The 144,179-nt window shown below is 47.6% G+C and overlaps 2 protein-coding genes across 7 annotated transcripts in view; one reads left to right on the top strand and one right to left on the bottom strand.

The window, feature by feature from the left end:
• Positions 1–21,398, top strand: part of ADCY2 (adenylate cyclase 2) — a 300,516-nt gene extending 279,118 nt beyond the window's left edge. For all 4 annotated transcript variants that reach the window (XM_078864180.1, XM_078864181.1, XM_078864182.1 and 1 more), the window contains 4 exons: positions 260–367; positions 1,287–1,401; positions 3,196–3,320; positions 5,015–21,398. In XM_078864180.1, coding sequence (XP_078720306.1) covers positions 260–367; positions 1,287–1,401; positions 3,196–3,320; positions 5,015–5,167 — 501 coding nt within the window. In that variant the 3' untranslated portion in view covers positions 5,168–21,398. The remainder of the gene's footprint in view (positions 1–259; positions 368–1,286; positions 1,402–3,195; positions 3,321–5,014) is intronic.
• Positions 21,399–24,387: 2,989 nt separating this feature from the next.
• LOC144936937 (protein naked cuticle homolog 2-like) lies at positions 24,388–134,364 on the bottom strand. Of its 3 annotated transcripts, none has more exons than XM_078864177.1 (10): positions 133,655–134,364; positions 131,792–131,818; positions 124,548–124,651; positions 55,307–55,355; positions 50,513–50,622; positions 43,164–43,262; positions 37,560–37,695; positions 35,066–35,138; positions 33,987–34,117; positions 24,388–33,466 (listed from the first exon to the last, which is right to left on the bottom strand). In XM_078864177.1, exons 1-10 carry the CDS (start codon positions 133,677–133,679, stop codon positions 32,898–32,900), a joined length of 1,323 nt encoding a protein of 440 aa, XP_078720303.1. In that variant the 5' UTR covers positions 133,680–134,364; the 3' UTR covers positions 24,388–32,897. The 3 variants fall into 3 exon arrangements, with proteins under 3 accessions (XP_078720303.1, XP_078720304.1, XP_078720305.1); XM_078864178.1 differs by having other exon boundaries at positions 43,164–43,259; positions 133,655–134,363; XM_078864179.1 differs by lacking the exon at positions 43,164–43,262 and having other exon boundaries at positions 133,655–134,363.
• Between the last annotated feature and the right edge of the window lie 9,815 nt (positions 134,365–144,179).

The raw sequence follows: 144,179 nt of genomic DNA, 5'->3' as shown, positions 1-144,179 counted from the left end.
GGCAGTTAACATCTAGCCACCGTGGCACCTGACCACCACGCTCACCACCACACTCAGCATAATGAGTGTGGTTGTGATACATACATCACGTGCTTAGCCACCTCCGCCCCGCTGAGTCCCTTTTAATCGAAGCTCCATAGATATCTTGTCCGAGACAAAATCAATTACCTAACACCGCTGAGCGATGTACGCGGGCGATTTTGTGTTCGCTGGTTCCAAGTGTGACCCGCTTTATAACTATTTACGTCCTCTCTTGCAGCTTCTGTCCAAGCCCAAGTTCAGCGGCGTAGAGAAGATCAAGACGATAGGCAGCACTTACATGGCTGCCACTGGGCTCAATGCTGCGGTGGGGCAAGAGAATGGGCAGGCGAGTACTTTTTTATATGTTCTGGCTACGGCAGCAGATCTCCGGGCTTGTCGACACGGCCGAGCAATGGGCGCGTTGCCTGCTTGTCGCAGAGGTTTGTGGCACAAGGAGGGGGGCGTTCAAAGTCGGAGTACGACGCGGTTCTAAAGAAGTTAAACATACATACATACATACACGGTGGACGTGGTTCGTGGTTGAGGTCGTGGGTCAGGTCGCGGGAGTGAAAATGCGTGTCGTCACATCCTCCTCCAACTGACATGGAGAATGAATGAAGTTGTCACGTGACCGAGGTTTAACAAATGGGTACAGCACCCCAATCGTTAAGTGTCATAAGATTGCTCTCCCGCACACCGGTGGTGCTGAAGCAGTTATTAGTACGTTTTTAAAAAAATCAAAATTGGAAACTCGTTTCTTTTAAACTGCTTTTTGTGTTCAGTTCGTTGCTAACGAAGAAGTTCAACGACATGTTCACGTGTAAAGTTTCATGAATTAGTCGTGTCGGGTGGAGGAACACATTTTACTTCTGTGATCTGACCCAAAAAACAACTCTTACAGATGTGTTTAAAGTGTATAGAGGATACATACATATACAGTATATGTGGGTATTTGGGTTTTATTATAGTGGTAAGTGCACCGTGCTATAGATTCAATGACCCTGGTTTGGGCCTTGGCACATCATTGGGATATCTGAACCTGTCCTGGGCTTCCCCTAGGTCAACACAGCCTTAAATGAGTGTGAGACCGGGCGTGGTGTTGGTCACACCGCCCTCTCGTGTGCCGTGCCGGCCTTCATAGGTGCTCGCTGACAGGACTTGCCCCAACAGTGTATGTAGGCTACACATGGGGGGGGTCTTTGTGTTTGTTGTGTGTGTGCGTGTGTGCGTGCTCGTCTAATGTGCGTGCTTTTCCCTGTGTCTAGGAGCCAGAGCGGCAGTACGCGCACATCGGGATCATGGTGGAGTTTGCCATGGCTCTCATGGGGAAACTGGACGTCATCAACAAACACTCGTTCAACAACTTCCGACTGCGAGTTGGTGCGACATCCTCCCAGTCCCCACTCACTCGCCTCTTCCCTTGACCACTTCAGCCCACAAATCATATGTGTATTTACGAATGCTGAACCTTTTTTCATCATACATAGATAACCGTGCCAATCGTAGCCTCATTCAACTCCATTCAATGGCCACACTCCGTAAGTCATAGGACAATCCAGTCAATCTAGAAACACCTTATTTGGCCGATAACATCTTAATTTATGGAGGACCTCATAGCTTAGAGGATTATACAGGGTGTTTAAAAAAATGGACCCAATTTGAAGTCGCTATATCTCTGCAACCACGAACCACCCATGAATGAAACTCTTACCACTTGAAAGGGCGGGGTATAGAGTTTCAAATGATTACGGCTCGATGCCTCTCCCAGCGCACAAACAGCCTCTAGCCTCAGTCGTTCGCAAGATGGTGACCCCGCAACACACAAGGGGCGTTTGGCGTTCTGCAGTTCAGCAAGACTGAATCCGTAATTGCGGTGCAGCGTGCATTTTTCAACGGCGCTTTGGCATTGATCCGCCAATGTCAAAGAGCATTCATCGTTGGTACCGGCAATTTTAGGAAACAGGCTGTTGATGTAAGGGGAAGAGCACAGGGCGACCACGCACCTCAGAGGAAAACGTGAGAAGAGAGGCGTTTGGGACGAATTCAACTATCGTCTCGATGTTGTCCGTACAGCAGTTGGAGGGCACATAGAGCATTTATAAAATGGTCAGTAAAACTTGATTACTCATTAAACCGTTTGTAACTTTTTGTGTAGTTGTAACATTTTGCCATCGTGAAATATACTGCTTTTAAATTGCGTCCATCTTTTAAAACACCCTGTATACTGCTTTGAAATGTGGTTCATCTTTTTGAAACACCCTGGGGATGCCATTCCCGCTAATCTGTGGTTCCTCGTGACTTTTGGGTCACTCTCTGGCTCGTCCGAGAGTGAGCGAACACTGTGAGGTACGTTACAAAGTTGGAATCATCATCATTATTAATACATGTCGATAAACATGTAAGTCTTCGTTCTTTAGAGCTCACAACCAATTATGCTCCACACACACAACTCTGTCAAGAAAGAACACTGACTTAGGGTGAGAGCAGCGAGGATAAATCATGTGAAGTACCAAAGGGTTTAATTCCAAATCTTTGGGGACGTCAGGTGAAAAAGGGCATAACGCTGGGCATTCCACTCCTTGGGAAGTGACTAGTGTTGCCTATGCGCGAGTCTGGCTCGACTGTATCCTATTACATACCACATGTTCATCCAATTCAAAACAACGACTTAGATTTGTCTTTGAAAGACCCAACACAGAAGATCCCTGGTTTTGATCTTCCACGAAACTCATGGTGCACCCTAAACTGCATCCACTGCACAAACCATGGCAGATGCGGATATCTAATGCACAAATGGAAAATTAAAAACTCTGCAGGGTGCGAGTTTGGTCATCCAGAACAGGACCGTACAATGTATAATGATGCAATGCTCGATCCACAAATACGTAGGAGACATCGCAGCGATTCACTTCGCTGCTGGCTTGGCCACCTGAATGTGACATTGCAGTTGTTGCTCTACGTCTACATCAGCAGACGAGGATTGGTCACCTTGTCTTTCCAGACAATGCCTGATAATCTCTCTTAGCCACAAATGACAGTTCAAACTTCTTGCAACACAGCCTGGAAACACATAGCCCAGGTATGCAGCTGCAAGATACGGGCTATTTGTTTTTTTGTTTGGTTTGCGATGTATCTCATGCTGGCGCCGTGTGCCCTGTGCGTTATCCTTCTCAGGAATCAACCACGGCCCTGTCATCGCTGGGGTCATTGGTGCACAGAAGCCACAGTATGACATCTGGGGCAACTCAGTCAACGTGTCCAGCCGTATGGACAGCACGGGGGTTCTTGGGAAGATTCAGGTTTGCTCGAGGGGCCTGTTGGGAGGCAGAGTAATGATCCCTGACCTCATTACTCATCATCGTCATCATCAACCATGATCAATCCGCTCCTAGAAGAAGGCCTCTTCCAAAGTAGTCGCCATCTCTCACAGTTCTGCGATGCAACCTTATCTCACCTTATTTTAGATTTATATAGAGTGCCTCAGCTGAAGGCACTTTACGGAGTTTAAACAGCGGTAACGGACATTTTAGGTGGCAAGGGGCAGTCCGACGGCTGAGGAATGAGTGACCGTAACAGAGGGCACACAATGAGTGACCGTAACAGAGGGCACACAATGAGTGACCGTAACAGAGGGCACACAATGAGTGACCGTAACAGAGGGCACACAATGAGTGACCGTAACAGAGGGCACACAATGAGTGACCGTAACAGAGGGCACACGTAGCAGGGGAGGGGCGGGAAGGAGCGGAGGGGTGAGGGGCGGAAAGTGGCAGGGAATACGAGTACCTACACAGGAGCTGATTTAATAATTCCTAACATTTGTGGAAAAAACATGCTCTGATAAAATATATAATTGCTCATCCCGAGCTATTCATGTTTTGATACGTGCATTGCCTTTGTCCTGTTCGCCTTTTGCCATTATATAGTCTAACACTGGTTTGTTGCATGTTTTGCCACGAGTATGTGTGGCTAATGCAGATGTTATGCCTTGCAATGATACGTCTATTTGATGATTGAACATCTTAACACCTCCTTTGTTTGTTGCCAGTAAGGGTTAAAGCCTATTCTTCTTTTTCCATAATTTTTTTATTCTGGTAAAAAGGTCCCCATTGGTGGACGTTGTCTCCGATGCGTCCCGTTGCTTGGCTGCCACTCCACCTCTGTTCTTGACCATCAGCTATCATCCCTTCTTCTAGGCGACGTCTCGCCCAAGTCCATCTTTCTGCAACGTTTTTAATGATGTTATTAAATCTCGAATCCACGCGTTCCTCTTTCTGCCTCCTCAAATGTAATTCCAGGCGTGCAATAGCCAAACAGATTGATAAAGAATGAAAATGTCGCTCCCCAAAAAAGCATTGAGAAACCTCAATAACATTGGCAAATGTTTACTCGCAATTCTTTTTTTTATTTAGCCCATTAGAAAAAAAGGTTAAAGGCTCACGAGAAATGTTCTGAGTTCCAAGCCAACAGGGCTTAATGTATGTATGTTGAACTTCTTTCGCACCGTAGGTAGCCAACCGTGCTAATCGGAGGTGTGAAATCTCAGTGCGTAGTGTGGAAGAGCGTTGCAACAATGTATTTCTCGTGCGAGCTCCACATGCTGGCACATGCACTGACAGCAGTGCCCGTCTCCAGTGGCAACGTCAGGGCTAGTGATGTAATTCCATTGGCAGTGGTCTATGCAGTTTACATTCCAGTGGCAGCATCGCCCCTGCCGCCACAGCAATCTCGTGAGGCCACAGTCTCCCTATACTTTGCACGCCGATCGTGTTTTTGTATTGTTTATTATAATGTTCTTACCCACCACTCCTGCACATCTGTGAAAAAACAAGCTTTGTAGCTCATCGGATTTCCTCCGGTATAAATTAATTTTTCTGATTCTGATACTTTGCAGCGGCGTGAGCAATGCGTACGTCTCCGCTCGCGCGTCACCACCCCGCTTGAACCCGTTTCCCCCGCGTCGCCGCGGCGCGTGTTGCGCGCGCGCGTGCAGGTCACGGAGGAGACGAGCGACATCCTGCAGACGCTCGGCTACAACTGCCAGTGCCGCGGCATGATCAAGGTGAAGGGCAAGGGAGAGCTCAAGACCTTCTTTGTCGTCACGGAGATGACTCGCTCGCTCTCGCAAGGCAACGTCATCTGCTGAGTCCCCTCGTCAGCACTCCACACTGTGGACCCAGCGAGTCGGACAGGCTTCGCGATAATTTAGCAGCGTCTGAACTGAGGGGTTAAAGTGCTTGCGCCACTCTTGCCTCCCTCTGTCTTCGGCGAGCGGAACGAATGCGGTCGCGCTCAAGGGTTTGTTCTCCTCCAGGCATCCGTGAACAAGCGTTTTTGTCTGACGTGCTGATCCGTCGTATATTGCATCCATGTCCCTGCAAAGATTGCCGACGAAGAGGTGTGTGGACAGATGACTGCAACACCAGCACCCGCCTGCTCCAAGCCCCCAGCAGGTTCGTGTAGTCTCATTAGGTGATTACATCTGACCTCTCTGTGGCAGTGAAATGAACTGGATCTTTCTCCTCATTAGCCTCTAAAAAAGCAGTCCTGGGACTGATGGAGGTGCTCCAAGTTGCAAACGAAGAATTGTCTGATTCTACAGAAAGTTTTTATCAAAGTGTCTCCCCCACTCAAATGAACGTTGGGCAGGTGCAGATCTACATCGGTGGCCCCCAAAGGCAGTTGTAGAAATTCGACATTCCTATGGCTGGGGCATGTCTCTCGATAAGAGAAGCATAGGAAAACCACTGTTGATATGCAACAAAGTGGTACTCACTTCATCAAGTCCAGGGGGATGATGAGCTGTAGTGCATAAATCCAAGACCATGCCCATACACTTAACGAGTAATAGTTTGTATGCAATTTCTAACAAAGCCTTTTTTTAAAGGTACCTTTTCTGTTTTATTAAAGCTGATAATCTGGACTTGAACTTTTTATGACATGGGCGGCTAAATATAAAAAAGAGAATGCTCTGAGAAACTCCTTTGGTGGAAAGTTGCCTCTCCGTGACCCGATGACGGTCGACTCAAAATCAGGAGGGGTGGCGCGATCCACGGTTTTGTGTCCCCGAAAAAAAAAGGTGTAAACAGCTGCTTTGGCCGTTCAACAGAAGTTCAATTGTGACATGAGTCTCATTGTTTTATTCACGACCTTCTTTTCTTTCGTTTTTAAATCCACTGAGCGTTTAAGATGAAGAACATTGCGACTGAAAAGGAACTTGCTTCACTGCCGCACAAGTTTTTTTTGCGCATTTCGAACCGGCGTATTTGAGGAATTCGCGCAGGAAAGTGTTTGCCAAACCGCCAGCTGCTGTATTGAAGCGATGTTAGAGTTGTATTCTTTGCTTTCTTATTTTGTCCTTTGATCACAGTTAGAGTGTACAGTATCATGTTTGATGCACTAAGAATAAGTTATTGATTCATAATGTGTCGTGAGATTTCATGCATAACTCGCCCGTGCGTATACAATAATCGTGTCTTGTGCGCGCTTGCGCGTGTTTTGTTTGGGGAGCGGCAGTGCAGCGGTTAGCGCGCTGAGCTCTAAACCCAGTGATCCTAGTTTGATTCCCGTTCACAGCCAACACCAGTGACAATTATCTGAACTGGTCCTGGGCCTCCCCTAGGTCTACTCAGCCTAAAATGAGTACCTGGTGCGTTGTTTAAACATCGTAACTAGAAAGACAAAGGCGGCCGGGCATGGTGCTGGCTACCCACGCGCTTGTGTGTCGTGCCGGCCTTCATAGGTGCTCGCTAACAGCATTCGCCTCAAAAGTCTGTTCAGGCTATACCGGGCATCTCTGCGTTGTCTTGTGTTTTGATTGTGGAAGATGCTGCCTGAGAACACCTGGATGCACATCGCCTGCATTTTCTGCACGATTTAGAGTCTGTGGACCCGAGCAGCAATTGGTGCCACCCAAGGTAGCAAAACTTTAGTCGTACAGATTTATTTTATACGGATAATGAGAGTGGATGAATTGCTAAGCCCTCTAATTTCAGGTGGTTATCGCATAATTCACTGTTATTGGCCACGTAAACAAATTTAAACCAGTAAAGTTATGCCACATCAGGTGAAATAAGCTGCTCTGGGCTCACAGGCTATCATGCTTTAGTGCCGCATAGAATTTGAAGTGATTGCAGTGACATATGTAGCCCTCGCAGAACTGACAGTGGTCTACAAACAATGCAGAGTGTATCCCATTGCATTGGAATATCATTCATGTAAATGTATTGTGCAAACCTGTTGATGCATTTCAAAAGCTGCGTTATTGTGAAATCATGAACCCGAAAGCTAATCACAAAGACTGAGCATCCGTTCGTGTCAAAATCGCTTCCGAAACCCGGGACACGAGAGAGCGGCTCTTGCAGCAGGAGTCAACACACCACCGGCTGCAAATGCAAACCGATGTTCATCCAGGTGTGCTGAAGCCTCGACGACGCGCGCACATTTTCACCGTCCTGTTTATCATGACCCCAGTTAATTTCGCAGCACTAAAGTAACGTCCGTGTGAAACGAGGAGAAAATAAACCTGCAGGCCAGGGATTAGTAAAAATGTAGTTCTGTAGCCTCACGGTCAGTCTTTCCATTGCTGGTCCCTTGAACAGAGTGTGTCCGACGGCGATGCTCGTTGATCACATCGCGAGTGAACGGCATGGATTTATGCGACGGGGAGAGACGGGACTGGGCTGTGTACGACCTGAGAGGCGGGAGTTGCCTACCTGCATTTGCGGTATGCGTAAAAGCTGCGTGAAACGAGCATCGCGTGGGTGATTATGTACATAACATACCATGTGGCGTTCAAAAGCGGGCGTAAGTGCGGAATCTAAGCGGGCGTTCATGGCATTGGAATAAACAATGTAACCACCTGTGTTTTAGATGTTGGTAATAGATTTATACGTTGTAGTGAGTGCTCTCGGACACTGTAGAACAAGGCACATGCGCATTGGTTTACTATGTTCGCAGTTGTACCACCCGTGCTCATTGGTATTCTATGATTGACTGCACAGACGTGTTCTTGTGATGCTGATGAGGTATGCACACAAATATTAGTACTTTTATCACCAGTTATATTCCATTTTATTCTCTTGGTATTACATCACAAAACAACTGTTTCATTTGGAATTCGCACAATAAACAGAGCATCGCATCACACCAGGGAACGGCCCGTAGAAAATGACGTCGCAGAACTACTTCTGAAGTCACTCGGTAGGCTTAACATTGTACACCGTGTGGAACACCCTTGTGCCCTCTAAATAAAAAAAACTAATTCATAATTTGGACATATTTCAAAAATGGGACGCATTGTTGGGAGGTGTGGAATAGTGATCATCACATGCATATTGTTGTTACTAAACGGCTTAAGCCTTCACATCTGCCAACATTGTCATATAAGTCTGGGGCTTTCAAGTGGAAGTTCACAGTTTCCTTTATTTTGCCAAGTGACATCTAATTTGACGTAATAAGTTGTCTTTTGTTCAGGAATATTAGTGACGAATACAAACAACGTTGAAATTCTAGAATTGCACAGATGAGCTAAGCAGGCTTTAGCCTGGCTAGTGCTTAGATGGGTGACTACCATGCACAAACATAAAGTCATAGGACTGTAGAGATACGTGGGTGGGTAGCAGGGACCAGTGTTGTTCTGTACTTCAGTGAATACAGGACTATTCTGTCCACCCTCATCAACCGAACTGGCCAGCGTGGTGAAGTGTAGGGAAATAACCTGCAGGACCTGCAGGGCCTGGGGGAGGCCTTCATCCAGCAGTGGATTGACAAGATGGCCAATGCGCCGAGTGACACAAACGACCGACGTTGACATCGGCGGCCAGGTCGGGTATAATGGAACGACTGTGAAGGGCATCAGTGTGTGGCGTTGAAATAAAAACGGTAGCAATCAAACGCAACTTAAACTTCAACTAATTTTTATTTCGCCAGGTAAGGCCCCAATGAGCTATATTGTACAGATTTTTTTTAGAAGCGACCTGGCCACAAATGATAGCTCAACGAAGTGGCTTATCACGTTGAAATTTATAGCAGCCAAATACTCTAAAAGCACTTTTTTTACGTGGAGGGAAAAACTGGAGAACCCGGAGAAAAATCGCGACCACGGAGAAAACATGCAAACTCCAAATTTACAGCAGGCGTCAGGGTCGGATCGAACCCACGAGCTCCTGTATACCAGGCGAGGTAGTTAACATCTCGCCACCATGGCGGCTAATCAGATTTAACAACACAAATGTGTGTAGCACTGCAGGTGCAACAGCTCACAGCTACATCCAAACCGTCATCTCAAAATATCTAGAGCCATTTGTATAATTTAGACCACCAACTGAAAGCGTCTTGAGATGTTATGCCCATTCCAATGGGAACGGAGTGCGATTTCGTCCCCATTGGGACTCATCACCACTGTAGAGCCATGAGGCTGAGAGCTTTTGTACGTGCGCTGCGCGCCTGTGTGAGTCGTTGTATCTATTCGCTTCCAGCCTGCATTGTTGTTTCTGTTGTGATGGGGTTTCTTTCCATTTACACGCTTGAATTAATAATCCAATCGCCGACACCCAAATAAACTGCCGAACCATGAGGCCAGTGTCCTACATCGGGGGCCACTGTCGGGCCCCTGGTGGCCTTTAGTGCGGCCCCTGACGTGCGGGCCCCCAGACAATACGCAAATGTGAAAACACCCCCCCCCCCGCCATCATTGTGCTGTCAAACCGACAATGATTTCAAATGTGTGGCGGCCCTCAACACACTGATGATGTCTTATTGAAGAACAACTGTGTGAGACGTTAACGTTGCCGATAACTCGAGCCGGGGCTGACCACTGTTCTGTGACTCAGCGTGGAATTCCCGAGTGAGTGGTCGAAGGTTGACGTCGTTCATGACAATGCATTGCCTGTGAGTGCATTGATAACGACACTACAGTGCTGCTGACTGCAATATTCTAATCAGCAACTTAAAGGGGGTCTTCTGTACAAAATAACGAGGGTTATGTATGTACGTGTCTAGAAACGCGCAGCTGATTCGCAATACTCTTTTCTCATGAGTCTTCTTTACTCTTTGGTTCTATCGTTAAAGTCACGTAGTTAGAAATAATTTTAATAATTGTATTTTATTTCTAACTACAGTACGTGACTTTACCGAAACAACCAAAGAGTGTGGATTCCTGCAGTCACGAAATCTTCAAATCAAGAGTCTTTTTTAATTGCATTTTTTAGCCATTTCTTTACTGTTTTTTGTGTTTGCGTTTTGTGGGTGCGCAAAGAACATTCACACATGAGGCATGACACTCAAAAAAATCCATACAGATAAGTCAACAACATCGTGTACTCCCTCCCACCTGCTGGCCACTTTACAGTGAGGCCTCTACTTATGAACACCCGACTTACGAACGTTCAGAGATACGAACAAACCTGTCTGTATGTCCAGTTACCTGTTCGGACAGAGTCGTAAGTTCAACCGCTGCGATCATAGATGGAGGTAGTGGCCTCTACATCTACAGGAGATTTTAAATCCATTCCTCGTGTTTAGTGTACACGGCGTACAACATGTTTGGAATCAACAGGAGTGAAGTTGGACTTATGAACAGACCTCTGAAACCTAACTCGTTCGTAAGTAGAGGAGTGTGGCACGTGTGCCCCTGCACGCACCGCCGTGCTCGCCAAGGCCATCATTTTATTTTATTTCACACCCAACCGGTCGCAATCACTGTTAAACACCCGAGGTAGTCGAGGGACGCTCAACAATGGATTTTGCATGAAACTTCATTTTTACCAAATCAGTAGATCGGGAATGAAGTCTCATGTCACCTCCTGGCATTAGGGTTTCTCTGGTACCTTCCTTTCCTACCAAAGGTGAGGCACTGTTTAAACGGGAATTTGTCAATCATGTCAATACAGTACCCTATTCTTAGGTTTTTTCCGGTAAAGTCACGTAGGTAAAACATCAAAATTAATAAAAAAAATAAAATGAAATAAAAATCACGACGCTTCGGAGGCAACACAAGTCTCCGTCATCAGGTGGGACCGTCACAGCCAGATTAGCTGCATCAAGTGAGGCAATGATTCAAGATGTAATCCCTTAAAAGCAAATTGAGGGGGGAGGAGAGGAGGGGGGCTCATCAGAATGTGGTAGCCAATGAATGGAACGTATCGGGAGGGAGGGGGGCGGGGCTCAAAGACGGCACGGAGTGCCACGTACAACGCATCGCGAGGGGGAGGGGGGCGGGGCCAAAAGGATGGACGACGGCTTGGACGCGGTTGTGCGCAAGCAACTACTGCTGCACACGCCAACGCATTGGACAGAGAGGGGGAGGGGAGGCCTGATACGCATGATAGAAAAGAACGAAAATGCCCATGTTTATACCAATGCTGGCTGAACAATGAAGACAGTACTGTTAAACACTGGGGATGTTAACACTCGGTAAAGTAGAGTAAAATAGTGCCTGTCAGATAAGATGGTCCAAAAAAGTGTAATTAAGTCTTTTTTGCGTGGTTGATAACATCTTTCCAATGATTACTAAGTTTGTACCCATCATCACGGTTGAAATTATGTCTGTGTTTGTATATTTGTATGGCTTCGTGTACAAACCTTTGATGGTAGCCAGGAGGTTTGCAGAGAACCTTGGTCTCGGAAAAGACAATTTCATGAGAGCCCACCGAGTTGTAGCAATGATCGGCAACGGCCGAAGAATACAGTACCCCTCCTCTCATTGCGGGCTTTCTTGAATAATGGCTAATTTAAAAAGTATTTCGATTTATGAGAATAGGCTTTTTTCCTCTTTTTTCTGACAACAAAAAAAAACATTTTACAAGGAATCATGTCTCCATTAACCACAATACTTGCAGTGAGAATGCAAACAAAAAACAACACACATACTCTATTTCTATTTATTGCAATTGTTGCAACATGATGCCGCAATGAGACATTCAATGTGACTCAATTTGTCGTGCCAGATTGATTTTATCTATCAATAGCTAAGTTTCATTTGTTCAAGAAAAGTGTTTGTTAAAAAACATGTACTGTTGTCTCATTTCTGAAATCTTTTTTTACTTAAAAAACATTCATCTATTTTTCTCAGAATGTGCTTTTGGCATCAAACAAAGTATTCATTCAGAGCTCCTGCAGAGCAGGGCACATATTTGCCTGTGGATGGAGATATCACAGAACTTCTTCTGAGATCCCATCAAGTTATTTACAGCCCAGACACCAGGGGGATCACTGTCCTACACAGCCTGCTAAATAAAATATTAATCGCATCACAGGAAAACTAAACGTTTTAATTCTCACCACTGAAATATTGAGCGAAATTACATTTGGAACTTGGTAGAGACCAGCAACTCGCAACACCTGAGAATACAGTACAGCCATGGGTGGCAACCCAACTTCAAACCCACGATCTCTGCCGTGTCAGCTAAATATCCTAACCCCTTAGCCACTCGCCATGTCTATCACTAGAGGCTTTAATCTCTTCAGTGGTGATGCATTCTTAAAAAGGAAATGGCCAAACTTCCCAAACGCAGGGGTGCCCTCCTGAAACCGTGTCTCAGGATGTACTTACTAAACGCACACCTTCTAGAGAGCAGCGCGAACACAAGGTGTCGCGGTGGCTAGGAGATGTTAACTCCCTCGCCTGATATACAGGAGGTCGTGGGTTCAATCCCGACCCTGACGCCTGCTGTATATTTGGAGTTTGCATGTTCCTCTCCTCGTGGTCGCGTAGATTTTTCTCCGGGTCCTCTGGTATTTCCCTCCACATTTAGAAACATGCATCGTGCTTTCAGAGTATTTGGTTGCTCTACATTTTCATATGATGAGCCATTTCGTCGAGCTATTATTTGTGGCCAGGTTGCTTCTGAAAAAGAGCAGTATATCTCGGCGGGCCTTACCTGCTAAAATAAAAAAATAGTTACACTGTTAGGCATCGCGCTCGGCTCCCAAGCGCCCGCCCGAAGTGCCTGCACGTGGCGTGCGCCGGTGGCCTGAGTGCCTGCGCGCTTCTGGCTCGTGTGCGTGTGCCTCGTGTGAGCCCTACGAATGATTCCGAGCGCGCCTCTTCTGTCATTCTGCAGTCGTGTTACGTCGCGGTGTTCAGCACTTGCCCGTGCCTGTATCGTTGCATTGTTTATGTTGCCCCCCACCTGGGATTTAACGCATTGCCCTCGCCTTGCTTCTCCCCCCCCCCGTCATCTCCACGTGGAGGGGTTGGCAAGCAACGCAAGTGCGACAGCGCTTCTTGTCCTGTTGGCTACAATTTCCTCGTCCGCATTCGATCGTAGCCATTGATTGCGTTGCGTAACGGGGCAGACACAAGTTTTCCCCGCAAATATTCGTAACATTGCACTGAAATTAAAGGAAGACGAAATCAAACAATAGCATGGGATGATATTTCAAAATTCATGATCAAAACAAATCACCGCGTTGTTTCATAGTCATAATTACGGGCACGCTGGCATCAATTGGAGGATATGCTGTCAATGAATATCCAACATGTCCCCTGCTTAAACAAACCACAGGGCAGAAGCCATCACTATTAGCTTACCCGAGCTGTTGAGGGAGGATCCAGATTCCCACGGCAGGGCCCACAATATCTCCTGTTGACTTCCTCACAAAGTGGTATATGTTTTGCAGTTAATCCCCAACCCCACAATGTGTGTATGTTGAACTTCTTTCGCACCGTACATAGCCACACGTGCGCATCGGAGGTGTGGGGGAAGGACAACAAACTGAACACAAAAAGCAGTTCAAAAGAAATGGGTTTTGAATCTAGATTTAAAAGTGCATAGCTCCAGCGCATCTGAAAGCACGCGATGCGGAGACCGTCTTTGTTCGATGGCCAGCCATGAACCACTGCGAGGATGAGCGGAGTTCGCGTGATGATGGTTTATGCTCCTTGACGACATCAGCGACGTATTGTGGTTCATACCAATTATGTTCTCAGCAATGGACGTTCAGCTTTGGAAGGTAGTTGTCACAGTGCTCACAGCCCTCAGTGATGTTACACAATTGGTGTTTTTAAAAGTGAGCTCATTGATGCTAACATACTATATGTGAATTTTAACCGTAGAAATGTATTTGCAGGCTTTCTATCTCGATATATAGGAAGTGGCTGCTTCTGCTGCCCCCATATTACCCCAAGCTGTTTACACGGTAATTTCTCTTCTTTTAATTGCTGTTCCCATCAGTTTCATTAATTTTAGTTAAAATTAAATGATTCAATAATAATAATAATCACCCGTTACTGACCAAGTAACAGTAATCCAATTACGCACTTAAATGCTTAATAATAGTGCAGGATTGCCCATACCTATCTCGAATAATATGACCACTTGTCATTTATGTTACAAAAAAGTAAAAAGTGGGTTCCTACTCAATGGAGCCTGAGGTTTTTGCTCATCTCCTGTTTACAACCCTGCAGCAGTAGTGGAAATTCCACATTCTGATGGAATAGAACAACCACTATTGACTTTCCCACAATGTGGTACTATTTTCATCAACTCCAGAGGACTGGTGCGGCTGTGTCGACCACGAACCAGAAATTGAGTTCCCAACCTTCCGATGACAAAGCCGCAATCTAGCGCTGTGCCACTCGGCAAGGGTCCATTTGTGATATCGCCCACTTCTGAAGGCAGAGCTGGCAAGATAGATCAGCTACCATACAGTGAAATGCACGACTGTTTAAGTGAATGCTTGTACCATTCTCTTGTCTGCATAGCCAAAACAACTTTGTATTTTATTGATGATGAAATAGACATCAGATTAAGGCCAGTAAAAAAAAAACTCGAGGTCATTCTATTACGTAGATGATATTTTCTGTCATGGATTTGGAAAATGGCAAGTTCCTGGACACATTTTGGGTAAAAATTAACAAAAGAGCAAAATGATATAACAATCTGATTCTCATCAGCATACATTCGCTCTCATTTCAATCATCAATCGCCATAGTTAAAATGCATTAATATACAGTGCTGCAATCAATATTAAATTGGATATTCTTTTTCCTATTTATTACGATCGTGAAACCCTTGAGGAAAAGAAAAAGCAATTACAGAGCAATTACGATAATAGTTACTGCAGCATTGCAGACACTCAGTCATTGCATGCTGGTAATTCAACTTCACAATTAAATTGCACTGATTTGATTACTGGTCAAATTTTCCCATCTGCACAAGTCATGTTCACTCTGTGTATGGAACTCATTTGCATATTGACCAAGTCATGTGAATCTAAATCCATGACAACAGTGTTATCATGAAAATGAAAAAAGAGTTCCCGTTTCCATTACTGTCACGATGGCGAGATGTTAACTACCTCGCCTGGTATATAGGATTCGATCCCGACCCTGATGCCTGTTTATTTTTAATTTGCATGTTCTCCCCGTAGTCGCGTGTAATTTTCTACAGGTCCTCCGATTTTTCCCTCCACATTTATAAACATGCGTTTAGCGTATTTGGCTGCTATACATTTCCACACGATAAGCCACTTAGTTGACCTAATCATTTGTGGCCAGGTTGCTTCTGAAAAGAGATATAGCTCAGTGGGCCTTAGCTGGTAAAATGAAATTCGTTTATAGGTTATTTAGATTTTAAATTAAACTAATGTATTACAATATATCCATCAGGAAAATTGGTTCTAAATCAGATAAATTAATTTGCAGAATCACAATACATTAATTACAATCAGTCTTTGTTTATATTCCAAGGTTGACCAGTTCGGACAAGTCTTGTCGATGTTTTTTTTTTCCAATTTCACCTTGGGGCTTATATAGCTCAACAAATTACATGTCAGGATTTAGTCACAATTGTTTCTGTTCTGGTGAATACATAAACAACTCCATACCACAAAGTGTCTCAAATCTCAATTGAGCATTGGCCCAGTACTCATAGCTATTGGTTGCCCATGTGTCAGTGATGGAAAGTCCAGAATTATCAGAATTATTATTTATTCATACTGGATGAATCCGATCAGCTATACAGCTCTTTTTCACATATGTGAAGTATTTCAATAATGTCCAGTATTTCACAGATGGCCTGTTGGACACCGCTTTCTCTATAAGGCCAACCACTGTTTACGTCTCAACCAATAGTGTGTACCTGATCAATTCCAGTAGGATAATGGGCTGGCTAACAAATTATTAGAAATTATAAGAGTACTTTAGGAAACCTGTTTTGTATTTGAATTACCAATCGATAGCAAATGTCACTGCGTTTCAAAGTGACACTTCAAATGTTGAAAGTTGTCACTGACATAATCATAATTTAACCAAACAATGAATAACCCTTTGTCAATCGTATGCTGGATAGCAGCCTCCCCACATTGTATCGGTCATGAGAGATGGGGGGGGGGTGACAGGGCGCAGTGTGCAGAACCAGTTCAGTGGTGTGCTAATAGCGCACCACTGCTGCCAAATGTACCACCCACAAGAAACAAGAGTCCGATCCATATAAATGCCTCGGTTTATGATTACATACGATTGCAGTGTCGTGCATAAGAGATTATGGATGAATATTGGTCAAAATTTGTCTATGTTAAGGGAATTGAATCCTTGATTCGCTGCCCATAGCACATGGATGTTACGTCCGTTTTAGACACAAGGAGATGCACACAAGGCAGACATTTGAGAATGGGCAGAAACATTTTATGACTGAGGCAGGATTCACTTGATTTCATCATTCTGTAAACGACCTATATTTAGAGACTGCATTATTTGTTCCAACACCACTGTGTTACTGCTGCCAACCTGCACAAAATAAATGTTTTACATTGCAGTTCTTTGTCTAGAGACTAGCCCGAATACTCGCCGCGATTCATTTGCAATGGGAATGCAATATTGGCAAAACCTGAATGCTTTTGGTCAGAAGTCAGCGGGAAGCTCAATCATTGGTCAGGTCTGGGCAGTGCCCTCCCGGTAAAAGTCATCTTGTAGGATGTTGGCAACGTGTCGAATCTTACCCTAAATGAATGGGACTCAGTTGATTCAGGGATTGAAACGTGGAAGGAAGATCAATATATCCCCCTATAACTACGCAGCCATTCGTCGCTGTGGTGAGATATATTGACTTGCAATCGGAAGGTCATGACTTCTAACCCAGTCAGGTGGCTGATTCGTCCATTTAATGAAGACCACGTTAGTTTAACACGTGGGGCTTTCGCGGCCAATATCATCCATAATAGAGGTTGTTGGGTTAGATCGCGTAAATATATAAATGTGTCGTTAAAACCAGCCACCACCCGACACAGCCTTACTAGTTGGCTGTATCGGGTGATGGCTGGTTTAACGACACATTTATATATTTACGCGATCTAACCCAAACACCTCTATTATGAATACAATGTTGTTTGCAGTCAGCCCATTTTGGAGAGGCTCTCTCCCACCAATGTAGAAGTGGAATTTTCCACCATTGGCTCAAGGCAATAAAATGAGAAGACTGCCAGTTTGAATGCTCATGTAAGAAGGGATATCGACTCATTTTATTCTGTATGACAAACCAGTCTCTCCTTCTGGCAGTGTTCTTCATTGCAAGGCCCGCAGGCCACTGACGCACCCCATTGTGCTGTCAAACCCCAATGGTTTTGAATGTGTGGCGGCCCGCACACTGATGCCTTATCAGCGGAAGTGGCCCCCATCTGAAAATTAGTCAAAGAACACTTCCGTATGGTCATACCAGCAGTCTCATTGCGTTGTAACCTGAACAGTGGCTTTAGAAAGGTATCGTATACAAACCTGTCTGCACATGCACGACATTTTTGTTGCATTTGAAATATTGTTTCAGTGAGTATGCTACTGACGGCAGTTACACAACTAAGAATGTTTCAACATCAGTATTCAAAACAGGCTTGGAATAAGGTATAATAGGTTTTACCCCTTCTGGCAATAAAACAGGTCTTACGATGATAAAACACCGAACAGAAACTTTTTGCAAGGAATCCTGTCTGCATTAACCACATATACTTGTGGTGAACATGCAAAGAAAAAACATGCTCTGATAATGTTTGCATTGTCTTTGAAACTGATTGGTCCACACCAGAGACAGCTTTCTATTCTCAAAGTGTTAGACCAGAGAACGCCAAAAGGCGAACAGCACAAAGACAATGCCACTCTCAGGGCATTTCTAGTTCGGGGTGAGCGGCTACAATATGGTACATTTCTTGCCAGTATCCTTGGAATAAGGTATCACGAGCCTTTGGCGTTCCGATCCATCGAGAAACAACATCCCTTCCCGGTCTTCGAAGTCGCATACGCTTCACAGCTGAGTGGCAATGCCAACACCTGTCAAGAGGACGCAGTTGATGTTCACTTCCTTCTCCGTGCACTCGTGGATTAGTTGACAGAAAGAATAATCCTGCTAGCCCCCAACACCTCGTCCAACTTGAGCAGCGATGACATAGGGAGACAACCACCACCACCCCCCACCCCCTGCTGTGTTTCTCCTGCATATTGAAACAGTTCCTGGAAGCATGTGGTGCCCGTTGACTTCCGACAGAATTAGTCAAAATGAATCCCAGTCCACAGGACGTTTTGCTACCAATTGCTAATTAATTAAACTTGCGCGTGCTTTTGGGCGCTCAAGCTTGATGGTCAAGTTCATGAAACTATAATATTGTAAAACAGGTATATATACCGTATTTTCTGCATTATCAGATTAACCTGTTCTCTGTATTGTAAGTAAATGCTGGGGCTGCATTCTATAATCTGGTGTGTGTGTGTGTGAACACATTTGTTTAACTTTATTGACTCATTTGGGTGGCGCATTGCTTTCTGGAGCATCTTATAATTCGCCGAATACTGCACACACCACAATATATTGACATATCTAAGCAGGTGCTCTGTTTGTTAAATGATGCTTACACCATCTGGTGGCAGGACTGTTAACTGCGCTTTCCCATTGGTCCATTGTCTCGGCTAAGGAACATGAAGGATGCACTCTCAATCATCCTTGATACATCCGCAAAGGACAATATCTCTGCGTGTCATTTCGTGTGATCTGTGTTGCGAAGCAATTGCTTTTAATTGCATGTTTATGCACAAGCTATGACATATATAAGATCTTTAACCGTTCTTGAAATCGGGCAAATTGAACGTTTAAGATGTCGCATGGGACCTCTGTGGCCGAGGGGACCACAACAGTGCAAATGAGCTACACTTTTACGATCGTTATATTAATTTGCTCAACTCGTGACATGTTCATTTGCAACTGTTACGTGATACATAAATTAACGTCCTTAATCAAATGGCGTACATTCGACGAGACATTTACAGCAATTACTCTATTATTTGATGTATTATGCCAAATCAGTGTCTCTGTCCTCTTACATTTTTCTAAGGAGTTGAAACTTACCGCGATGTTTCATGCATTCAAAATGATTTTAAATGTCTTGACTCAAAATCTTGATCAATTCGGCAAAACATGTTAATGATACGACTATTTACACATTTTGCTCTGTAATTATTATTCTCATATTAAAATACAATGACAGACTTTCATGTCATCATTTAAAATTGATGTCAATTGGATGTTCAACTAAGCACTTCGTTATTTTGCATAGTGAAGAAATAACATTGTTAGTTTTGAATGGAGCTTAAAGCGGGCAAACTCCGTACATTCTATCAAATGTGAATGTCAAAGTGGCCAGCAGTGGGTGCTGTTGGCTTGCCCTGGCAGCCCTGACCCAGTCGCAGTAATTCTACAGGAATTATAACGTCCTTTGGATTCGGTCGCGTAAATGTATCGTACACCCACCTCGACCCGACACAGCCAATTAGTAAGGTTTGTCACGTGAACAAAACGCGCCAATTAGTTACTACTTCAGCACACCGGTGTGTTGGAAGGCAAACCCACAACATTTACAACTGAGTACGACGTTTCACTGGTCGTTACAACCAGCATCATCAGGCGATTGCCACAATTAATGGAGTACATTACTCAATAGGATGTATAATTATGTTGTGTGGCTGTACTCGCTTACTCTCGTTGAGTGCCTTGCCTTGGCTCAAAGTGTGAGCCAATTTTCCTGAATCGCATCCGTGAAAGTCAGTGTCGGATGTTTACATCATTATAATATGATTTATTTTGTAGAGCACCCTTAAGAAAAAAAAGTGCTCTACAATCACAAAACAGAAGACAATTACAATAATAAAACAATGACAACTGAAGACGGATAAAGTACCCCAATAAAACCAAATCCATTTAAAAAGGGTCGGTGAATATTTTTTTAAAGGTGACATTTAAAAAAAGATCAAGGGGTAACCGAATCTCTCGATGGCATTGGGGTAAAGAATCCCACGGTCTTGGAGCGGTGGAGCAGAATGCTGCATGGATCGAAGTCGCGTGCTAGGAACTGGCAAGGGTCCAGAGTCTGCCGAAAGGTCGCGTGCGGGTGCGGAGCAGGAAAGCAGAGACCCCTTTCGGTACGATGGAGCAAGACATTTCAGGGCCTTGTAGAATACGTGAGTAGCATATTCGTAAATTCACATTCGCGTCTGGATGACTTTGACATGCGCCCTACCGGCTCACGCTCCACAGAGCGAGTGCTTTATGGCATTTGGGTAAAGGACTCCGTTGAGGTGACTCCGAGAATCGCCGTAGTTACACGATGCCATCTTTTCCGTAGGCTGTTGTTTCCTCACGTGACATGATGCTCTGATTATGCTTGAAGGAGTTCAAGAACAACGTTGCTTGAACACGACAACAACACTGAACAGCATGCCAACAACGATAGCAACAATAGGGATGTAATTGGTGATGCAGCCAAAAACATTACTGGAAGTAATTTTTGTTTAAAAGAAAACATGCGTTAAATTAGCAAAACATGTTTATTGCAATTGTTCGTGACTCATTGCTTTCAGTATTCATGACGGCCACGCTTTATGTTGCTTACAAAATTAGACGTAAGTTGCAGCTATCACGTGTATCACCTAAACAGTACGTGTGGTTTTATCAGTAAAATATAAACATGTTATTGTTGAATTAAACCATAGATGTCACTAACGTGTACAATTTCTGGGTTTTTCCCCCACAGCGTATCATTCAACTCGTAATCTTGACGTGTCAGCTTTAAATTATTTGACGCGAATTAACCATAAAAAGCGTACTTTTAAATAAATGCAATAATTCGTCTTAATGAAGAGTAGGTCATTTTTTGCCTGATTTGCTTTTTTTTCGTCAGGTTTTATATAACCACAGGTGCACAGTGATGGTTTCTTACAGTTCGCTAATATATATACGGTATGATGTATTGAAGCTAGTATGTGCTATGACAATATACGTATGTAAGTGTATATATGCCATGTTTTTTTATGTTATTATAAACTCTGTGGGGCACAGTGTATGGCATTTTGTTCACTGTATTGCAATAATAAATACCCATGCCACATGAGCCGTGCAGCCAAGACCTCAAACTGATTGAATTTTGGAATTCTGAAAGGTGTCGGTCGGCGTGTTCGTTTTATTTTATTTATGGCTCTGTCGTCGTTAATTATAACTTCCTGAAATCGTGGATTTGCCAGCCCAGTTCCAGCTATCGGTCATTCTCGCAGCGGCGGCTTTTGGTTGGCTGTCGAACGAAGACGGTCACCGTATCACGCGCGCGCCATCAGATGCGCTGCTTCTGCGACCGTCTGGAACGCTCTTCCTTCCGATATTAGGAAGCCGCTGGAGCTGTGCAATTTGAAATCGTCTAGATTGAAAACAAATTCATTTGTGACTGCTTTTTGAGTTTAGTTTGTTGTCCTTCCCTCGCACCTTCAGTCCACTCAAACTATTTCATGTGTGTCCCTCTATAACACTCGACGTGGCAAAGTGAACGTGTCTCCATGCTGAAGTGTTGAACAGTTGCCATGTATTAATCCCGCCCACCCCCCGATTTGATTCGTGATAATTTGTGGTCATGATTTAATTGAAGCATCAAATAGTTTTGGCCTTTGTTATTTACCATCTCATTTGTGTTGTTTCTTCGTGATTTTTGTCTTATGTCGTACAGACACACAGACCGATGCCGCTCAAGCAATGCATTTAAATCTCAATCATTTTTCTCTCGGTGATCAGTTGGTTCTAACGGTGTTTTAAATAATACCGGAACAGTGTCCCAGACAACATGAGAATCCTGAACGATATTTTCAGTTTTTTAAAATGTTATTGTAATTCATCATATTAAGAGTATTTCGTTTTTTTACTCGTGCGTCCTTAAATATATGTAATTGTTGTTTTTCGTAATGAGTTAATAAAACATAGTCATCGACTTACGAACGGCAGACTTACGAACACCTGTACTTACGAACCAGCTTCCATGAAAAGAAAGCATTATATTGACTTACAACGCGACACGGCAATTGCAAACTAAACCTCGGAACTATTTTGTTCAGAGGAGCGATCAACGAGATGTAATGAGTCGGTCTGGCTCTGGGAGTGAGTGAGTGCATGTGTGCGCGTGCGGGTGTGTGTGTATGAAAGTGTGAGTGTGTGGGAAGCGATAGAGTAGCGGTTAGCACGTTGGGCTATGAAAGCACCAACTCGAGTTCGATCCTTGCTCACGGCCAACACCAGTACCTGGCGTGGCGTGTAAACATCACCACTTGGGAGACAAAGGCGGCCGGCCGTGGTGTTGGCCACCTACCCCCTCGTGTGCCGTGCCGGCCTTCATCGGTGTTACTAACAGCACTTGCCCCAACTGTCTGTTAAGGCTATATGGGTGTAATGGGCGACTTCCGCGACACGCCGTGTAGAGGGTACTTTATTACTCACACTGGCCACAACACAGGCCAACACTTGTTCTTCCTCACACTGAGTGCAACACGAGGTATTAACGTCTCTACTGGCTACACACAGCCGATCACTCGGCATGGTCCCATCGCCCCCACTCGGCTACGCCGCTGGCTGGCGGCGTGACGATGATGGCGATGGAAACCCCGCAGGAGATCTTCACGTGGCCGAATGACGGAGAGAAATGTCGGCGAGCAGCGATGCAGCCAGGACCCAAGACCCGGGTCCGCTCCCCCTGATATCCCCTCAGGCGTGGCTAGGCCCCGCCTCCGGCCACGCCCTCTCGTGGAACCTTCGAGCAGGTTCCCGGAGTATCTGGGCTAACCCCACCAGTTACCTTTGCCCCAGATACACCTCCTTCTCTGATTGGTTGTTACTTAACCATGCCCGTACCCGTGATTCCCCTTCCAGGCCAGCAGGTGTCACACTGTCATTACACGGGGGTATGGGGGAGGTTCTTTATCTTTGTGGACACGTGTGTGTGGGGGGAGTGGTAGTGCAACTGTTCACGCGCTCTGCTACCAACCTGGAGACCAAAGTTCAATTCCCGCTCACGATCAACACCAGTGACGATTGTCAGGTGTGGCGCTGACTACTCATCCCCTCCTGTGTCGGCGCCGCTCGCTAACACCACTTGCCCCAACAGCCTGTTAAGGCGACACGGGGGTCGTTGTGGTTGGGGTGTGTCCGTGTCTTTGGTGTTGTGTGTCTGTGTGTGCGCGCGTGACCTGTGTCTGTGTGCAATTGTGGTTACTCATTTCCCCCCTTCCGAATACAGGGTCGCATTAGGACTCGTGAAAATAAACTGTTTTCTATTTATGTTACTTTATTTTATCTTGTATTTACGACACAGTATTTTTTTTACAACGTTACATGCAAATGTACAATTTTCTTCTTAATTGTGAGTTGTGAGAAAATGGCTTCCCTTTTTGTTGAACCGTAACACATTTCATAACACTGAGCGTTTGGGCATATACATACAGTAACATTGTTGTGTTCAGACTTACGGACCGCTCGACTTACGAACCAGTTTCGGGAACGAATTAGGTTCGTAACCTGAGGACTGCCGGTATCTAAGTCTGCTCTCCAGTTGCCTGGGTGAAAAGTGATCAACGTCTTTACGCAATCCTGGTCAGGTGGTTCAACACTTAATAATTTGTACAAAATTCGCATGTTTGTTTGCATTCAATATCATTATTATTTGCAACCGATTCTCACGTGAACAATTTCACGACAGACTGGCAGATGGAACGGTGGGTAACGTAGTACGAAGCAGAGACACTTGGAAGTGAGTCGTGTGTCTTCTATTGCCAAAGTCTTTATTCAGTAACTTCCCGTTACAGTGGGCACTTCCTTGGCTACTCCAAAATAATACAACACACACACACATCTCGAGTGAACTTACTGGCAACATATAATTCTCTAAAACACGAGAACTTGCGGTTGAGAACAACCTCTCACTGCGTCGCACGGCCCTTGCAGATCCACTTCTGCAAGCCGTCTGGAACACTCCTTCCGATAATCGAAAGCCACTGGGAGCTATGCAAGGCATTTTTAAAATCTAGACTTAAAACTAATTTAGTTAGAACTGCTTTTTTGTGCTCAGTTTGTCTTTTCCGATTCGCACGGTTGGCTACGTACGGTGCGAAAAAAGTTCTACATACATATACGTACATATGTCGCAGCAGGGTGGGGACGGACCTTCTGCCGACCTTCTTTTGAGTAGGTGGACGTCTGCCCCTGGGCACGTTGGAGGAGGCGACTCATCGTGGCCGCCGCGTGCCCTCGGGTGTGGGGGGAGGAAGGCCACTTGAACGCCCCGAACTCAGTTATCGCGGTGCTGCCCGGCCACCCAGCTCGACCCGGTTTGGAACTGAACTTGACGGCGCTATAATAACTGACTGTAAAATCGGACCGCGATGAAATCTCCGATCATGCAAGATAGTAGCCATTTGGCCTCGTGCCTGATTACCTCTCAGCCGGATTTGCTGCTGTTGTTGTTGTTCTTGAACTCGTGCCCAATTGGCCAGATCTTTAGAACTTTCCCAAAAACTCCTGTTTCTTTGGCTGCCCGAGTTTAAAACTCCCAGCCCGGACTGATCCCTCGAACCAACTGCCAACAACTTTAAATATACCGCCGTGGCACAAGGGATTGATTCTCAATCCACTACAGAAGCTTTCGTGAGCAACGCTATGAATCATAGCTGATTTTTTTTAAAGATCGCATAAGTAGATGCTGATGTGTGTCGTATATACCCTGCTCCACCTGATACTGCCGAATAAACCATTGTCAGGTGACCAATCGGGCCCAAGATGTGCGTGTTTGTTCACGTGGCAACTTTATTTGACTCCAAAAAAGCTATTATGAATCGTATCCAACCACGTCTTACATACTGTGTACATAAAACATAAAATAACAGAAACAGTAACACAGTTTTGCATATATATTTTATAAAATTAGATAATTTTAATGGCAGCAATCTTATCTATAATGTACTTACAAATAACATCACCACTACATTATTGTCCACTGAGCCATTATGTTTGCACATGAATGGCACATGTTGATCATAAACACATTCCCTCTATCAGTTTACCTGCGACAGAGCATACCGTATTGAAATATTAACAATATATATTAAAAAGAAAAACACTTTTGAAATGATTTTGACAACTTTACAAAATTATCTATTCACACTTGACGTGTTTCGTTACGACACTTGCTGTGTCATGAGGGATGTTTTGTTTCACCGAATAGAGCATAGCTCCTGCAGAGCGAGCGTGTTTATGGAGGAAAAGAATGGCCCAGACAGGTGGAAGAAATATCTGAAAACGGATTAAAGCGTAGAAACGTAACCCCCCGACAACTGATTGCACGCATCACGGCTGGCGGAAGGGCTTCCATTACAGGGAGCTCTGGACAAGTTCCCCTCTGTCAGTTTTCTTTGGCCTACTCTCCCATGATGGCCAAAACACATTGGAAGAGGTGGGAGCATCATCCACGCTTTAACCCCACCACACGTGACCTGCCGATCGGATTAACTGCTGCGTGCTGCTGGGGAGACAAGAGGCCCAGGGAGATTTAAGAGACACTATTTCAACTGCCGTGCTAGAACATCCAACGGGAGACTTGTGGGTTGTGAATCCAGCTTGTTGACCATTACCTTCACGGCAGCATCTCTGTTGCATAACCCAAGTGGGTTCTCCCTTCCGTGGAGACATGTAAAGTATCTCGGAAGCCATTCAATGGTAGGTTAAAGGAATCCTAACTGGGTGGGAATGTGTGGAATTGACCCCAACTCGTGGTTCAGGGCTGCCAAAGGAAAACGAGTGCCACTCTATTGCTCATATCGTCAGCGAGACAGTTTAACTTGACTTGTATTTGTCTGTACATAATATGAGTGATAACATCCTGTACATTACAATCCTTGTAGGGGGTAGTGAAACATTGTAAGGTAATGAAATCCCCCGTAGATTCTGCAATTCTGTAGAGTAAATGGAATCCTGTATTCGAGCACATTAAGTGTGAGGGGTTACATCGTTTATGATACACCGACTATGTTCTATAGGACCCGGTGAGGTGTAGGTTCCGTGTAGTATTGAGACCATATGACGCGCTATCGTCCCAGGTGCTGCTGGGAAGGTTATACGGTCGTGAGTTCAACCGCTGCCCGTTAGTTAACTCAGCCCCACCATCCTTCCTGAGGTCGATCAAAACGATTGGCAACTTTTTTGCGGAAGTCAACATTAGTCAGCTTGTGGCGAGAATGGCCCCTTGTCATGATAGTGTGGAATTTATACCACTGGCTCAGGTTTGCAAAATATAAATGCGGGAGCGCCTCCCCACAACTCCTCGGAGCACGGAGACAGTTTTCCCCCCTTTTGTATTAGGAGCCCACTCCGAAATGCGTAACCACTCTCTTCACATTGACAATCTGAGAAGTCACAGGGGGAGGCAGACAAGGGCATTGAGAGAGAGAGAGGTAATGTCGTGATGTCTGGATGCGACAACACATCTAGCTGTTTAGGTTGTCGGCAGAACTTAAATGACCGTGAAAAAAAGCTGCTAGGATTTCATAGAACAGAAATACATACCCAGTATAATACCAACAGAGTATCCCATTATAAAAACTGCGTGGTAAATTGTGTGTTGTATATTGTAGCATAATCATTATTGAATAGCATGACCTGTGGGTGAAGCGCCAAGTGTTGTATCAGGGTAAGTGAATACACTCTCCTCCATTCTTATCTATAAGTACAAATTGTACTGTTTATATATGTTTGAGTATATCGGCCGATTGATCTCCCATTGTTTAGCCAGAAGCGTTTTGCTTATGCTCTTACTTAGTTTCGAGTTGTTGGGCTTCATCAGTAGAATCCGATTACTAAACACTTAATGCTGGTTTACCAGACACTGTTGGTGAGGACATTACTTCTAATCACACTGCTGGTTATACTATGTCTAAGTAAAGGAAAGTATCGAGACTGGCTTGCATAACCGCAGACGTGTTAGAACCGGTTTTTACAATGGGCCTCTATTGTGATGATACAGTAATACTGTAGTAATAATAAGAAGAATATGGCATGATATTTTCTGGATACCACAATTGTATATGGTATTATCAATCAATATTAAACACAAAGGACAAGGATAACAAAATATATAAATCAAGCCGCTAAGCCACTCTATTAAATGAGGATCCACAATTTGCACATTTTATTGCCATATGTAACTAAATGTACGTGTAATTGTATTGCGAAATATTGTGAATTGTTACTATATTAAATTTAGTGGAATTTCCAATCACATCGCATGTGATGTGACGATAATCAGTGGCTACGTTGTAAATGTTCTACCTTGGATTAGGAGCATATCAAAGGCAAACTGTTTGCAAGCTAAAAACAAACTCTACATATTGACACATACCACCTCCATTTTATAAATGTAGTTCACCTGTTTATTTTCTATTTAGTCACTTTCCAATCGACAATAAATGACTGCAGGCCATTATTATCTGACTGCAAGCTCGCTGCGTATCTTGTGTAATGAGATTGTATTGAAGGATTTTCACTGTGAGAAACGCAACACGTTAATGTTTTCAGGGAAATTGCTTTTTTATCATAGCAGAGAGAAAAACAGGGCAGCAGATAATGACATTTTTTTTTTAAATCGACAACTGAAAAGAAATTGCCATTTATTACGTTAAATATATTTGTCAAGTCCCAATAATCTGCATTCCTCCCTCAGTTGTGCCCTGTAGAAGGGTCATTGTCGAAAACTATGGATTCAAAGTTGTTTTCGTGGCGTGCTGATGAGGAAAGTAGTGCCAGTGTTGTTCAGCTTGAGCCACAGGGAGGCACTATGGCACCAGCACTGTTGGAGGTCAGCAGTGCTGGGCACCAGACTCCCCTCTCACCATAGAAATGTCTAATTTCCACCAATGGCTCAGAACCACCACTGGAAATGAGCACAAATCTATGCTCGTCTGACCAGGGATAACGATTTGACCTGCCTCGTTTCTAGGCCAGTGCTAGTATATTTGCTTTTTTTAAAATACAGCATACATATTTTCATATCCATTAAATCCAATTCGTGATAGGAGTTATGTGTTATTGGTGAACAAAAAGTACTCTAACCGAGCTCCTTCAACCTTGGAGGATGACACTACAGAACTACTTCTGTAGTCACATCGAATGCCTCTAAGACCCAAGATTAGATGTCCTCCTGCTTACCACATTTTGTCAAAATGTATAGCAACAACGAAGTGTCACGCTCAAATATGTGCTATGTACATTGGTCAAATTAAGTGAATCGCCACATTTATTTATATTTTTATGAAGTCGTCATCGACAACTGAGACCATCAACTGACTACACTAATAACAACGTTTAATCATAGATGGCTAGACCCAGAATCGAACTCAGGTCTCAACCATTAAGTGTTTTTTTACGTAATCGCCTAGACTCAGGGGAAGATCAATGATCAATGCCACCTCCGATTATCACGGTTGTCTACGTACGGTGCATACGAAGTTCAACACACATACATATGGATCCTCAGTCAATGAGAACAGTGGCAGGCAGAGTGGCGCTGTGCTAACACTTGTGCCTCACTGCAAGAAGGGCCTGGGTTTGACACCCGACTCGGTTACCCTTCAGTCTGTTATCCCCCTCTTTTGCAAGGTTTTCCTCCGGGTTTTCCCGGCCCCCCGCCCCCCCCCCCCCCACAACAACAAAATACCCAACGCTAATCAAGGTCCAAATTTGCCCCGAAAATATATCATCCAAATATTAACTCACACAGCAATCAATGTCCCCCTTACTGGCAGACTACCCCCATCGCTGAGCGCAGGGCGTTGAGTCGCCTTGTGCCGCACAAGGGACAAAGCAGCTGCCAATAGGTGGGAGGGGGATCTTCACTCTGAGACGTTTCGTGACGTGATTGAATGCACGTTCATTAACTCCTTTAGACATAAACTACATATGGCTAAGAGAACATGTGTCTATACTCTATACAACCACACAATTAAACGCTGACAGGAATCTCTTATTTGAAAAAAATGTTGCATTCATAAAACTGGCCAGCATGTGTCACTACGGTACTAAGGTAACGGACACATGACGTTCGTAAGATCCCCTTCCTCTAAGTGCCACCCAGTACGCCATAACGTGGCTGAGTGTATCCCTTACCCGAGCCATAACTACTGTATTGCCTTTAACTTAATGAGGCACGGGTTCTTGAACACTTTTAGAACTGTCCGTGCCCTCTCATCTGCTTCGTTATTTATATGCCAAACTCGACGCCATTTTTGTTTTTACCCTGCCGTTCCCAAGACAATCAAAACCCCCCACTGGAAGCAAACCGCCAACCACCACGGACCCCCGAATCCTTGCATGGTTTGTTCTCCAGCGTGCATCTCGTTCGTTTCTTTGACTCTCCTCGCACCTCATTTCAGAAACAGTTGTTACAACCATAACAAAAAAAACCCCACCAACAACAACCAACAGATGCAATTTGTGGCTGTGCGAAGACACAACCTAAAAAAAATATATAATGCTCAGTCTTATTTCGTAGATATTCGCAGAGTGTAAGCTTGACGACACGCACGTGCTCGGGGAGTATTGTGAGATCACAACAATGCCCCATAGCGGCCTCCTGTGGTGTCATAGGGACGTTATGAGTCCCCTCGCCTCCAATTAACTATTTAACTTTCACTTTTTAACCACGTAAGGTCCACTGAGATATATAGCTCTTTTTCAGAAGTGAACTGGCCAAAAACTATATCTCAACGAAGCGGCTTATCGTGTGTACATTTATAGCAGCCAAATTCTCTAAACGCAATGTTGATTCTAAATGTGGAGGGGAAACCGGAGAACCAGGAGAGAAAGCCGCACGACCACGGGGAAAACATGCAAACTCCATAATAGAGGTGTTTTGGTTAGATCGTGTTAAACTGACTAACAAATATGGGAAGGATAGTATTCTTCACACAAGAAAAGTGAAGAAACTCGGCATCAAGTGGATGAAGCTGTCTTCTTAAAAGATGCAGAGATTCAAAGGTAATACCAAACGCAGTTAAAGTAACTCATCAAATTCAGTCACTTAAAGCTAGCCAAATACTACGTAACACTAATGAATTGTTAAAAGATGCAATCTAACCCAAACACCTCTATTATGGATAATATTGATCTCAAACTCCTACGTGTTAAAATGGCAGCTCAAGATATATAGGCGTCAGGGTCGGGATTGAACCCACGACCTTCCCTATATACCAGGCGAGGTAGTTAACATCTCGCCACCGTGGCACCCATGAGTCAGACCAGATATCTCACTTGTCGTACAAACCTGAGGTGACACAACTTTAGTGGTTCCAATTTCTTCATGTGACCATTAACAGTGAATCACGTGACAACCACTTTATAATGGCCCATGGACTATTGCTGCATGCTGAGAGCCGCCCATGTTAGTCGGTTGCAGGGAAAAAAACCTCATATTTGCCCAGTTTGCAAAAGAAAACTCAATGTGAATTGAAGGAAATTTCATTTCAGGAAATGTGAGCAATTGTCCACAGGATTCCAATGGGAAACCACAATGACGGCACTATAACCTATGTGTGGCAGGTCAATCTGCGGTTGTTGTTGTTGTTATTCACAGGAGCATGTTTGAAGAGAGGGCTACCATGATTAAATATTAACTAACCTATGATTAACTAAACAATGCAACTGTGAACCTGACAATTAAACAATCAATTCACAATTCAGAATAAGCTACATTTACTTGCAGGGGCATCGGTTGCATACACATCTAGCGGCTTGTGAATGGCTTGAGGTAGGGGGGGGGACTCCAAGGCGCCCCAGCCCGGCCCCTATTCGCATGGCTGCATCCGGGGGCGGGGTGTGAATCAGCCAATGGGAAACCGCCCCCTCAGTGAGCACATGGTTAGGAATTTCAATACGCCCTTCGTGTGCAGCATCGAATGTTCGGAGCCGATTCTATTTCAATTGATTCTACTGAAAATAGATTGATGGAGAATCGATTTCATATGCCGTGAGGAAATTACTGTTGAAACTTTTTTAGATGTATATTTTTTAAAGATACATTTTGGTGGGCCGCCACCCTAATGCCCTGGCACACGTACCAGCCGCCATTGGGTTTAATCTGCCACGTGAGTGGACCAATGTAACATACAAGACAGATTAAGCAACAAATATGTTGCTGGGCATCACTCCGCTGTTCCTGATGCGATTGTCTAGCTTGACCACCTGAATGTGAAATTGTAGTTGTTCTGCATCTGCATCAGCAGCCCATAAGACGAGAAGACTGGTCCAGAACACCCGTGGCTGGCAGGCCAAATTATGAGTTTCCGTTTCCGTGGTGAGACCATTGCTTTGTCCATCATTTTTTAGGGTTGCGTCTTCCTTTAAGTCTCCACAAAGCGTGGCTTCACAAACATTCGCAAACCCACACGTCACGTCCAATGTAAAACTGCACGTTGCAGAGTCCCTCTATCACAGCTCAGTATTTATATTAAACAAGATTCTTCTCTCGGCGAGCCTTATGTCAAACACAAATAAAAGTATTGTTATATACATCATGTATATGCATGTGTATATATATAATTTTATATGCCTATGGTACATATTCTGTACATATGGCGGGGGTAAAGCACGACATTGGTAGGGAATGAAGGCGTAACAAATCTTGAGATTTAGATTTTAAATTGACACGCTAATAATATGTTACGCGTTGACACGTTAATAACTTAATTGGGCCCTCCATTCTCAGTGACATCAGCCGTACCTGGTAAGACTGAAATAAACATGGTGGGAAATGAACAAAAGTTGTCCTTTGGAGTACCCCACTCCTGCAAGAGGAAATATGGAAATTCAAAAAATGGTTGATTGTTGTAGGTGAACACTCAATGGTCATTAGAGCATAGTGACACTGATTTTATAGCATATATACCATAGGCGCATATTCCACTGTGTATGTCAAGTACAAGTATATGGCATATGCACACACATATAAAACATATATGTATGCATACGCATGCATATACACAATACTGCTGGAAAATTAAAGCGTTTCGAACATAAGGCAAATATGGTAAACACACAACGGATAAATACAGTTATGTACGCAATTCGTAAATAGACGGCACATTTATCTCGATTTAACAAAACGAAAGAGTAAAATTAAGTGTACTGTACTGGAACGCCTGCATCATTCCTCACTGAAGGAAATGTGAAACCGAACTTCTGCTGCGGAGGCTGGGAGGCACTCACAATCACAAGGTCACAAGTTCAAATCCTGGTCTGGGATCCAACCCAGCCCACCATCCCTCCAGGGTTAATAAAATAAGCACCACTTTGGGTGGAAAGTCAACAGTGGCTGCCTCGTGGATGAACTGCCAAAGTGATATAAAATATCCACCGCCGGCCCACGGCAGCCAGCGTAGCTGAGCGTCGCCCCACGCGAATGCGAGCGTCACGTCGAAGTACATTTGCGGGGATTAAAACTGGTTTACGTTGAAGCCGGTCAGCAGGCGAGTGAGCGAGCGAAGGAGCGGTCGGTCGGGCGGGTTGAGAGCACGAGCGAGCGAGCATGCGTGCGTGCGAGTCCGGTCACGTCTCCGTGTAGTGGTGGTAGTGATGGTGGTGGTGGTGCTCGTGGAAGTGGTGGTGCTCGTGCCGCTGCATCAGAGGCATCGCCGTGTCATACGCTCCACCGTAAGCGTCTCCCTCGCCCGCTACAGGCAGCGGGAGCGCCGGCCCGGGCGCCAGCCCGTAGCGCCCGTGCGCCTCGCGTGACCTCTGCCGGTGCTTCTTGTTTCCGTGCTGCTGTTGCTGCTGCTGCTGCAGTTCGGACGGCGATGCAAGCACCGGGGCGTACACGCTCTGTGACTGCAACCGGAGGGCTTTTCCGGATTTAGCCGTGGCTGGCTTGCCATGGACCCTCGGCGAACGCGCAATCAGCAAAAGCTGCTGCTGGGTTCGAGCCTTGCTCGTCAAGGCCTCGCCCTGCTGCCGGTTGAGTGGCGGCGGCGCGTCACCGCCTTGGCCGACGCCGGCGTCGCAAGCGTGCGGTCGATGGCTGCCACGTGGGCCGTGACTCTCGGGCCCCTGCGAGTGCGAGCGACCGTGGGGCTGCGTCACCTTGCTCTGTTGCTCCTGCTTGGCATTTTCTGGTGTGTCTGCACAGATGCACACAAAGGGCAATCCCCCCCATCGTTATATATTTTCGTTTGCACGGCACTTAAATGCCAAAGCATATCAAAACACCTTACAACATATTTCTCGCATCAAGGAGCATCAACCATCACGTGAACTCCGGTCATCCTTGCAGCAGCGGGTTTTGGGTGGTCATTGAACAAAGACGGTCATCGCATCGCGCGCTTTCAGATGCGCTTCTGCGGCCGTCTGGAATGCTCTTCCTTCCGATATTAGAAAACCACTGGAGCCATGGACTTTTAAATCTAGATTGAAACCTCATTTCTTTACAACTACTTTTTTGTGTTTAGTTTGTTGTCCTTCACCCCGCACCTCCGATTAGCATGGCTGGCTACGTATGGCACGAAAGATGTTCAACATACAATCAAACATATCTCATCTCAAACATTTGAAAGGAGACCCCCCCATAAGGCCGTATTTAGGCACCGAAGTAGCTCTGGCCTACTCGCACCTGGTCATCGTGGACACACGGTTTCAACGCACCTTCCTCGAAGCGCGACGTGTAGTTCTCGATACCCGCGAGGTCCAGGTAATGGTTCCGCCGCTCTATGTTCTCGTCCAGGCAGTAATGGTGCCGCGTGTTGGCTGGGGGGTTCTGGTCACTGTTGTGCCGACTGCAAGCAAAAGCGGAGTGGAGGGGTGAATGTGTAGTTCACATGTGCACGCTCAAACTATTTGGGCAATTTATTTTATTTTACCAGGTAAGGCCCACTGAGCTGCAATATATAGCTCTTTTTCAGATGTGCACTGGCCATCACAAATCATAGCTCAACGAAGTGGCTTATTACGTGGACATGTATCGCAGCCAAATAACTCTTAAAGGCGTGTTCCGAAATGTGGAGAGAGAAAATCTGAGGACCCGGAGAAAAATCCACGTGACCACGGGGAGAGAGACGCAAACTCCAAATATATAGGCGGCAGGGTCGGGATCGAACCCAAAACCTCCTGTACACCAGGTGAGGTAGCTAACATCTCGCCACCATGGCGCCCCAGTGGCAGCACGGGCAACAGATGTACAGGCAGACCCTGACTTACAAACGGGTTCCGTTCCTGAGACCCGTTCGTAAGTTGAACAGTTCGTAAGTCAGAACACAATAATACACTGTATTTAAATGCACATACGGTCAGTGTTATGAAGTGTGTTAGGGTGCAACGAAAAAGGGAAGCATTGTTAAAATCATAAATAAGAATAAATATTGCACCTTTGTATATTTGCCAAACCAAATAGCTCAGCGGTTCTGTTCACGAGTGTGAGTTCACGTTCGCAAGTCGGATGGTCTTACGGAAGCTCGTTCGTAAGTGGGGATGCTCATTATTGGGGCATTCGTAAGTCGTAGACTGTCTTTAATCTGATCCAATTAGAAAAATCCGATTACTTTCGTTACCATCCATCATCTTTCTGGGTCAATAAGATGAGTATAACTTGGTGGCAAGTCAGCAGTGGCGTTTTGAGAGGATGCGGAATTTCCTCCACTGGCTCTGGGTATCATTTAGAGAGATGAGCGCGGATGTAAAAATGCAACAAATTTAACTGCGACCGTTCTCTGTGACTGAACTCTTACCGAAGGTTCCGTTTGTCAGGACCGCCAACCCCGTCGGGGCTCCCCGTGGCACCGGCCCATGTCCCCTGTACGTCTGTGTGAACATGGCGGGAAGCATAGACAGACACATAGACAGATATTCAGACATAAAGACGCATGCAGGCATTCATAGAGACACTCAAGCTCAACGTACAGGCAAGCGAGATTCAGAAATCACTGCTGTAAATCAAATTGAGGTCACCTGATTTAGCATTGCTCGACTGCCTTCCCCCTCAACCCCACAATACATCGACATACAGGCATGCACAATACCAACAACAACAACAGCCGCAATTCACCGCTAACTGGTGGTGACGTCACCACTGTGCTAGGTCCACAAATTCCAAATGACAAAGATCCCCCATTTTTCCTTGTACATGTGTATGTATGTTGAACTTCTTTCGTACCGTACGTAGCCAACCATGCTAATCGAAGCCTTGAACAGATTGTTGGGGCAACTGCTGTTAGCAAGCACTTATGAAGGCCACGTAAGAGGGAGGGTGGCCAACAGCATGCCCGGCCGCCTTTGTCTCACCAGTGCTGATGTTTATACACCAGGCAAGTTGCTCATTAAAGGCTGAGTTTAAATTCGCCACTGATGTCGGCCATGAGCGTGAATGGAACTCGGGAAGCCGGGTTTATAGCGCAGTGCACTAACTGCTGTACCACCGCTCCCCACATTACAACACATATATACACGTACGTATGTAGATACACATGCTTACGCTGAGACATACCCATATGCAATAACGCACGGTAACTCACAGAGACACGCTGACATAACCGAGGACGTAAAAACAACATCAACGGCATTATACACATTGCTGTGGTGTCTAGGCTGTTAGCGAGCACCCATTAAGGAGATCACAGAACATGCAGGGATGATGCTATCAACACAACGCACAACTGACCATCTTTGTCTTATCCGTGGCGATGTTTGCACACAAGGCACAATTGACCTCAGAGATAACTGCAATGGGTTCGGATACCACTTGCCGCTTAAGATGTGCATGGCGAGAGATTTAGTCCAAATAACCAGAATAATGACCAGAATCCTCATAACGTGGGTATTATCGTTAAATACATTTTTTTTAAACGTTTCATTTCCGGACCAAATTTTATACGTGAATTTCTATCAGTAGTATGTGGAATCTGAACCTATTACTGGACATCCCCTAGATTAAATAAGCCTTAAATAAGTACATGACATTCTAATGTGCTGTGCCAGCCTAGGACAGGCCTGTTAATAACACTTGTCTCTCCACAATCTATAAGGCTACGAAGGTAGGGTCATCGTGATGTAACAATTTCACGGTATAAAATACGATATTAGACCCATTGTAATGGCATCGTCCATTTTTCTCAGTGTCATCATAACGTGAGTATTGCTACTTTTTTATATATATATTTGACTTCCTAACTTAAAATTATGAAGTACAAAAATTACAGGTTCAAATTAATAATTAAACGAAGAAGATAAATTATGATTACCATGTAAATTAATGAGTTGTAAAATGTTTCTTGAAGTGATTGATGTTATGGTGGTGATATGACATCATAAATTCCATAGTAAATTTAATTTCGTTAATTGTTTCTTGTATAACTGAAAGCATGTGCTTTAGAAGTGTTACAGGTTGTAGGGTTGCAATGATTAGAAGACTTATTGCAGGCTAAAGTCGAGTGAACGGCCGTTGAACAACTTTTAAATAAATCCTTAATCATACAATAAGTGCACCGAAGAACAAAAACAAGAAAGATTAAAATATGAAACACAATTACGAGGTATTAATGTAAATAAAACATCATAATCGTCATATTGTGAAAGTTAATATCGTATCGCGAAAATTATATATCGGCCACCCCTAAAGGAAGGAAGGCTCTGTGCATTTGCTGCAGACACAAACACTATGAACTAAACAATTAAACTTTTTTTTTTCTTTTACCAGGTAAGGCTCACTGAGCTATACAGCTCTTTTCGATTTAAAGCTTTCGTGACTGCAGGGATTCATCTTCTTGGTTCTTTCGGTAAAGTCACGTAGAAGGGAAGTAATAAAATAATAAAAACAAAACATAATAAAATAAAATAATAATTTATTATGTTTTATTATTTTATTACTTCCCTTCTACGTGACTTTACCGAAAGAACCAAGAAGATATACAGTTCTTTTTCAGAAACGACCTGGCCACAAATGATAGCTCAACGAAGTGGCTTATCACGTGGAAATGTATAGCAGCCAAATACTCTAAACACATGTTTTTAACTGTAGAGGGGAAAAACCAGAGGACCCTAGAAAAAAATCCACCCGACCACGGGGAGAGAGAAAGACACGCAAACTCCAGATATACAGCAGGCGTCAGTGTCGGGATAAAAGCCACGACCTCCTGTATACCAGGCGAGGTAGTTAACATCTCCTCGCCACCGGGGTGCCCACACGGGGAGACGGGCACAGCAGGGGTCACATCGGCGTCTCAGTACCGGTATTCGCTCGTCGCCGCTGGCTCGGGTCTGGCGTGACGCTCAGCTTCACTCGCAGAGTTTTGCTGTTGTTGGGGGAGTGGTTGACAGAGTTGTCCACCACCTCGTAGATTGTGTGCATCAGTCCGGCAATATCCTGGTGGAGGCATCATTATCATTAACATCATCATCATTAACATCACAGATGTTAGTTTAACTGGTTTATTGGCTGTGTTGGGTGGTGGCGGCTTTAACGACACATTTATATATTTACGCGATCTAATCCAAAAAACCTGTATTGTGGATTACTATCATTACTACTCACAAAAGTTTACCAATATAATAATCACAAACACAATGTTCCCCTGACCATACAGTGCAAAAAGTGCTCTGATGCGTTGACCTAGGAGACACCCACAGACTATTATTGTACGTGTGCGTGTATCTATACATATTCTGTATATATATACGTGCTCAATATGCGTCATGGCCCAAAGTGTACCCCTGCTCAAAGAGTGCGAGGCATTGCTCATCTGCCGATGAGCTGATGGTGGAAATTCCACATTCCAGATGGCAGGTGTAGGATTCCCATCCGCAGATGATATGTGGCAAGCGACTTTCTGAAGGCGACCTAGAAACCCCTGGTTCCCACCTCTACCCCAACGTGCACTTCATCCACCAGCAGTTGACAAAGGGCTTTAAATGATGTACTACTATGATTATGAACTCTCGTATTACACATACTACAGGTTAGAAAAAAACCCACCATTAATGCTGCCATAGAACCCAAAAACACGTACATCAGGATAACATTTTGGACAACGGCTCTTCTTCAGAGCAGAGAGGGTAGGAATGTTGCCTCGTAGTTGGAGATTGTATTTTTTGGGGCTTCCCCTAACACAGATCAATGCACATTTTTGGACAAGTTCAAATTTGCACGGTTTTCTCGCCTGCTTAGAGGACTTTTGCCATGGAGTCTTCTGCTCATGGGAAACGGTTCAGGTGTTCAATAATTTTTTTTCTATTTCCCAGCATTTTCAAGGTATTGCACCATCGTGAGATTCAACTCGAGTACATCGCTAAGTCACTTTGCCATTTCTGCTCTGAATTAGGGCCCACTGATTGAAACGTTAACCTGATACTTAAAATTTGTTCTGTTAAGACCGCAGCGTGAATAATAAAGGCAGTTGTTATTTTTTTTACGTGTCAGTATGCTGCTGGCCACTGTGCAGGCCCATTAATAATTTTTGAACATCCACACGTACAGTTTAAATATTTAATGACACGTATTTTGTGGCACACACACACGCGCGTACGTGCGTGCACGCACAGCCACAATCATATTTATATACACTCGCGTAAAAACGAAAGGGCATCGTCGCGTGCTAAACTCATGGCTCACAGTTCTCCCTGAATTTTCGGAAACGCAAACGACAAAAATCTCCGCCCTGTCTCTTGTTCATACTCAGCCAAAAAAAAACACCGCGGGCACGGGCCACCTTGCCCACATTCCCTGGCGAGCCAACGCGAACCCACGGTCGTTCGCCAAAACCCACAAACCCCTCCTGCAACCGCAACAACATTTCGCGCTCGACCACCCCATGCCAAGCCACGTCCCAAATAAGGCTTAGTGGCTCACAAGGGGATTCTTTAGCTGACCTCTCATGGTGAGACTATAGCCAGAGGCTTGTTTGAAATACGTGGGGTGAGCGGGGGGGGCTACACTATTGCATCTGGAAGCACGTTTCTCTGTTCGTGCAGAAGAGCTCGACAAGTGATACCGCACTCTCTGCATTATAAGACGCTCCGGAAAGAACGATGCACTGCCAAACTTGGGCCTGTCTCAATAAGTTATACGAATATGTTCTCTCGCACACAGACAAAGAGAAATATCCCTTGTATAGCCTGAACATACTGGTGGGGCAAGAGCTGTGAGCGAGAACCTATGAAGGCCGGCATGGCACACGAGGGAGTGAGTGGCCAACACGACCGCCTTTGTCTCCTCAGTGGTGATGTTGACACACCACACCAGGTACTTATTTGTTGAGGCTGAGTCGACCAGATAATCGTCACTGGTGTTGGCGGTGAGCGGGAATTGAACTAGGGTCGGCGGGTTCGTAGCGCAGCGCGCTAACCGTTACACTACCGCTCCCCACAATGCGCACACACACACACGCACACCTACCAGATTATAAGAAGCAACCCCCAATTTTTGCATTAAAATATAGGGGAGAAAGTGCGTGTCATAATCCAGGGAATACGGTAAGTTTCATAAGACATGGGTGTACTTAGAGGCAAGGTTGGTAAGACGTGCAGTGGTGGAAATTGTGGGATGCACCCAAATGTAAGGCAATGATATTGTGTATATCGGAGGCAGTACAGCAAGTAGTTTTGTGTGATTTCCTCGTTAACATATAGGTGGCTGTTTCTCTAAGCATGAAATATTGTTTGCAAATATCAATATACTAAAACTAATTCAGGGAAGCATTGCAAAGCAGGACTAAGTTGAAAAAAGTCAATTAAACTTTCCCTGAAGGATAAAGAGGAATAAATATATCCAACGCTCGGAGGTGGGGGCCTCAAGCATAGCTGTGAACATTCCACGAAGTTGGGATCTCATTCCGCCAAGTCAAGAACTCATGTAAACACATCATTCAACTCAATAAGCAAGGCATAACACATCTTTTGCTGAGGAATGTTGGACATATTTTGTGATGCAATTGTGTTAAAAAAAAAGTTGTAGCGTCGTGTCATCTTCTAATAGGTAAATACAATTGCTTTACGAAATTGCAAAGGCAGGAGAGGAGATGTCACGCGAGGGAATGGCTCAGGAAGATGACACTGCAGAACTAATTCTGGACTATTTTCAACGAGCCTCTCTCTCACTCAACACTAGATGGCAGTCCTTCGCACTTTCCTTTGTTATAATTATAATGATGGCAATTATGCCATTACGTGTTTACACATTTTCGCCTTCAGACATGGCGATTGCTAAATTATGCAAATTAACCAATGTGTGTATGTATGTATGTATGTTGAAGTTACACAAATAAATGTGCTGTGTGCAATCGTTAGTCATAGCTGTCAACCCATACGGTTTACCCCATATTCTTGTACAGGGAAATTGAGTTTTCAGTTCCATACGGCGTACGGCCGTTTCAATACGGGCAAAAAGAAAGTGTCTATTAGTTTGTGTTTCTTCCTTGCGATGGGACTTTGTAGGATGAACGTTGAGATGTATAAGGGGCACGGGGTGACCAATAAGGTCTGCACTGGTCTGTAATAAGGTAGGGCACTGACAAGGGGCTGTTGACAGGTGTGGGTTATTGATTGGCATTGCCGCCCCGGTGGAATGGTGGGATGGTCAAAGAGGCCGCTCGTTCAATTGCACAGGGCAGCAGTTGACACCAAGGGGCGAGTTTCTTCAATCCATCTCCCTCTGTCCACCCAGCAATATAAATAGTTACACCGCAGGGAGGGAGTCAATCATCAGGTCACGTGGCGTGGGATCAAGTGCGGGGACTCCCGCCTCTTGGCCAACGTGGAAGAGTAGGCCAATGGACCTTCTCGAGGGGCTCACGGGAGTTTCTCCTGGTGGAGGCCCTTCCACCAGCGGTGGCGTGAGAAAGGCGTTGCAGGGCTGCGCCGCCACCTAGCACTGATCTGAGGGCATCAGACTTTCTATTCTTGAAAAACCTGTTTCATTAATCAGCAGCTGTCTGGACTTGAACCCAGGGTTTAAGTGGTGCCCAACTGAGTGCGCTGGCAAGGCCCATTATGGGCCCGCCTGGGCTATTCAGCCATCTCCTACCATGGTAAACCTGATAACTGGAACACAGCCAGTCAATCCAGAGGCTTACTTTCGAGGCAAAAACAAAGCCAGTTTCGTTTCATTGCTCCGTTAAACAAAATGAGTGTGTGCAGTACAACATGTGGCTTGTAAACCAACATGGAAACACAATGTCGGAGGAAAATGCAGCCTAACGTTCGGGGAAGGGTAATGAGTCTGCCCACACCTGACTCCAGTAAAGCTCGGTTTAATGCAAGGCACGCGTTGCATTTGCGAACTGGAGGAATCCATGCCCCACGTTGCCTGCTGCTGGAGATTTGTGCAGTTTCATGGCCTCTGTTGGGAGAGTCGTTTGCACGTGGGTTGGTTTAAACTGGAGCCGTTTTGAAAACGTGCGTGTGTGGGTTTTATATTATGATTATTTTATATACGCAGCACACAGCATGTAAAGATTAAGGTAATGTATTGTATTGTATAGGGGTACGAAGCACAAAAACATCACCGCCCCTTCATCACTTCTAACGACACGTATACACAGTATACACTCGGCTAATGTTTGAGGCAATGGCCCTTCTTGCAGGCAGACCGACGAAATAGAGAGAACAGATCGGCTGGGAGAGCAACATTCACATCTTGGCGGAGGTTCACGCTTTGTCTGATTTCACTGGGGGAGCAAAACACGTTCCAACGTCTCCGTTACCAGCAGTGGCGGAAATCGCCAAAGCGACGATGTAAACTAAACTAAAAACTAAACTTTTTTTTTATTTTACCAGGTAAGGCCCACTGAGATATACGTCCCTTTTTCAGAAGCGACCTGGCCACGAATGATAACTCAACGAAGTGGCTTATCACGTGGAAATTTATAACAGCCAAATACTCTGAATGCACGTTGATTCTAAATGTGGAGGGACAAAGCGGAGGACCCAGAGAAAAGTCCACGCGACCACGGAGAGAGAGACACACAAACTCCAAATATACAGCAGGCGTCAGGGTACGGATCGAACCCACGACCTCCTGCATACCAGGCGAGGTTGTTAACATCGCCACCGTGGCACCCCGTTGTGTTTCGGCTGTCATGAATCCGGTGAAGTGCGGCCTTCAACGGAGATCACACTCCACCGGCCAGGTGGGACAGTGACAGAACCCTTCAGTGCCCACTTGGGAATTGACAGGGCCCACATCCTCATGGGGTCAATGAAATCAGTACCGCTGTGTGGTGTAATCCACGGTGATTATCCTATGCCGGGAGTGGCCATTGCCAAGGGAATGTCGGAATATTCACTCCTAGGACAGAGCCATCAACAGGCTTATGAATAAGCACGTTTTCATGCTTGTTTGAGCCTGTCAATTATGCTTATTCAATGGGACAGCAGATTTGTTATTGTTTTATTTATTTGGGAATATTTTCCAGATGCTCGATGGATTGTTACATCGCAGGATCGTGAGAGGTGATACCAGCTCGACTAGGCCTTCATCCAGCAGTGGATTGACCATGGCTGATTGATGATGATTTTCCAGCGCAACAATGGTTCCACGTATGTATGATATCAAAGAGAGAGGATGAATGTCAACAATTGATCTGATTAAATACACGGCATTGGATTCAATCGCATTGAACTGAAGCAGATGACAGTGTAGAGCTCTGTAAGCAAAAGTTTAATTTCAGCCAGGTCTGTCTGGGTTGGCGACCCGGAAATTAATTCCATTCACCGCATCCAGCATACGCGCTCGCTACTCATCATGTAGTTATCTACCAACGACCTGGGAAATATTCAGTGAGGAATTAAGCCCCCACCCCCCGCCGTCCCCCGGCCCGTAATAATAGTGCAGCTTACCTCCCGAGTCACTTTCCCACTGTTGTCAAAGTCATAGAGCGTAAAGGTCCATTCCTGCCTGTTGCCCTCAGCCACTGAAACATCACATTCCATCTCCTGCTTTCACACAAGTCAAGAACACACACACACAGACACGCACACGCAAAAGGATCCTCCTCATACCCGTCGAAATATCCATCTGACAAGTGCCTTACTTCAACATCAACATCAGCCAACGTCCACGCTGGCAGTATGCACAGATTGAGAACTGCCTTCATTAGATTAATCAGCTTGCAGATTTTTGTTGTTACAATTCAATCAGCACACATTAAGGCCTAAATGGTGCACGAGGGGTGGTGCGCACAGAACAATGTCCAGCCACCTTTGTATCGCCTACACTGATGTTTGCATACAGCACCAGGTACTCATTTTGGGTTGAGTTAACCAAGGGTATTTTCGGATACCGCATGTCATGAATGTGTTTGAATGGGAATCAAATGCAGCTCACCAGACTCCCTGAACCACAAACTCAAAGACAAAACACATCCCATATGGGTATATAGACATTTGGGGCAATTGCTGTGAGTGAGCAGCTGTGAAGGCTGGCAGGGATGACTTGGCCAGAGCCATACCCAGCCACCTCTCTACCCAGTTATATTTCCACACAGTACCAGGCAGGACATTCTCTTAACACTGAGTCGAACTAGGGAAGGCCCAGGTTCAGTTCAGATAAAAACCACTGATGTTGGCCATGAGCAGGAATCAATCGCAGGTTTATGATGGATACGCATGCACACAAGACAAAGATCCCCCATATAGTCGAAACAGACTTTTGGGGAAAGTGCTATTAGCGAGCATTTATGAAGGCTGTCATGGCACACGAGGGGTTGGGTGGTCAGCATCATGCCCGGCCGCCTTTGTCTTCATAATGATGTTTACAGCACACCGCACTCGGTGGAGATTTAAAGCTGAGTCGACCAAGGGGAGGCCCAGGACCGGCTCAGATAATCGTCACTGGTGTTGGTCGTGAGCAGGATTCCAACTCGGTTTGCCGGGGTTCGTAGCGCAGCGTACTAATCACTGGGTCACCGCAGTGTGTGTTTGCGCCGCGCATGCCGTGCACATGCGCACACCAGGACACACTCGCATGCCGTGCACATGCGCACACCAGGACACACTCGCATGCCGTGCACATGCGCACACAAGGACACACTCGCACGCCGTGCACATGCGCACACCAGGACACACTCGCACGCCGTGCACATGCGCACACCAGGACACACTCGCATGCAATGCACGCTCGCGATTCCCCTCTCTGTGTCTGGGTAGACCACTGGGACAAATCCGGAGCGCAAACAGCAATTACGGAGAACAGCTCACGGCAGGGTGGCAATGCCACGCCAAGTGCCTTGCCGCCTGTGATCTGCAGAGTGCCGATATTGACACAAGGCATCAGGCGCTGAACTTCTTTTCAGTATGAGCTCAACTAACAGAGGTCCATGCGAGGTTTTCAGACACCAATCTCAACTGATGTTGTACATATATATGCACACACACACACACGAGTGTGCATCGTCAGGATTGAAATATAATTGTAGTAAAAACACAACGCGCTAACCAAACTTCAAAGACACGTAAAGATATGCCGATTATGTACCCAGGAAAGTCTCACTGCGCATCACGGCTCTTTTTCAGGAGGGTTCCATATTGGGGTGTTCGACCACTGTGCCGTTAATGGTTATTTGGCACGTGGGAGGACATTTGCATGACCAGAGAAAACCCATACATACGAGGGGATAAGACTCAAGGCTCCGCAAACATCATTTATATCCGCAGACAGACAAAATAAATGCAATCTACATGTGAATGTTCGTCTGCTTGCCACCTCATAGACAACAATAATATGCCTACAACACCTGCAAAGCATTGGTGGTCTGTCATCCAATCACGAGCCCAGGCCCAGCATACCAAATCTCCCAAGATCTGATGAGATCAGATGCGTGAATTTGGCCTTCGGCAGTGCTTTCTTCGTACGTGAAACAGCGATATGTTGTTCATGGACTACCGGGGCCAAAAGCCTCTGGATGCTGATGATGCTGGACCCATAAACTTTGGTGGCAATTGGCCCACAGGCCTAGATGCTGCCATGCCTACTAAGTAAATAAAAATAAATGTTACATATCGCCATTCACACGAGGCCTCACAGCGCTTTACAATTCAATGCCAGTAATAAAAAAAACTTAACATTAACACTAAGAGCAAAACAACCCCGCACAGATGGATATGCAAGAGAAATTAAACGTGTTTTTAAACGAGCCCTAAAAACCTCGACTGTCGGAGCATCCCTAAGGGACCGGAGCAAGACGTTCCACAAACGAGGCGCCTGACTACACTGGAAGCTCTGTCACCCATTGATCGCAGATTTGTCCTCGGTACACTTTGGGTGTCCGGATTTGTGTGGATAGAAATTGCCAGACAGGGGCAGCATACGGTTTCGGCAGATCTCTGCCTTGTCAGCGCCGATTGTGTGTAGTGTCGTCATCTGCCCTGGAGTCCCGTCCCGTGTTCTCCCCTCGCTCGCCGCCCCGTTGCCCGGCTCTGCTGTGCAGCCTCTTCTGACGCTTTGACCGGGCTTCTGCTCCGTTCTTGTTCTGCCCTGGATGAGGCTGCGACATCGCTCCCATCCGTCCCCCCCCCCCCCCCCGGCTCTTTTCCTTGCTTTAACCTGATTGTCTCCCCAGTTTTTCACAGCATCCTGAGATGTGCTCGCATATATATAGATGCTGTACGTGTGATTATTATTAGTAGGAGTCAAGTAAACTTCAGAGTTTGTCTTTGTTAATGTGGGAATTGGGGTGGCACTCATCTGCCACTGCAATTAGACATCCAGCGATGGGAATTCCACATTCCCATGGCGGTATCCAGTCTATTCATAAGACTACCGCTGTTTGATGTCCTTCAAAGTGGTACTTATTTAATCGTCCCCAGAGGGATTATGGCCTGAGTTTACCCTGGACTGAAATGTGAAGTTGCAACGTACGCTCGATTCGAATGTTCTAAACACAGCACACCCATGGAGATTATTTGCTGTTAGCGAGCGCCTATTTAGGTGGAATGGCACAAAGGTCAAACCGCCTTGCTTGCTCTGGCAATCAGGAGAAGGTTCGAGCCAAGTTTGTTTTAAAGTATTTTTCGAGTTCGGTAAATTAAAGTTCTGCTATGTCGAAAAGTAATAATATTATTATTTTTCTATCTACGTGACTTTACCGAAAGAACCAAATAATGTTGCTGTGTCATTTGCTCACAGTTGTGAATCCCTTGCGAGGGCAAATTATTAAGAGTGCCCTCATATGTTGGTGGTTAGTAATGGAACATTCCTCTTTATATATAGGGGGGTGTGGGGGGGTGATTAGATTTTGCAATCTGCCAAAAGTCCATCTCCCTCAGGAATATATAAATCATACTGAGGCGTATTTTGTGGTTGGACGTTGTGTGCCTAATTCGTGCCGGTGCCGTGTGCAGGAGCTTCTGTTTGCGGTGAACGTCCGAATGCGACTTTGCGTGTTGGTGCCGATGCATGCACAAAGACTAATATATACCGAGAAAGTCAAACGCGTGTAAGTGTAAGCAAACATAAGAGGGAAAGGAAAAACACACACACAAACAATGATACAAATACACAGCATACTAAGACAACGATCCCCCATACAGCCTTTAACAGACTGTCGGGGCAAGTGCTGTTACAAGTCATAGTTGTTAGTTAGGCCGCGCAATGATTTGAAGACATTTGTGTTGTTAAGAACCCTTCAGCACCCGACGCAGCCAACCAAATTAAATTGTCACGCGGTGTACACGTGTGAAAGTATGTGGTCTGATTTCAAATCCCAGCCATGGCTCACATCTTGACTAAAAACTTTTGTGACTGCAGGAAATCATATTCTATGGTTCTTTCGGTAAAGTCACGTAAATAGAAAAATGATAACAATAAAATAATAAAAATAAAAATGAAAATAAAGTGAATAAAAAATAATGAAATAAAATCATTCATATTCTTTTTGTATTCACTTTATTTTCATTCTAGATTTGAAGCTTTCGTGACTGCAATGATTCATATTCTCAGGTTTTTTCGGTAAAGTCACGTAGGTAAAAACATTAAAATTAATGAAAGTAAAATAAAACAAAACAAAAATAAAATTCACGACGTTTCGGAGGCAACACAAGTCTCCTTCATCAGGTGGGACCGTCACAGCCGAATTAGCTGCATCAAGTGAAGCAATGATTCAAGATGTAATCCCTTATAAGCAAGTTGAAGGGAGGTGGAGAGGGGGGGGGGAGAGCTTATCAGGCTACCACAGCCTGATAAGCTCTCCCCCCCCCCTCTCCACCTCCCTTCAACTTGCTTATAAGGGATTACATCTTGAATCATTGCTTCACTTGATGCAGCTAATTCGGCTGTGACGGTCCCACCTGATGAAGGAGACTTGTGTTGCCTCCGAAACGTCGTGAATTTTATTTTTGTTTTGTTTTATTTTATTTTCATTCTTATTCTTTTATTGTTATAAAAAAATAATCTATGTGACTTTACCGAAAGAACCATAGAATATGGCTCGCATCATTGGTAAGTGATATCTAAACTGCTCCTTGGTCCCCCTTCACCAACATGCACTGAACAGCATGTTCAATTATGGCCACATAATTCCCACGATGTTACAGTGTCGGTAGAACTTCGTCCAACAATGAATTGGCAAAGAGCCTTAATGTATAATTATCATGACTACCATGTAAGTGTGGGTGTGTGTGTCGATATAGATTGGTGGCATGGGGATTAGCACACTGTGCTAAAATCCTGGAGGCCTGGGTTCAATCAATGGCCATGCATATCAACGGAAATTGTCTCTCCTTGGTCAGCTCAGATTTAAATGAATACCTTTTTTATTTTACGAGGTAAGGCCCACTGAGCTATGTAGCTCTTTTCTAGAAGCGACCTCGCCACAAATGATAGCTCAACGAAGTGGCTTATAACTTGTAAATTTAGAGCAGCCAAATACTATAAACGCATCTGTATAAATGTGGAAGGAAAAAACGGAAGACCCAGAGAAGAATCCATCCACGGGGAGAACACACAAACTCCAAATATACAGGTGTCAGGGTCGGGACTTAACCCACGAGCTCCTGCATGCCAGGTGAGGTAGTTAACATCTTGTCACAACGGTACCCTATACATAGTCCAGCGTGTGACAATCAGCACTGGAGAGATGAAGGCAACCAGGCATGTTGCTTGGCACCATGCTGCCCTTAATTGGTGTTCCTTAACTGCACCTACGCCGACAGAGTTTAATAAGCCAATTGTTCTGGTTTTAGCTCACTGTAAAGTTTAAAATAAAAATTTCCAACCAAATGTAGCAATTAGATACATCTGATGGCTGCATTTTAGATAAATCTATGATTAGCACAGTTAGCTACGTACTGTGTGAAAGAAGTTCTACGTACATACGTACATCCGATTGCTAAATTTGTTCGTGGGAACTGTTCATAAATTAATGTGGCCAGATGACTACGTGACCTAACACAAAAATCTATTGCAAAATGCGATATTGGCTGCAAAAACCAAAGCGTTAAGTGCTTCCTGCGAGTATCGATGAAGGCTGGCACGGTACGCAACGTGATGGAGTGGTCAGCACCACGCCGAGCCGGCTCTGTCCACCCACTGATGTTTACACCCTGCACCAGGTACTCATTTAAGGCTGAGTTGACCTAGGGTATGGCCAGGACTGGTTGAGATAATCGCCAGTATTGTGGTTAAAAAAATAGAGAACCCACGCAGAGCACACACGCAATCCGCGTGGACATAATAGCACTGCCACATGGACACGCTGAGATTAGCCTCGTGGACCACAGGAGGCGCGTGCTTTTAGGGAGCACCTAAAATCAGCGCAGCAACATACCAGGCCTACTTTATCTCCGCAGTGTCGGCATTCACACACTGACGCAGGTACTCATTTATGGCTGAGTCAACCTAGGAAACGCCTAGAGCAGTCTTAGACATCGCATGCCGCCGATGTATTTTGCTAGGACTCAAATGCAGGTCACCAGGATGGTAGTGCAGTGCGATAACCAATGAGCTCCTGCACCTTACAGTCATACAAGACAAATACAAACACCCCCCCTTATAGGCGAAACAAACTGTTTTGGCAAATGCTGTTCGCAAGCAGCAGAAATGATGAAGGCTGGGGTGGCACACGAGCGGGTGAGTGGCGAGCACCACGCCCAGCCACCGTTGTTTTCCTCGTGGCGATGTTCACGTTCCACAACTCGCACTAATTTGAGGCTGAGTCAACGTAGGGGAGGCCCATGATTGGTTCAGATAATCGTCACTAATGTTGGCCGTGAGCGGAAATCTATCTCGGGTTGCTGGGTTGGTAGGCCAGAGCGCTAAACCACGATTCCACTGCTCCCCACAGTCATGCACATGAACACGCACACACGTAATCGTCACGGGTACAATCATCTAAGCAGGTGGCACTGTGACAGTGTGGGGTAAAAACACGCACGTGTTACCTCAAGCTCAGATGTCATTGGCTGACGGGCAGTCCAAATTCCGGAATTTCATGATTTGTGCAAGCGAAGAGGCTGACTAAATGAGTTGTGTGTGCAAGTAAGTAATCTATATCGAACCACAACCATGGCTAACATAATTGGTAAGTGATATCTGAACGTGTTCAAATATGGCCACGTAACTCCCACGACACCCTTCGTCCAAAAATGAATTGGCAAAGGTTTTAATTAATAATTATTATTACTGCCATGCAAGTGTGGGTGTGCGTCGGTCCAGAGTGGGTGTGTGCGTGTCGATTAGCACGGTTGGCTACGTACGGTGCAACATAAGTTCAACATACATAGAGAATAGCACACTGCGCTACAATCCTGAAGACCTGGGTTCAATTAATGGCCACACATATCAATGCCAATTGTCTCTCCTTGGTCAGCCTAGGTGTAAATGAATAACTAGTGCATTGTGTGACCATCAGCAGCGGAGAGACAAAGGCAGCCAGGCATGTTGCTGGACACCAGCCTCTCATGTGCGATGCTGTCCTTAATTGGTGTTCATTATCAGCACTTACGCCTGCCAGAGTGCAAGGTTGAAGAGGTCACCAGTGTCTCTGCGTGGGCGTATGTGCACACGCGCACATGCACATGTGTGCGTGCGTACTTGGTGGGGTGTGTAGACATCACTACTGGGGAGACAGAGACGTGGTGTTGGCCACCCACCCCTTCGCGTGCCGTGCCGGCCCTCATAGGTGCTGCTCGCTCACAGCACTTGCACCCAACAGCCTGTTAAGGCTACACGGGGGGTCTTTGTTTGCACTCACGTTAAAGTTGAGCCGTTTCTTGAAGGATGAGTTCAAGGGACCAGGATGAGAACCCAGCTTCTCCTCCTCCACAGGCCTGGGACTTGATCCTTCCCCTCTCTTCTGGAAAACTGCTCAATGCAAAAACACGAACAAACACAAATTCGTACAAACCACCTCTTGCCTAAGTTTTGAAGCGCAAATCAATACACTGGTGGCGAGGTGCATAGCGTTTGGCACGCCCCACCAATTAACCTGCAGCCTAAGTTCGATTCCTGGCCTTGGCTAACAGTGGCGACTGATATCCGAACCAGCTATTCACCAATGCTTTGACGCAGCCATTAAATCCTCTTTTATTTTTTTTATGCCTTTCAACGTTCAGCAAGTGTGCAAGGCCAACGTATGCAGGCCTGTGGAAGAGATACATAGATGACACGTTTGTCATCTGGCCACATGGCCTGCCAGCACTGAACCATTTTTTCAACCACATCAATTCCATACACCCATCCATCAAATTCACCATGGAAGGTGGAAAATGATGGCAAGCTACCATTCCTGGATGTTTTGATCGAGAAGAGGCCTGATGGCTCGTTGGGACATTCCGTCTACAGGAAAACCACCCACACGGATTCCTATCTAAAGCCTGACTCCCACCACCATCCAGCCCAGAAGAACTCCCTCATCAAAACACTACACCATAGGGCCCGCTGCATCTCCGACCAGCGCCACCTAGCCAGTGAACCGGAGCATGTACACCAAGCCCTCAAGATGAATGGATACTCAGACCACACAATCAGCAAAGCTGTAGCCCCAATCATGGGAAGACAACTATCTGAGGACCCAATAAAACTATCAACTTGCCATACATAGCAGGTGTTATTAAAAAGATTTCCAAAATCTTAAACAAACACAAGATCCAGGTCCGATTCAATACAGTACACAAAATCCGTGATTTGATCCCATCTGTGAAGGATGTCATTCCTGACATGCAATACCCTGGTGCAGGGGCGGTTTCTTCATTAGGGCGATTGGGCGACGCACCACCAATGTCATTCAACCACAGAGTCACGCTAGCCGTCACTGTGCCTCTGGATATAGTCCAATCAGCGTCATGTCATGTTCTGTGGAGTACCGCCTCTTTTTGGGCGATTTCACTCCGGCTGAGAATCGCCCCGAGTGTTCCCATAGACTTACATTCAAATATGTTTTTTTTCGAACGGGGGGCGCTGCAATGCATTCTCTATGGCTTCCGGGAAGGCTCGCACTAACGTGCTTACGTCATCATACGTAAGCACGTTTCATCCAACAATATTATTTGTCGCCACCTAGTGGAATCTTTAATAAAAGAAACTTGAGTGGATTGTATTAATAGTGAGTATAGAAACAAACAAGATGTATTGTAAGAGTCACTTTATTTTTCATTAATATTAAAGAAGTGAAGTTGCCTTTACATGCTTAAGCTGTTAATTTATCCTTTGCATGGGTGGACCTTATCCTTATAAATCATCCAGACATTTGCCCCCCCTGAGAGATTTTGCAGGAGCCGCCACTGCCCTGGTGTCTACAAACTAAGTTGTGTCTACGGCAGCAGTTACATTGGGGAAACGAAACGACATGTCTCGGACTGTGTTTGCGAACACAAGGCAGATTTTAAATACGGCAGAACCAATACCTCTGGAGTGCCTGATCATGGTTATAACGCAGTGTGCGCGCACGATATTGTTTTTTTCCGAGACCAAGGTACTTTGCAAACCTTCGGGCTACTATAAAAGATTTGTCCATGAAGCCATCCAGATATATAAACACAGAGACAATTTCAACCGAGAAGATGGGTATAAGCTGAGCAATCATTGGAAGGACGTTATTAACCAAGCAAAGTCGTAACTTGCTGTGGTGCTTCCATTCTTCCCTGCCGTTTGGCTGTTATCTCCGACTCTCTGAGTTGCATTGCCTTGTTAGGTGCCTCTGCATTAACGGGATTGGGGTCTCACTAACATGGCCACTTCTGTTCCCTTAGCCTCGATGTATCGATGGTTCTGGCTGTATGATGGGCTGTGTCACTGGCGCGACCACCGTTGCGGTGGTTCCCTTGCGTGGACGCTCTTGCCTCATAGCGCAGCTTGTGTTACACATAGAAATGACATTAACTTACTAATCCCCCTAATCTCCCTGCCTAATCTCTCCCATCAACATAGTGCTAATCTCCCATTAACACTGCTGTTGTGCGCATATGCGGGGACGATACTCTTATGTGGCGACGGAAGCTCATTTCATATCTCTCTCCCTAATCTCTCTTTCCCTAATCTCCCCCATTAACACAACTGATGTGCTTACGTCCGGGGATGGAATTCCTTTCCAGCGCAGACCCTGCTTGCTTGCCCATCTCCACATAAATAACCTCTTGTTGTAACAGCTCTCTCGCTGGTTCAGCAGTTCCACTGCTGGATATTTTTTTCCGCCTGAGGACGACCACTTGTGTTGCGATCGAAACGTCGTGATATTATTTTTTATTTTATTTTTCTACCTACGTGACTTTACCGAAAGAACCAAAAAGTATACAGGCCGTATGGACATTGGAAAAATAATAAACATAATTCACTGCAATCCCCAGCTGTGATCTTGGAAAATAAAAAGGAGATTTAGTAAAGGGGTGGCGTGGTGGTGACAGCAGAGGGAGACAGAAATGAGACGATAGCAGGAGAGGAAAACAAGGAGGAGAAGTCGGGCAGTCTGGAATCACACAAAGGGTCAAGGGTTAGGTGAGAAGCAAATCAATCAAGGGGACCAGATCCCTGTCTCCACGGCCAGTGATTCCTGCAATCGAGCCCAATTGAAACAGATTCTGACGTTCACGATAAATGCACCAAATCGGTTCAAGGAATCCTGACTCTGCTGACGAGTCACTGAATGTCAAAACTGGTTTCGAGTTTTTGCTTGTATTTAACCAATGCTGCTGAAAAGATCCTATCCCCAGAAAGCCATGCGCTTATTTATGTGAAAAGACAAATACTTGGAAGTAGGTATTTATGTCTGCTTAGTTATTTTGTTGCATATCGCTAATGTATTCTGAGCAGATGGGCACAAACAACGCCCAGACAATGGTCCCCTATTTCAACATCTATTACAGAATCTTGGTTTAAGGTGCCGTGTGCGAAGCTACTGGTGGAAAATCTACACTCCTATGGCAGGGCCAGTCTATAACAACTCATCAGGGCAGCCACACTCTTGACGTCACACAACCACAGTCCCGTTTTATTAAATGTGCCGTGACTCAGAATCAGAATACGTATTTCTACTGGAGGAATCCCATGAACTATAAAGCTCATTTTCTCATATGTCCAGTATTTTCATCGGTATCGAGACTCAGTGGGGCTCTCCTGGATAAATGAGTACATTTTTGTTGAAATATAGATTCCACTCCCACCTGGCACTTATCTTCTTAACTTATCAAGATTTATCTAACATCTTTGCTAAGGCGCTTTACAGCAATTACACAATTGTGCACAGGATGGTAATGATTTGAAATTAAGAAGTGGGTTATTGTAAGCAGGTGGTGTAGTTTTGATGCCGGTAGAACAAGGCGGGTTCATAAGGAGGGGTTGGGATAGTCCTGATCGTAGTTGGGGGGGGGGCTGAAAAGTAATGAGGCTTCGTTGCATTGGGAAGACAAAGGTGGTCGGGGAGGGGTAGGAGCCAGGAGGGGGAAGGGAGTCCAGAGCTGGGCTAGAACCATTATGGAGGCCTGTAACTTGGCTGGCAACGTGACAGAGCCTGCCCTTGTCTCCCCAGTACTGAAGTTGACCACACCACTCACAACAGACACGCATTTTAAAATCAAAATGCAACTTAATAATACGAATAATAATTCAAAAGCATGTGTTAATCCACTGCTTGATGAAGGCTTCCCTATGTAACTGGTTTACAGGATGCAAGCTCGCTTTTGCTTTAAAAAACAGGCGGGAAAAAGGCGTGTTTTAATCCAGAGAATATGTTAGATTTCTTTATCCACGTTAGCGTGAACATGTTTTATATGCCCCGAAATTAATAATAAACACAATTTATAACGCGCGCATATTTAACGAATCGGTCAAAATGTTACATTGAGAAGATGGAGGTGCAGAATAGAGATCATCGCATGGACATTGTTGTTGTTGTCATGAAAGCAGCATGAACCATCACAAAAACTCCGGCCATTCTCGCAGCGGCTTTTTGCAAACCATCGAACAAAGATGGTGGTCACTGCATCGCGCGCTTTCAGATGCACTTCTGTGGCCGTCTGGAACGCTCTTCCTTCCGATATTACGAAGCCGCTGGGAGCGATGCATTTTAAAATCATCCAGATTGAAAACTCATTTCTTTACAGCTGCTTTTTTTACTTCTTTTTTTGTCATTCCCCCCGTATCTCCAATTAGCATGGCTGGTTACGTACAGCACGAAAGAATTTCAACATACATACATATATACATACATAAACATATATACATACATATATACATACATAAACTGCTTAAAAGCAGAGCCAGATCTCAGAGTTATGTGAAAGCATATTCAACGCATGACAAATAAACATATACATTATTTTTTTATTTTGTAAAATGAAAAACCAAATGAAAAACTATATTCTTTTTAAATGCAGTCTTTGGTGACCGTGCTGAGCGCTCGCTAGCACTTGAGAACCTGCTTTCGAATCAAAGATCTCAGCGCCTGTCATCGCAATTGCATGCTCTGACAAGGTAAAGAGCCATACTGAGCCACCCAGCCACAATATGAAAAAATAGCGCCACGTGTGACGTTGCTGATGACAATGTATCTCACCTTCGGAGCATTCCTCGTCCAAGTAGCGATATCCATCCTTCACTCCATCCTAAACGCACAAATGACAGATAACGTGCGATTAAACGTGTGCAATAAAATATTGTCCAACTCGTGCATTCGGGGTAGAGGGCTGTTTCGAAACATCAATACCGCGTCTCGCGTTCACAGTTACACGTATCAAATTACGTGGGTAAGAATCAATGTTTCTCAATGCAAGTGCAGTGGTGTATTCCCTCGTTATTCACCAACTTGCAATCCGCGATTTTGGCTATCCGAGAATCACACCTGGAACTCTACACGACTGCATCGAGAGAGATAAAGTGGTGAGAGGGAATGTGATGCGAGAAACTGATCAGATCAAGTGATGAGGTCATCGTCACTGCATCCTTCTACTGCGCAGCATCGTCATTATAATTCATAGTAATCTCATTGATAAACTATTATTTAATACTTTAATATTAAACTTGATTTACTTTATGTTTATTATAATCAATTTTATTGTGATAATTCGCATGCATTTAATTACTTATTTACATATTCATTTTAGGTAATTCTTTTTAAAGATATGCTTTTTTGTAGGCCAATATCACTATCTGTGAAATTTGCTATTCAGGAGCATCTCCGGAACGTATCCCTCGCGAATAACGAGGGAATACCGAATGTTGTGTACAACTGGGCCATGGAGGGTGATGGGTCGGGGGGGGAGTTGGTGAATTGTTCCATCCCCGAACGTTCAGGTTTCAGATAACGTCCGACCATCATTCACTTCGCCGTTTCTCAATGTGATTGCCGATCATAGTGGCACACACCTCTTCCACGTGTTCATCAAGAGCACCGCCTTGTAACAGCACAGTACAGCAACATCGTGGTCTAACGGTTGGGGATTGGCCCTCGATTTAAGTACACAGCACATTTATACAACTGTCCTTGACAACACTGACGACGGAAGATTACTGACATGCACACGGATTCCCATTCGCACGCATGGAGACGCAAACTAGCCCTTTAACAATCACAAGTGGATCCATTGATTTACGTTTTGTTAATTCAGGACTACGTGAGAGCTGTGTGTGATCACCATCATGCCCCAGTGCTCATGTTCATACACTGCACCGGGAACGCATGTAAGGCTGAGTTAACCAAGAGGGAGAGGGGCAAGACTGGCTCAGATCGCACTCACCACTGATGTCAGCCGTGGCTGGGAATCGAAGCAGTAAAGTCGCAGGGTTAGTAAAAGCAATGCATTAACCACTGCGCCACCACTTCATGCCTCACTCCATACAAAGAAACGGAATATCCACCGTATAGCCTTAACAGACTGTTGGGGCAAGTGTTGTTAGCGAGCACCTATGAAGGTGAACAAGGCACACTCGGGGGTGAGTGGCCAGTGCCATGTCCGGCCGCCTTTTTCTCCCTAGTGGCGATGTCTACACATGGCGCCAGGTACTGTACTCATTTGAGGCTGAGTCGACCACACAAACGTACGCGCACACATTTCTGCTCAGAAGGATTTGAAGTCCAATTGTTTACGCATACCAACAACAAGTCCCATGTGGTATGCCTTCATTGTTAAAATGGAAACTGTTCTGCAAAAAGCATATTTCAAATCGTGACAGTTACCGCAATAAATATGAACATATTTGGAAGTTGTTGAGTCAAAGTGTTTTTTTTCTTCGCTCCCCTCAACCCAACCACAAACGATTTTTGTTTGAAATCCCAGGACGTTTAATAAAGGCATTTTGTGGAGAAATAGGCCACACGAAACAAGACGAAATCACATTAGAGGTGGCATAAAGCGCCTCAAGGGCATCGTAATGCGCCCCCCTCAACGCTACCCAAGCCAATTCCAATTCCCTGAGATCGTAAATGCGGGCAGCCTTCCATGAAAAACCCCAATTTTGTGTGTGTTTTTTTTACGCTAAAAAACAAACGCGGAACGGCCACTCATATACGTTGGCGATTCTGAGCCAGTGCTGGAAATTACGTATTTCTACAGCGGTGACCAGTCTCTCCATAGGGCTTCCTTCGCTTGACTTCATACAATGTGGTACTCGTTCTATCAACCGCCCCCCCAACCTTCCGCCTGAGTCGGAGATTGGGTTGACTCGACTCTCAATTAGGATTCGAATGCACAACATTCTGACGGAGAATGCACCACGTTCGGATGAGTGCTCTATTCACAAGAAAATTTAGAATAAAAGTGCCGATGAAATAGTAAATGTATATTTATTTGTTTCTTAGATTTGATTTATATCAGCAGGAAGGGCGCAGTCAGCTGCTCAGCTCCATTTCATGGGTATCCCGTGATGGTACAGATGTTATACAGTACAGAACTTGAATGTGAGTACTAACAAATAAATAACCGTGACAGCTTGATCTGAAATGTAGCAGCTTTGAGAATTCCCAAAAATATATACGCTCTGGGTGAGAGGCGTCATTCCCATCATTAGACGCTCGGCTGGAGGTCAATCGAACCAATTAGCCCAACGCGAGACATTCCGTGTGGCTCGCACACTTACACCGCGACCAGCTAGGCGCCATCTGCTCTGTTTTGTAAACTTGTGTGTATGAATAAAAGGAAGACGGAGAAAACAAATCCAAGTATGTAAACGTTTGAACAAGCTTTGGCTGGCTCTCATCTCTCCAATGGCTTGTCTTAGGCAACTGCTAGACATCAGACATTCGTGCGGCGGGTACTGGGTCTGTTCCGTAGCATAGACACTTTGTTGACTTCCAACAAAGCGGTGCACATATTTAACGACCCAGCAAAGGGTGATGCGCTAAATCAATCCACATAGAGGGACTGGAACTCACTCGTGACCTTCACGTTGCCGGGACAATGCTGGCACCCCGTGCCAACCTCGCCGGATAGATGTTCAAAATCAATTATTTTTGAAAATGTTTTTTACTCAAATATTTCACCTGGAAAAAAACCACGCGAGAAGGAACGTCTCGTTAGTGAGCGCGGCCAGGGTGTCGATTGGCATAATGAAGTTCAACATACATACCACATTCGTTATGACACCTTTACGAACAATCTAAAACATATTTAATAGGTTAAAGTTTGTGCATTGCCAAAATATACGTGCGGGTGTTTGGAGTGTTCTGCAAACATTTTTAATAGCTCTATACGTAGTAGATTACAACAAAGACAAAGTTCCCCCATATAGCCTCAACAAACTGATATGAATGAGCACCTATGAAGCCTGCCTGGTCAGATTTATCTTCCCATTGCTGATGTTCACACACACCGCAGCGGGTACTCATTTAAGACTGAGCCGATCAAGGAGATGCCCATGACCGATTCCGATAATCACCACTGACTGGATAATAGCCGTGAGTGGGCATCGAACTCGGGTGCCTGTGTTCGTAGTGCAGCTGCACTAAACCACCGCACTACTGCTCCCCACAAAACAACAGACGCGTACACATGCATGCACTGAAGCATGCACGCTCAAGAGACCATGAAACACACTGGTTTAATTAGGTCACCACCAAGCACTTGCCCGCATTACTGCAAGTCGTCATCGCCAAAGCATTGGGGGCTGTTTTGAACTTTATTCAATGCAGGTTCCTCGTGGCTATGACATGAGACACTGCCGCTGCTGGATGGGATAAAGAGAACGTGGATTGTATTTAATGAGTGACAGTGGAAGGGAAACATGTTTACGTTCTACAGGGGTCACGTGTTGTGTAGAACCATTTTCTGCGCAAGTCTCCAATTTTTTCTCGCTGCCCAAATGACTGTGGGGATTGTGTTCGACGAAATGTTTCTGGGCCCGAGCTAGAAATGGCAATTCCCCATTACTTTGGCACGTGCCAGTCTATCCTTGGAAAACCAATGCTGATATCCACCAACTAACTCGTTGTACGAACCCCTCACGGATAAGCGAATTTTAATTTGCAACAGTCCACTTGCAAGACGGGCGTCCTAACCACAGTGCCGACTGGCCGGATACGAACACAGCAGTGACAATAACAGCAGCTGCAATCAACAACGATGAACTATTATCGTGAGTTTTAAACACAAATTAGGTTTTTAGAAATGTCCAAATGTTATTCTTCACGTGTTTACAAATGTGGCCTAAAGAACGATAACGGTAGACACATGACTGATAGATTGGCGTGCCGCTCTTCACAGGGAACGAATGAGCACTGTTGAGTTGTGGCGCCGAGACTCTTGAACGACTCCAAACGCACGCATGTCTGTGGTGTCATCCACCGGAGGACATTCCCTGGCAACATCAAACTCCGCCAACAGATGGAGTTCCAGATGGTGTTTGCTCTCGTTTCTTCCATACGGCTGATGTAGATGCAGAGCAGCAACTACAATCTCACATTCAGGCGGTCAAGCCAGATAACAGCGCCAGGAGCAGCGGAGTGTATCGCTGCGATGTCTCCTTCAGATTTGTGGATTGGGCATTGCGTCGTTATACGTTGTACGGTTTGTTCTGGATGACCATAGTCGCACACTGGAGAGTGTTTATTTTTCTATTTGTGCATCAGATATCCGAATCTGTCATGGTTTGTGCTAGTTGCGGTGTAGGATGGACCATGAGCTTCGTGAAAGATCAAAACATTGGATCTTCTGCGTTGGTCTTGTGACACGATCCTGACAACAAAACTGAATAACTACAATTGCAACCTACAAATAGGGCCCTTTGTCAATCCGCTTCCGAATTACGGCTTCCCCATGGAGATGTGTTTGACAATACTTGCTGTTCAGCACGGACTGGTGACAGCATGGCTGGGCTGGGGGGAATCGGCCCTGTTCAGAATGTAGCTGTGCCAGGAATTGAATCGGTCTCGTTCAAAATGTAGCTGTGGCCTGGAATTGAATCGGTCTCGTTCAGAATCTATCTGTGGCCAGGAATTGAATTGAGGTAACGGGGTTTGCAGTGTAATGCATTCAGCACACAAGTTGCTCTTGTGTACGGTATTTAAAATAATCTGATGTCGCCCAGGTTGCCCTTGCAGAAAGAGGCATTGTTTTAAGTGTCTCAACGGCACTATATTCCATCTTGTTAAATAAGGGATACTACTACATATCAAAAACATTTAATCTTTTTAACTACAGTGTCATAAACTTTAAAGCATTGCATGTAACAGTCGGAGAGAGAGAGAATCAGTGGCCGGTCTACCGAAACAGATTAGCACACTGCAGACGAACGTACACCACGCAATTACACCGATGATGTTCCGGCCACGTGCATGGCTTTATACGATGGGGAAACGCAGCTCTGAACCCCTGAGGCCAGGGGGACGATGCGGACGACCGCCGCCTGACTGATGGCCTCACCGCACGCGCGTTTATGTTTGCACCGCATTTCGCACGAGAAAAAAGCCCTCGGGCAGAAGCCAGACGCTGCGCGCAACAATATCGGTGACATGACGTGCACTTTAAACAAGCCGATGAAGTACGACGAACCCTATCGCCTGACGATCTTTCTTTTCTGCTTCCGGTGAAGAGTAGCGTTTCGAGCAAATATACGTGCCCCCAACTGCTGCCCCCGAAACTGTTACTGGTGGTTTTTTTTTAGTGCCGCGCCGACGCGAGCGTTCGGAGTAGCCCGTTGCGCTTTCAACGTCCTCTGCAGTTGTACGCTTGACGAGGCTAAGTGCCTGCGTGCGCAAAGGTGGGGGAGGGGAGGGGTCGAATTAAAATGAGCGGCTCAAGGAACGTGTGATGGATTACACTGCGGACAATAAAAAAGATCATGTTGTTTCACATATATAAACGTAAATCAAAACAATGATGTGACTATAGAATGTTTACGTCCAACCGGCACCTCGTAGCGTAAAGAGGAGGGTCCTCGCTTGCACACCCAGAAGGCAGTGCGGCCGATGGGTTGTGTAATTATTATCTATATTTTTTAATATGTGGAGAGACGGATATGGGCAGGAGACATATCGTCTGCTCATGTTTTTGTTATATACATAGCGAATTGTATATATGGCAATGACCTACGCTGTGGCCCGTATTGTAAATAGAAAATGGAGACAAGTGCTCGTTGGGGAACAGCTACGAAGGCCAGAAGAGCACAGTGGCTGCCCAGCCACCGTTGTGTCCCCTGTGTCCATGCTGATGCATCGCAAGGGTTTGTTTTTGTAGGGAGGGGGGGGGGAGCTGAAGTGACCTCAGAGAAGACGAAGCCAAGTTCACATACCAGAGCGGAGCAAAATGTCAAATACGAGTTGATGGGATCATAGCAGTCTGCTAACCATTGAAACACTGCTAGTAATATTGAGCCCAATATTAATAATAATATCATCATCGCCACTAGTGAATAGACCTTACAAATATAGGTTTCTATATTGCCATTATGAGCGATGATGCAATGGTTAGCAGCGTACTATGATCTAATACAGAAATATAAAGCCATATGGAGCATGTAAACTACTCACATTCATTGCCCCTCATGCTTAGGAGACTTCTAAGCAAGCGCACCACTTATGTAGGAAGTATTACGTATGTCTATAAAGCGTAAAATATTTTTTATTGCCGCTTGCCAACACAAACCCCGAATATTGTGTATGTATGCTCGTATGTTGAACTTCTTTCGCAGCCGTACGTAGCCAATCGTTGAAAAAAAATTGTACAAGTTCAGATGCACAACCACGCGTTACACATTTTGCTGTACATAATGCAATATTTGTTGTGTGCTCACTCAGGCCATCGTCTCTGCCGGCTCCGTAACAATGTATACCACTTTGTGGGAAGTCGAACAGAATGATTCGTTTTTGTCTTCTGGCCGGAGCAAAGTGGAATCCCCACAAATCCGTCGATGGAGATTGAGCAATGGCTCGGTGCTCGTCTGAGCAAGGGGTCACTCAGTGGTGGTGGTGCTTGGCCTCAACTAAACTAGGCAAGGGTTTTAGGTCCCCCCCGAGTGGCTGAAGGGGGCCTCTGAATTCGTGAAAAAAATGCAGGGTGTCTGGATTGTTATGAATACTGATTGGTACTTTCTTTCTGTTTCAGGAGAGATCAAATTTTCTGATATTATGACAAGTCCACCCATTCACCCGACTTAACACCATTACATTGAAGTCTACACTCGCAAACCATTGTTGATGCTGCGTCATCATCCATCCCTGCAGATGTGTTGGAACAGACTTCTCCGAGTTTGAACGCCGAATCACATTAATGATAGTGAATGATGGACGACATATAGAAGTTTATTAACAATTCGAGAATATATAATCAATACCAAAACAAAAACGTATGTCTACTACACGTAGAAATATTATATTTACGTCACTATCTCTAATAACAATAAAACTATTAAATTCTATTTTTGGTATAAATACATTTTGGGACACCTTATATTTGGGTAAACTAAATATCAGCTCAAACTCAAATCACATTTTTTTTTTTATAAAAGCCCATCGGTTTAATCACGTTTTTCAAATAATTGTAATTATAATAGCCTATTACGTTAATTATTTCGCACAAATGTGTTGTAGTTGGCTTATGCAGCTTGCCAAACATGCGGCGTTTGAGGTTAGGTGACGCACCCAAGCACATGGTTGGCTTGCTGAATGCCTCTCCACTGGTATACGCACACAACCTCTACAACTGGAATATATCTCAAGAGGGAAAGACGCAGTTAAACACATGTTAAACGTACATTTAAATTGACCACCTGTCATTATAATTGTAAATTAAATTATTGATACAAAATTTTGTGAACTTGGGCAGTCCCCCCCCCTCTCTCTCTCCTTAAAAAAAAAAGAAATATCAAAGCGAAGGCTGTGTACCTTGATAAACCAGTTTAAGAGGAAAACAATCTGCTTGGGCAAGATTCCACAAAAATAAATTAACAAAAAGCGATCTTTCCATCCCTCCCCTGCTCCTTGAAGTAGAATTATCAGAGGCACAATCTCCATACTTTTCAGCAATGACAGAAATTGCAGTTACCCAACATCTAAGAATATATTTGTTCTGATGCAGAGTTTTTTTTTATGAATCAATGTCTATGCGTCTGTTATAATCGGATGGTTGTGTGTTTCAACTCTTATCTGATGGATAGACTGTCGTTGCCATAGAAACGTGGAATTTTCACCACGAGCTCAGAACTCCCAACAGGCATGAGCATCGCATTCTGATCTGAGAACGTCGACTTTATGAAATGTCTTCCTACATATAAAAAATGCTATTCACCGTTTGAAATTGACCGTTTTTGGTGTTTAAATTAAATCGGGACCAGGATAACATTTTCAGTTTATTTTAGTTTATTCAGCGTTGGTTTTTTTCCTCCGCAGTATTTGCTTTCGTACGTATCGACACCGTTTGGTGTTTAAGCAAAAATCAATTGCAGATGGATCAGCTCGAATTCTTTTTTTACAGCAGCTGCTTCACCGCAACGAGAAACATTGACTTAACTTTGCGCTCAATGTCACGCAACCAACTAACCCGTTGCATAGCAAACTAGTGAGGCAATGGCTGGGCTGCATAGCTGTTAAATGCTTTATGTGGCATTGGGGGCCACTACATTACTAACTCGTGGTCAAAGCACTTGTATGTTTGTACGCTGAACTTCTTTCGCATCATACGTAGCCAACCATGCTCATAGAAGGTGCGGTGGAAGGACAACAAACTAAACAGAAAAAAATAAGTTCTAAAGAAATTAGTTGTCAATCGAGATGATTTAAAAGTGCATAGCTCCAGTGGTGTCCTAATTTCGGAAGAAAGAGTGCTTCAGGCGGCCACAGAAGCACATCTGAAAGCGCGCGATGCTATGGCCATCTTTGTTTGATGGTTAGCCAAAAGTAGGGGCAAGGATAACCAGAGTTCGCGTGATGGTTTATGCTCCTTGATGAGACCAGCAAGGTATTATGGTTTATTTGTGGCAAGCTCTTTGTGTGTAATGAGTGCGACTTTAGCTTGTGTTCGTTCGGCAACAAAAAGCCAATGAAGCTCGGCGAGCAACGGACAGACATGGTCAGATCTTGCAGCACCCGTCACGACACGTGCCAAAGAGTTTTGTGCAGTTTGCAGTGGGGGGTGGCTGTTCAATTCATGCCTTTGCTTGCTTCTCACTTCTGCATGGAATAATCAAAGCCCAGGCTCGTGGAAGGGGAAGACTAAGGAAAGTGTGACAACATTTATCTGATTATCTATTAGATCTTAGTCCTTGCCCACATCTCGAATGAGTGCATGTAACGTAACAGTGTAACGCTGTAGTGATCATTCACGGCAAACTTGTAAATAATGCGTGTAGATTGTCATCACATTTTTAATTATATACAATTATGATTTACCCCTGTGATAGTAAACACCAATGGGCTCCATCCAGATTAAACGAAACCTTTTGGATTATACGATGAAGGCACTGAATTTGGTTTTGTTTACCAGAATACATTTTTGAAAATATTTGATGAATAATAAATAAGAATCTATACGATTAGAACTGAGCGACCACGGAAGATATAATTTCAATTGCTATCATTCCATCCTGCAAGGTTGCTACAACAATTGTAATTCAACTGTGGGCGATTCCCATCGGGATATAGTTATTGGGATCCGATTCATTTGAATGGGATTCTAACAGGGATTTTGCCATGGAACTATTAACTATTTTTATTTTACCAGTTAAGGCCCAATGAGTTATATAACTATTTTTCAGAAGTGACCTGGCCGCAAATAATAGCTCAACGAAGTGGCTTTTCACATGGAAATGTACAGCAGCCAAATACTCTAAACGACTGTTTCTAAATGCGGAGGGAAAAACCAGAGGACCCGGAGAAAAATCCACACGACCATGGGGAGAAGATGTAAATTCCCAATATGCAGACATCAGGGTCGGGATCGAACCCACGACCTCCTGTACACCAGGCAAGGTAGTTAACATCTCCTAGCCACCGTGGCGACGTCGAGCCACGCATAGCCTGCCCCTCTAACAATCGCAAACTTCTGCCAATGCCACAATCCCATCAATAATCATATTCGTCTCAAAGAATCGCCCAGCTTTTATAATGGCAACTTTGAACGTGTTTTTTTTTTTTGCGTGCTTCAAGCAACATTTTGGAAGGTTGAAAAACAAAACCTCAGACACACTGCAGCCTCAACTCCCCTCTTCACCCTAACCACCCTCCTCTCCTCAAAATAGCCTCCATTTATCTGCGCAACCTTCAAACAGCAGCCACTGGGAGGACTCACCCGGGTGCCCTCCACCCCGTATCACAAACACACATTTTCCACTTTCCCAGCTCTCTCTCTCTCTCTTCTCACACGTTTCCAGTGAAACAAAATTAGAGGACCGGTGTCAACACAGCGCAATTAATGGGCCTCGTCTTCAAAGGCCATAGAGAGGGAGGGAGAGAGTCCTTCATATCCCCTTACCTTTTCCCCTCGACACGAACCCTAGTCAGGTAAAGTGCACCTCTCTGGCTAGGAATATTGGTAAAGATAATGGGTGAAACGGTGAAAAAGATTCCAGATCAATAGGTTACTATGGCACGTATGTCTTTCTTAAATCCATTTCTAAACTGAGATTTTAGAAAAAGTTTTTTTAGCAATGTTTTGAACAATAACAATTTTTTTTCATGTTGCAGTTGTTGCTGTTTGGCCCGGTATTGCAAGAGAAACAGAACATGGCCTTGCTTAGAACGACCATGGATGTGTGTACGTATGCATGCGTGGGCGTGAATGGCTGCGTGTGTGTGAGTGCATGGGGAATGGTAGTAAATGCTTTGTGCGATGTTCCTGGCCACCCTGCTTTGATTCTCGGCCTTGGCAATGCCTATGTCAGTTTCCATCTGACCCTCGCTTATGCATCCCCATGATGAAGTTCTGTCTCCAACTCTTTATCACACTCGATCTGTCTCTCTCTCTTTTAAGTCTTGGGAAAACTTTATGAAGGATAATGGAGGGGGTGGGTGGGGGGGCTAACGGGATCACTGATGAACAGAAGGCAAATCATTGTTGTACAATTTTGCACCACGTACGCAGACGTAGGTAGTTGGGGTTCAATCGCCGCTTTAAAAAAAAATTCACGCGGAAAAGAAAAATCATGAAGCACGACTGCCTTGTTGCTTTCAACTCGGGTGACATCACCGCGGCCACGTGGTTTCGTGGCAGGCTCGAAGTCAGAAGTTCGCGGTTCGAATCCAGCGGCCGCCCAGATTATTACTGCGGTGAGCGAAAGACCACAGCAACAATACGACTACGCCGCGCCGTCTGCTCTCTCTCTCTCTGTCTGGCCTCTCAATTTGTTTTGTGCTATGAAGAGAAATGCCATTACCCCAAACATCACCTATTACACATGTATTTCCTGATTGGCTACTCACGGTGCTAAAAAGGTTCAACATACATCCATGTGGAAAGCCCCCCCACCCACCGGACGAGGGATCTGGGCCCTGGCCAACAGCGCAGATCTCACAAAGACAAGACACTCCTCTCTGTGTCCAGCTTTCTCTTCAACAGCCAAACGTCTCCCTTCCCTCTCGACGTGTCTCTTGCTCTCTCCCAGCCACCACTACTACCCTTCGCTATCTCTCCCCCTCTCCCGTTTCTCGAGAGTCTGCTATTCAACTTGCCCTCGTGCGTGTGTGGGAAGGCACGGATGTGTGTGTGTGCATGCGTGGGCGTAGATGTCTGGGTGTGCGTGTGTGCACGCATGGGGAATGGTAGCAACTGAATTGTGCTATGTTTCTGGCCACCCTCGTTTGATTCTTGGCCTTGGCAACGCCAATGTCAGTTTGCATGTGAACTTTGCTGAGGCATCCCCGAGGTGGACTTTTGCTTCATAAGGTCGCACTCATTACACACAAAGTGCTTTCCGCAAATGAACCCACAATACCTTGCTGATCTCGTCAAGGAGTGTAAGCCATCATCACTGCAAACTCCGGTCATCCTCGCAGCAGCGGGTTTTGGCTGGCCATCGAACAGAGACGGTCACCGTGTCGTGCATTTTCAGATGCGCTTCTGCGGCCGTCTGGAATGCTTCAATGAGCTGTGACAATTCTGGGTCACGATTCAGTTCAAAAAAGTATAATTTATTGCCACTGTGGTCAAAGTATCACCTCTCCGTTGTAACTTGCTGCTGGACATCTGTGAAAAAATGAGCTTCATAGCTCATCGGATTCATCCTTCTGCAGTCTAGATAAAGATTCTGATTCCCGCGTGGCTTCAGGTGCATCTTACGGAAATCAAGGACAGTCCGGGACATACACAACGTGCAGCAAGGGCAAGAACGGTGCTGTGCACCGTGATGCATACGGCACGAGTGTAGGAATCCATTGTACCAGACGAATCAATGCGTGACGAATATTCTATACACGGAAGTGGTGGCATTTTGTTTTGGTGGCATTTTGTTTAGTAGTAGGGTTTTCATTTGCTTGGCATTCGCTGTAAACAGGATTTGGTCCTTATATGTAATTAATGGGCAGCATTATGGGATGCAATAAGCATGTATGACGCTGTATAAGATGAAAGTAGTATTATTATAAGCAGAGAACAATTATAGGATTGTTATGATCTAGAATTCATACCCAGCTATGCAGAACATCAGTGGCAATTGGTATCTGACATGGGTCTCCATTAGGTCCACTCAGCCTTAAATGAGTACCTATGGCAGTTGTGTGAGTATCATGACAACTGTTGTGCCAAACAAGTTTTCGTCTCCGTGTTGCGGACGACAACACCGCCTCGTGTGCCGTGCCGGTGGTGAGATGTTTACTACCTCGCCTGGCATACAGGAGGCCGTGGGTTCGATCCCAACCCTGACGCCTGTACAGTTGGAGTTTACATGTACTCCCTGTGGTCGTGTGCATTTTTCTCCGGGTCCTCCGGTTTTCCCCTCCCCATTTAGAATCAACGTGAGTATTTGGCTGCAATACATTGCCACGTGATCAGCCACTTCATTGAGCTATCAATTGTGGCCAGGTTACTTGTGAAAAAGAGCTGTACAGCTCAGTGGGCCTTTCCAGTTAAAAAATAATATATAGTTTCAAATAGTTTAACAGGCGCTTGCCAACTGCCACTTGCCTGACCAGCCTGTACGGCTTAAGGGGATCTGTAGTACTTTCCGCTGCTTGCTGTGCACGATCGTAATCTCTGCCGTATGGTGTCGCGCTGCACTGACGATTAACTATGCCTAATGGTGACCCCAGCAACCTGGGGGTTCAATTAATTCTAAGCCAGCTTGCGCACAACGCCTCTGGCAACAAACAAACAAAAAAGCGCATCCCGACCTTTGTCTTTTGTGTTGATGAACCACGTAGCGGGCACCTGTATGTGTGCGTGCCTGTTTGCTTAACGCGGGCTCACTTTCCCTCTGCTCTCCAAACCGTTCAACAGTCACCCACTCAAAATGCCCGAACCTCCCATCGCCAACCCTAAACCACCCCCCCCCACCCCCATCGCTGCCCTCCTGCCCCTCGTCACAGCTCTCACGACTCGCTCTGAGCGACAGGGCATGTTTCAGTGGCAGCTGCAGACACTCGGTCTCAGCTCATAGATAAAAACCCTTCAACGGTCACCTCCCCTCCCTCCTCGCTCAGCCCACCCTCTCCTCCCCCTACACTCAAGCGCTCCCTGTCCACCCCCCTGCCCCCAGCTAAGCGACAGCTGCCCAGGGCCCGCGTACAGACCCCACAGATGCCACTCCTGGAGTCAACTTAACCCTCCGGCCCTCCTTGTTCCCAAAAAAATGAAGGATCCCTCCAAAATGCGCGTTGTGCCTCGCGATGCGTTGCCACAAACGGATCGCTGCGCACGCAGCCACATAGACAATTTGTTTTTTTACCACCAGTTTTGTTTGTACCAGGTCGGGCCCACTTAAGCTATGTAGATCTTTTTCAGAAGCGACCTGACCACAACTGATAGCTCAACGTAGTGGCTCTCATCATGTGGGCATTTACAGCAGCCAAATACTGTAAACGCACGTTTCTAAATCTGCGTGAGCACGGGGAGAGAGATAGAGATGCAAACGCCAAATACACAGGCGTCACGGTCGGGATCGAACCCACAAACTTCCCGTGCACCAGGTGAGGTAGTGAACATCTCCTTGCCACCGCTGGGCCCACGCACCTTCAGTGCTCAAAAGCAACTTCTGGGAACTCCATTTTAAACCTCGATCGTCGTCAAACGGTGCCGAACTTACCAAGGCAACTCGGTAGCTTGCGTGTCATTTCTATTCGACGTTTGTTTACTCAGTCGGGATATCCTCACTCAAGACTCTTCCTTTTCAAGGCGGATATTGCAAAGGGATGTTTGATGAGTTACTTTTAGCGAGCGTTTTGCGTGCGGGAAGAAAACGACGACGACACATCTGCACGAGGGGGCAATGCTCGGAGGTCCACACAGATGGGTTCAAGAACCCAGCTTCGGCGCTGGCATCCTCTGGCCGCCGAGTAGCGCAGTCGGATTGGGAGCGTCACAAACCTGCAATGATCCATCAACCCTTGCCTGCAAGGGATGCTGGGTCAGAGTCACGCATCCCACACATGCCACAGTTTAGCTGCGTGGCACTGCGGCCGGGGCAGACGGCTCACAATCAGGAGGTTTACAGGTTGGAATCCCTGCCCAGGGTCAACTCAGCCCATCGTCTCTCCAGGGCCAACAACAGTAGATGTCACCTTGAGCACATGCACACACACACGGTGCTCACGCTGATGCATTTACAAAGACAAAGATCCCCCGTATAGCATAGAACACACTGTTGGGGCAAGTGCTGTTAGCGAGCACCTATGAAGGCCAGCACAGCGCACGAGGGGGTTGGGTGGCCGACACCACTCCTGGCCAACTTTGTTTCCCTTGTGGCGATGTTACACACCACACCAGGTACTCATTTGAGGCTGAGTGAACCTAGGTGATGCCCTGGACCGGTTCAGATAATCGTTACTGGTGTTGGTGGCCATGAGCGGGAATTGAACTCGGTTTGCCGGGTTCGTAGTACAGCGCACACACAAAAAGACACACACACACATATGCCATGCAAATGCACGCAAAAACAGCTGCCGGTCATCACTAAGTGGGAGTGACAGTTCCATAATGCCTGTGCGCTTGTGCCAAGTTTTAATTACGAACGGCAAGTTACAGCCCCTTTGTCGTTCCACTGCTGGATGAAGACATCCCCACACTGTGTTGGTCACTGGGGGTGGAGTGGTGGGGTGGATAATAAATAACCACATTGGTCAGTGTGGGATGGGGAGGCGAGGGTGGCCAAGACAGATTCAGAGAGCACTCCATGTTGATGTTAGCCATGGCCAGGAATCGAACTCGGTGCTCTATCCACTGCAACGTATGTACTGTATGTTGAACTTCTTTCGCACTGTACTTTGCCATCCATGTATAATCGGAGGTGCGGGGAGGACAACAAACTGAACACCGCTCTATCCCGACATATACGACGCACTAGTTACTAATGGAAAAACATTGATTTTTACATTCCTGCTTCGATGCAAATAGCTTGATCCTACGGCTCAATATTTATCCGTGAATCAATGCAATAATGTAACCGAGTTCATAGCACAGTGACCTAACCATGGTGCCACTGCTCCACCCTGTGCCATGTTAAGGTAAACTTTGACGTAATTAATTTATTTGTACCCCAAGAGACCTGGCACACAGAATATCGTTCTGAAAGATGAGTCCAGCCTGGTACACAAGACACACAGATACCACACGCACAAAGGCATAGATCCCCCGTATAGCATTAACAGACTGTTGGGGCAAGTGCTGTTTGCGAGGACCTATGAAGGCTGGCACGGCGCACGACGGGGTGGGTGACCAGCACCACGCCCGGCCGCCTTTGTCTCCCCAGTGGCGATGTTTTTACACACCGCACCAGGTACTCATTTGAGGCTGAGTCGACCTAGGGGAGGCCCAGAACAGATTCAGACAATCGTCACTGGCATTGGACGTGAGCGGGAATCGAACTGGGGTCGCCGAGTTTGTAGCGCAACGGGTTGACCGCTACGCCACCGCTCCCCACAACGCGCACACACACAGACACCAAATGCAGACATGCTCGCACACACACACCACGGGCGAAGCTAGTTGAGTCCAACTATGGGAACAGCGTGGCCTGTTTGTGCCCGGAGTGGGCTCATTCCCAGCAGGGTGCATGTGCCTTTGACTCTTGGGGGTCAGCTCTCAAGAGGAAACCAGATTGCACTGACACTGCAATTGCTCTCACTTTCGAGTTCCTTCTCTCTCTCTCCTCTCTGGGTTCCCGCCCGAGGAGCGAGATCAGAGCGGCGAGCCGTGCCGATGACAGAGACAAGGGGCGTCTGTTGGAGCCTGAAAAACAACGGCCATTTATATAGGCACGCAAGTACGCAACGTTTTCGGGAGAGTTGCGTCTGAAAAAAGTATTTAGGGCGTTCCCAACTCGTGAACTCAAGGGCCCTGTCGAGGTCCAAGCGTCATGTGAATCAAAATTCTCCCTTTTGGAATTTTCAAAGTAACGCAAGCTGAAGACAGTTATCTGCGTATTTCCCCCCTAACTAACATGTACTATACAGTAGAACCCTTCTGGACGACTAATCACCTAACGACTAATCGCTTAACAACAGGCCTCCATAGAGCCCAATGTGTTCGCTTACCGACCATTCCTCTGTTAACGACGGGCAGATGTAGGTACAGTGAATATGCATTAATGCATCGATTAACAATGTTTCGATTAATAATATGTTTTTTTAATAATGTCGTTAGTATCTTATTGCATTAATATCCATTGTTTAAATCTTACAAAGTAAGTTTTTTTTGGATGAAAAGGGGTAACGTCCAATGCTATCAGAACGAATTAAGCCTTGAATGTGTATGTCCTATACTCGCTTAACGACCAAATCGTTTCACGGCCAGTTTCGTGGAACCAATTGCTGTCGTTGAGAGGGAGGGAGGGGTTCTACTTATTTTGTCAATGCCCTTTTGGAAATAACTGCACTCTGTGTGGTGCCGATACCATTATTTAACAATTTGAAAGTGTTTTAAATAGTCAAAATTTTAAGCATGCAAAGTAAAGAACTGAAAATACGTATGTTGAACTTATTTCACACCGTACGTAGCCAACCGTGCTCATCGGAGGTGCGGGGGAAGGACAACGAACTAAGCACAACAAGCAGTTCTACAGAAATTCGTTTTCAAAAACGGCTACTTGTTAGTAACGGCAATCTGATTAAACACACAAAATTAAGTGAAAATGGATCACTTGTCGAGTAATACCCCGGTTTACGTGGGGGGATGAGTTCCTGAAAGGTGCGACGACGACGAATATCGAAACGACGTCAATCCAAAGAGGCTGAGAGGCGACGGATAACGAGGAAGGACGGACGACGATGCTGTCAGCGACGTGAGCGTGGGGGTCGAGGCGACGCAGATCAGGTGACGGTGTTAATAGCGAAGTGACGGCGAATTTGCGAAATGGCGTAAAAGGGGGATAACGCAAATCGGGGGTATTACTGTATCTGCATTTGGTAATCTGATTTCACAATACATTACTCACCAGCGCTGCCCGCGCACGCACACACAATATAAACGCATCATTCATTCGCACAGAATGTTAATGAGACAGCCGTTTAAAACTGCGTCGCTGAAACGCTGGCAACGTATTCCTTACAGACTCGCAGCCCTTTGAAACCGAAAAGCTCGAGTGACCTTCAACAGCGCGATACCAGAAGCTTTCAAAACAATCACGGCTGAGATGGCGGAGAGCACCTGGGACTCTCTCTCAGACCTCAATGTGTGCGACGTGCCGACGTGTCACGGCCGGCACGTGGAGGTCGACAGGGATAAGGCTCGTTCGATCAAATATTCACGCTTCCTATGCGTGTCTGTGTGGAGAGCGGTGGCGCAGCCGTTAGCGCACTGCAGCGCTTGCGAACCCGGCGACCCGAGTTTGATTCCCGCCGACGGCCAGCAACAACGGCGGCGATTATCTGAAGCGGTGCTGGGCTTCCCCTAGGTCGACTCAGCCTCAAATGAGTACCAGGTGCGGTGTGTAAACATCGCCACTGGAGATACAAAGGCGGCCGGGCGTGGTGCTGGTCACCCACCGCCTCGTGTGCCACAGTGCCGGCCTTCACATGTGCACACTAACGGCACTTGCCCCAGAACTCTGTTGAGGCTAGACGGGGAATCTTTGTCTTTATATCGACCCAGCTCAAAGTTCCGTCCGATTATACGTTTTTGTGTGTGTATATACACGCACACACATCTGTATTCATTCACTTTTTCTGACGCATGGTACACTTCCAACAATAAACGTGCTGCTCGAAGTGACAGGGTCGTACACGTCGCCAATCACTGGCTGCTCTTTTCTTTACATAAACACAAGATGGGCGGGGAAGAGGACGGGGGGGGGGGGTAATTTTAATAATTTATTAAGGAATTATGCCTTTATGAACAAGTTGTATGATGCCCTCGCAAGGCCGTGCTGTTTCAGATATATTTCAGAACAATGGACTCAAAGTTAGAGGATTTTCATTTCAATTCCAAGTCGTGAACAAGCTAAGCCCACGATTCTCCCTTGCCGATTAAATGTTATCACTCGAGCAGAGACTTACACGTGGATGCCCTTTTGGATAGACTGGCCTCTGCCATGCTAATGTGGAGTGTATACCACTGGCTTGTTTGAAGTGGGGGACACGTTTTCTTGATATCGGCGCAGGATATCAGTGGTATAATCTGCAACGTTGAACCCAGCAAATCCATCTCCAGTATCATCTCATCTCACCCGACCATCCGAACCCACTTCTCTCCTGCCTGCCGAGAGCCCCCTATTATTCAATTTTAAAACAAAAAACAAGGCCGACGAACAATGCGATTATCAGATGGCACCTGAGCAGGTGGCCTGCCGTTTTACCATTCGTCCAAAGTCCACACGGCCTCATTAGAGCGGTGGGGGGCTACACGGGCAGATGGTATCCCGCAGGGCAGCACCGGCGTAAGTGCGGCAAACTGAAGCCTCCGGCATTAATGAGCGCTCGAGCCACGAAAAGGCCAACAACGAGTCCACCGCCGTGCGTTGCCGCGTGCGGGACACGGCGACAGACGCGCCTCGCCGCAGCCGCCGCTGCCTTGGGCGGCGCTTGTCCTTGGGTCGGCGAGCGACGTGGTGCTCACCCGCGCACCGTCCAGGTCAGGGGTCGGCAACCGATATAAGAAGAAGAGCCACTTTTGTTTTTCGAATTCGGCAAAAACAAACTAAAATCTCCATGTTTCAAGAGCCGCAATTGCATGCGAACACGAGATGGTGGTCCCTTAATAAACGACGTCACGAAAGCGGCTCCAGGTCAAGTCGACGTTGTCTCCGTTTTGTAAATGAGCAAACGCGCGAAGCTCGTCTGCTCTGCTGGCATCCTTTAACCCGGGCGTGGACATATTCCACTTTCCCACGACGCAGGGCAGTGTCTACACGTGACAACCATTGTTGACTTTCACCGACAAAGCGGTACACGTTTTATTCACCCCGGAGAGAGATGATGCGCGTGCAAATGATGAAGCCACTTTGTTGAGCTGTTATTTGTGGCCAGGTCGCTTTTTAAAAATAAGTTAATACCTCAGTGGGCTTTGTCCGGTAGAATGGGGATGGTTTAGTTGTATTTGTGTGTTTGGGTGATTTGTTTACCTTTATTCTACTTTACACTCCTATTACGTTCTAACCCGTCCCGACTGAACATCTGTGAAAAAGAGCTTTATAGCTCATCAGATTCCTCCAGTATAAATAAATAGTCTGATCCTGATTCACAATCAGTCTGATTGCTTGGGCGTTTTACGTAAGTAACGTATTCTCATGCAGCGTTCGATACATTTTACGACTGACACGATCGGACTTCATCCTTAACTACTCACATAAGGTTGTTATTTCTTCAGTTCGCCCTGTGCCAGTGCGGTGTCAGCCGGGAAGCACAGCACAACATTGAAGAAGGCTCCGCGTAGCCTCGTCTGAAGGCAAAGGCTGCTGCGATCCATCACACCGACGACCCTTTTGCTGGTACAGGAACCGCAATCGTCTTGTGATTTGTTGTCAACAGAGGGGCGGTGCAGGAAAATTAATTGTCGTAGTGTGCATCGATGCTTCCCAACCCGTAAGTGAGCGGTGTGGTGAAGTACGGTCAAATGGCCCCATTGAGCCACAACGGCTTCGGTAGTGCCTCATCCAGCAGAGGGCCGTACATGCACAATTGTTTTTGCTAATCATCGCCACCTATAATATTTAAAAAGACATAAAAACATTCCTAAAAAGTAATGAACCGACACACGGTAAGCAACGGTAATCTAATTACACGTTCACAATGCAGCAACAGCACACGGCTTTACCGTTATTTGACTTTGGTAATCCGACTGTACGGCAATAGTCTGAGCACAGCTGCCCGTCAGCGTGTGCAAGCGGTCCCCAGCACCGGGCAAATTATGGCCAACTGTTCGTTCCCTGGGCTGGTGGTGGTTGGTGGTTGGTGGTGGTGGTGGCTGCTGGTGGTGGTGGTTGGTGGTGGTGGTGGTGGTTGGTGGTGGTGGTGGTTGGTGGTGGTGGTGGTGGTGGTTGGTGGTGGTGGCTGCTGGTGGTGGTTGGTGGTGGTGGTGGTTGGTGGTGGTGGTTGGTGGTGGTGGTGGTTGGTGGTGGTGGTGGTGGTGGTTGGTGGTGGTGGTGGTGGTTGGTGGTGGTTGGTGGTGGTGGCTGCTGGTGGTGGTTGGTGGTGGTGGTGGTGGTGGTTGGTGGTGGTGGTTGGTGGTGGTGGTGGTTGGTGGTGGTGGTTAGTGGTGGTGGTGGTTGGTGGTGGTGGTGGCTGCTGGTGGTTTGTGGTGGTGGTGGTGGTGGTTGGTGGTGGTGGTTGGTGGTGGTGGTGGTGGTTGGTGGTGGTGGTTGGTGGTGGTGGTGGTGGTTGGTGGTGGTTGGTGGTGATGGGTGGTGGTGGTGGTGGTGAGTGGTGGTGGCTGCTGGTGGTGGTTGGTGGTGGTGGTGGTGGTGGTGGTGGTTGGTGGTGGTGGTGGTGAGTGGTGGTGGCTGCTGGTGGTGGTGGTGGTGGTTGGTGGTGGTGGCTGCTGGTGGTGGTTGGTGGTGGTGGTGGTGGTGGTGGTTGGTGGTGGTGGTTGGTGGTGGTGGTGGTGGTGGTTGGTGGTGGTGGTTAGTGGTGGTGGTGGTTGGTGGTGGTGGTGGCTGCTGGTGGTTTGTGGTGGTGGTGGTGGTTGGTGGTGGTGGTTGGTGGTGGTGGTGGTGGTTGGTGGTGGTGGTTGGTGGTGGTGGTGGTTGGTGGTGGTTGGTGGTGATGGGTGGTGGTGGTGGTGGTGAGTGGTGGTGGCTGCTGGTGGTGGTTGGTGGTGGTGGTGGTGGTTGGTGGTGGTTGGTGGTGGTGGTTGGTGGTGGTTGGTGGTGGTGGTTGGTGGTGGTGGTGGTGGTGGTGGTGAGTGGTGGTGGCTGCTGGTGGTGGTTGGTGGTGGTGGTTGGTAGTGGTGGTGGTTGGTGGTGGTGGTTGGTGGTGGTGGTGGCTGCTGGTGGTGGTTGGTGGTGGTGGTGGTTGGTGGTGGTGGTGGTGGCTGCTGGTGGTGGCTGGTGGTGGTGGTTGGTGGTGGTGGTGATTGGTGGTGGTGGCTGCTGGTGGTGGTGGTTGGTGGTGGTGGTGGTTGGTGGTTGGTGGTGGTGGTGGGTGGTGGTTGGTGGTGGTGGTGGTTGGTGGTGGTGGTGGTTGGTGGTGGTGGTGGAGTTTGGTGGTGGTTGGTGGTGGTGGTGGTTGGTGGTGGTGGAATTCTTGCCGCGTGCAAAAATGACAGCGGCTCCGGATGAGGAGGCTCACAACGCCGAGCGGGGTGTGTGTGTTGGGTGTGAATCTGTGCTACCCATTGCTACAGTTCCCAGCGCAAGAGTGCTCATTGCTACAGCTCCCAGAGTGTTCATTGCTACAGCTCCCAGAGTGTTCATTCAAAGAGAGGCTCTGCACCCCATCCCACTTCAAAGGCCCACCGGCTGCTGCTGCGGCCACAGCAGCCAAAAGCTCTGTGAGGTGGCTCACACACCCCACCCCCCACCTTATTCATTTGATGCAGGGAATCTAATCTCATCCCTATTTATTATGCTTCACAGGGAGGAGGAAGAGGAGGGAGAGAAAAAAAGGCCTCACGCAGTTGTGGACTGACTAAAGGGGCTCGGCTAAATTAAACTACAAACGGCGATGGGAGGCGCGGGATTGCCTGGCTGGGCGGGCGAAGGGAAGATCTGGAGCACAAAGAAGAGACTTTAAAATAAGGGAGATGTAGTGAGAGTGAGAATGATTCAATCAAAATGTCTCCATCTGATTGCCAATGTGTAGGATAATGCGAAGGATTTCTTTTTACCCACAAGCTCCGATGTCTGCCACAAGAGGTCAAAGTTCATCCGTGTACGAATTGGGCAGCGAGGTGGTTTGCTCATCTACTCTGGAGGCCCCCAGAGCCAACGACGGGATCCTTGTGATGGAGGCGATAGAAATGTGAGCAATTGCATTCGCACGAATGTGATGTAACCTCCGATTAGCACGGTTGGCTACATACGGTGTGAAAGAAGTTCAACATACATACCACAACGTGGTATTCATTTTACTGACCACCACAGGGATTTGATACTGAAATCTCTGAAGTGTGAGTGCAGCACTCCAGCTGCAACGCTGAACTGCCCCGCCATTGACGTGCAAGTGGCATCGCCAGAATGTTCAGAGACCCTTGCCGCTAAGCGACAACAACATCTGCACTGGTGTACGTCGAGTATCATCCCTTCCAGCTCAGGGAAAAAAAATGTTTCGCCCTTTATGGGGAAGTCAACAGTGATCGACTCATGGGAAACATTGCCCTGCAATGGAAATAAGAAATTTACTCACAGCCTCAAGGCCACCACTGGAAATGAGCGCTGCTCCATTGCTCATTTAGCAATGAGAGTGACACGAACTTATAATCCTACATGAATGACCAAACACCGAATTGGCTCTCGTTAAGACCGAAACAGGAGGATGTATCCACAACTCTGGCTGTCGCCTGATGAGGCTGGTTGTCAATTACCGGCGAAACGTCGTCATACTCGAATTGTAAATGTTGTGGGTTTACTCTCCAACACACCAGTGTGCTGAACTAGTGACGAATTGGCTCCGTCGGGTGGCGGCGGGTTTAACGACACATATATATTTACGCGATCTAACCCCAATAAAACCTCTATTATGGATGACCAAACATTACCAAATGTGGTTTCCTTGGAATCTAATTACCATCGGTATGTCCAAAGACAACAACGTTGTTTGTTGGTTACTTTTAAAACGTCGAGATGTAAACATTGTCTGACAATAATGTAATTATTTAATCAACTTACAAATGCTCCACGTGCATCCCTTAGTCTTTCAATCACAAGAGTCTTGAATAACTGCTCTGTTCCACAAGTTGCTGGCTTTTCCCTTCTTCGGGAAGGGCATTTTTCACGTGAAACTGTAATAAATTACACTGGAACATCATCGTAGTCTTTGTACAGAACGGCAGGTTTCCTTTATAGATAAAATATCTCAAACGGCTTTGATCTCCTTTCAAATGAAAGGAACCTTAGGAGAACAAAAAACAGGACAACAGAGGTTGTTTATTTATGGATTTATGGTATTTTCTTTCTCGCTTTTCATGCCTTCCAATAAAAAATGTAACTCTGGGAAAACTGATGTGCACCTACACGGGCATTGTTTTCGATGCTCGGGCGCGGCTCAAAAAATGTGTTAGCAATTTTTTCTCCTTCATCATTTTTTTTGCCTCCAACCCCCACATTTCTCCCCCCCCACACTCCTCCCCTACTGCACCCCCCCCCCACCGTCTCTCTGCTCCGCTCTGCTTTCAAGCTGTTCAACTGTGTTTTCTTTGGAGCTACAACAGAAGACGCCAGATTCAAAACAGAACGGCTGGGATTTTGGCACCGGGAGATCAAAAGATTCAGGCCACGTGTGCAAGGGGGGAGGGGGCAAACTCGCAAAAATGCACGTTTCACATTTTAAGCCCGCGAACTTCATTGCACATGCACTGCTCATGCTATGTTATTCATTTAAAAAGCACCCTCCCCCCCCCCCCCATCTGTGTGATCTCGCTTAAGTGAGCCTGGCAGCGACGGGTGAGCGCTCCGAGCCGAGAGCGCGACGTCAATCAGAGTCGACCCCGGCTCTCTCTCTCTCTCTCTTTTTTTCACGAAAACAACGGCGGCCGTTAATATGTCTTTCCTTTTGTCACTTGCTGCAGCTCGACCGAGCGGTAGGAGACTTCACCTCCAAAGTGCCTTGTCGCCTAAGCCGCGAGCCTCACATCGTCACGTCAAGACGGAGCGTCGCCACCCCCCCCCCGCCCCCCGGAAGATGACACTACAGAACGACTTGTTGAGTGTCTTCAAGTAGGCCTCTCTCTCTCTCTCTCACCAACAACAACAGATGGTTGCCCCTCTTCATCTTCCGTAGAGGAGAGGTAGGTGGGGGCGGGGTTTCTATGCGCATCGGCCATTGGAAATGCTCGCACATTTGACATCGGCGAAATAAAGTGATAAACCAAACTTGTGAAGGAGGGGAGGGGAAGGGAAGGGAGGGGAGTGTTTGCAGTCATTGTTGACTGGGCTCAGACCATCAAACTCGCGATTCTTAAGAATGTGGCTTAATCACGGGTGGCTGCCCAGATTTAAACCCAAAATCTCAGTGGCTCTGTCTGGCTCAGCGCTCTGACGTGGCTTTTATGAGCCCCCTGAGGTCATTCAGCCACCAAAAAAAAGCTGAATTTGAAAGCAAAGACATCGAGCATTTGTTTTGTATGCAGACATGATGATTTTAAGGTGAAAACAGCAGATGGCCAACTTCATCAGCAGCCTCACAGCCATCATGGTCACGCATGAACCAGGATTCCCCATTTAACCTTATAGCCATGGCGATGGATGAGAGCTAAAACCAGAGTACTTACTGAAGGCCGAGTTGACCTAGGGGAAGCCCATGACACGTCCAGAAACCACCTGCCACTGATGTGCATGGACAGGAATCAAACCCTGGTCGCTGTTATTGTGGAACCACAACTCCCACAGTATGACAGAGACACACAAGACAAAGATACACAGATGCCCCGTGTAGACTTCTGCCAGACCGTCCAGGCAAGTGCTCTAAGTGAGCAGCTATGAAGGCCAGAGCGTCGCACGAGGGGGTGGTGTGGCAAGCACCACACCCAATCACATTTTGTTTCCCCAGTGTTGGTGGTGTTTACACACAGCACCAGGTACCCCATTTAAGCCTGGGTCCATCTAAGGGAAGGCCATTACCAGTTCAGATGCTCACCGCTGATGTTGGCCGTTAGCTGGAATTAAATTTGGGTTTAAGCACTGCGCTAACCTCTCCACTACCACTCCCCACATACACACACAACAAAGGGAAAGATCCCCCGTGTAGCCTGTAACAGCCTGTAGGGGCAAGTGCACCTATGAAGGCCGGCACTGTGGCACACGAGGGGGTGGGTGGCCAACACCACGCCCGGCCGCCTTTGTCTCCCCCAGTGGCAATGTTTACAAATCGCACCAGGTTCTCGTTTGAGGCTGAGTCGACCTAGGGGAGGCCCAGCACCGGTTCAGATCATCGTCACCGGTGTTGGCCGTGAGCGCAACACCGAACTCGGTCACCAGGTTTCGGAGCGCAGCGCTCTAACTGCTACACTACCGCTACACAGACAAACACAGAGACGCAAACACGCGCTCCCATACACGCATGCACGCACGTGCGTCCAGGCAGCATTCCCGTGATAGAAGCTCATTCTTGTTGAATCCAGCTCCGGATTCCACCGAGGCACGAGATAGGGAGGGTGGACAGACACTGCAGTGTTGTGGGGGGACGGCAGACATTCCACACGCTGCTGATAGGAGAAATCGAGAGAAATTGACAAAGGCACCATCTGGATTCGCGTCGTTTTTTTTTCCTTTCTTTCATTGCTCGCGGAGGAAATGAGGACCTTGCACTGTCTACGAAAGGCAATGTTCACGTCAAAAGTCACGACCACAAGTCGAGTCAAAGTGAAATGTTTCCAATTCACCAGTTTTACGATTTTCTGTGTTAGTCGAACACGTGATGTTTTGCTTGAGTAAAGAATTGTTTTCCTAAATTAACAAAAAATAAAATCTTTACCGCCTTTTTAAAAACAAAAATCATCGACACCAGGACGTATAATCATACAGGATTGTTTTGCTTTTATTTGCAAGTGGGTGCACTAATTTCCCATAATTCTCGAAGGGTAACTCAGTGTTTTGGTGAAACAAGTATGGATTGGTAGTAGTGCTCATCTCCAGATGGTTGTCCTGAGGCAGGGGTGTAAATCCCACATTCCTATAGCACGGGCCAATCTCAATCTTCAGCACAACCAATATCGTGTGGTACGAATTTTAGCGACCCCAGGAATATGACGCTTTCATAGCACAACCCAAAAGCATCGCAAGCTGGATACTAATGGCTTATGAAGTTGCAAAATAAAGTACATGAATACAAAAGGAAATATATCACTGCCGAACACGTTCACGTGACCTTTACGATAAAAGATATGAGAAAAAATGGCCACGGGCTGGGATTTCTACCAAAAAAATTCGAGCATGCGAGGTCAGGGAAGGTCACAGAACAGATCCAACGGTCATGGAAAATAAAACCAGAAGATAAATAACAATGGCAGGAGCGGGAACAGGCAGTGTCCTCAGAGGGGAGAGGGAGACTACAAGAAAAGGGGGAAATGAGAGGGAATTATAGAGGTTTGTGTAAATATAATGCAGCTTCATTATGAAAGGCTCTCAATTAATTACTGGAGCATCACACTGACAGCCCAAAATGCTTCTGCGGCTGCACATGCTACGCTGCATAGGCACGCAGATGGATGCAACACACACAGCGCGCACGCACAATGGATGTATTGTGCACGGCACACACTCACACATTCAGACACACGCACACACACACACGGACTCGCAACATGCACAGCGATGTGGACGAAACACATGCACGCTTATGTGTAGACGGATGCAATTGTGTACACACACAAGGACACAAGAGACAAAAGCAAATATCCCCCGTATAGCCTTCACAGATTGTTGGGGCAAGTGCTGTTTGCGAGCACCTTTGAAGGCAGACACGGTACACGAGGGGGTGGGTGCCAGCACCACGCCCGACCGCCTTTGTCTCCCCAGTGGCGATGTTTACAAATGGCATCAGGTATTCACTTGAGGCTGAGCCGACCTAGGTGAGGCCCAGGACCAGTTCAGATAATCGTCACTGGTGGTGGCCTTGAGCGGGAATCGAACTCGGGTCGCCGGGTTCTTCGCGGAGCGCGCTAACCACTCACTACCCTACCGGACACACACACACACACACGTGTACACAAACACGTGTACACACACACACGTGTGCATACACACACATACACAGAACACACAGACACGCGTGGCCGCGCAAACATCGCACACCAACGCAGAAAACAAAGTTCCCCCGTATAGCCTTAACATACTGTTGGGGAAAGTGCTGTTAGCGGGAATCGAACTCGGGCGGTCGTCAGGTTCGGAGGGAAGCGTAAGCGCTGACCGCTACGCGGCCGCTCACCCCGGTATAAATGTACGCACGCCGCTACACGTACAGGCACGAAAATACTGGGATCTCTTATTGAGTACTTTTGACTGTCGGGGGCAAGTGCTGTGAGTGGGCACCCTTTGACGGGTGAGAAAGCACGCAAGAGAGTGTCGGGTCTCAAGCATCACACGTGGCACACGAGTGCAGATGGTCATGACTACAGCACAGCGCCAGGTACTCATTTTAGAGTCAATGTTGGGGAGGTCCAAAAAAAGTGTGTTGGCCAATTGGCACTTGTGATTAAGTGCAGGTTGCAAGCGCTCCACCCTCATAGCCACACTCACGCACACAGACACCCAACCACAGACCCACACACACAAACACCCAAGCACAAACCCACACAGCCACACACACACAAACACCCAACCACAGACCCACACAGCCACACACACACAAACACCCAACCACAGACCCACACACACAAACACCCAAGCACAAACCCACACAGTCACACACACACAAACACCCAACCACAGACCCACATAGCCACACACACACAAACACCCAACCACAGACCCACACACACAAACACCCAAGCACAAACCCACACAGCCACACACACACAAACACCCAACCACAGACCCACACAGCCACACACACACAAACACCCAACCACAGACCCACACACACAAACACCCAAGCACCAACCCACACAGCCACACACACATAAACACTCAACCACAGACTCACACAACCACACAAACACCCAACCACAGACTCACACAACCACACACACACAAACACCCAAGCACAGACCCACACAGCCACACACACACACGCAAACACCCAACCACAGACTCACACAGCCACAAACACAGCCACACAGACCCACGCACAAACAAACACCCGCAGACTCGCAATCGTGCGCACAACATCCACGTGCGAACACGTGCGCCCTGCAGAGTGCCCGTATTTGTTCTAGGGGTGGAGCACGCGCTTAAGATAGCATCCCCAACAACAGCTGCGGTGGTGGCGGGCGGCGGGGGGGCCACCGGGGCTCGGCCTAATTGTCCGAGGTGAGAACACAAACAGAGATTGCGGCGCCACTTGCAAGAGAACAGAGAAGGGAGCCCTGGGGAGGGGGGGGGGTCCTGTCATTGAGTTGGAGGATGCGGACACTCTCTTGGCCTCGCTTTTTTTTCTGGGGGGGGGGGGTGGGAGACACGGACGGGCGCTTATATCTGGCGCGGCATCTCAAAAATGCCGTGGGCAAAAAAAAGGAGACCCCCCCCCCCCCCCGTGGTCTGCAAAGGGGTCGAAGGGAGCACGGAAGATTTACTGTTGTTTTGCACCGTGCGGGGGAACGGTGATCGCAGACACGTCGGCGTACACACACACACTCGCTCTTGCTCACAAGAGTACTACAAGGCAGTGGTGTGCGTGTGTCTGCCCAGTGGGGAGCGGTGGTGTAGCGGCGAGCGCACTGTGTTACGAGCCCGGCGTCCCGGAGTTCGATTCCCGCTCACGGCACAACACCGGCGACGATTATTTAAACCGGTCCTGGGGTCTCCGCCTAGGTCGACTCAGCCTCAAACGAGTACATGGTGCTGCGGTGTGCAATCATCGCCACTCAGGGAGACAAAGGCTGCCGAGCGTGGTTGCTGGCCACCCCACCCCCTCGCGTGCTGTGCCGGCCTTCATAGGTGCTCGCTAACAGCACTTGCCCCAACAGTCTGTTAAGGCTATACGGGGGGGGGGAGCCTTTGTATTTGCCTTTGCCGACAGTCACGTGGTTTCAGGACGCCGGTCTGCCCACTGCTCATGAATTGCCCACCTTGACATGTAGAGGAGCGCAGAGCTTGAGCAATTTCTGCTGGCTTCGGCTCACAGCGTGGCAGCTTACCCCCCCAAACCCCCCTCGTTCTGTGCTTCCTCTTCGCGCATCTCCGAGTCGTCATTTATCTCTCTCGAGAGCGAGCGGAGAGTGTGCTGCAAGTTACGATTCAAACGCATTATTGTTATCGTCGCATCACTGCCATGCAAGTGGTATTCGAAGACGTTTCTGGGCTTTCCCGAGGGGTGGACTTGGCACGGTGTGGACACATTGGCACCGAGCCGGGGCAGGTGGGGGTGGAAGGGCCAAAGGTGGCCCAGTTGTGGTCCAAGACGCAATTCCACCACCACCTTCTGTGCCGTGCCAGCTTCATTCAAATAGGCGGCTGCTAAAAAAAACGTGTCCCCCGTACAGTCTGCAAGGGTAGATGGGGGATCTTTGTGGTGTCACGTGCATACTGTGTGCACATGTATCCATCTTCATGTGCACATGCACTTTAATTCTTTTGTCCTCAGTTGTGTTTAAAAACTAATTTGTTTTTGTGTGTGTTCCGTTTGTTGTCCTTTTCCCGCACCTCTATGGAATTATAACTTATACTCTATAGTTATACGCAAATTCTCCGCATCCGTAGCTACTCTCTCACGTAAAAACACGAACAGTTACATCTTTATACTCGTTACACACTCGCACAAAATACAAAGGTGCCCCATTCATCCTCAAGGACTGCAGCAGGCGGCAAGTACTGCTCGTGAGCGCCTATTAAGTTCGTTGGGCAGTGTGGCCAGCTTCAAGCCTGACCGCTTTGTCTCGCCACTGCTGATATTCACACGCCGCATCGGGTGCTCGATTAAGGCCGAGTCGACCTAGGGGAGGCCCACAACCGGTTGAGATCATTGCCAGTGGCCGTTGGCCGCGCGCGCGGGACGAGAACTCCGTGACGCAGCGCGCACACACACACGCACACACACACACGCACACACACACACATATACACACGCACTCACACACACGCACACACACACGCACACACACACACATATACACACACACACGCACACACACACGCACGCACACACACGCACACACACACGCGCACACGCGCATTTAAGCGGCACACACATGCGGAGCAGGGAGTGAGGCTGCCTGCCTGCCTCCATGGCTGGTATTTTAATTATAGGCAGAAGCTGCCTCTACCATCTGTAACCCAATGCTGCCGGGCTGTGAGAGCCTTCCCCGACAGCCCCTTGCCGTGGCCCCAGTGCCCAAGGCTCCTCTCTCTCTCTCCATACCCAAGTCTTTGTCTCTGTCAGAATCTTTTCCTCTTTCTTCTTTTCCCTCCACACTTCATAATTCTGCCATTATCTCATATTTGCATGTTTCATTCCCCCCCCCCCCCTTTATCACCGGCATCCATTCTTCTCCACCCCCCCACCTTCCTTTTTTCATGAATCACTTTTTGTTCCAAACTTTCAAAAAGATTAAACGTCCCCCCCCACCCCCACCTCTCTTTCCTTTGGCCCATTCATGTGTTGGTTTATTGTAAGCAATGCCCACTTCTTTTGGTCGCCGTTGCTGTTGTGCGACATTTTGAAACGGCGTCTTTGCGCATTTATAAACATCGCCGCTGATCGCAATCGCGAAGCCGCTGGATGATTGTCTGCCGCGGCCTTTCATACCGAACCGCGCGCGCAAATTATCCGGCCGACTGACTCTGTGGTCTCAAAGCCGGACTCGCAATCAGAAAGGGCACGGGGGTTCAAAGCCCGGTCAGGGCGGGCTCAGAATCCCCGTCTCATCACGGTGGACAGAATTGTGAGATGTCAACGCAGGGTTGCGCTATGGAGAGGCACAGATCCCAGCATGGGAATGTGGAATTTGCAACAACTGCCACCGAAGGAGATGACCAATGCCCCATAATGCCTTGGGTCAGAAAACATTGACTCTTATTTTTTTACGTATATATTAATTGATTTTCTGTACTATTCGATAAATTCTCAATTAAACATATGAAAAGCGTGTGAAAGCTCACGAAAAGTGGTCTAACTATAATTCCGTATATATTCTCAAAGTAGAAATTTTAAAAATACTGTCTTTCCAGAATTATATGGCAGAGGCATTCCGCAAGTAAAAGATAAACTATATTCGAATTTATTTCTATCTTTACATACAGAGAATATGCACACACGCATACACAAAGACTCACTGACATGTACAAAAAAGAGAGATATTTCCCATATTGTGTTCTCGATTGTTGGAGCAAGTGCTGTTAGCAAGCAACCAGCTGCTATGTCCAGCATGTCACGCGAGGGGTAGTGTGGGCATTCGATAAAACAACACTAAACTATTTCTTATTTGATCAGGTTTGGTAAAGCAACCTGGCCACAAATAATAGCTCAGACGAAGTGGCTTATCACCAAATGCTCTAAACGCATGTTTCTAAATGTGGAGGGAAACACTGGAGGACCCGGAGGAAAATCCACGCGACCACGGGGAGAGGCATGCAAACTCCAAATATACAGTCGTCAGGGTTGGGATCGAACCGTCGACCTCCTGCATACCAGGCGAGGCAAATAACATCTCGCCACCGTGGCGAAAAGGCCAAGCTGTCTTATTCAAGGCTCAGAACGGGACCAGGCACCACATGCCACGAACGTTGTGTCCAGCTTGGAATTAAAGTCAGGTTATGGGCCGAGTTCTTAGCGTATCGTGCATCTAACCACTGCAGACGCACTCACCACACTGCAAAGACAAAGATGCCCCCGTATAGGCTGAACAGACTTTTGGGGCAAGTGCTGTTAGTGAGCACCTACGAAGGCCGGCACAGTGCACGAGAAGGTGGGTGACCGGCACCACACCCGACCACCTTTGTCTCCCCAGTGGCATTGTTTACACACTGCACCAGGTACTCATTGAAGATTGAGTCGACCTAGGGGAGGCCCAGGACGGATTCTCGTGATCGCCGCTGGTGTTTGGTGACCGCGAGCGGCAATGCAGCTCGGGCCGCCGGGTCGTCAACCGCTCGCGCTGACCGCCACCCCAGCAAACCGCACACGACGCGCGTGCGACGTAGCGCGCAGGCCACGAGGGGAAAACGCGCCCTTCAGCGGGAGGTGGCGTGACCCGGCCACCAGCGGCCGGATTAAAACGGGGGGGGGGGGGGTGTGTGGGGGGGGGGGCCCACGGGATTGTGGTGGGAGCCGGCGAGGACGGCCGCTGGGGGGAAAATCCGTACCAGGTGTGCACGCCGCGGCCTCCGGGGGGCCCCGAGCTGCAAAGACAATAAAAGCGGCACGGCTGGGCCAGGGGGCCTCGGGCCCTGCCTTTAATTTACGGGAGCAAGAAAATAAATGAGAGACCCACGGTGCGGTGGTGACGTTGGTGGTGGTGGTGTTGGGGGGGGGGCTGAGAATGGCTTGGGGGGGGGGGGCGTGGATCCTGAGGCTGATTGACTGCACACGTGCGTTCCAGCGCTAATGTTTTACTGGCAGCGCTGCGCGATGCCTGTCTTGTTTGGCAGTCGCCTTTGTGCTAAATCATTTTCCGCATCCGACGTTTCAGTTCGTCTGTCAGAATCATTGCCACTGCCGCCGCTATCGCCACCGTCATCTTCGACGTGAACTTTCCGTACACGCTTCATATCAAGCACACCTTCATGCCGTGTACCACAAAACAAAGACGATACATTCCCGAATGTGATCACTTCAAAGAGAAACATACTCCTCCCACACTCGCTTCGTCTTCACTTGTTTTGACACTCCGCGTCAGTCGCTGACATACAGCTGAACTTCTCTTGCCGATGTCTCAGCGAGGTCGTGCTCGGATCTAAAGTGCCACTGTGTCGCATGCACTTGTTGACTCTGGCTCGGTCTGTGAAAGGGACCTCAAGTCTCAATGAACGATTGCCTAACTCTCACTCTGAACGGCTGTGAGTTCAAAAGCCCAAACTGGGGTTCAACTCGCTCTGTCAAATCCGTGGGGTTTTGTTGAAAAATCCGGGCGGGATTTCCGTCACGAGCTCTAGAGCCACGGACACGCTCAAAGAGCACATTGCGAGTTATTAGCTCGCGAGCAAAGTTGTGACTAAATGTGTGGCCAAATGTACGAGACCGTTCACCCCATCACAGAAGAAAGGCACGCACAAGCTCGTTTATCTGTTGCGAATGGTCGATTTAATTTATTGTTACGCATGGTCGGATGCTCGTGTTGCCAAAAATGTTTACTTAGAAGCAGTTTAAAACTGCACGAATAGAACTCCTCCCCTCGATATTCTTAGAAGTATTGCTCCCCGGGTGTCTATCCTGTCAAAAGTGCTGGCATTGAAGCTTCAGAATGCCCACATTTTCACACTTATCGCCAAAAATCTCGCATCCCACCACCCCCCACCGCCGCTTGTGGTCATGTGATGAAGCTACTGACGATGCGACTTTAGAAAGGAAACAGATTTGTAAAACTGATCAACAGTTGTGTGCGCGCCCCAGAGGGGGGGAGGGGTGGGGGGTCCATCCCGGCTGTGTTTCTTTGATTCACCAAAACCACGTCCTGTGTTGGAACTTAGGTTCTCAGGCGAAGCGATTCGATGGCCACCGTTGACAGGGCCGCAACAACAACAACAAACCCCCCCCCCCCCCCGCAACAACAAACCCCCCAAACTCCCCCGGCAACAACAAACCCACCCCCCCCCCAACAAAATCTAATTTGGTTTGTCACTGAATTTGGCTCGGAGAATGCCGTATCAGTCAATTGGACATGCGATGAACACTCTTCGCAGGGCATGTACAAGATGTGCCTACGCCGTTAGTTTAGAGGCCATTGCGGTGGCTTCAGGAATAGTTGCGTGGCAGAAACTTTTGGGACCATTCTCGCACACAGGGTGGTGCGCTGCTCACTGCAAGAGCGATAAAAAAATTATAATCTCATGACAAAGCACCAAGAACGTAATTGGAATAAAACATGAAAATATTCCACTTACTTTATAAGTAAACATTTCCTTGCCCCTTATTGTTATCCCATCTTCCCTTTTTAGGGTCTCTGAACTCGGTGTCGCTTTGTTGGAACTCTAAACTAAACTATTTTTTATTTTACCAGATAAGGCTCACTGAGATATCGAGCTCTTTTTTAGAAACGACCTGGCCACAAATAATAGCTCAACAAAGTGGCTTATCATGGCTATCACTCATTCCCCATTAATTCAATCCATTCAAAATCATTTACTGTAATCAATTTCGCTTTTACTTTATTCACGTATCACAAATTCGCCCATTGCGTCCTCTCATCAATTTTATTCACCTCACTTCCACCATTACATTCATATTATTATCTGTAAAGCGCCTTGGTTAACGTGCTATAGAAATCACGTTAAGATAAGATAGCGTGGAAATGTATCGTATCCAAATACTCTAAAAGCACGTTTCTCAATGTGCAGGGTAAAACCGGAGGACTCGGATACAAATCCACGCAATCACGGGGGGGAGAACGTGCGAACTGCAAACATACAGCAGGCGTCAAGGTTGAGATCGAAACCACAACCTCCCGCATACCGGGCGAAGTAGTCAACATCTCGCCACCGCGGCACAGAAGCGGTGGTTGTCCTGGGAAGAGATTTGTCCCCGCCATGGCAGTGTGACATTTCCACGGCAAACTCGGGGCCGGTAAACGGAGATGAGCTGCGCCCCAATGCTGTATGGGTATGAGGATGCCGTGACCCGCGACCACTGACCCCTCTGACTTTTGACTTCCATAGCCACGTGTGACCAGTGCACTGCACTGTAAATGCTTTCCAGTTTGAGGCAGGCAAAACCTGATTCTGAACTGTCGTAGGATTAAAAAAGCGTCACACATTTGTACACTTTTTCGTTGTTGTTGTTGTTGTTGAAAACAACAGCTTTGATTTTTTGTTGTGCACAGGGTGAGCTTGCACGGATTTACCCAACATTCTTTGCGGTCTTAATGCGGCAGGGATGATGGTTTGTTACGCAAACTTGAGGACCAGTTTTGACTGGGTGCACTGAAGCAGAGCAAGCTGATGGAAGACATCGCCGCTGTTATGCACTCCCTAAAATTAAACACTCCCAGAAGGCCGCTGGGCTGATGGGTTGTGTAAGAAATAGTTTACGTTTTGACTCAGGGAGACAGATATATTAAGGAGACACATTGACTGCCTATTTAGCCGCTGTTAGGAATGTGTCTTTTAAAAGTAACGTTTAGTTTTGGTTACTTTTAAAAGTTACTTTTAGTCTTTATTTGATAACTAATTACTCGGAGTATTGAAAAATACTGTTACATTGTTTTACGTTATAGTTTTTTTTTTCAAAATGTGCTTATTGAGATCATTTACTTGTGCGATGACATTCTTTGTCAACATATACGCATGGAGGTTGATTTAGGAGTGACAGTACCGTGGCACGCTCGTAAGCTCTGCGTGGCGGTCCGTGTGGACTTGCGGCCGTTATCCTCACATTAACTCCACATACCGACGTGATCATTTCCCCCCTTGTGAATTGTTTTGGAATCATTGTTGCGTTCTTATAAAATTTTTTTAAAAATACGGGAACGAAATGGCAGCCAAAGGGTGTGCAACCACCGTGCGTGCGTACATTGAACTTCTTTCGCACCGTACGTAGACATCCGTGCTAATCTGAGGTGCGGTGATGGGCCGATGAGATCATCAGTAGTGAGACGGATCGTAACGCCTGTGGACCGTGACGGATGGCAATGGTCATCATCAGCAGTGGAAAACCACGGCTGATGATGAACCATGTAATGCTTTACTTTCCGCACAGGTACAGGACATGGAATCGTGGAAATGGCGCTTATACTGTAATTTGTAGCGGTCCTGAGCCAGTGATGAAAATAAATTCCACATTCCCCTGGTAGGGTGCATGCATATTCAACTATTGACTTCTCACAAAGTGATATGAATTTTAGCAGCCCTAGAAGGATGATAGGCTGGGATTTGAAATTGCAGTCTTCCAACTGGATGACAATATTGGATACACTGAGGGATATAAATAAAACACAGACAAAGATCCCCCATATGAGCCCCCATATCGCATTGACAGATTTTTTTGGGCAAGTGTTGTTAGCGAGCATCTATCAAGGCTGGAATGGCACACGAGGGGGTGGGTGGCCAGCACAACGCCTGAGTGGTGATGATTACCAGGTACTCATTTGAGGCTGAGTCGACCTAGGGGAGGCCTCGGGCCAGTTAAAATATTCGTCACTGGTGTTGACCGTAGGTGGGAATCGAACCCGTGTCGCCAGGTTCATAGCGCAGCGTGCTAACCGCTACACTATCGCTCCCCACTGACTGTCAGTAAACACACACACACATACACGCGTATCAACACCAGAATACACAGAGGCACACAAAGAAACTCAAGCATGTACAAAGAGGGTCAAACACACGCTTCCAATGACGCGGACACACACACACAGATACACAGAGAGACACACAGAGACACACACACAGACACACACGCACGCGCACGCGTGCGATCCCAAACGCGTACTTAACTCAAACTCCTCCGTTTCACTCAAATAAGCGGTGCACAAAACCGCATAATTGAACTACCTGTAAGTCACTCACAGAGCCTGTGAAGTGGAGGCACAGGTCATGAATTAAGATATTGGATCTGCGTAGAACCAGCACTCGGAATTTAGTGCCTGAGAACCATGGCCAAGAAAGGGATATCCTCCGGTGGGCTTGGTTTACCATTTCTCCAATGTCACTACCGAACCAAATTTGGCTGGAATGCCAGCTTTGCACAGTACTCCTTCGCAGCCTTGATGCCTCGGATCGTTAATGGTGCACGCGATGGCTAAATCTTGCATCTGGAATTGCATTTCTGCGCGACCTCTGACTTCGTTATGTGTTGCATCCTGAGAGCTATAGCGATATTGCAATACACCGTAGGTTTTGGAAATGGGGTTTCATTTGGAGCAAGGTCTCTGTCTTGTGAATGTACGACTGGAAGTAAACATTTTGCAGGGACTGCAATCTGAACCCATCCATTGCTTTCTGGATGAGGAAACTCCCTCATTTCAATTCAAGTAAAATTACAAGTGTATCGCTGCTCAACAAAGAAATGGGGCAGTCTTCAGAGTGACCTGAGGTAGTGTTTACTGGAAATCTGTGAAAATAAACTTCAAAGCTCATCGGATTTCTGAATGGTAAATACAGATTCTGATTCAGTGTTGGGAATTCTTCATTCACATGGCAGGGGCTAGTCTTTCCACAGTACTCCAGCATTGACTAGCATTGCCTTGTTACACACTCATTGTATTGATCGTGGTCGTGTGATGGGCTTAAAAGGCTATCTCCTGGTCCAAAGGTACTCCCCAACCCTGCTGAGGAATTGAACTCACAACCTTACATTTGTGACTTGAACATCCGCCAAGAACAATTGTAAACAATGGCTCAATATGCATTCCTAAAAAATGCACGATCACAGTGAATAGCCTGTACAAACACTGAAATAATAATACAAAAAAATCGGTTCATTTGAATTGGGGAATTTGCCAAACGTGCGGTGATGTCACTACTTTTTCAACCAATTAACTGCCATGAAAAATAATGCAGGATTCCAATATCACATATTAATCAGGCAAATTGTAAGTTGCACACAATAAACATTGTTGATGAGATAATATTTTTTTGATCATGTCATTAATTTATTAACAGAAAAGTTGACTAAAACGTAACACAGAAGAAAAAAAACTGACAAACGCTTCCACACGTAGAGGCGGCTTACTGCATTACCCCACACCTCACCACTACAGTCATTGCATCCCGGTGAAGGGGAACAGCACCAGCTCAGATTTTACTCGCCACTGACCGTACGTATGTTGAACTTCTTCCACACCGCACGTGACCGACCGTATCAATTGGAGGTGCAGCGGAAGGACAACAACAAAACAAACACTGAAAGCAGTTCTAACGAAATGAGCTTTCAACCTAGATTATTTAAAAGTGCATCACTCCCAGTGGCCTTCCTAATATCGGAAGGAAGAGCATTCCAGACGGCCGCAAAAGCGCATATGAAACCGCGAGGATCCAATTCAGGCCAGCGGAATTCGGAGCACAGGGCACTAACCGCGGTACCACCACATGGCCACTAATTATTGTGAATCTAATTCATGACGGGTGGCCCTCGTGGCTCAGAGCAGTAAAATGAACCGCTGATTTCATGGGAAATAACTGAACACCGAGTCACAAATTGACTCTTCATCGTCTTCTCCATCCCGCCTGGGTTGATCAAATGAGAACCACTTTGTGAGAAAGTCAACAGCGGGCATCTATCGGAGGAAACCTTGGCACCTGCTATAGCAACATGGAAATTCCACGACCGACTCGAAATCTCCATTTAAGGTGCGCATCAACCAACATTAACTGGACAGGAGCTGGCGGGGGGGATTGTGAATTATTATTGTTGTTGCTTGTTTTGTTTCGAACGAGTTTTCGCTTCTGCAGATTTCTATTCACCCTGGCCTTGGGAACGATCTGGGGTGAAATGCAGCGCTGAGCAAACAGGAAGCAGCCTGGGTCCCCTGGGGCATGGGTCAGATGGCGCCACAGGTCACCCACACAGCCAGCAACGCATGCGGAGGCACGTGGCTGCCGCTTTGTAATCACAACACAGGCGCTTGTGGATTGTGGACTACCCACACGCGCGCGCGCAGACATGCGCACGTACGCACGAAGACAGAGATCCGCAGTGTCGCGTACACAGACTCTTGGGGCAAGTACTGCTAGCAAAAGACATTCTCATCTCGCTGCCCGCCACGTGTTTGCCACTCCAGCGACCATGGCTCTCTTTCCTTCGAAGTTTCCAAGTCGCCCTCCATTCAATAGGAGGGGGCTCTTTTGTCTGCTGCCGCTGCTGCTCCTAATACCTCCAGCTCCCTCCTGCCAGAGACTGACCGTTCGCAGCTGTTCAGACGTCTCGGTCAGTAGAGACATCACCGTCCCCGGGACTCTGGTCTCCCTCGCGTTCCCACGTCACTAAGTTGTCCCCATGACCAAAGAATGCGCACGTCTTGATATATAATATGCCAGCTAAATAAGGCGCAAGGCATGTCCGTTTTTTGGAGATGCGTTCATATGTATACACTTTGTACATTCAAACCGTATTGTGTTGTATATACAAAGACAAACATTTCCCATATAGCCTGAACAGACTTTTACAGAGACAAGCAAGACAATGGCACGAAGACACAAATATGCCCCGTGTAGACTTCTGCCAGACCGTCCGGGCAAGTGCTCTAAGTGAGCAGCTATGAAGGCCAGAGCGTCGCACGAGGGGGTGGTGTGGCAAGCACCACACCCAATCACATTTTGTTTCCCCAGTGTTGGTGGTGTTTGCACACAGCGCCAGGTACCCAAATTAAGCCTGGGTCCATCAAAGGGAAGGCCATTACCAGTTGAGATGCTCACCACTGATGTTGGCCGTTAGCAGGAATGAAATTTGGGTGAGAGCAGTGCACTAACCTCTCCAACTCCCAATCCCCACACACACACACAGCAAAGGCAAATATCCTCCAATATCGCCTGAACATACTTTTGGGGCAATTGCCGTTAAAGGGCACCTCTGAAGGCCGGCACGGCACACGATGGGGTAGGTGGCCAGCACCACGCCCGACCGACTTTGACTCCCCAGGTACTCATTTGAAGCTGAGTCGACTTAGGGGAGGCCCAGGACCGGGTTCAGATAATCGCCACTGGTGATGGCCATGAGCGGGAATCGAACTCGAGACACCAGGTTCGTAGGGCAGCGCGCTAACCGCTCCCCTGCACGCACAAGCGCACGCATGAGCACAGTACAGAACTCGCCTTTTGACTGGCGAACACAATGACCAGAAAAATCTATCCAACTCACTGTAAACATCCTGGGTATCTAAACAATTGAAATATTGAGATGAAATACACACACAAAAGCTCCAAGTAGGAAAAATAAACTTCCTGCGGCGAATTCGGACTCCCTGCACCCAGGTGTTCACAAGCGCCCCCCCCCCCTTGTCATTCATTCTCCAGGGAGACGGCACCAAACTCGTCCTCCTCCCGAGAGCACCCCCCCCCCCCCTTTTACACGACATCAAAGTGGCCGTGTTCTGCTGAGGAAACCGGGAGGGAGGTGGGTGTGGGATTGGTTGTGGAAAAGGCAGCGGGCATTGTTTGACTCGAGGAGCGACACACCGCTCACACAGAAGGCGGTGGGGGGTTGCCCCCCCCCGCCTTGCCAGCCGCGGGGTGTAACTTTCTTGTTGGATGGCCCAACTGTCATTGTTGCTGCTGCTGCTGCTGCAGCGGTGCGATGCTACTGCTGGCAGCGACACCGCCACGCACTGCGCGTCCGTCCGCCCTGAGCGGGCCCAGCGAAAGGCGGCGCGGATCGTGACGGCGAGCAGGGGAGGGGGGCCGCTTATCGCGCGGCGCTTTAATTGCGCAGATTGCAGAGGGCGCACTTTTGACGCGGGCAGATGTGTCGGGCGCAGCGCGTTGGCTGCGAGCGACAGACCGCGGGGAGGGTTCGAGACGCCGCCCGGGGGAGCCCCGCCCGCCCGCTCGTTGGGGCACTTTTAGGAAGCGTCAGAAATGTCGCAGCTTGCTCGGATCAAACTGGATCGGCGTACGTTGAGTGAACACTTCACTTAGCAGGGCTTCCCATTTGTATTTGTTTCTGGTTCGTGGCCACCACTGGCGGCAAACGATGGTATGCCAGCGCTTTGAGATGACCAATTTGAATGGGGCTGAGTTTATCATGATGGTGGTTAGTGGATTGGTTTACAATTTGTTCCTGATTATGACTAAGCTGTAATTCGTTTTTTTAATTACCCCACGTGTAGTTTATTTTGGATTATTCACAGCGTCTAAAGACCTTTTATTTAAATATAGAGGGCGTGATCATTCAGGTAAATGAAAAATATCCATCACTCTGTAGGTGACAAACACGAGTGGCTTCACACCCCCAGAAGGATGACAGCCAGAGTTAACCTGTGACTGGGATCTAACCCAACAGTTCAGATGTGTAAGGCAAGCGCTCCTTACCAAGCAGCAAAAAGACGCAAAAGTTAAATCACGTGATATTAAACTTAAATTATTTTAAAACATGTTTACATTAACATTATTGTTTTTTTTCTGTTGGAACGTTGTATTCAATATTTTTATGCAATTAACGATAAAACAATCATATGGAAAATTTTCATTCAGTGCATAAACAATCAAAGGCGCATTCGAACAAGTTACAATTTTTTTGTTGCGATCCGTCACCATGAAAGTACAAAGTAAAATCCAAAATAGGGCCACAAATATCTGACCAAACGAACGCCCGTAACTCATCGCTGGCGTTGGCGCACCTCCGCGCCGCAGCCGTGCGTTGCGTGTTTTATTTTGTTCCCGCTCGCACGGCACGCGCAGGGCCCACACGGCACGCCGGTGTTTGTCTCCGGCGGGGGCCCTGTGCCCGGGCGTGAATTTGTCTGTTTGCGTAGACCGCCATGCGTGCGCTATTGCTGAAGCGTTCTCAACCCCAGCTGTGCGAGGGGGCGGGAGAGGTCCTAAGCAGTTTCCCTTACAGTGACGCCCTGGCAAGATCCTCCCCACCACCGCCCCCACCACCCTCGGTTTCCGTGACGAATATTTCGAGCCAGAGCCGCCAATGCTTTACCGGCGACTTCTGGCAGCAACAAAAAAAGGGCCCCCTTTAAGGAGCTGATGTTTGTTTTCATTCATTGTTACTTATTCTTTACAACTATCCCCGTGGTATTCACTCGCGTAGGTTTTCTTTCGCGATAAAAATATGTTACATTTCGATCCGGTTTGCCGAGTGAGGACGCCGGCTGGGTGCGGATGGCGTCACTGCCCCGCGTGCCTGCCCGGTGCCGTCGACGTTGGGACGTCAAGCGGCCACGTCGCGTTTAGTGCACAGCGCCGTGAACCCGTCGACCTTGCTGTTCGATTCCAGGCCACTGCTAACTTCAGCGGCGAGCGAAATACGAATTGGTACCCTACGTCGACTCTGCCCTAAATGATCACCCAGTGCATTTTTTTGTTGTTCAAAGGCAAGCACTCCCTGATAGGGGTACCACGGAGGCAAAATGTTAACGACCTCGCCTGGCCTACAGGAGGTCGCGGGGATCAACCTCAACACTGACGCATGCTCTCCGCGTGGTCGCGTGTATTTTTCTCCGGGTCCTCCGCTTTTTGTCTACACATTTGAAGCTGCGTTTTAAAGTGTATGGCTGCTTTAAATGTCCACGTGATAATCCACTTCGTTCTGATTAAGAGCTATATAGCTCAGTGTGCCTTACCTGGTAAAATTCAAAAACGTATATTTCTATATGCCATCCGGACTTAACAGGTGCTCGCAAATAACACATTGCCAAACAGTCTCTACGGCCACACAGGGAATCTCTGTATCCATCTCTTTGTGTGTACAGGGAATGGTGATGTGGTGGCTAACGTACAGCACGACATTCCTGGTCATCTGTCACTCCACCCAGGAAATGTAGAGTATAAACACACGGTGAAAATATAGCGCATTGAAAAAATCCGTCACGTAACTTCCATGATTTATTATACGTGTCAATGCATTTTAATAATTCCATTTAATTTAGTACAAGTACTACATTTTAATTCACGAACATTTATCTTCCAATGTAAAACTAATAATTACGAAGCAGATGAAGAAGCTCATCAAAAGTTGGAGTCAAAGTCTCTCTTGGTTCAAATGAGCAAATGGGATAATACATCTAAACAGGCAGCCTAGAGAGAAAATTCCACATTCCTTTGGAGGGAGGCAGTCTATCCAGAGTATAACCACTGTTGGATTACCCACAGAGTGATAGCGATTCCACCAATGGTACAGGGAGTCAGCAACTGACGGTTATTTTAAACTTTATATTGTTGACTTCAGGACCCTAAACACAGCCTACCATTTCAGCCATAAGCATACTCGCCTTCTCCAAGATTGATGTTCCACGGTTTTGTTTGTTTATTTCTTCAACTTGTATTGTTACATTATAAAATATGTCTATCTTGACCTTGTTTTGACATCACTAAGTCTCATCAGCAAATACGTGGCATTGTCCACCAATGCAGCTCTGTGTCCGGTTGTAACGGCTGCAGGCAGAGCCAGACTTGAATAATATTATGATATATATATCAGATTACTTAGTCACTGATGAACATGTTCCTGATTTTAGATCGTTTATATTTCTAAGAATAATCGTAAGGAGATTTCCATCCAGGATTCTGAGTGTGAACAGTGACGCATCACATTTGTCAGAGAAAACGGTATCTCTGAAGAAAAATGTATCACAGAACTACTTCTGAAGTTACATCAAGAGGGGGACATGCTCACGTGAGATGACACGCATTTTTATACGACCTGCAAAACTTGTTCAACTGGTGAAAGTCAGACCAAAACACGTTTAGTCCGCAGAGCTGAAATATACCAAACGTTTTGTTTGTGCAGTCATTGGCAGAGGTGTGGACTCGAGTCATGTGACTTGGACTCGAGTCAGACTCGAGTCATGAATTTGATGACTTGCGACTCGACTTGGACTTGCATAACAATGACTTTGTCCCACCTCTGGTCATTGGTGACCGCATTGTGGCCATGAACTAAATGGACTTGAAAATGCCAGTTTAATCACGGGTAGATGAAGCCTGGATTCAGACCCACGATCTCATAGCATCAGCCTCCACCATTTGTCAAACTTGCTTAGCTCACTTTTTTTGTTTATAAGCACAACCATGTGAAAAATAAATCATGACTTGAAAAGTTTTGATTTATATATATTCGAGTGTGTGTTGTCAGAATGCAGAAATGAATGCAAGCTGTGCCGGAAATTGGAGGGCAGATTTAAAGAAACATATATGCGAACCAGATTGCGTATATTTTTTTCTCTCCTTTTGTGAATACATTTTTAAGCAAAGCATATATTCCCACAAGCATTATTCTTCGAGTTAAAATTCACTCCAATTAATATTTACTTCAAAACATATGCAACGAGCTGCACTGATAACATCTGACCAAGCGGCGCTGCGTCGAAAGCAGTTGCTCTTAACCTGGCGTTGCACGCTGCACCGCCTGGGGGTGCGGGATGCCCTTTCTGGGGGTGCGAGACGTGGCCAGATGTTTTTAGAAGGCAAATCATCGAAAACACAAATTAAGCACGGGCACGTAAGCACAACTACTTTGTTTCATCAAACCTAGGTATGTTTACATGAAACATTTTTTGTTACGATTGAGAACTGGTCTACAGCAATGTTTCCCGAGCTCGAGTCCTCGTGAACCTCGACCACGCTACGTCTTTCCGCCTTTACCAATTTACTCCTCCCATTCGTATACACATTTACTCGCGCCTGATGATTGCTAAACACGTCCCACGTGGCGCGCTAAGCAGTTCAACTAAACTTTTTTTTATTTTACCAGGTAAGGCCCACCGAGCTATTTATGTCTTTTTCAGAAGCAACCTGGACACAAATGGTAGCTCAACGAAGTGGCTTATGACTTGGAAATGTATAGCAGCCAAATACTCTAAACGCGTGTTGATTCTAATTGTGAAGGTAAATGCCGGAGAAAAATCTACGCAACCACCGGAAGAACACGCAAACTCCAAATATAGAGCAGCAGGCGTCAGGGTGGGGATGGAACCCACGACCTCGTCATAGCCACCGCGGAGCCCCTAAAGCGTCTAGAAGTCAACAATGGCTTCCCGATGGAGAGACTGGAGCTTGCCATGAGAATGTGGAATTTCCACCCACTTGCTCAGGTCTACCAATAAAGATAATTGACACCCCCATAGGGCGTTTAAGCAGGTATACAATTTGACTTTTACAGAATTCACACGACATTCAAGGGAACTCTAATCAATGAAGTCATACAACAGATTTCAGTAATCCAAATGTAAATTATATGAATTAGAATCATTCGTGGTGAGTGGCGGGGGGGTCATCGACTGAGACGTGGGTTAAATATACCACCGCATTCCGTCGAACTCAGCTCCGAGTTCTAACGTGTCCATACAGACGATGCCACAACAACAAGTCCACGAGCGATTGGAAAGCCTGGACCAGGCCGTGCTGGATCGTTGCCAGACGAGACCAGAGCAGCGCTGTTCCGTTTCTCGTCCCAGCGCTCACTGAGGCATGCGGTACCGTGGACTCATCTCCCTCCCTGCCCTCCGAAGGCGAAGGGAAGCGATTAAAAGTTAAAGGTTTTTTTTCTTTGTAACAAGCTTTAATATATGCTGGGTTAGCTTACGCTAGCTCAAGAAAATATTCAATGTTACACCTTCGATTAGCGCGGTTGGCTATGTATGGTGCGAAAGAAGTTCAACGGAAAGTACATTGTACAAAACATTTATAATAAAATTAACACGCCCCCCCCCCCCCAACAACACGGAAGATGCGTCTGACCGTGTCTGACCTCGTCCGACCGCGCGTTTATACTCTGCGCTGACCCCGTGAAGGTCACGGCTGTATCTGAGGAGCGGCTTCTGGGTGCACACGAGCAGGTGAGTGAGCGGGTGAGTGAGCGGGTGAGTGAACAGGTGAGTAAGCGGGTGAGTGAACGGACCCAGCATCTGCATTGGGTCAGCCAGGCGCAGACGCCGTGAGAATCTGCGCTGGGACCCCTTGCCCCGTGCGTGAACCGGGCTCTCTCACTTCCCAATGGACGTGGGAACGTGGCACAAATGTGACGACCGACTTGCGGTGAACCGCCCCTTCGCGGAGCGTGACGAAGCGATATCTCGTGTCGGGCAAGAGAGGACTGCAGTGGAGCCGACTCCAGAAGTAGTTCTGCGTCGTTTACGTCATGTGAAGAGGCTCTGTTAGTGTGGGAGTTCCACAAGGATGCTGTTGCATTGCCGAGCGAAAAAAAACACGCCTCTGCAGAAAACACAGCTGCAATTCAATCGGTGCTCAAGCGCAAAAAATTCCAGTTAGGTTCAATTTCAGTCACCGAGCATTTGATGTAAAGTACCTGTAATCCCGTGCTTTAGGGGCAGCGATGCTGGATTACAGGCACCACGTGCATTAGATATTCACGATTAGGACAATATGGTGGTGGTGTCAGTACATCAAAAAGCTTGTTGACCTGCCTGTACCGATGTTTGACCATTTAGCCACTCATACACATACCCTTCCTTACAGGTTTTTAAAGAATACTAAATCCCAACGGAAGACCCTAGAAATCAATTCTGGCACTTTCTGGGTAAGCGGGACTCTGGATAATCGTGCCACTTTAAAGGCAAGATGAGTCTCTAGGGCTCAAGATAATCAAGTGTGCTTTGCGAGCAACTTACCGCCATAGGACATGAATTGCAATCGAAGTGTCAGTTTGGATGTCTCCGAGGTCTGCGTAGTCAACCCGGGTGCCACGGTGGCTAGACGGTGAGACGGCGTGAGGCCATGCCGTGGACGTCAGCGTCAGCTGAGCAACGGTTGATCATCAAGAAGAGCCATTTTTTTCGAATTCGGTCAAAAAATATAAAAGAAAACCCTCAATCTTTCAAGAGCCGTAACGCACGCGAACACGAGACGGTGGTCCTTAATAAAACAACGTCACGGAGCGGTCCTTTATAGAGCCGCATGTGGCTCCAGAGCCACGGGATGCCGACCCCCCCCCCCCCCCCCCGATCTAGCAGAAGGGAAAGCAATGGCAAAATGTCGTGGCATCAACGGCATGGGCCGTGCTTGGTGACCTCTTGACCCTGGCTCTCGATTACTGGACAATTACCGTGGACATCTACGGCATTGAGCGGCGCACACCGACACCGCTTTGACTTTCATTTCCCGATCCCGTGCGTGTGAAGAGGCGCAGGGTATCACTTTAAAGCGCCCAGAAATTTTTCCGCAACCAGATATCCTTAATATTTGGCGTTGTGGGGGGTGCGAGGGCGGTTGGAGGAATGGGGCCGTGGGTGAGCCAGGGGGGAGGGAAAACAAAATCTCCAAAAGGAACACAGCGCGGAGTTGCCGGGCGTAACTGTAGAACTTGGGGTCGCTGAGCGCAACCACCACTCGGAGTCGCCACACGGACGAACAGAGCCCTCCCCGTCCGTCTATCTCCGTGCCAAGCCGCCCCCCCCTCCGCCACCAGGGCTTCGGAGTGGAGCTCGTCCGGTAACCCTATCGCTGCGAGAGCCCGGCGCACACGGAACTGGATATCCCTCCCGCATGACGCGGGCGTTTATACGTGCCGTGCAGAGCCATGCAGGATGAGGGCAGACAAAACTGGGTTTTATATCCAGCGTGTTTGTTTATACACCGTGCACGGCCACACCTCCCCCACCCCCGCGTCGCCCGTTCGAAGCCACCCCACTCACCCAATGACGCGCGCAGTCCGACCGCTGCAACTCGAATGCATTTCAAAGCAGGTGTGCCCATTGGCTCTGAGGTTCAGGTATCATTCGGGTCGGACGACCACTGAGAGCTCGCCGAGATGGGTCTCTGAGCAGAGGGAGGATCCGATGTGGTGACACACGCAAACGCACGCGCGCGCCTGAATTCCAGGGTTGGTGAGATCCGCGTCGATTGCATCACGTGTGGAGATGATACGTACGTATGTTGAACTTCTTTCGCACCGTACGTAGCCAACCGTGCTAACCGCAGGTGCACCTGCGGTGCCGCGAGGTGGTCCGTGGAAGGAGGTGCAGAAAAGAGGCTGTTGGTTTTTCGGCCAACATTTTTGAGTGGTATCGTCTGATGGGCGTGAGTCTTCCCTGGGTATCTCGGTTGTCCACCGAGCACAATAATATTCCCCAAATAGTGAAACATCCTCAAGCAATGGTCAGCCGCAAAGTCTCTGGAGGCAGGCTTTGTGAGATAGATAAATGGCTATTTTTTGTTGTTGTTAACAAAGCTAGCGAGCGCCCATTGAGACACACACACACAATGCCGTCGAGGAGCGTATGATGTATTACATAATTCCCATTCAAATTCTCAGCGGTTGCCCCATGGCCATGTAACGAGACGCACGAGTCGAGATTCTGAGCACTGCCCAGCCTTGTCGGAACGACGTGAGCGCAGCGCCGCCACGTTCGATCAGTCTCCTCGTGTTGCGGCAACAACAAAAAAAACGGCGGCAACCTTTCAAGCCGCGACAACAATGACTTCAATGGAACAAAGCCGTGTTACGTAAATAAATATATAACCGAAACAAAAGGTTATAACCGGGGTGGCATTTTGATTAGACACACCTTGACATATTCGGATTTGTCGGTTTAAATCCAACGTCTACGTTGGACATGTTTTATTTCATTTCAAACGAGATCCGACCTAAAATGTCACACGACAACAACTTGGCACGTGAGAAGATGCTGATGATTCCGATGATTATAATAATAAAACACTTATCTTCAAAACGTCATCGACATTGCTTTAGGCCGCTTTGATGATGAGGCAAAGGTTAATTCAGAGGAGTGGCTTCAGTTTGTCCCAAAGCAATGTCCCCATTGCGATAATGATAACAATAATTACATGATATCGAGGCCGTGCCGTGATGTAAATAAATGTCCGTCTGAAGCTCCTGTCAATGGAGCAGCACAGCAAATCACCAGCGAAGCTAGCCCCGGAGACGACGTTACAGAACTACTGGAGTTAAAATTCATGTTAAAGAAATGTCCTGTATTGCCACGTATTTTTTTTTATATAAAATGGATAGTAATTAATTAGTTTTATTTATAAACCACGGAAGTCGGCTTTCGCGCTCTGTGAGTTTTGTAATTCTGCAGCAGGGTGGCGAAAATATATCTTGCGTTGCCATTAACCGGTGACAAGCGGTTCACTGCAGGGCTGCGCCTCTACCTTCTGAGTCACGAGGGGGGGGGGGCAATTGTGACCACGTGCTCACCGAGGCCGACGTGCCGTGCGCACGCTCGCACGCGCCACTCTGTGCAAGCGTCACAAACAAGACGGTCACCCGGGTTCACCAGTTGACGTTTCGCAACCCTCTTTGGGAGTTCATTATCTTTTCGGCTTCTCGTACCCAACAAATCCAGAGCGCTCCTTCACGCTTGTTTAATAACAAGTCTTGACTCCAACGATGAGCCCTAAAAGGTCAAAACCCACTCCAGAGTTTGCTTGTTGACACAAATGCTGCTGGATTACTTCAGTTGGGAAGGCTTGTATTCTGGCAGACTGAATCCTAATTAAATTTCTGTGGATAGACAAAAGGAGGTCAATTTCTAAAGAGTGGTTCACCGCTTGTCCAATATCCAACACACACATTTATAACACGACCGCGAGGACTGTTTCCTCCTAATAAATAGTGCCCAGGCTGAGTCCATCCAACTCCTCCATTTGAGAACCTGGTTTAGTTGTGTTGAGCGGCCGTGCACAATTGAATACGGAAACCCACGGTGACGTTCGGCTTGGTTCTCCGAAATGTGTGTTTTACCATTGGCTCCCTAAGCCACCCAGCCACCGCTGTCAAGGAGAGTGTGTTTTTTCTTGTGTGGCAGCAGCTCAGGAGATGTGAACGTGAGAGAGGATGGTTGTGGTAAGCCAATGAAAACAAGACTCCTGGGCTTGAACAAGACAAACAACCGAAGGACTGTTATCTGATTGGTGTCAGTGGCAGTACATTTAGAGTGTCTCATTTTTTAAGTGAGGATCTTAAGGATGTCACTTATTGGTTTTTACCCTCTGCGTGCGTGCGTGCGCGTGTGTGTGCGTGTGTGTGTGTCTGTCTGTGTGCACAACGGAGGGGATGGCGTTGTGCTTGCTGCACTGTGCTTACGACCTCAACGAGCCTGGTTTGCGTCCTGGACTTGCACACTTCATGTCAATTTAGTCTGGGCCTCCCTTAGGTCGACTCGGCCGTCAATGAGTATTCGATTTGGTGTGTAGCCATGAGCCATGGGGAGAGAAAGGCACACTGGGATGCACAGCACTGTCCACACAACTGCCATGCTGGTCTTAACAGGTGATCGCTGACAGCACTTACTCTGACGGTCTGTACGCTTTAACGCAGACACTGCCACAATTTTGAAAACAATGTCTTCGCAAATACCGACTTAAGGCCCCTTTATTAAATTCTACAAAATGAAGCATAAGACGTGCGTCATTCCTGCACCTGGGACTCCGTGGAGAGGCGAAGAAGTAAAAATATTTAATCGCAGAAAAGATGACATCTCAATTTATAAATGGTGTTTAGAATTCCAATCATGTATGGCACAGAAGACTTGTTCTGATTGAGAGCTCCTGATAGGTACACCGGGGCGACTATCTCTTATCTGATTGGGCCCGTGACAGGTATGCCGCTTATCTACTGCGGCGGGGAGGCTGACGTGCAAGACCGTGGGGATGGGAGGGATGCACTCTAAAGAAACATGTGACATGCAACAGTGCACAAGGGTATACAATACAAAATCAACTTTGCATTGAGCTCAACCGATACAAAGACCAAAATGTGTGCACACGCGCTTGGTGTAGCCAAGTGCATTGCGAGTCTGCAGAACAGACACTGCATTGTTCAGTCTTGGAACACTGAAGCAGTATGCCAGCTACACGAAGGTGTGATGCCAACGAGTGCCACCGGTGTAGTGCAATACAGCGAGCTGTATTGTTCCAGGAGACAACAAATATTGGAGATCATCACTGCCATTCAACGGTGCTGCTTCATCATATGGTAACCATGGACTCTTTTACTATCTCCTTAGGGGTCATCATATTCTGGAATGTAGCCCTCTATCACAGGTGACAAATATGCACAAGTTTTGACATTACTAAGCGATCATCGCTGCAACAATATATTGATGTCTTACCATTCCCTTAAAAATCACATCAACAACAACAATACAGATTCACAGCCCTTTGTCAATGAGGGCCTCCCCACGCCGTGCCAGTCACGGGGGATGTTTGACCATACTTCACCACCCTGGCCAGTGCAGATTGGTGAAGTTGAACGTTTCCCAGTAGCGCTACACACATCACAATTATGAGTACGTGAACAAAATGAGATAGATAGACCAGAGAGGAATTAAGCCCCCCCCCCCAAAATAAAGGACGACACAAACGGGACACGCACACACACGTGCCCGCGCGCGCACAAAATCTATTCGAGGAAACCAGAAGATGACCGCGAATCATCGCGATACAATCGAACGTTGTGCTTCAAGATCCTCTCTCTCACTCACTCACGCAAACACTCCATCCCCCTCCCCACCGAATCCTTTCCTGCCACTCCTTCGCGCCGCCCTCCTCCGCTCTTCTCGCCGCCGCCGCCGCCCCCTCCCAAGTGAGGCGTCACCGGCTTGTGGGACGGGGGAGTTGGGCTGCGCTCGGGATTCCCACGGCAGGCAGGCAGGCAGCAGGCTCACCAGGGCCCGTGACAAGCCACTTCGTTGAGCTATCATTTGTGGCCAGGTCACTTCTGAAAAAAGAAGCTAAATATCTCGGTGGGCTTTACGCGATCATATAAAATAGTACATTTTTATTTGTCCTTTTTTCTTGTGAGTTGATTACCTTTCCTATACTTTGCACTCGTGTTGTGTTTGTGTATTGTTTGCTGTTGTCACATTCTGACCCACCCCTCCTAGACATCTGTGAAAAAGAGCTTTGAAGGAGTCAGCTTCGGGACTGTGCATTTTTTTGTGTTCGAACAACACAGTACTGTAGTCGAAACGTGACCAAAGGAACGGAATGTACCTTGGAATCGTGTAAACTAAATCCCCCAAGTGTGTTGTTGTTTGAATTAAAATCACACAGCTTCGCTTTAAATATCGATTTAAAGCTTTCGTGACTGCAGGGATTCATCTTCTTGGTTCTTTCGGTAAAGTCACGTAGAAGGGAAGTAATAAAATAATAAAAATAAAACATAATAAAATAATTATTTTATGTTCATTTTACAAATCCACTCACAGTGACGGGCAAAGTCACTTTTCTCGGACATAGTTTACGAACTGGTTAGCACGGTACGGTGCGAAATAAGTTCCACGCACGTACACACACACGCACGGTTGACGTCGCAACAAGCGGTGGATACCATTCGGTTGTGTGCATTCTACCAACCCCACGGGGATGGTGACTCCCGCAACTCTTTTACTGATCAAGTGCTCAGCAAGTCCCACTGACTGGCAATCCCTTTTTTAACGGGAGGGGCCTGCAACAGTTTGATGACCTCCCCCCCCCTCACTGACTACCGCCGCACGTGGGACCACATTGGGAGTTAAACGGAGAAATCCCGCACACATGACGCAAGGGGCACTCGAAGCTTACCAACCTACTTGCTGTCCTGCCTCCGACAAGAAGCACTTTGCGGCCCTTAGGGTAGGTGTATTTGTTTTAAAACAACCGATCTCAACACGATCCACAGACCCCATCCATCTAAGTCACCGAATTACGGATGTGAGCCTCCGCTCCGAGCGATGATGATGATGATGATAATCACGATCGGACCGATTGGAACTTTTTCTTTTCTTGGTTCTTTCGGTAAAGTCTCGGTAGGCTGGTTACAGGTAAAAGTGATTGACTGAGTCGATGCAACCTCACGAAGCCCCTGAGTAGAAGTAGCTGTTCTGCTTATTCCGGCTACCGCAGGTGTTTTATCGTGCCCAGTAAACAGCATTTACATAGGTGCAGGGTGCTTATCTCCCGTGAAAGCAACACCGGCCGCTTATCAATTGTAACACTTCATCTTAGGGGGTTTGCTTCCCATAAAAAACAAAAAAGCAAGGGTTTTTATCGTAAATACCTTTGTTATGAAACAACATCAAGGGGCCTTAAAGCACAAATGTACAATCGTGCCAGGGAGTCACCCATCACGACGTGGATCGTGGACTGCAGAAGACACAAACGCCCGTGTGGAAATCAACAAAACCTGTTCTTTGTTTTAATCGTAAAAGTCAGCGTCCGCCCACTCGTGTCTTGTTAGCGTAAAAATCCACGTAAAACCATTTAGAAAAGCGAAGTCCTCTAAGTGAAACGAATGTTGACCTCCATAGAAAGCGGTACTTGCTTTATTGACCCCCCCGAGCGATGATACATACACACATACACACACATACATACACACATACACACATACATACATGCACACACACATACACACATACATGCACACATGCACACAGGTTCGTTCGGGTCCGGGCTAGTGAGTTCATTGAATGTTCGAGCCTCAGCTTCAAGAGGCTTTAAGAGGGCTTTCCTCCCCTCCCGCCTGCAGCCTCCGAGTTGCAGTGATTTCGTTGCCTTCTTGGACTCATTGCCAAGAAAAGGGGAAGGCAAAATGAAACGATCCCACATGATGGCTCGAATCAGCAACAACCTGCACATTCCTGCCGAGCACCAAAGCCAGCGATGGGGGGAGGGGGTTCGCGGAGGCATCGAGGTTCCCGCTGCTGATGCTCGGCCCAGCATGCGGGTCGCAGGCAGCGAAGTTTTAAAATGACGCGCGCACGAGCGGGCGCGAAATTGACATCCGAACAAATTCGGATGGGCGGTGCTGCGTGGAGAACGCTCAACTCAAGATCAATAGGCGGCGGTGTCAAATCCCAATTAGGGATCGACTTCGTTAATCATGCCTTCCATGGCTGATTAAACGGGTGCCACGACGTGAATTAAAAACAAGATGCGTAATGAGACGAGAACAGGGACCCAGACGACACGGGGATGAGAAAGCGTAATTGCCTTTGATGTTAATTGGCTTTTATGTTTTAGTAGGATCTGAATTTGAGCTGATATTTGCTGTGTCTCTGTATATTTATTTTTCACGAGATGGCGCTTTGGCGTGGAAGATTTGTGCCAGTAAGGCGCCGCGTGTTTGAGCAAAAATAACATTGACTTGCCATTAATCCAGGGCACCTTGAGCTACTTAGGACCCTAAGCTTTTGCTTAGTTTGCTCATCATCATCACCATCATCATCAGCCATGACCAATCCACTGCTGGAAGAAGGCATCACCCAAGCCGCTCATGATCGGGCGAAGCAACGATCCACCAACTAGCAGCGTTGGCTACGAACGGCGTGACAGAAGTTCAACGCACAAACACACACACGGCCCGTCCGTCACCTCCATGCCAGCCGATCTCGTCACGCCGCCTCCTCGGCTGACGTCCTGTTCTGTCCCTCGGCTGCCACCATCCACCATCGCCCCCTCTCAGCTACGCGTCCTGCACCATCCCACTTGTTTACTTCACGGTTCGGACCGTGTCATTTACCTCCGTGTCTCCCCTAATCCACGTGTTGCTCTTTCCATCTGTGAGTGCAATTCCAAGCACGCGTCTCCCCACGCTACTTGGAGTGCTTTTCAGTTTTATTGTTCCGGATTATTCGTCAATGGTCACGTTTTCGAAAATGCACGTGCCAGACCAGGTTAGTACACAATAATAAAGGGGGGAAACGGTTTCTTAACCAATGCCTAGATAAATTAGCCCCTTCCATGAGAACGTGGAATGCTCATCGCTGGCTCAGAGCTCCTAACGGAGGGATGAGTGCGACCGCCTTCATAAGTTAGAACAGCGAGAGCACTTTAGACTTTTTTTTCATTTAAGCTGTGGGCCAAAATTTTGTAAAACAAAAATAAACAAATACAGTACAGTGCGGTGCATGTTTCGTTTTGGTGTCATCGTCTGGGACTGCACAACGTGTCGGCGTTCCAGAAGCACCGGCCCCCCCTCGCAACTCACCTCCCGCCGCTTTTACCACAGCTCAGTGGGAGCCCGCAAGCCGGCATCTCGATGCTGTTGACTCAAGTCGCTGTGACGGGGTTCACAACATTGCTTCCAACCCCCCCTCCACCATCACTACACCCGGCCACCTCCCCTGGAATTAGCGAAGAGATTGAATTGTGTGCCAGGGGAGCGGGTACGAACTGTCTTTTCTCCCAGCGCAGCCGCGGCTAAACAATGCACCCCGCGGAACTTCCTGCCAATTTGTCCACGGCCAGGACACAGCCGCGGGCACGCAACGGCGCGAGAAAAGGCCCTCGCGGGTTTCTGCCAAAAGAATGAGTCACTCAAGAATAATTAGTGTGGGACATTTTTCGTCGTTGCTTTGTTTCGTTTTCATATGTTGTCCGTCCCCAGAGACCCCCAACGAGAATTGTTATTATTATTATCACTACTATTGCTCTGTTGTTATTCTTTTTTTTCATTCGTTTCTTTGGACCCCCGGTTTCTGGCCAGGCACCAAATCCCGTTTCCAAAAACAGACTCCGAGCACAGTCTGCTCCCACGGAGCAGGAGATGAAGGGGAAAGCAGCTATAATGAAACTCCTCTTATCCGCAATGGAATGCATTGCATTCCAATCGATAACAGAGATATGTGCCTTTCATTAGTCGGCGCTACACTTGGTTGGCTATCACGAGGGTAATGTGAACAAAACTAAAGGTGAATGTGCGAATCATCCCCCAAAAACAAACTAAAACATGGCATTTTTTTGTAATGCATACGACAGCCACTCGATGTCACAGCCGGTACAAAACACCGTGCAAAGTCACAGCGAAGTTCTGTGCCACTGTGCCGATGAACACACTGCATTGCCTTGACCCTACATCCTGGTGACCACACTTAGGGTTAACGACATCCATGCGTGGCTATCATCTTCATTCATCAGCGGAGCGTGAATGCGAGGGAGTTGGCCGTGCCGCGGTGACGAGATGTTAACTCCCTCGCCCGGTATGCAGGAGGTCGTGGGCTCCGTCCCGACCCTGATGCCTGCTGTATATTTGGAATTTGCGTGCCTCTCTCCCCGCGGTGGCGTGGATTTGTCTCTGGGTCCTCCAGTTTTTCCCTCCATATCTAAACTCAACATGCGTTTAGAGTATGTGTTTGTTACAATTATCCACACGTATGCCACTCTGTTAAGCAATCATTTGTGTTTGTTGACATCTGTCGGCATTCTTCTTCTTGCTATTTGGAAATAAATTGAAAAATCAGCCCCGCCGCGTGTAAAGAATAAGCACTGCAGCAGATACCGCGTCTGCAAGGCACGAGAATGTTCACCGTAATGTGGAAATTTAAAATGGAATAAAACCCGATCCAAGCTTAACCCCAATTTCTGTGACTTGTGCGGCAAGACCCCACACACATCTACCCCCCAGAAAGCCTCCACAGAATTCATTTTTCCCATTCCCAATACAGCTTCGGGGGGCGGCGGGCTGGGAGTGAAACTCAACACGGACCTCACGGCAGGAGGGTCTCTCAAACCTCACAGCACAAAAGCCGCGACGTCAGAGCAGCTGCCGCGAGAGAGAGCAAACAAAATATCCACACATCAAGGAGTCTGAAACAATGGAGGTGCACACACACACACGCACGCGCGCACGCGCGCACGCACACACACGCACACACACACACGCGCACACGCACACGCGCACACACACGCACGCACACACGCGCACGCACACACACGCACGCGTGCACACGCGCGCGTGCACACACATACACACGCACACACACGCGCGCACACGCACACGCGCGCACGCACACGCGCGCGGCATCGTCACTGGGAAGATAAATGCCGTGCAACGTTCCTGAGCGCGCATTCGCGTGCGACGTTACGGCCTTCATAGGTGCTCACTAACAGCACTTGCCCCGACAGTCTGTTAAGGCCATACGCGAGATATTTGATCTTTTGTGCGTCTCTATTGAACTTCTTTCGCACCATACGTAGCCAAGCACCGCGCCAATCGCGCCGCGCGATACAACCCGGCGAACTTGAGTTTGATTCACCGTCGCGGCTATTATCGTTGGCGGATGGTATCCGCTTCACCAGCCCGCACAGACCAGCGTGGTGAAGTATGGTCAAACCACCCCCATGGCCGACACAACACAGAGGAGCCAAGATGGAGCAGTACATTGACAAGGGGCCATTCATGAATCTTTTGATGTTATCCCAGCGGTGATACAAAGAGTCAAAAGGTGAAACCATTACCCCCATGCTACAGTGCCACACTCCTTGAAGATGACGTTACAGAACTACTGTGCAGTATTCTATTTCTATAGTGATTTAAATAGTCATTGAAATAGGCCCTCTTACCCAAGAATGCACGGTTTATCACGTCAGCCTTCTGACATACGTTTACAACGCATTTAACCCTCAGAGCAGCACCAGGCCAAATTAATCGGCAAATCCTAAATGTGTATTGCGGGGGCTTTTATTGCAAACATTTGCTGACTGAGCTGAGACTATCAGCTTGCTACGCAAAAAAACTCGATTTCATAGGGCAATGGGTAGCCACGCAGAATCAGGACTCTGACGTGAACAACCTTTAACCCCGACCCAACTATCCCAAAAAACGGAGTTGTATTTGTTCCCAAAATATGGACATGTAAATTTGGTTCAGCAGTCGTTTTGTAATGGATCAAGCTAGAGCGGAGTCCCACACCAGATCCGGACACCGATGAGTATTTATTGTCTCTGACTATTAATTTGTGAATGTGGGGAAATGTATACTGGGTGCCAACATTGAACGATGCAATAGATTATTTCTCTCTAAATACGCACGTGTATATATAAACTCTATGACTGTCTTGTGTAACACTGTGTTACTCTATTGTGTAATGGCGTACAGAGCACAGCACAATATCTATGCACATTGCAGCATTATCCTCCAGTTGTTGCTTGATCTGGACTTCTAATAGAGCGCACATCATCTCCGCACGCCCAAACGTTACAGTGTAACGTGGGAATGTCATTGTGCAGATATCAACTTAGCCACCCCTTTTATACCCAGGCGAGTGGCGATGTGGCTCAAGCACGCAGCCCACAACCCACAGCTTCCAATCCCAGTCGCAGGCCCGAGTAAGCCCCATTATCTGTGCACAGTCATTAAAACGAGTAGCGCCTTTTGAAAAGTCACCAACAGAAGTTGTCTTCGCGTAAGCCTGAACATTAGTTGTCGCGCACTCTTGTGAGTCCAGTCCATCACGAAATCGCCACGCTGATAGCACACAACAGACGAAGCTCTTCGGAACAAGAACGCTGTTTTAAGCCTGTCGCACAACTGGCCCAGGCCCGAGGATAGATCCCAAACATCTGCTGCCAGTAAGTGGCCGTATATACGCCGGCCCAGGTCTGCGCTGCGCATGGGTTGTACGTACGTACGTTGAACCTCTTTCGCGAACCGCGCTCATCGGAGGTGCGGGGTTACCAGCAGGAGGATCACCATGGGCTGTGGATCGTAGACGCCGTCTCGACCGGGGCCCGGTTAGCACGGTTGGCTACGTACGGCGTGAAAGAAGTTCAACGTACGTACATGTACCGCTCGGCGAGATCGGACAGAGCGGATATCGGTGCACACTCTTTGCAGATGAGTCGACATAGTTTTGAGGGAATGACCCTTGTCGTGGGAATGTGGAATTGTCAAAGGGTGGTTTTGGGGCCACTGATCGAGATGAACGCAGCCCAGTCCTTGCTTGAGCAGGGAAATTATTTAACTTGACTTTTTTTATTCTTAAGATTGTATGAAGGAATGCTCTCTCAACAGCGGTCACGTCTCCCACGGCTCAGCAGTAAACATTGCCAGTTGTGTGTTGTATCCGTGAGAAGGTATGCATCATTATTACTGCTAGACATTATTCTTGGGGATTCACAGGAAATACCTTCAGAAAAGGCCACAACTAAGGCACCCATAAAATCAGACCAATTACATAACCCTGGCGCAATGAATGAGGACGCGGGATTGGTACAGATTGTGTGTGTGTGTGGTTTTTTGTTTGTTAATATCTTGGCATTTTTTCAATACTTAAGTATATGTTAGGCTGGGTGGCACTGCGGTTAAGGCACAGACAGCATTGGAAGGTTTCCACTCAAGTTCTGGATGGGGGTCGAAACAAAAGGCTGTTCAAATTGGCAAAAGTTTGTGGGAATACTGGACCCGGTCTTGGGAATGTGCCATTTCCACCACTGGCTGAAAAAGGAGGATTGAGACTTGAACTTGGTGCAAAGTTGTGGCCACTTTTTATGCGATTTGGGAGACAATGGGGGCCAGTCACGGTTCGGGCCCGACCACCCCCTTGTGTGTGTGTGTCACAGCAGACCTTGTTAGTTTTAGTCTAGTTTTTAGTTTTATAGGTGCATATTAGCAGCACTTTCCCCAATTGTCTGCACAGCATAAAAGAGGGAAATCTTTGTCTTTACATTTAGATCTTTGTTTGTGGTCTGTTATGTGTGTGTTTGTGTGTGTTTTTCAATCGTGGGGAGCGGTAGTGTAGCGGTTAGCGCGCTGCGCTATAAACCCGGCGAACCGGGTTCGATTCTCGCTCACGGCCAACACCAGTCACGATTATCTGAACTGGTCCCGGGCCTCCCCTAGGTCGACTCAGCCTCAAATTACTACCTGGTGCGGTATGTAAACATCGCCACTGGGGAGACAAAGGCGGTCGGGCGTGGTGCTGGCCACCCACCCCCTCGCGTACCGTTCCGGCCTTCATAGGTGCTCGCTAACAGCACTTGCCCCTACAGTCTGTTAAGGCTCTACGGGGGAACTTTGTCTTTGTGTTTCAATACACCAAGCCCAGAGGTGCTTTGATCACGAGGCTGAAAGGATATGCCCTGGAGCCATGTGTAGTGGCTACCCCATGCACAGACCCCTTCCCCTTTCCGTTCAGCCCGAGCCACATACAAAGGTCTCCCGTGTAGCCTGAACAGACTGTAGGGGCAAGTGCTGTAAGCGAGTACCTATGAAGGCCGAAACGGAACATGAGGGGGTGGGTGGCCAGCACCACGCTCGGCCGCCTTTGTCTCCCTAGTAGCGAAATGTTTACGCACCGCACCAGGTACTCATTTGAGGCTGAGTCTACCTAGGGGAGGCCCATAACCAATTCAGATAATCGTCATTGGTGGTGGCCGTGAGCGGGAATCGAACTCGGATTGGCCAGTTCGCAGTGCAGCGCTAAACGCTACACCACCGCTCCCTACACGCCCACACAGTGATACACGCGCACCCGCAACTCACCGAAGCGCGCGCCTCTCCTCATCACCACAAACATTAAACAAGCCGAGCAGCAGCACAATGATGAACATTCATCCCCCTTATCTCGTCGATGCACTCCCCCCCACCACCACCCCGCACAGCAACTCTGCCCGCTCGGGGCGTTTGTGCAGACGGCAACGTGTAAAGCATCGGCACTATGGGGGGGGGGGGGGTGAGGGCGGGAGAGACAAAGGCGGGTTGGGAGGTGATGCTGCCCACGTCCTCCCACGTTCCTGTGTCGGTTGATCTTGGAAAAGGTGAAACTGGCGAGCAACTACCGCTCGATACTGCCCTCGAAATTGGGGAGGTGTGGGGGGGGGGCTTTGAAGCAGCCCTGTGGCATTGCCAATGTTGGCTTCCGTGCCACCCGAAGCAGAACGTCTCGGTTCAATTCCGAGCTGGTAAATAACAAGATTCTGGAACTTGGATTGTGCCACCGCTGGGTTGACTCGGCCTTAAAAACGATGTCACCATGCACATCGGTATTGTGGGTGACAAAGGTCACGTATTCGTGCGTGGTGCCAATTCCACCAATCTCCCATCCACCGCTTGCTTGAATATGTTAAACATAGATAGTGTATATATTTGTATTCCTCATCGTTTAACATTTACACACAAAGTGCTTGCCACAAATGAACCTGAATACCTTGCTAATCTCGCCAAACAGCATGAACTATCATGCAAACTCCGTCCGGTCATCCTTGCATCAGCAGCAGCGGCGGCTTTTGGGTAGCAATCAATCAAAGACGGTCACTGCGTCGTGCGCTCTTCCTTCCGATATGAGGAAGCCACAGGAACTATGCACTTTTAAATCATCTAGATTGAAAACGAATTTCTTTCGAACATCATTTTGTGTTCAGTTTGTTGTCCATCTCCCGCACCTCTGATTAGCGCAGTTGGCTATGTACGGTGTGAAAGAAGTTCAAAATACATACTTGCTTTTCAGTATAAATGTGATTGCGCCTTGATTAGCATATTTGTGCCAGCAAGGTGCTCCGAGTATTATAATAAAAAACAAAATCGACTTGGTTCACTTTCCGCAGTGGCCTTCTGCACAGGTGCTGTTCACGAGCAGCACTTGTCCCAACAGTCTTTTAAGGCTACACGGGGGATCTTTGTCTTTGTGTGGGGAGCGGTGGTGGAGTGACGATGAACCCGGCGACCGCAGTTCGGTTCCTGCTTCCAGCAAACATCAGAGACAAATACCTGCACCGGTGCTGGGCCTCCCCTAGGTTGACTCATCCTTGAAATAAATAATACCTTGTGCCGTGTGAGGCAATCGTCAATGGGGAGACAAAGGCGGCCGAGCGTTGTGTTGCCCCACCCCCCCCCCCCCGTTGCTGTGCCGGGCTCCATAGGTGCTGGTCTCTAGCAGCACTTGCCCCAATGCCCCAACAGTCTATAAAAGGCTACACGGGGGAGCTTCGTCTGTGTGTGCTTGCACCTAGCATAATGTCAAGCAGTGATGTCTAGAAAAAATACTTTTAGCCCTGGCACAGCTGCGTCTCGCTGATGAGACCCAAGAGAACAGAACATATGTCTGCGGTTACTCTTACGCTCCAAACCCGTTTGAGATGCTCTGCACGTGTGTACGCGTGGTGTGCACGTGTGTGTGCGTGCGCAAGCGAGTGAAGGCACGGAGTGGGTCGCAGCTCCAATGCTGGCAACCTGGGTTTGATTCCTGGCTATGCAGAGCGTCAGAGGCAAACGGCAACCACCCGTGGCCTGGATCTTATCTTCGAGGGCTCGTTCGCCGCTTGCTGCAGAGGCTGACGGTGCGAAACCAACAGCCGCCCTAGTTAATACTGCGCGGTGTGTGATAACTTCAATAACGCTACGCGTCGATCACTTCACGGCGGACGTTAAAGATCCCCGTGACGTCATTCACAAGAGCAGGCCTCTGTGTGCCGGCGCCAGGGTACAACTTTGGCATATTCCAAAAATGACATTGCAAATTACTCAATTTCGGATTATACACAGCAGCAATCATCACCCCCCCCTCCCGCTACTGCCAGACTCAGTCCCAGGTCACTGTTGCAAATGAGACTCATCCTGGGTCTCTTGAGTTCTCACCCTGGTCAAGACGAAATCAACTTGAAACTTGACTCTGTCGAAAACAGAATTAGTGCCATCCGCCCAGGGAAGACAAAGGTGGCAAGAGCGCAGTGCTGTGTCCATCTCACCCCCCCCCCATCGTGTGCCATGCCCGACTATGAGTTGATGCCCAGCAGGACTTGCCCCCTGTGGCATGCTGCATGATGATAAATGGGGACAATTGTCATTGGTTGTGTGAATGAGAGAAAAAAAACCCCATTACAGCTTCGTTTACTGATTGCTCTTCACACATACATAAATTAAATGTTTCTTGGCGGCACGCTTACCACCAATTTGCATGGGTAGAGGGTTTTATGCCTCATCATCATTATCATCAGATCGCCCGTTAGGTGTCCACTGCACATTTCGTCATTTGTTTCCACTTGCCTCTGTCTTGTGCCAATGTGCTACAGTTAGTGCCACATCTCTCTGGCACCAATCTCTGATGTCGTCGTTAATTTAGCCATTCTCTGTCAGGTCTTCCTCTCTTTCCAGTTCCTTCCTTTTTTGTTCAAACAACAACAAACTTTGAAATCTCCTGTTGTTGTTGTCCATCCTACATATCACGTGGAAATAATGCCAGTTTCCTTCTCATCACTGCCTGCATCATCAAGTCTTCTTCTACGTGCAACTTTTGTCTCACTACTACCTTAGTAATTCTTTGGGTCCAGTTTAGACGCAGTATCCTTCTATGGGAATACATTTAAAACGCCAATATCTTATGTCTGTCAGTCTTTTTCAATGTCCAAGTCTCTAAGGCATAACAAACCTAGACTGAACACGCATGTTCTTAAGATGTTCAATTTGGTCTTGGAGCTGATTTGCTCGCTTCTCCAGATCTTATTGCATCCTGCCATTTACTCCTTTTGCTTTTGCGATCCTCACTCTTACGTCGTTGATGCCTCCTCACATCTAATAACTTAAGCGAGATCTTACCATAGATTTACAACGTTCCCGATAAAGTTGCCGTGTCGTAATGTGCGATAGCGCGCGATCGCAGTGCCAATGTGAAAACTGCCCACACAAGTACATGGGTCAACATTCAAATGCCACCGCCATCACCCTAGGGAAGAGGTCATCACTGTATCAGGAGGACCCTGCTTGGATTATTTGGCCAATTCCTTTCTTATTTACATGATCTTTGCGTGGCAGGAGACAGAGAGTGTCTGGAGGGAAACCCATGAACACGAGGGATTAAAAGCCCCAGTTCGACTTGCACACACCTACTTGCTGTACTGCTCCTGCATTAAGTGAGGCGTTTCTCTCGCTTCGTGTCTCCATCTCCACATACTCCACCAACCGCCTCGAAGCCGCTGCATCACATGCACGCACTTTGACCCAATGCATGAACACATCCTATTCTCCACACGGTACATTTTCTGATTTCATTGCAATCCCCCCCCCCGAACCCCCCTCCCTTCCCCCACGATGCAATGGGGGGTGGCGCGGGGGGGGGGAGAAACACATAGCAGGAGCATTTGCATCTGTGTGTTCGGAGTCCTTGTTAAGGGCAGGGCATTCACAGCCGTAGCCTCTCCTTGTGCTCATGAAGCGTGACTTTCACTTGGCCCTTCGTGCTCCTAACTGGGCGGGGGCCCGGGGGGGGGCTTGGGGGGGTTGAAGGGGGAGGGGCCCGGTGGTGGGGGGGGGGGCGAGGTATTGTTGTGATGCAGCCAAGGGAGGCGAGTCTGTAGACAGCTCCAGAAGATGTCGCCGACTGATAAACCAACCGCGCCGTGGTCCACGCGGTACGTGGGGAATATCGTGCACACGGTGGACGTATCCCTGGATACAGATCTGTCATGACACCGGCCTAACCTTGCAGCGGGGGGCCTTCTACAACGCGGGGTGTGGAACGTCCCAGTAAATGACGGAACGTTGGCCCAACGTTGGCATGTTTACTGGGGTGGGCACTCTGGTTGTCGCCGAGAAGCCTCCGTCGCCTGGGTGTTTCTGATGATGATGATGAGTGGATACACACCGATATATGCAAACAAATCAAGGACAAGTTCCACCGTATAGCCATGTGTGCTTTGGGAGAAGGTGGTGGTAGGTGATGTGGCCGGAACTTTTGGTGGGGCCAGTTTTTTCCGGTGGACAACCACTGTTGACTTTTGACTAACTTGTACGAATTTTATCAACACAAGAGGGCTGATGAGTGGAGTCGACGCCTGACTGGGCAATTGAACTCTTAAACGTCAGGCCCGTGATCTGAGGGCACAGACCACAGCACCACCCCAACCTGCTTTGCTATACAGCCTCATACTTTGAAGGGCTCTCAAAAGGTGACAATGCCATTCCATACAACAACAACAACAAACAACCCCTGCCATTCGCCACTAAAGTGACAGTGTCGTCACCACGGCGCTTGTGCCAGGCTATGTGCACTTTGAGGCCACGTAAAGTGTCAAAGGCTCGCTGGCACAGCGGGCCTCTGAAGGGGTGTGAGGGGGCTGGTGACCCCTTCACTTTCAATTAAATTACCACAAAACCACGTTTCAAATATAATTCCATACACACACACAATTGCATGCACACACTGGTATTTATTTTGACATGCGCACGCATGCATGGTCGTGGCACCATCGTACACCAGGGAGAGGGCATCGCAGCGTGACTCCTTGCCACGTAGGCAAATTGAAAAATAAGGATTAAGTTTGGAATTGAGAGACGGCTTAGAAGAACAATGAGCGGGTGACCCAGACATCAACGAGGCAAGAGCTATAATCCAACCACAAATTCCTCTGAGGACAATGTTACCACAAAGATCAACTCTTTCTTTTTGTTTATCCTGCCACGTATCGGAGTTGCACTGCTCTGAAGATGATGCCAATCATGCACCAACGTCGAGGGCTCGATCTACCAGACTGACTGATGAACCTCATCTACACTGCGTTCACCCGCCACGCTGCAGGTCACAACACTTCACCTCTTCCTGCTTCCTCCCTCGCTCTGCTCCACCCCTAGGACTTCGTGGAGCTATCATTTGTGAGGTTGCTTCTGAAAAAGAGCTATGTAGCTCCGTGGGGCCTTACTTGGTAAAAAAGTGTAAAAAATTGTTTTAGAGTTTAGTTTTAAATTCCCTCCTACCATCGTCTCATTCCCCCCCCCCCCCCCAAGCTCTACATTAACCTTGCTCAATTAATTTAGAAGCGTGTTACTTCTTATTTATTACAACATTACGAGTGACCTTTGTTGGTGGCCACGTGGCATTTTGCGCCTGTGGCCCTTGCGCTCGCCAACCACTATTTAAAATAAATATATAATCATCCTGGTCCCCCGCCATAGGAATGTGGAATTTCCCCCACCGCCAATGCAAATGAGCACCACCCCCTTATTTTTTTAAGCAGGGGGACACTCCCGCTTTTGTTTCCTACGTTTTTTGTTTAGTGAATGAAATTTGCTTCTGTATTCTTTCCCAGCAGAGCCTGGGTCTCCATTGCTTAAGAGACTCGATTTCATCTAGTGTGGCTCTCACTTGGGTTTAAATATAGTTTTGCGAAGGGCACAGCAGACAAGGCAGCGGCACAGGCCTGCTCTGGATATTTCTGCGACCACTCTTAGCTTCATCAGCAGGTTACCTCCCTTTAGTTCTTGGGGTTCGGTCCTATTGCTGTGAATCCTAAGCAACTTAAATGTGTCAGTCTGGCCTCGGAAGCTCAATGGTGACCCGTCGCTGCACACACTGCGAACGTGTTGGAGGCATTTATTTCGGGAGGGGGGGGGGGGTGTTACTTTGAAATAATAATCATTACTGGTATTCATGTGCTCACATTCTAGCACAAATGCTGTGTGATTGTGAATGAAGAGCAGGGTCACATGGGTTGATTTCCTCCTTGTTACAAAGTGCTTCATGTGAAAAATGCCAACTGTTTTGTTTCGTGATGTTGTGCTGAGATGATGAAGACTTCATTCGGATTTTTGTGTTGTTTGTTTGGTACAGCAGTGCCTGGCCTCGTGTTCGAGAATGGTTGCCGGAAGCAGATATCACAGAACTACTGCTGAGAGCCCTACGAAGTGACCTCTTATCCACACTTGGGTGGGACAGATCTGTGCCACCTGCCCTGCTACAGAGATACATTTCCATTACATGACAGTCAACCTGATACATCTTAACTCTAATATTTGTATTTTAGACAAATTCGGAGCAGGACATGTATACAATGGGGTTTTTGTGCAGTCGTTGGTGGCCAAGCTGAGTCAAACAACACACTATGTTGTATGTAGGGTGTGTAGGTGTAGATGTTGTATGTAGGGTGTGTAGGTGTATATGTTGTATGCAGAGTGTGTAGGTGTAGATGTTGTATGTAGGGTGTGTAGTTGCATATGTTGTATGCAGAGTGTGTAGGTGTAGATGTTGTATGTAGGGTGTGTAGGTGTAGATGTTGTATGTAGGGTGTGTAGGTGTATATGTTGTATGCAGAGTGTGTAGGTGTAGATGTTGTATGTAGGGTGTGTAGTTGCATATGTTGTATGCAGAGTGTGTAGGTGTAGATGTTGTATGTAGGGTGTGTAGGTGTAGATGTTGTATGTAGGGTGTGTAGGTGTAGATGTTGTATGTAGGGTGTGTAGGTGTAGATGTTGTATGTAGGGTGTGTAGGTGTATATGTTGTATGTAGGGTGTGTAGGTGTATATGTTGTATGTAGGGTGTGTAGGTGTAGATGTTGTATGTAGGGTGTGTAGGTGTAGATGTTGTATGTAGGGTGTGTAGGTGTAGATGTTGTATGTAGGGTGTGTAGGTGTATATGTTGTATGTAGGGTGTGTAGGTGTATATGTTGTATGTAGGGTGTGTAGGTGTAGATGTTGTTTGTAGGGTGTGTATGTGTAGATGTTGTATGTAGGGTGTGTAGGTGTAGATGTTGTATGTAGGGTGTGTAGGTGTAGATGTTGTATGTAGGGTGTGTATGTGTAGATGTTGTTTGTAGGGTGTGTAGGTGTAGATGTTGTATGTAGGGTGTGTAGGTGTAGATGTTGTTTGTAGGGTGTGTATGTGTAGATGTTGTTTGTAGGGTGTGTAGGTGTAGATGTTGTATGTAGGGTGTGTAGATATACATGCCTACAATGCAAATGTTTTCTTGTTGGTGGGGGGGGAGAGTAAAAAGCTTGGGGGGGGGGGGGTCTACAATGTGTGTAAACCTGCTGGATCACCTTTTTACCGTCACATCTGGGGGAGGGGGGTGGTCCACTTTCTATAACTTTTCGATTCAGGCCTTCTGAAACGCTCTTTTATAATTTAGTTGATGGATAAACAGACACACAGAATGCCAGGCTTTTATAACAGAAAGGCAGTTTTCCTGTATTTGAACCCAAGTTCCCCGTATTGTCAGCTAAGCACTCTGACCTCTAAGCCACTGGGCCATCAAATGGATATTTCTTAAAAGCTCTGAGCGATAATGTTTTGATCTTCTGGGAGGCACGGCTAGATATTATCATTTTATGTTTTGGGCCACGTTATTTTTAGTTGGCAGATCTTGTCGTGCAGGAACCATTGAAATACAGGCATTAATACATGTGTGTGTACACTGTATATGTGAATGACTGCAGAAATATATCCACGTGCAAGGGATGAAAAACGGTGCAGTGTATTTCAGTAAATTTCTCGAACACAACTCCGTATAAAGGCAGAATCACACTGCAACAATGGCTTTAGTGGGTACGTACAGCTGACCCCACAAAACCCCCGAAAATATATTTTGAGAAAAGTTTTAAGAGAGGAAGAGAGAGAGAGAGAGATTATGAGCACCCAGGCTGCATCCGCCTTCTCTAAGACGAGCTTTGGCCAAGACACGTTTAAGCAAACAGCATTTGCCACGTACACTTGTTTGCTGTTTTAATGCGACTGCACGAGTAACGTGATCCACACCAGGAGGCCACAGTGCTCATGCATCGCTTAAACAAACCTGGAGAAAGAGAGGAGGAGGAGGAGAGAGAAAAAGAGTCCACATATTTAGGGACACAAAATACTGTCGAAGATTTTTCAAAATGGCCCAGAACCGGAGCTCGTTTACGCTGCCGATAAGTTTAATTATTGTAATCGGATTCCACCGCAGCGCGTGGGAGAAGGCACTGTGGCGTTTAAGCGGCCGTTCTCTTCGCTTGAGGCTCCTTCGTAGCATCGACGGGCGTCTGCGCTGGACAGACCACTTCTGCAAGTTGGCCTCTTAATGCCCTGATCCCGGGTTGCCTCACCATCACCCGTTGGTAGTGAGCGTGCGTGAGCGCGCGTGGTCGCGCGTGTGCGTGCGGTTTATTGATGCGCACGTGTGAACATCAGGACTGGGGAGACAGAGGCGGCCGGGCATGATGCTGGCCACACCACTCGCCTCGGGCACCACACCGGCCTTAGTAGGTGCTTACTAAGAGCACTCGCCCCAGCAGTCTCTTCGGCTACATGGGACGCCTTTGTCTTTGTGTGCAAGTTTAATGCAGCGGTGGTCCAGGTTCAGATTCTAATGAACAAGAGTGGTAACTTGTATGTATCAACTTGTATGTGCCTATGTATCAATTTGTATGTATGTATCAAGAGGTCAGGATGGGGCTCATTTGCAAGAGTGACCTGGGGCATCGTTTTTCCAACAACAGCAGCGTCACAACAATTGGATCTCTCCACGGCTTCAGCCTCCCAACAGAGGGCTGACCTAACCATCAAGCCGCCGTGTTGCAGGTCCAACTGGGTGCCTGAGCGCACGCCGCCTTGAGACCTCACTAAGTTTGTTCACGAGTGGAGGAGACCGTGGGGGAGAGCACGCGTGGGGCCGGCTATGCTGTCTCGACACAAACCGCGCAGAGCGAGCGTGCGAGCGCGCACCATTAGCCCCGCAAGGAGGCTGCTGCTGCTGCTGCTATGAACGCTGGTGTGTCTGTGGCGTGAGTGCGTGCGTCCTTACTGGGCAGGTGAGTCTGCCTCTGTGCCCCGCAAGTCTTCCTCTCGAGCCTCCTCCACTGTCCTCCAGTCGTCGGCACAATGACGTGCTCGCAGCAACACTGTCGCCTGCATTGTAAACACACGAGGAGCGCAACGTGTTAACCCCTTCTCGTTCCGATGGCGTACGTGTACGTACATGTATGTCATCAGTTTTTCTTCTGATTCCATTCCGATGACGTACATATACGTGTATGTCATCAAAACGAAACAAGAAGAAAAAATAAAAAAAAACTTCATCGGTACCGGGCGTGTGGCACAGTTCGACGCCAACTATCATAGAGTGCGGTCGTGTCACTATGGTTCTCTGCGGTGAGTACAATGTCTTTAAAAACAACGGCACTATGCCTCTCTAAATAAAATTCATGCTGAGCCGCTTGGCCTTCCGAGATTCGGAGGCGAACGGGGCACCCACCCTGCAACTTGCAGACGTCCCAGAACGGGAATAGGGTTCACAGAGCTGCACTATCCAATTTCTTTTAATGATCAAATCCTCTATCGATTATCGGTTCGGTTACTTGACAAAGCAGATGACATGAAAATAGCTGCAAAAGGCTAATTTCACCCCTCTTCCTACACGTACCACATCGCGAAAGTTAATGGGCGTGGCTTGGTGACATCATCAGTGTCATCAGCTACGTCACACTGAGCGTTGCTTGTGGGGGTTTCCTACCTTCGGGATGCAGCCGCCTGTTTTTTATTAAAGGGGTCTGAGTATTGGACTACAGGAAAGTCATTGATTACAGTTCTTAGTCGATTGACTTAACCGGGCATCCAGACCAGGATCGAACACCCCTTTGTGATGATATGCACAGCCAGGAATCGAACCCTGCTCATGAAGGTTCATAGTGCAATGTGTAAACCACTTCCTCTCTCCTCTCCACAGACACACGCACACATGTGCATGCGTACACGTGCACACACAGACAAAGACCCCCGTATAGCCTTAAAAGACTGTTGCGGCAAGTGCTGTTAGCGAGCACCGATGAAGCCCGGCTCGGCACACGAGGGGATGGGTGGCCAGCGCCACATCCGGCTGCCTTTGCCTCCCCAGTGGTGATGTTTACACACCAGGTACTCATTTTAGGCTGAGTAGATCTAGGGGAGACCCAGGACCGGTTCAGATAATCGTCACTGGAGTTCTCCGTGAGCGGGAATCAAACTCGGAGTCCGCTGGGTTCGTAGTGCAGCGTGCTAACCACTGCCCTACCGCTCCACACACAGATACACACACACCTTGCTTAAGTCCTCCAGGGTCAAACAACCAGAGTTTCAACCCTTGTGGGTCTCATTAGTATGCTGCAGCTGTGCTACGGTTAAATGGATTTTACGAGACAGCTGTAATATCAGCAACTCGTATTTATCGTCGGGCAATTAATCAACGTTCTAAATTTAACAAAGGTGAGAGCCCATTGAGATCCAATGTCACTTTTGCAGAGAAACCCGAGACAACCACAATTACGTTGGGACAGTTACGCAATATTCCATCAAGATTTGTTTCTGTTTGGCTTGAGGAAAGCATTCACGCTCGGAATGTGAAGCACGGCAACCGGCCAGATGGAGGAATATTGCAAAGAGCAGATGCCGAGAGGTCAGGGTGTCAACCTCACTCCGGCCGTGTGCCTTGGTAGAAGGACAGCAACAACGGACTGAGGGGTGGCTCGCATCAACGGCATCGGCCGCGATGATCTATTGACCAGAGGGGCGCCACGGTGGCTAGGAGATGTTAACGCCCATGGCCTGGTATGCAGGAGGTCGTGGGTTCGATCCCGACCCTGACGCCTCGGTGGGCTTTGCCTTGGTAGGGTGAGGATCGTTTTGTTGTATTTGTATGCGTTTGGGTGATTTGTTTACTTTTTTTGCACTCCTATCATGTTTTTGTAATGTTTGTTGTCATTACGTTCCTAACCGCCCCTACTGGTCATCTTTGAAAAAGAGCTTTAAAGCTCGTCGGATTCCTCTATTGTAATGACATATTCTGATTCTGTATATTTCAAAGTTTGCATGTTCTCCCCGTGGTCGCGTGGATTTTTCTCTGGGCCCTCCGGTTTTTCCCTCGACATTTAGAATCATCGTGCATTTGGAGTATTTGGCTGCTATATATTTCCACACGATGGGCCACTTCGTTGAGCTATCTTATGTGGCCAGGTCGCTTCTGAAAAAGAGCGAAATAGCTCAGTGGGCCTTACCTGCTAAAATAGAAATAGTAACAAAAAATAGATAGTTAGACCTTGACCGGCACATAATGGGTTACTCTTGCAACATATTTCATGGGAATTTAATTTTCCACCTCGTGTTTACACACACACACAAAAATAACAAACTTTGGTCATTCTTTGCTGAAATTACCGGGCTGGTTGGAGGAAATGAGCATCGGCCGTTACGTTTTCGAAAACAAGGAACAATTGTTTGGTTCAAATGAGTATTGGCAGTGTCGATCTTCTGATGGCTCTGAGTGAATGGTGCACAGTCCACATTCTTATGACAAAAGGCTGATACCTCGCCACAGGAGAATGACTGATAGAATGCCACCACGTGGAGCATCCTCACCAGATGGCGCTTATTTTATCAACCCCAGAGGGATGACGACGAAACTAATAATAATAATGATATGATGATGCTATGGATGAGTGGCCCCACACAAAGGTATGAACTCATAACCTTACGATTGGGAGCCTTTTTTCTGTCCAATCAGCTGAGCTCGGGTAATGAAATCACCCACACAACAAACACACAGACACACAGTGCCACGCATTCGCGCAGGCGGTGAGCACATTGCGTGCACACGCTGCTGATAAATGCTCGCTTTTAATTTTAAGAACCTAAGAACACATTCATGACGAGTCAAGATTTAGAGCGCCTTGATGTCAATGCACTTTGGGATGAAGGCCTCCCTACACTGCATCAGTTAAATTTCGATTTAAAGCTTTCGTGACTGCAGGGATTCATCTTCTTGGTTCTTTCGGTAAAGTCACGTGACTTTACCGAAAGAACCAAGAAGATGGACCGTATCAGTTGTGGAGGTTGTCGTCTGACCATCCTTCACCACGCTGGCCAGTGCGGATTGGAGAAGGTTGGGCCCAGGTGTGGTTCAGGTATTGCTCGCCACTGACGTTGGCTATGGCCGGGAATAAAAGTCACATATCTGGGATCACAGCACAGTGCAATTAATCGTGTACATTCATTGCGACCGACATGTAAACTATGTATCCTGCGGCCGTCTGGATCGCTCTTCCGTCCGATATTAGGAAGCCACTGGAGCTATACACTTTTTATTCTAAATTAAAAATTAATTTCTTTATAACTGATTTTTGTGCTTCGTTTGTTGTCCTTCCCCCACACCTCTGATTATCACGGTTGGCTATGTACGGTGCAAAGGAAGTTCAACATACATACACATTCAGATACCATTTGGAATTTGCCTGATGATAATCACCGCACTTATAAGGTGAACTTTGTTACTACAGTAGTCACAACCACAGCATGAACACCGTACACACAGTACAGGAGAACTTATCTTATCCGCGGCAGCTGAAGCGTCCACGAAATATCCTATTATCCGCCGCCCTATTTCTTCCTATGACCCGCGATTTTACCCACGATGCATCGCGAGGCGGCTTCCAAACACTTTTTTTGCGGATAACTCGAATCACGCAACACATTCATCCTTTTATCCACGGGTGTCGAGCGATTATTTTGGCATGGCGGATAACGGGAGTAAAATCGCGGATTACACCACAGATAATCAGATGCGCGGTATTGACTCCCCCCATATCACCACGGGTGAGAGGGTTATGGTGGATAAGGAAACCGTTAGCTTCTTGGCCACAATTTGCTCCGATTGTGGCACTGTCTTATGTCAGTTTTATATCTCGTAGCCAAAACCGACGTCCTCTTGCTATAAATATTGGGTAAGACTGGACACTAGAGAACTAAACTTGAACTATTAAAATATTTTTATTTTACCAGGTAAGACCCACTGAGCTATATAGCTATTTTTCTGAAACAACCTGGCCACAAACGATAACTCAACAAAGTGTAATATAACGAGGAAAATTACAGCAGACAAATCCTCCAAGCGAATTGTTGATTCTAAATGTGGAGGGAAAAACCGAAGGACCTGGAGCAAAATATTCGCGATCCCGGGGAAAACATGCAAACTCCAAATATCGAGGCATACGGGTCGGGATAGAATCCACGATATCCTGTATATCGGGCAAGGTAATTAACATCTTGCCACCGTAACACTGCATGGGGAGGCCTTCATCCAGCACTGAATTATTAATGTTATTTCAAAACTGTATGGTACTTGTGGTAGCTAAACATGCACCATGGCCAGGAATTGAACCCACATCCTAGGGTCTCACTAACAGCATATGGCCACACATACAAAGAAAAAGACCTCCCCCCCCCCCTATCGCCTTTAACAGACTGTTGGGGCAAGTGCTGTTAGTGAGTAGCTCCTATGAAGGCGGCATAGCACACAGTACCACGCCCGGCCGCCTTTGCCTCCCCAGTGGTGATGTTTACACATCGCACCAGGTACACATTTGAGGCTGAGTCGACCTAGGGGAGGCCCATGACTGGTTCAGAAAATCCTCACTAGTGTTGGCCGTGAGCGGGAATCGAACTGGGGTGGTCGGGTTCGTAGGGCAACGCGCTAGCCACGACACTACCGCTCCCCGCAGCACATGGCCCCACGTACCCCCCCCCCCCCGCATGCAGCGAGAGACACTGGGGTATTGTGAAATTCAGAACTGTATATTGTTACATCAACCTTGAAACTAATTAAAGTTGCGCAAAACGGAAAGTCAAGCCTGCGCACATGTGTCGGGCAGGTTCAGATGACAGGGCACTTAGTAGGCTAAGTTTGCTGCACAGAGATAAGCTTTCCTCTTATTTGAACCAGATGAGAGCTCATCGACACTTGCGTCTTTTGGCAAGGGAGACCTTGGGATGGCAAGAATAAGAGTTGTTGCGGGTTCGCATGGCGAGGCGTCGTCATTGCGTGCGTACGCACAGAGAAACGCGTGAGCAAAAAATCGCGGCCAATGCACAACTTGATTTGGGTTTTTTTTTCGTCGGTTCAACAAACGCACAGCTGCTCGACACGAATCGCATTGCTCAGGCTTGCGCTGTGACTGCTCCGTGGACAGGAGGACTTAAGGGGTATATCCCCGCTTCGCTTGACCGGGTATTTTCTCAAACCCACTCACACCGGTTACTCAATCTGCGGGTGTAATATTTATGAATTTGACTATAAATTTGTACCCCTCCTCTTGCCATTTTTAAGGAGCGCGCGGTTTTGTTTTGTTGTTGTACGTTCTTTGAGTATTCCGGGGGTAATTTGCTCAGAGGGCAGCTGTTCCTACTCAGATCAAACGATCCGTCTTCAACACACTCGACACTGAGCCACCGATGCCCTAATTCGCTCGCTGTTTTTTGTGTGTGTGTGAGTCTGTTGTTAAATTCGACCACAATAACTCCAGTAAGCATGATCCGATGCGAATGCAACTTAAGTGTAACGTCGTGTTGCTATTTAGGGGGCACTTGCCTTTCACAAAACCGGGCCAAATTGATCAAAGGGTTGCCCAAAAAAGATACTTGTTGAACCCCCTCCAGCTCGAGACAAATACTGTAAAAGCCTCTTCGGCCAAGGCGATGACGTCATGCGCCGAGCACGTGCTCTCGCCTCCACCCCGCTGACACCTTTTACGTGTGACGTCACGCACTCAGGCGACATCATCTCGACGTCCAGGCTCGAGACTACACGCGTCATTAGCGCTTCGGAAATAGTTTCCGAGGAAAATCTGACGTTGGTTAAGCGTTCAAGAATTCCATGCATATGCACGGTGGGGTTTTTTTATTCGTGGATTTTTGTTGTTGTTTCCCCGATGTCAACAATGTCTGGCAATCGTTGTTCAATGGTGACAAAGAAGCTCTCTCTCCCTCTGTGTGTGTCTAGGAAATTGTCATTCGATTCGGTGTCCCATGTTTCCCTGCATGACGATCGGCCTCATGCACCGCACATCGTCGCTTGCTGGAGTGCAACATTTTTATCCGCACATTTTGGCAGCTTGGTGTTTGCGTGTCACGCGTTCATTTCACCGCTGCTTTTCAGTGAATGTTGATACGAGCAACACACTGAGTTTGGTATTCATTATGATGCTTGTGTACCCAGGATAGCCTCACTGAGGCTCCACTCGTTCTCAAGTGGGCTCTTTGTCAATGTTTCACAGTAGGTAGTGGGGGGGGGTGGCTACGTGTAGTCCCAATTTGAGTTCGAAAGAAAAATCTGCTCGATTGTAAAGCGTGCAGCAAAGCCGTTTATTACATTCGCCTCGGCGCTTATGTTCGAGGCAAAAACTCCACGTTCCTGTGGCACGGTCAGTATGTTGCATCCGACAATCATTGTTTGAGTTCTCGAAAATGTATCAACCCGAGAAGATGATGGGTTTGAGTCAATTGGGATGAGCGTGCCATAACCGCAGCGCCACCCAAATAAGAGGGTTTCCAAGTTGTGTTCGGGCGTGTCAAAATCTAGAGAATTTTTTTATAAAATAGGCGCTCGCTAACCACCCTTGTTGTCTATTACTTTGAGTTGGTAGAGAGCTGAGGCTTTTAACATGATCACGATGCACAACAGAGGCAATTGCTATATCAGCCTGGTCTGGGTCACCTCTAGGTTGACTCAGCACTAAAACTAGTATCTAAAGTCAGCTATTTGTGTTTTACCAGGTAAGGCCCGCTGAGCTACGTAGCTGTGTTTCAGAAGGGAAGTGGCCACAAATGATAACTCAACAAAGTGGCTTGTCACGGGGAAATGTAGAGCAGCCACACACTCTAAACGCGTGCGGCCACGTGAAGAGAGAGAGAGCTCCAGAACATGCAAACTCCAAATCTACAGCAGGCGTCAGGGTCGGTATCGAACCCACGACCTCCCCCATGCCAGGCGAGCACCTGGTTCCAGTGTGGTCACCAGCACTCGTGAGCTAACAAAGGTCAAACAGCTGACACGTGCACGGTGACGGCCAGTCGCATTGCTACCTCGCCTCGTGTCTCTGTGTGTGTGTGTGGCCGCAATAGGCGCTCGCTAACACCACTTGAACACACCACCAGCCCCCACCACCGGCTGAAGCGAAATGTTGTGCGCCGGTGAGTGGAGGTAAGGGCGAACGTGGGTTGCGAGGTGAACTCATAGCTACTCACCTTCAGGGCTCTCCCGCCGTCTCCCGGCTGAGGACACAAGAGAGAGAGACAGCGCAGAATGAGGGCTGTGCACAAAGCAGCACGTGCACGCGTGTGCTATAGGAGACGTACACACAGATAAAGGTGCAGGCCCCCCCGTATAGCCTGCACCAGACTGTTGGCGCAAGTGCTGATAGCCCGTAACGATCAAGGTCGGAACGGCGCAGCAATGGGGTAGCTAAAGCGCCCGGTCGTCTTTGTCTCCCCAATGCGGATGTTTTACACACCGGACCAGGTAGTCGTTTAATGCTGAGTCGACCTAGAGACGGCCCAGGACCGGGTTTGATAATGTTCGTCACTGATGTTGGTCCGTGAGAAACAACTTGAGCTCGGGGTTTTGCGCAGAGCAGCGCTAACCACTGCGCCACCACTCCCCACGAGACTCTTACAGAGACTTGCACACACACGGCGCAAGTCGCATACAACAACATTGTCCGGATCATAAGACGGTCCGGAAAGTAAGACGCACCGCCCCACTAAAACGGGGTGATATCGATGAACTTATGTCAACGATGCTCAGACGCACTCGCAACGTTTTTTTTTATTTCAAATGGAGAAGGGAAAAGTGCGTCTTAAAATCCGGAGAACACGGTAGCATACACGTACACAAGTTAGACAACACGTGCACACACACACAATCACAATGACTTTTAAACGCACACTAACACATTCAGATACACGCACAATCACGGACGTAAAGAAACAGATTCCCCGTATAGCCTTCACAGACCGTTTGGGCAAGTGCTGTTAGCGAGCACCCTGCTAAGATCGACACGAAACGCGAAGAGGGTTAGTGGCCAGCACCACGCCCGTCCGCCTTTGTCTCCCCAGTGCTGATGTTTACACACCGGAACAGGCACTCATTTGAGGCCGAGTCGACCTAGGGGAGGCCCCGGGACCGGGTCAGGTCATGGTCAGTGGTGTTGGCCGTGAGCGGGAACTCGTCTCGCCGCGGGTTCGTAGCGCAACACGCTCACCGCCACACCACCGCGTGTGTTGTGTGCACACACACACACAAAGACAAAGATCACCCGGATAGCCTTCACAGACTGTGGGGCAAGTGCTGTTAGCGAGCACCTATAAAGGCACACGAGGGGGTGGGTGGCCAACACCACGCCCGACCGCCTTTGTCTCCCTAGTGGTCATGTTTACACATCGCACCAGGTACTCATTTGAAGCTGAGTCGACCTAGGGGAGGCCCAGGACCGGTTCATATAATCGTCACTGGAGTTGGCCATGAGCCGGAATAAAACCTGGGTCGCCAGGTTCGTAGCGCAGCGCGCTAACCGCTACACTACCGCTCCCCACACACACATACACACACATACACACACATATACACACACACAGACACGAGCAACTGTGTCTCTACAATGCACACACAACACACACGCACCACACATCAATAAAAGAAAAGCACACGGTCGCATTGATGTATTATGCATGCGGGTGGTTGCAGGCTGCACGGTGTGTGTGCGCGTGTGTGTGTGCGTGGCGTGTGTGTGTGCGCGTGTGTGTGCGTGTGTGCGCGTGTGCGTGTGTGCGGTTAGCACGCTGCACGACCAGTGAAGACTATCTGAACCGGTCCTGGGCCACCCCTAGGTGGACCCAGCCTCAAATGAGCGCCCGGTGCGGTGAGTAATAAACATCGCCACCGGGAAGACAAAGGCGGCCGGGCGTGGTGCTCTCCACCCACCCCCTCGTGTGCCGTTCCACCCTTCATAGGTGCTCGCTAACAGCACTTGCCCCAACAGTCTGTGAAGGCTGTACGGGGGATCTTTGTCTTGTGTGTGCGTGACGTCCGTGCAAGGCGCTCTCTCTCACCGTGTTTTGATTGCAGTTTGCCCATCGTCCCTCGCTATGTGGGCCACGGCATCCGTGCGCGAAGAGAGGGCGGCCAGGACTCTCGTTCCTTCGCTCGCTCTGCTCGCTCTTCTTGTTACGATGATGATGATGGTGGTGGCGTTGATGACTGTGATTCTGTAATGTCACAGTGGAGGGGTACAGCTCTCCTAGCTCGCTCTCTCTCTCGTTCACGATCTTTCTCTCGCTCTCTCTCTCTCTCCCTGGTCTTAGTTTATCTTCTTATTCGATTTGAAATTCAAGAAATCTTTGCAAACGGCACGCACACACACGCGCACGCCTTCCAGGAAGCACAAGATCCAGACTGATGTGTCGGCTTCTTACTCCGTCTCTTTATCTACAGCGCGTGTGTGTGTATATTCACGCGCGCGCGTGCGTGTGTGTGTGTGTTTCCCTCTGTCTTCTTGTCAATCTCCGCTGTGTGTCTTTGTGTGTCCCTGTACGTCTCCTCTGTGTCACCTTGCGCGTGTCTATCTGTGTCTCACTGCAGCGTGAGGCTCTCCTCCGCGTCTCTCTCTCTCTCTGTGGCTCCCCAAGCCAGCCACTTGCAGGCTAAACCATCAAGCTTTACCATTGGTCTGCCGTCGGGCGGTAGATCAAAGGGAGGCTTTTTTCCTTCTTTCAACCCCCACTGCACCCCAAGCCCGCACCCAACCCATCCTTCACTGCCTGCTGCTGCTGCTCTCTCTCTCTCGCTCCATCTCCCTCCCTCCCTCTCCCCACCACCGCCACCACTGCACCCCCCTGCAGAGACGTCCAGCCCTTCCCCCGCGCCTGTGAAAGTCCTTGCCTCCGCTTGGCCACCCCACCTCCCCCCTTACCCATCGAAGATCTAAGACTAAGATCCCCCGTGTAGCCTGTAACAGACTGTTGGGGCAAGTGCTGTTAGCGAGCACCGATGAAGGCCGGAACGGCACACGAGGGGGTGGGTGGCCAGCACCACGCCCGGCCGCCTTTGTCTCCCCTGTGGCAATGTTTACATACCGCACCAGGTACTCATTTGAGGCTGAATCGATCCAGGGGTAGGCCCAGGACCCGTTCAGATAATCGTCACTGATGTTGACCGTGAGCGGGAATCGAACTCGGGTCGCCGGGTGCGTAGTGCAGCGCGCTAACCGCTGACACTACTCATCACAGACACACGCGCGTTGGGATGCCTCGCTGGGCGTGTGGGCTGTTGGAGCAAGCGTTGTGAAGCGAGTCCCTCTTCAAGTCGGTGCAGAGACATTCACAGGACGGTATGGGCGGACGCCGCGCAGCAAAACGCGCCTGTTGTGTGTCTTTCATGACCACGTCTTTTTTTTTCGAGGCCGAGTTAACCTAGGGGGGTGGGGGGTGGACCGAGGGCAGGGGTAGGACACAATTGCTACCGGTGTTGTGCCAAATCGCCAGGAATTTAAGCCGGCTCTCTGGGTTTTCAGGACGGTGATAACTACTGGAACAAACACAAAGATCCCACCACCACCACCCCGTGTATCCGTATCGACTGTAAAAGGGGTGACAGTGCCGCTTGTCAGCGAACACCGATTTAAGGCTACCACGGTACACAAGGGGGGTGTGGGGGGGGGCGTTATGTGGTCAGACCCATCGTGCCTGGCTTCCTTATTTTCTCCCCATTGCTCACGTTCGTACAATGGCCCCAAGTATTCATTTACAGCTGCACGCACCTAGGGGAGGCCCCGGGACGGTGTCAGATACACCGCTCGCCACTGAAGTTGCACGCGGGCAGGATATCATGTCTCAGGTCGCCAGCACCGTCGCTGCATCGCAGTGGCTCAAACCACCACTGTGCTCGCTGCGTGCCACCGTGTGCCCCGTTCGGCGCTCGAACGGCAACATGGCCACGATGTCTGATAGGCTGACCTCCAGAAAATCTGGCCCAGCAGGAGCCGAAGACATGCATGCACATGCTGGCAATTTTGAGAAGCGTCAATTTGAATTAGCCTGTATTGGTGTCTGTTTTGCGTCGCCCATCTTCACGTGGGAATTGTTTTCCGCATTCGAGAGCAGCGGTGGCCGACTGTCGTCTCTCTAGAATCCACCACATGCGGCTCTATGGAAGAGGCATCACGTAGACGCACTGAAGCAAAGCATAAATCATGTCTCCCGTGCTGTGCCGACAACTGTCAATATACAGTATATACACCTGGCTCTTTTGCAGAACTCTTGGACTCTCTTTGGCTCTTGGTCTGTTCCAGGTTGGCCACTCCTGTCCTAGACTATGGTAACAGCTCTCCTTGAGATCAATATTTTACTTTGGGTGTTCATGGTGGACATAGAGAGGACCCCGGCGGGAATGTATTCCGGAAATTAAAGTTCGTGGTGAACAAAAACAACAACAACAACAAAAACAACAACAAAAACAACAACAACAAAAAAAAGAACAACAACAAAAACAACAACAACAAAAACAACAAAAACAACAACAACAACCCGTCACCTCGTTGACAACGGATAGGTCATAGTGTGGCAAAGTCATAGCTCAAATCTGATGGTTGAAATCTTTCAGTCACAATGATAAAAAAAAGCATCAGAACCAAATCGCTTAGGAAAATGTATCACTGCCGGTGAAACGATGGCACGAAAACAATGCCACCCAACCCCCCTCTCATATGCCATATGTGCTCATTAACAGCACTTGCCCTAGCGGTCTGTTTAAGGCTATATGGGAGATATTTGTCTTTGTTAGCCATAGCACGTGGGTCTGCCTTGTTCTCATACGATCAGCAAGACAAGGAAGATGCGTTCACCTTAATTGGCAAGTGATGGAAATGCCACGTGCCATGGACGTAAATGTATAATCTCAGCAACAAAAACTCTACGTACAAAACAGCAGCCATTGACATATCTTCGCTTGCAAAATATTCACGATGAATGATCACACGGTGAATAAATAACCTCGAGCGAGGATAAGCGCCAATATTCAAGTTACACAATTAATAATTATGAGCACTGCCATATAGCAACAAGAAAAATCGATAGACGCTAAGCTATCGTTTTTGGGTCAATCGCCCTTCTTCAGGGGCAGAGAGAGGGTGGAGATATTCGCCGCCTTCAATGTGGGGAACTCATTGCGGCGCGGTGCTTTGAGAACAAGGTCGAGTGCTGGTAAATCTTCAGACAGTCGACCTTGACGGCTTTGAATTGACAGATAAATACATGGTGCGTCCCCTCGGCCGGCAGGCGACGAATCGCAAATGAACTCTTACGTAAATAAAACAAAAACCCCCAAACAATTTAAATGGATGCCTTCCACGAACTCGCGTGAAAGAAATAGTATATGCATTCGATACAGGCACAAATGTATCGGATATTGTGACTTTTACTTTCAGCTCGTGCTTTTGTTAGATTCATACCATGAGTTTAGAAGAGCATTATTCGAGAACTGTTGTCAGCAGAGCCTCACATTGTTTCAGAGAATGACCCGGGAAGATGACACCACAGAACTACTTCTGGAGTCCCGTCACTAATCCTTCAAGCTCCATAAAGTATAGTTCACTGCCTTTCAATAATATACTTGATGACAAATAAGAATAGACGTTACCCTTTCTGGCAATAAAACAAGTGTTAAGATGTTCAAACACCAAAGGCATCAGAGAGAAATATGAAACTTATGTTCGCCTTTCATCGATGGGTGAGGCCAAATTGAGGGGCAAAAACTAAATTGTATATGTTGGTCTTTTGAGCAATCGTTGGTGCATGGGCTGGGACCATCAACTAGTTCCACTTTAGAATCAGAATCTGTTTTCACACCGGAGCAATCCGATGAGATATTGCGCTCTTTTTCACAGATGTCCAGTCGGGGCGGGTAAGAATCGAGGATCTTCCACCCACGTTCTCAGCAAGGCCATCTCCAAGCTCTGACATTGACATCGTCATCTCCGCAACGCATTAACGTTTCACACTGGTAACGTATCAACCCAAAGGAATTTTCCAGAAATTCAAGTTTTTTTTGCCAAAGTTGTTTGTGTGGGTGTGTGCTTTATTATTATCATTAAAGGCCAAGCCTTTGAAAGGGCATACGTGAGTTTAATCAGAGAGGCAGCCTCCAAGGCAAGATAAACTGCACGAGGCCGAGCTACGGAATCAGGCTTGCAAACTCTTCCCCGGCCGTCACGCGTGACTAACTGGTGCTCTGTGTGTTTTTGACGCCCCATTGAGTGCTGGTGTGGCAATAGGCGGTGAAACCCCCATCCCATCCCCTGGCATTTCTAGAGGGGTCAAAAGTCGGCGAGAAGGGCTTTTATTATGAGGGCCATCGGCACCCCCCCCGCCCCCCATAAAGCAATCAGCCCATAAAGCAATCAGGCCATAAAGTCATCTTTACAATGCCGAACGAGGCTCTTACTTTACGTTAAAACTGTCAACAGCTTAATCTTCGGTGTGGTGTCAGCACTTATGTATGAAGTTATTACGTTCTGTGTCAATGCGCATTGAGTAGTCCATTGTGACCACGGTTACACCTCTTTATTCAAAGTAAGGGATCTCGTGTGGCTGAGATCCCTTGTGCGTTTATTTACAATGCACACCAGTAGCCTGATGCAGTACAGTGGACTATCAGGCGATGATGGATAACCATGCATTGATTGATAAAAACTCATTTCTTTAGAACTTATTTTTTCGCGTTTCGTTTGTTGTCCTTCCGTCGCACCTCCGATCAGCACGGTTTGGCTACGTACGGTGCAAAAGAAGTTCAACATACATACACACAATGCAGTCTTTTGTCCACTAAATCTCATTAAACACGTGCACGTGTGTCTGTTAAACATCGCACGTGGGTCTGTCTTGTGGCCTGCTGGCACGCCTTCACCTTGCCGAAGTGCACCCAGCCTGGCACGAGTGCCTTGCTAATGTCATCATCACTCGTGGAAAAACGGCACACACACATAGGCAACTATGTTTGTGTGTTCTTTGTACAAAGTCCTAAATAGGCCCAATGTTGCGATGAACATCTGCGTTTTATCAGGCAAAAAATCCCATACATCTAAATATAAGTGTAGATATATACACGGGCAAGCGTGTATGTGTGCTTATGTGTGGTCTGCGCATGACCCTATAGCCTTTGCAACATTCGTGTTCAATTCCCATTCGTGCACCTCAGTGGCAAGTCGTATCTGCACGTTCACTCTGCCTTATCAGCCCTGAGTACGTGGGAGAGTATGGAAACATACGCACCGGGGAAGACAAAGACATCCAGGCACGGTGCTGGCCATACAACCCACTCACGCACCATTACGGCCCTATTAGGTGCTCACGGACATTCAAAGTCCCCTATCTCATAAGAGCATGCTGCTGTGGTGCAAGAGACTTGCGATCCAGAAGTCACTCGTTTGATCCACCGGATGTATAAATGAGTCAATGAGCGGGTCACGCGTGGTGCTGTAAAGTGCGCGGGTGACCTCCGACTGGCACGGGTGGCTACGCGCACGGTGCCAAAGTCGTTTTCAACGTGCACACGTGCAGGCGGGTGCGCCGAGACAGCCTCTGGGAAGGGCTGCCGAGAGCGTCTCTCGGGCAAACATTTGTGGGGATACATCTCGACCCGTCCTCATTCGGTGAAAGTAGCAGTCCGCGTAATGTGCCGTATCTTGTAAAACTTTACAATGATTAATGAATGGTGCGGCCTATGTGGTGGTGTTTGTAAATCTGCCAGACGTTCTCCGTTTAGCCCTTGTAAGAGTGTATCAAGCAAAGGTGCGGCCCTGCAATTGCTTGGCTCGCCCCACTGCTGACGGAAGGATCTCCACGAGAGGGAGCTCTGGAGAGCCTCCCTCGATGATATTTTGGCCTACTCTTCCACTCTGGCCACGTGTCTTGGAAAAGGTGGGAATACCACGTTGACGTCACCTGACCTTCATGTGCTATATTTGCAGGCTTTGTTTCAAAAACGAAATTGCAATTCACGGTCCGTTTATTTTCTGAAGGCTATTTTTGGGGTGGAGACATTGGTGAGAGAACTTTCTTCTTCTTCTGCCGTTTGCCTGTGAAGTCAAAGCGTCTCGTAAGAAGCCAGCCATAATAACCCTGCTTACGCAAATTCATGTTTTTTTAATCTGCAGACGAGATGCAAGCGACACAACGTGTTCTCTTCGCCACTGACTACGGCTGTTAAAATGCTTAAACAGCACAATTTTTTTTATCCAATTGTGTGTGTGGGGGGGTTTGTTTTCTTCTCAGTGAAAAATTACATTTGCCAGGGGACTTTGACTCAAGACCGACCGGGTACTGTTTGGTGCCATTGACGCAATATCAGCATCATCATAATACATGTTTCGTCCCATCAGTTTATAATGCAGCTCTTGATACTCACAGAGATAATATTTTATACATATATATAAAATCATTGGGAGAAGCCCAAAACAAATGCAATATGCAATAATATAAAGGAGTTATTTTTAAACTATCAAAATAAGTAATAATTTAAAGAAATGTTTAGCCATTTCAAGTTAAGTTGAAGTGTCTCCTTTCTCAAGCACGTATGAGCTGATGCTCAACTCTGGTGGTGGTCCCTGTGCCCGTGCTGGAAAATTCCATATCCCCATGGCGGTGACCAGCCCATCCATAGGACGGTCACTGTAAAATTCCTACAAGCGAAACTCGCTGTAGCCACTCTGGAGGAATGATTATGGGCTGGGTTGGCGTATGTATGATTGTATGGATGTCGGAGATGTACGTTCCCTGGCTGAATATACTGTACATGACAGTGGGGAGTTCATGACTCCATCCAACCCACCCTTAATGTGCCGTATTCTCATCAGTTTTTGAAGCGAAGCAGGGTTGAGCCCTGTTTGAACTTGGACAGAAGACCGCATGGAACACCGGGTGTTATTGACGTGGGCTGCAAGCTGACATGCAAACTCCAAAATATATACAGCAGGCGTCGGTAGCGAACCCACGACCTCCTGCATACCGGTCGAGGTAGTTAACATTTCGCCACTTGGTCGCTCCGTATAGCCACGCGGGTTTGTTTCCATAGCCATTGCCTAACCTGTGACTGTCGGGCACAGACAAACGGCCTCTTCACACGCACCCCCGCACACCCCCACACAGACACACGTGAAAGTAAATATATAACTGAAGGGCAATGGCAATGGGTGTGAAGAGTCGTGCGTGTTGCGGGGTGAGATAGTTGCTGTTGGCACTCCCACGGACACCGACCACTCAGAGTTAATGATAGACCCGCTTTGATCCCCTCATTATCCCCCCCCCCCCCACTGTCTTGTGCCTTGTGCCCTTCCTTTGATGTTTGCCTCAAAAAACCGTGGTGGTACATCCTCACAATTTCCTTCTTCAGCCATTGCCCGGCACCCACCCACCCCGCCTTCCTGCCAGCCAGCCAGCCACCTCCTCCTCCAGCCTGCTGCAGCCAAACCCCACCTCCACACCCCAAACCTCTGCACCCAAACCCCACCCCCCACCTCTGCCACCTGGCCACCCCGTGCGGTCTTCCTCCAGAGCCCTATCCTTCGGCACCCCTCACCCGCCCGCCCCGGGCCAGACCGGCCGGCCACGCGGCCACAAGGACAAGCCACACAATCGGTCTCTCTTCTTGCTGATGACCCCCCCCTGTCCCCATTGCTGATGCACAAATGGAAAATTAAAAACTCTGCAGTGTGCGACTGTGGCTCATCCAGAGCAGAGACCGCACAACGTGTAACCGACGTAACGCCCCACATCCACAAAAACGCAAGTAGCCATCACAGTGATAGACTGTCAACCCCTCGTCAGTGCCCTACCGTATTGCAGACCAAGTCAGACCTCACTGGTCACCCCGTGCCCAACATCAATCTCAACGTTCACCCGACAAAGTCCCATCGCAAGGAGAGAGACACACAAATAGACACTTTGATTTGTAGTTGCCCGTATTGAAACGGCTGTACGCCGTGTGGACCTGAAAACTCAATTTCCCTGCACAAGGACACGGGCTGAGCCGTGTGGGTTGACATCTGTGCGCTGCCCCTGACGCGGTTGTTCCAGGTGGTCGTTGATCTGCTTCGACATCAGCAGCAGCCGTACGGAAGTAGAAGAGCCCCTGCTTGCCCGAACAGCTCGCAGTCCTTCCATGCCACGTCTTCATTGACGCCCTTTCCTGCCGACACGGCCCTTTCCTGTTCCACCTCGCACCAGGTGGGCTTTGTTGACATCGCTGCGTCCCGCTATTGTCTGTGGAGCTGTCTGTCTGTCTGTCTGACCGTAGTGTTGCCTGACTCTATGTATGTTGAACTTCTTTCGCACCGTACGTAGCCAGCCGTGCTCATCGGTGGTGCGGTGGAAGGACAACAAACTAAACACACACAAACACAACAATCTGTTCCGAAGAAATGAGTTTTCAATCTGCATTTAAAAGCGCATCGCTCGTCGTGTCCCACGGGAATTCTACAGACTCGGGGCCACAGGGCCGATCAACAAACACGACGAGCTTCGTTGTAACAGCACGCGAGCCAAGGCCGATTTTAACTTCGCCATTTAACGAGCACCGTTTAACACAGACGAGTAAAAAACACAATCACGTGGCGATGTAATCAATCTCACGAGATCATGCGTACAGTACTGTACTTCATTGATGAAATGCTTCTTTTGGAGCAGGCAAAAGAGCAAACACGGTATATTATTACTCCCCAGATGTTAACGTTGGCACTTGTTTGCATTTTAGGCAGACTGGCGAAAACTGAGTTAATTTGAATGTATGTATATTGAACTTCGTTCGCTATGTACATGCTAATCGGAGGTGTGAGGAAGGACAATAAACTAAACACAAAAGCTATTTAAAAGTAACTGATGTTTAATTGATTGGTGGAATTTAGACCGTGGACATTAAAAAATAATCCCCATCTGTGCTTCCCAGCATAACAATGTGAAGTCAATCGATAAACTAACGCCCTCCACTTATTTACGATTTGATTCCCATTGCTGCTGACTGTTCCCCATCCTGGGACAGATGCCTCGCCCGTTTATAATAACACTTCCTGAACCAGTGGCCTTTTTAGAATCTCACAAACATCTCATATGGGCATGTGTGAGCCATACGTATCTCTCCGACTCGTGGTGGGAGGAACACAGTGGCACTCGTAAGCAACCAGACTCGTGTGGAATTCAGTTCCAGATTACATTGTGTTTTGTACTTTTGTATTCAGAAGTTTTTTTTTGCTTGTTACAATTGATTTGTAAAGTGGGTGCACAAAGTCAGCCTTTTTAAAAAAAAATCTGTACCCAACAGGAAGTCTTGAGTTGTGTTTGGAAGGGCACTTTTAATTAGAAATTCTGTGAGGTTATTGTTAAATTCGAGCCAGAACCCTTCCCGTGCCATTGACCAAACGGAGCGCATTGGGCATCGAAGCCTGAACCGGATCGACAACGACGACACGCGTGCAAGAGAATGAGTGGAAAGTTAAATAAACACATCGTACACATTGCACGCGCGCAGTGACACAACAACACTTACACGGACATGTTGCGCGTCTGTCGTCCAGCACTTTCCAGGCGAGGGTCGGATGGATTATGTAAAAATGTGTGAAACTCCAAAACCTGCTGTGCTAGAATAATAATAATTTGCAGCTGTAAGGTTACATTTCATCCGTAAATCCCAATGCAGCTAGGAGGGGATGGGATAGTGGCCTTCGAGTGTCGTCCCCCTGGTTACGGATGGTGGTGTGTTCTAACCCGAGAGTCCGGTTGCCTTCGCGCATGCAAAAAAAAACACTCATTAAAAATAAACTCATCAAACATGCCACGTAGGACCCATGAGAAAGAGAGAGCCTTGAGACTTGGTCAGGCCTTCCGGGGTAATCCCATAACGCACTAAACACACTAACAGCCATGCCCCGCTAAGTGGTTGTTGTGTCAGCACAGCACTTGTGCCAGGCTAGGTGTACTTTGAGACCATGATGGAATGGCGAAGCCTTACTGGAAGGAGGACATGAAAGCGACCCAGGAGTTATAACAACTGATAACCCACACACACACACAAAAGACAAATATTCTCCCGTATAGCTTTAACAGACTGTTGGAGCAAGTGCTGTTAGCGAGGACCTGTGAAGGCTGGCACGGCACATGAGGGGGTGGGTGGCCAGCACCACGCCCGGTCGCCTTTGTCTCCCGAGTGGTAACGTGTACACATCGCACCAGGTACTCATTTGAGGCTGAGTCGACCTTGAGAAGGCCCAGGACCAGTTCAGACACCGTCACTAAAATTTATCGTGAGCAGGAATCACATTCAGGTCGCGAGGTTCGTAGCGCAGCGTGCTAACCGTTACACTACCGCTCCCCAAACGAACACAAACATGCGGACACACACACACACACTTTACATGTATCCCTGCAGACTGCCAGGATAAGTGTGCTTTAGTAATGATCTGTTGGGACCAGCACGCTCCATGTCGTGTTGGGGCCTTCCCCAACAGCGCCGATTTCCCAGCGCTGCTGTTCTTGATCAGAGTTGCGGCACGGCGTTCATGTTGAGGCTGCGTAGACGTGTGGCATGCACGAG

The sequence above is a fragment of the Lampetra fluviatilis genome, chromosome 17 (assembly GCF_964198595.1).
Source record: "Lampetra fluviatilis chromosome 17, kcLamFluv1.1, whole genome shotgun sequence".
NCBI classification, from domain to species: Eukaryota; Metazoa; Chordata; class Hyperoartia; order Petromyzontiformes; family Petromyzontidae; genus Lampetra; species Lampetra fluviatilis.
Note: the sequence above shows the minus strand (reverse complement) of the source record. Positions and strands in the feature narration are given on the sequence as shown.

What these genes read in the sequence shown, in the direction of transcription:
- LOC144936937 (XM_078864177.1), bottom strand. Translation starts at nt 133,679, where the DNA reads ATGGGCAAACTGCAATCAAAACACG. An exon ending in ACGGCGGGAGAGCCCTGAAG is followed by an intron (nt 124,652 to 131,791) that starts GTGAGTAGCTAT and finishes TTTACAATGCAG; the next exon opens with GCGACAGTGTTGCTGCGAGC. An exon ending in CCTGACAAACGGAACCTTCG is followed by an intron (nt 34,118 to 35,065) that starts GTAAGAGTTCAG and finishes TTTTGCTTGCAG; the next exon opens with TCGGCACAACAGTGACCAGA.